We start from the raw sequence: 136,517 nt of genomic DNA on the forward strand, positions 1-136,517 counted from the left end.
ATAATACAGGGGTGTACTCACTTATACTGAGCCCTGTATATATAATGTACTGATAATACAGGGGTGTACTCACTTATACTGAGCGCTGTATATATAATGTACTGATAATACAGGGGTGTACTCACTTATACTGAGCACTGTATATATAATGTACTGATAATACAGGGGTGAACTCACTTATACTGAGCGCTGTATATATATTGTACTGATAATACAGGGGTGTACTCACTTATACTGAGCACTGTATATATAATGTACTGATAATACAGGGGTGTACTCACTTATGCTGAGCCCTGTATATATAATGTACTGATAATACAGGGGTGAACTCACTTATGCTGAGCCCTGTATATATAATGTACTGATAATACAGGGGTGTACTCACTTATGCTGAGCGCTGTATATATAATGTACTGATAATACAGGGGTGTACTCACTTATACTGAGCACTGTATATATAATGTACTGATAATACAGGGGTGTACTTACTTATACTGAGCCCTGTATATATAATGTACTGATAATACAGGGGTGTACTCACTTATACTGAGCCCTGTATATATAATGTACTGATAATACAAGGGTGTACTCACTTATACTGAGCCCTGTATATGTAATGTACTGATAATACAGGGGTGTACTCACTTATACTGAGCGCTGTATATATAATGTACTGATAATACAAGGGTGTACTCACTTATACTGAGCCCTGTATATATAATGTACTGATAATACAAGGGTGTACTCACTTATACTGAGCCCTGTATATATAATGTACTGGTAATACAGGGGTGTACTCACTTATACTGAACCCTGTATATATAATGTACTGATAATACAGGGGTGTACTCACTTATACTGAACCCTGTATATATAATGTACTGATAATACAGGGGTGTACTCACTTATACTGAGCCCTGTATATATAATGTGCTGATAATACAAGGGTGTACTCACTTATACTGAGCCCTGTATATATGATGTACTGATAATACAGGGGGGTGTACTCACTTATACTGAGCACTGTATATATAATGCACTGATAATACAGGGGTGTACTCACTTATACTGAGCGCTGTATATATAATGTACTGATAATACGGGGTGTACTCACTTATACTGAGCACTGTATATATAATGTACTGATAATACAGGGGTGTACTCACTTATGCTGAGCCCTGTATATATAATGTACTGATAATACAGGGGTGTACTCACTTATGCTGAGCGCTGTATATATAATGTACTTGATAATACAGGGGTGTACTCACTTATACTGAGCACTGTATATATAATGTACTGATAATACAGGGGTGTACTCACTTATGCTGAGCCCTGTATATATAATGTACTGATAATACAGGGGTGCACTCACTTATACTGAGCCCTGTATATATAATGTACTGATAATACAGGGGTGTACTCACTTATGCTGAGCGCTGTATATATAATGTACTGATAATACAGGGGTGTACTCACTTATACTGAGCACTGTATATATAATGTACTGATAATACAGGGGTGTAATCACTTATACTGAGCCCTGTATAAATAATGTACTGATAATACAGGGGTGTACTCACTTATACTGAGCGCTGTATATATAATGTACTGATAATACAGGGGTGTACTCACTTATGCTGAGCGCTGTATATATAATGTACTGATAATACAGGGGTGTACTCACTTATACTGAGCCCTGTATATATAATGTGCTGATAATGCAGGGGTGCACTCACTTATACTGAGCCCTGTATATATAATGTACTGATAATACAGGGGTGTACTCACTTATACTGAGCACTGTATATATAATGTACTGATAATACAGGGGTGTACTCACTTATGCTGAGCCCTGTATATATAATGTACTGATAATACAGGAGTGTACTCACTTATACTGAGCCCTGTATATATAATGTACTGATAATACAGGGGTGTACTCACTTATACTGAGCCCTGTATATATAATGTACTAATAATACAGGGGTGTACTCACTTATACTGAGCGCTGTATATATAATGTACTGATAATACAGGGGTGTACTCACTTATACTGAGCCCTGTATATATAATGTACTGATAATACAGGGGTGTACTCACTTATACTGAGCACTGTATATATAATGTACTGATAACACAGGGGTGTACTCACTTATACTGAGCCCTGTATATATAATGTACTGATAATACAGGGGTGTACTCACTTATACTGAGCCCTGTGTATTTAATGTACTGATAATACAGGGGTGTACTCACTTATACTGAGCCCTGTATATATAATGTACTGATAATACAGGGGTGTACTCACTTATACTGAGCGCTGTATATATAATGTACTAATAATAATATAGGGGTGTACTCACTTATACTGAGCGCTGTATATATAATGTACTAATAATAATATAGGGGTGTACTCACTTATACTGAGCGCTGTATATATAATGTACTGATAATACAGGGGTGTACTCACTTATACTGAGCCCTGTATATATAATGTACTGATAATACAGGGGTGTACTCACTTATACTGAGCCCTGTATATATAATGTACTGATAATACAGGGGTGTACTCACTTATACTGAGCCCTGTATATATAATGTACTGATAATACAGGGGTGTACTCACTTATACTGAGCCCTGTATATATAATGTACTGATAATACAGGGGTGTACTCACTTATACTGAGCGCTGTATATATAATATACTGATAATACAGGGGTGTACTCACTTATACTGAGCCCTGTATATATAATGTACTGATAATACAGGGGTGTACTCATTTATGCTGAGCCATATATATAATGTACTGATAATACAGGGGTGTACTCACTTATACTGAGCCCTGTATATATAATGTACTGATAATACAGGGGTGTACTCACTTATGCTGAGCGATGTATATATAATGTACTGATAATACAGGGGTGTACTCACTTATACTGAGCGCTGTATATATAATGTACTGATAATACAGGGGTGTACTCACTTATACTGAGCGCTGTATATATAATGTACTGATAATACAGGGGTGTACTCACTTATACTGAACACTGTATATATAATGTACTGATAATACAGGGGTGTACTCACTTATACTGAGCCCTGTATATATACTGTACTGATAATACAGGGGTGTACTCACTTATACTGAGCCCTGTATATATAATGTACTGATAATACAGGGGTGTACTCACTTATACTGAGCGCTGTATATATAATGTACTGATAATACAGGGGTGTACTCACTTATACTGAGCGCTGTATATATAATGTACTGATAATACAGGGGTGTACTCACTTATACTGAGCCCTGTTTATATAATGTACTGATAATACAGGGGGTGTACTCACTTATACTGAGCCCTGTATATATAATGTACTGATAATACAGGGGTGTACTCACTTATACTTAGCACAGTATATATAATGTACTGATAATACAGGGGTGTACTCACTTACACTGAGCACTGTATATATAATGTACTGATAATACAGGGGTGTACTCACTTATACTGAGCCCTGTATATATAATGTACTGATAATACAGGGGTGTACTCACTTATACTGAGCGCTGTATATATAATGTACTGATAATACAGGGGTGTACTCACTTATACTGAGCTCTGTATATATAATGTACTGATAATACAGGGGTGTACTCACTTATACTGAGCGCTGTATATATAATGTACTGATAATACAGGGGTGTACTCGATTATACTGAGCGCTGTATATATAATGCAGTGATAATACAGGGGTGTACTCACTTATACTGAGCACTGTATATATAATGTACTGATAATACAGGGGTGTACTCACTTATACTGAGCGCTGTATATATAATGCAGTGATAATACAGGGGTGTACTCACTTATACTGAGCACTGTATATATAATGTACTGATAATACAGGGGTGTACTCACTTATGCTGAGCGCTGTATATATAATGTACTGATAATACAGGGGTGAACTCACTTATACTGAGCGCTGTATATATAATGTACTGATAATACAGGGGTGTACTCACTTATACTGAGCGCTGTATATATAATGTACTGATAATACAGGGGTGTACTCACTTATACTGAGCACTGTATATATATTGTACTGATAATACAGGGGTGTACTCACTTATACTGAGCGCTGTATATATAATGTACTGATAATACAGGGGTGTACTCACTTATACTGAGCGCTGTATATATAATGTACTGATAATACAGGGGTGTACTCACTTATACTGAGCGCTGTATATATAATGTACTGATAATACAGCGGTGTACTCACTTATACTGAGCTCTGTATATATAATGTACTGATAATACAGGGGTGTACTCACTTATACTGAGCGCTGTATATATATTGTACTGATAATACAGGGGTGTACTCACTTATACTGAGCACTGTATATATAATGTACTAATAATACAGGGGTGTACTCACTTATACTGAGCCCTGTATATATAATGTACTGATAATACAGGGGTGTACTCACTTATACTGAGCCCTGTATATATAATGTACTGATAATACAGGGGTGTACTCACTTATACTGAGCCCTGTATATATAATGTACTGATAATACAGGGGTGTACTCACTTATACTGAGCCCTGTATATATAATGTACTGATAATACAGGGGTGTACTCACTTATACTGAGCCCTGTATATATAATGTACTGATAATACAGGGGTGTACTCACTTATACTGAGCCCTGTATATATAATGTACTGATAATACAGGGGTGTACTCACTTATACTGAGCCCTGTATATATAATGTACTGATAATACAGGGGTGTACTCACTTATATTGAGCTCTGTATCTATAATGCACTGATAATACAGGGGTGTACTCACTTATACTGAGCGCTGTATATATAATGTACTGATAATACGGGGGTGTACTTACTTATACTGAGCGCTGTATATATAATGTACTGATAATACAGGGGTGTACTCTTATACTGAGCGCTGTATATATAATATACTGATAATACGGGGGTGTACTCACTTATACTGAGCGCTGTATATACATTGTACTGATAATACAGGGGTGTACTCACTTATACTGAGCGCTGTATATATAATGTACTGATAATACAGGGGTGTACTCACTTATACTGAGCGCTGTATATATAATGTACTGATAATACAGCGGTGTACTCACTTATACTGAGCGCTGTATATATAATGTACTGTTAATACAGTGGTGTACTCACTTATACTGAGCCCTGTATATATAATGTACTGATAATACAGGGGTGTACTCACTTATACTGAGACCTGTGTATATAATGTACTGATAATACAGGGATGTACTCACTTATACTGAGCCCTGTATATATAATGTACTGATAATACAGGGGTGTACTCACTTATACTGAGCTCTGTATATATAATGTACTGATAATACAGGGGTGTACTCACTTATACTGAGCCATATATATAATGTACTGATAATACAGGGGGTGTTCTCACTTATACTGAGCCCTGTATATATAATGTACTGATAATACAGGGGTGCACTCACTTATACTGAGCCCTGTATATATAATGTAATGATAATACAGGGGTGTACTCACTTATACTGAGCACTGTATATATAATGTACTGATAATACAGGGGTGTACTCACTTATACTGAGCCCTGTATATATAATGTGCTGATAATACAGGGGTGTACTCACTTATACTGAGCGCTGTATATATAATGTACTGATAATACAGGGGTGTACTCACTTATACTGAGCCCTGTATATATAATGTACTGATAATACAGGGGTGTACTCACTTATACTGAGCCCTGTATATATAATGTACTGATAATACAGGGGTGTACTCACTTATGCTGAGCGATGTATATATAATGTACTGATAATACAGGGGTGTACTCACTTATACTGAGCGCTGTATATATAATGTACTGATAATACAGGGGTGTACTCACTTATACTGAGCGCTGTATATATAATGTACTGATAATACAGGGGTGTACTCACTTATACTGAACACTGTATATATAATGTACTGATAATACAGGGGTGTACTCACTTATACTGAGCCCTGTATATATACTGTACTGATAATACAGGGGTGTACTCACTTATACTGAGCCCTGTATATATAATGTACTGATAATACAGGGGTGTACTCACTTATACTGAGCGCTGTATATATAATGTACTGATAATACAGGGGTGTACTCACTTATACTGAGCGCTGTATATATAATGTACTGATAATACAGGGGTGTACTCACTTATACTGAGCCCTGTTTATATAATGTACTGATAATACAGGGGGTGTACTCACTTATACTGAGCCCTGTATATATAATGTACTGATAATACAGGGGTGTACTCACTTATACTTAGCACAGTATATATAATGTACTGATAATACAGGGGTGTACTCACTTACACTGAGCACTGTATATATAATGTACTGATAATACAGGGGTGTACTCACTTATACTGAGCCCTGTATATATAATGTACTGATAATACAGGGGTGTACTCACTTATACTGAGCGCTGTATATATAATGTACTGATAATACAGGGGTGTACTCACTTATACTGAGCGCTGTATATATAATGTACTGATAATACAGGGGTGTACTCGATTATACTGAGCGCTGTATATATAATGCAGTGATAATACAGGGGTGTACTCACTTATACTGAGCACTGTATATATAATGTACTGATAATACAGGGGTGTACTCACTTATACTGAGCGCTGTATATATAATGCAGTGATAATACAGGGGTGTACTCACTTATACTGAGCACTGTATATATAATGTACTGATAATACAGGGGTGTACTCACTTATGCTGAGCGCTGTATATATAATGTACTGATAATACAGGGGTGAACTCACTTATACTGAGCGCTGTATATATAATGTACTGATAATACAGGGGTGTACTCACTTATACTGAGCGCTGTATATATAATGTACTGATAATACAGGGGTGTACTCACTTATACTGAGCACTGTATATATATTGTACTGATAATACAGGGGTGTACTCACTTATACTGAGCGCTGTATATATAATGTACTGATAATACAGGGGTGTACTCACTTATACTGAGCGCTGTATATATAATGTACTGATAATACAGGGGTGTACTCACTTATACTGAGCGCTGTATATATAATGTACTGATAATACAGCGGTGTACTCACTTATACTGAGCTCTGTATATATAATGTACTGATAATACAGGGGTGTACTCACTTATACTGAGCGCTGTATATATATTGTACTGATAATACAGGGGTGTACTCACTTATACTGAGCACTGTATATATAATGTACTAATAATACAGGGGTGTACTCACTTATACTGAGCCCTGTATATATAATGTACTGATAATACAGGGGTGTACTCACTTATACTGAGCCCTGTATATATAATGTACTGATAATACAGGGGTGTACTCACTTATACTGAGCCCTGTATATATAATGTACTGATAATACAGGGGTGTACTCACTTATACTGAGCCCTGTATATATAATGTACTGATAATACAGGGGTGTACTCACTTATACTGAGCCCTGTATATATAATGTACTGATAATACAGGGGTGTACTCACTTATACTGAGCCCTGTATATATAATGTACTGATAATACAGGGGTGTACTCACTTATACTGAGCCCTGTATATATAATGTACTGATAATACAGGGGTGTACTCACTTATATTGAGCTCTGTATCTATAATGCACTGATAATACAGGGGTGTACTCACTTATACTGAGCGCTGTATATATAATGTACTGATAATACGGGGGTGTACTTACTTATACTGAGCGCTGTATATATAATGTACTGATAATACAGGGGTGTACTCTTATACTGAGCGCTGTATATATAATATACTGATAATACGGGGGTGTACTCACTTATACTGAGCGCTGTATATACATTGTACTGATAATACAGGGGTGTACTCACTTATACTGAGCGCTGTATATATAATGTACTGATAATACAGGGGTGTACTCACTTATACTGAGCGCTGTATATATAATGTACTGATAATACAGCGGTGTACTCACTTATACTGAGCGCTGTATATATAATGTACTGTTAATACAGGGGTGTACTCACTTATACTGAGCCCTGTATATATAATGTACTGATAATACAGGGGTGTACTCACTTATACTGAGACCTGTGTATATAATGTACTGATAATACAGGGATGTACTCACTTATACTGAGCCCTGTATATATAATGTACTGATAATACAGGGGTGTACTCACTTATACTGAGCCATATATATAATGTACTGATAATACAGGGGGTGTTCTCACTTATACTGAGCCCTGTATATATAATGTACTGATAATACAGGGGTGCACTCACTTATACTGAGCCCTGTATATATAATGTAATGATAATACAGGGGTGTACTCACTTATACTGAGCACTGTATATATAATGTACTGATAATACAGGGGTGTACTCACTTATACTGAGCCCTGTATATATAATGTGCTGATAATACAGGGGTGTACTCACTTATACTGAGCGCTGTATATATAATGTACTGATAATACAGGGGTGTACTCACTTATACTGAGCCCTGTATATATAATGTACTGATAATACAGGGGTGTACTCACTTATACTGAGCCCTGTATATATAATGTACTGATAATACAGGGGTGTACTCACTTATACTGAGCCCTGTATATATAATGTACTGATAATACAGGGGGTGTACTCACTTATACTGAGCGCTGTATATATAATGTACTGATAATACAGGGGTGTACTCACTTATACTGAGCCCTGTATATGTAATGTACTGATAATACAGGGGTGTACTCACTTATACTGAACCCTGTATATATAATGTACTGATAATACAGGGGTGTACTCACTTATACTGAGCCCTGTATATATAATGTGCTGATAATACAGGGGTGTACTCACTTATACTGAGCCCTGTATATATAATGTACTGATAATACAGGGGGGTGTACTCACTTATACTGAGCACTGTATATATAATGCACTGATAATACAGGGGTGTACTCACTTATACTGAGCCCTGTATATATAATATACTGATAATACAGGGGTGTACTCACTTATACTGAGCGCTGTATATATACTGTGCTGATAATACAGGGGTGTACTCACTTATACTGAGCGCTGTATATATAATGTACTGATAATACAGGGGTGTACTCACTTATACTGAGCCCTGTATATATAATGTACTGATAATACAGGGGTGTACTCACTTATACTGAGCGCTGTATATATAATGTACTGATAATACAGGGGTGTACTCACTTATACTGAGCACTGTATATATAATGTACTGATAATACAGGGGTGAACTCACTTATACTGAGCCCTGTATATATAATGTACTGATAATACAGGGGTGAACTCACTTATACTGAGCACTGTATATATATTGTACTGATAATACAGGGGTGTACTCACTTATACTGAGCACTGTATATATAATGTACTGATAATACAGGGGTGTACTCACTTATGCTGAGCCCTGTATATATAATGTACTGATAATACAGGGGTGAACTCACTTATGCTGAGCCCTGTATATATAATGTACTGATAATACAGGGGTGTACTCACTTATACTGAGCGCTGTATATATAATATACTGATAATACAGGGGTGTACTCACTTATACTGAGCCCTGTATATATAATGTACTGATAATACAGGGGTGTACTCATTTATGCTGAGCCATATATATAATGTACTGATAATACAGGGGTGTACTCACTTATACTGAGCCCTGTATATATAATGTACTGATAATACAGGGGTGTACTCACTTATGCTGAGCGATGTATATATAATGTACTGATAATACAGGGGTGTACTCACTTATACTGAGCGCTGTATATATAATGTACTGATAATACAGGGGTGTACTCACTGATACTGAGCGCTGTATATATAATGTACTGATAATACAGGGGTGTACTCACTTATACTGAACACTGTATATATAATGTACTGATAATACAGGGGTGTACTCACTTATACTGAGCCCTGTATATATACTGTACTGATAATACAGGGGTGTACTCACTTATACTGAGCCCTGTATATATAATGTACTGATAATACAGGGGTGTACTCACTTATACTGAGCGCTGTATATATAATGTACTGATAATACAGGGGTGTACTCACTTATACTGAGCGCTGTATATATAATGTACTGATAATACAGGGGTGTACTCACTTATACTGAGCCCTGTTTATATAATGTACTGATAATACAGGGGGTGTACTCACTTATACTGAGCCCTGTATATATAATGTACTGATAATACAGGGGTGTACTCACTTATACTTAGCACAGTATATATAATGTACTGATAATACAGGGGTGTACTCACTTACACTGAGCACTGTATATATAATGTACTGATAATACAGGGGTGTACTCACTTATACTGAGCCCTGTATATATAATGTACTGATAATACAGGGGTGTACTCACTTATACTGAGCGCTGTATATATAATGTACTGATAATACAGGGGTGTACTCACTTATACTGAGCGCTGTATATATAATGTACTGATAATACAGGGGTGTACTCGATTATACTGAGCGCTGTATATATAATGCAGTGATAATACAGGGGTGTACTCACTTATACTGAGCACTGTATATATAATGTACTGATAATACAGGGGTGTACTCACTTATACTGAGCGCTGTATATATAATGCAGTGATAATACAGGGGTGTACTCACTTATACTGAGCACTGTATATATAATGTACTGATAATACAGGGGTGTACTCACTTATGCTGAGCGCTGTATATATAATGTACTGATAATACAGGGGTGAACTCACTTATACTGAGCGCTGTATATATAATGTACTGATAATACAGGGGTGTACTCACTTATACTGAGCACTGTATATATATTGTACTGATAATACAGGGGTGTACTCACTTATACTGAGCGCTGTATATATAATGTACTGATAATACAGGGGTGTACTCACTTATACTGAGCGCTGTATATATAATGTACTGATAATACAGGGGTGTACTCACTTATACTGAGCGCTGTATATATAATGTACTGATAATACAGCGGTGTACTCACTTATACTGAGCTCTGTATATATAATGTACTGATAATACAGGGGTGTACTCACTTATACTGAGCGCTGTATATATATTGTACTGATAATACAGGGGTGTACTCACTTATACTGAGCACTGTATATATAATGTACTAATAATACAGGGGTGTACTCACTTATACTGAGCCCTGTATATATAATGTACTGATAATACAGGGGTGTACTCACTTATACTGAGCCCTGTATATATAATGTACTGATAATACAGGGGTGTACTCACTTATACTGAGCCCTGTATATATAATGTACTGATAATACAGGGGTGTACTCACTTATACTGAGCCCTGTATATATAATGTACTGATAATACAGGGGTGTACTCACTTATACTGAGCCCTGTATATATAATGTACTGATAATACAGGGGTGTACTCACTTATACTGAGCCCTGTATATATAATGTACTGATAATACAGGGGTGTACTCACTTATACTGAGCCCTGTATATATAATGTACTGATAATACAGGGGTGTACTCACTTATATTGAGCTCTGTATCTATAATGCACTGATAATACAGGGGTGTACTCACTTATACTGAGCGCTGTATATATAATGTACTGATAATACGGGGGTGTACTTACTTATACTGAGCGCTGTATATATAATGTACTGATAATACAGGGGTGTACTCTTATACTGAGCGCTGTATATATAATATACTGATAATACGGGGGTGTACTCACTTATACTGAGCGCTGTATATACATTGTACTGATAATACAGGGGTGTACTCACTTATACTGAGCGCTGTATATATAATGTACTGATAATACAGGGGTGTACTCACTTATACTGAGCGCTGTATATATAATGTACTGATAATACAGCGGTGTACTCACTTATACTGAGCGCTGTATATATAATGTACTGTTAATACAGGGGTGTACTCACTTATACTGAGCCCTGTATATATAATGTACTGATAATACAGGGGTGTACTCACTTATACTGAGACCTGTGTATATAATGTACTGATAATACAGGGATGTACTCACTTATACTGAGCCCTGTATATATAATGTACTGATAATACAGGGGTGTACTCACTTATACTGAGCCATATATATAATGTACTGATAATACAGGGGGTGTTCTCACTTATACTGAGCCCTGTATATATAATGTACTGATAATACAGGGGTGCACTCACTTATACTGAGCCCTGTATATATAATGTAATGATAATACAGGGGTGTACTCACTTATACTGAGCACTGTATATATAATGTACTGATAATACAGGGGTGTACTCACTTATACTGAGCCCTGTATATATAATGTGCTGATAATACAGGGGTGTACTCACTTATACTGAGCGCTGTATATATAATGTACTGATAATACAGGGGTGTACTCACTTATACTGAGCCCTGTATATATAATGTACTGATAATACAGGGGTGTACTCACTTATACTGAGCCCTGTATATATAATGTACTGATAATACAGGGGTGTACTCACTTATACTGAGCCCTGTATATATAATGTACTGATAATACAGGGGGTGTACTCACTTATACTGAGCGCTGTATATATAATGTACTGATAATACAGGGGTGTACTCACTTATACTGAGCCCTGTATATGTAATGTACTGATAATACAGGGGTGTACTCACTTATACTGAACCCTGTATATATAATGTACTGATAATACAGGGGTGTACTCACTTATACTGAGCCCTGTATATATAATGTGCTGATAATACAGGGGTGTACTCACTTATACTGAGCCCTGTATATATAATGTACTGATAATACAGGGGGGTGTACTCACTTATACTGAGCACTGTATATATAATGCACTGATAATACAGGGGTGTACTCACTTATACTGAGCCCTGTATATATAATATACTGATAATACAGGGGTGTACTCACTTATACTGAGCGCTGTATATATACTGTGCTGATAATACAGGGGTGTACTCACTTATACTGAGCGCTGTATATATAATGTACTGATAATACAGGGGTGTACTCACTTATACTGAGCCCTGTATATATAATGTACTGATAATACAGGGGTGTACTCACTTATACTGAGCGCTGTATATATAATGTACTGATAATACAGGGGTGTACTCACTTATACTGAGCACTGTATATATAATGTACTGATAATACAGGGGTGAACTCACTTATACTGAGCCCTGTATATATAATGTACTGATAATACAGGGGTGTACTCACTTATACTGAGCACTGTATATATATTGTACTGATAATACAGGGGTGTACTCACTTATACTGAGCACTGTATATATAATGTACTGATAATACAGGGGTGTACTCACTTATGCTGAGCCCTGTATATATAATGTACTGATAATACAGGGGTGAACTCACTTATGCTGAGCCCTGTATATATAATGTACTGATAATACAGGGGTGTACTCACTTATGCTGAGCGCTGTATATATAATGTACTGATAATACAGGGGTGTACTCACTTATACTGAGCACTGTATATATAATGTACTGATAATACAGGTGTGTACTTACTTATACTGAGCCCTGTATATATAATGTACTGATAATACAGGGGTGTACTCACTTATACTGAGCCCTGTATATATAATGTACTGATAATACAAGGGTGTACTCACTTATACTGAGCCCTGTATATGTAATGTACTGATAATACAGGGGTGTACTCACTTATACTGAGCGCTGTATATATAATGTACTGATAATACAAGGGTGTACTCACTTATACTGAGCCCTGTATATATAATGTACTGATAATACAGGGGTGTACTCACTTATACTGAGCCCTGTATATATAATGTACTGATAATACAGGGGTGTACTCACTTATACTGAGCCCTGTGTATTTAATGTACTGATAATACAGGGGTGTACTCACTTATACTGAGCACTGTATATATAATGTACTGATAACACAGGGGTGTACTCACTTATACTGAGCCCTGTATATATAATGTACTGATAATACAGGGGTGTACTCACTTATACTGAGCCCTGTATATATAATGTACTGATAATACAGGGGGTGTACTCACTTATACTGAGCGCTGTATATATAATGTACTGATAATACAGGGGTGTACTCACTTATACTGAGCCCTGTATATGTAATGTACTGATAATACAGGGGTGTACTCACTTATACTGAACCCTGTATATATAATGTACTGATAATACAGGGGTGTACTCACTTATACTGAGCCCTGTATATATAATGTGCTGATAATACAGGGGTGTACTCACTTATACTGAGCCCTGTATATATAATGTACTGATAATACAGGGGGGTGTACTCACTTATACTGAGCACTGTATATATAATGCACTGATAATACAGGGGTGTACTCACTTATACTGAGCCCTGTATATATAATATACTGATAATACAGGGGTGTACTCACTTATACTGAGCGCTGTATATATACTGTGCTGATAATACAGGGGTGTACTCACTTATACTGAGCGCTGTATATATAATGTACTGATAATACAGGGGTGTACTCACTTATACTGAGCCCTGTATATATAATGTACTGATAATACAGGGGTGTACTCACTTATACTGAGCGCTGTATATATAATGTACTGATAATACAGGGGTGTACTCACTTATACTGAGCGCTGTATATATAATGTACTGATAATACAGGGGTGAACTCACTTATACTGAGCCCTGTATATATAATGTACTGATAATACAGGGGTGTACTCACTTATACTGAGCACTGTATATATATTGTACTGATAATACAGGGGTGTACTCACTTATACTGAGCGCTGTATATATAATGTACTGATAATACAGGGGTGTACTCACTTATACTGAGCACTGTATATATATTGTACTGATAATACAGGGGTGTACTCACTTATACTGAGCACTGTATATATAATGTACTGATAATACAGGGGTGTACTCACTTATGCTGAGCCCTGTATATATAATGTACTGATAATACAGGGGTGAACTCACTTATGCTGAGCCCTGTATATATAATGTACTGATAATACAGGGGTGTACTCACTTATACTGAGCGCTGTATATATAATATACTGATAATACAGGGGTGTACTCACTTATACTGAGCCCTGTATATATAATGTACTGATAATACAGGGGTGTACTCATTTATGCTGAGCCATATATATAATGTACTGATAATACAGGGGTGTACTCACTTATACTGAGCCCTGTATATATAATGTACTGATAATATAGGGGTGTACTCACTTATGCTGAGCGATGTATATATAATGTACTGATAATACAGGGGTGTACTCACTTATACTGAGCGCTGTATATATAATGTACTGATAATACAGGGGTGTACTCACTTATACTGAGCGCTGTATATATAATGTACTGATAATACAGGGGTGTACTCACTTATACTGAACACTGTATATATAATGTACTGATAATACAGGGGTGTACTCACTTATACTGAGCCCTGTATATATACTGTACTGATAATACAGGGGTGTACTCACTTATACTGAGCCCTGTATATATAATGTACTGATAATACAGGGGTGTACTCACTTATACTGAGCGCTGTATATATAATGTACTGATAATACAGGGGTGTACTCACTTATACTGAGCGCTGTATATATAATGTACTGATAATACAGGGGTGTACTCACTTATACTGAGCCCTGTTTATATAATGTACTGATAATACAGGGGGTGTACTCACTTATACTGAGCCCTGTATATATAATGTACTGATAATACAGGGGTGTACTCACTTATACTTAGCACAGTATATATAATGTACTGATAATACAGGGGTGTACTCACTTACACTGAGCACTGTATATATAATGTACTGATAATACAGGGGTGTACTCACTTATACTGAGCCCTGTATATATAATGTACTGATAATACAGGGGTGTACTCACTTATACTGAGCGCTGTATATATAATGTACTGATAATACAGGGGTGTACTCACTTATACTGAGCGCTGTATATATAATGTACTGATAATACAGGGGTGTACTCGATTATACTGAGCGCTGTATATATAATGCAGTGATAATACAGGGGTGTACTCACTTATACTGAGCACTGTATATATAATGTACTGATAATACAGGGGTGTACTCACTTATACTGAGCGCTGTATATATAATGCAGTGATAACACAGGGGTGTACTCACTTATACTGAGCACTGTATATATAATGTACTGATAATACAGGGGTGTACTCACTTATGCTGAGCGCTGTATATATAATGTACTGATAATACAGGGGTGAACTCACTTATACTGAGCGCTGTATATATAATGTACTGATAATACAGGGGTGTACTCACTTATACTGAGCCCTGTATATATAATGTGCTGATAATACAGGGGTGTACTCACTTATACTGAGCCCTGTATATATAATGTACTGATAATACAGGGGGGTGTACTCACTTATACTGAGCACTGTATATATAATGCACTGATAATACAGGGGTGTACTCACTTATACTGAGCCCTGTATATATAATATACTGATAATACAGGGGTGTACTCACTTATACTGAGCGCTGTATATATACTGTGCTGATAATACAGGGGTGTACTCACTTATACTGAGCGCTGTATATATAATGTACTGATAATACAGGGGTGTACTCACTTATACTGAGCCCTGTATATATAATGTACTGATAATACAGGGGTGTACTCACTTATACTGAGCGCTGTATATATAATGTACTGATAATACAGGGGTGTACTCACTTATACTGAGCACTGTATATATAATGTACTGATAATACAGGGGTGAACTCACTTATACTGAGCCCTGTATATATAATGTACTGATAATACAGGGGTGTACTCACTTATACTGAGCACTGTATATATATTGTACTGATAATACAGGGGTGTACTCACTTATACTGAGCACTGTATATATAATGTACTGATAATACAGGGGTGTACTCACTTATGCTGAGCCCTGTATATATAATGTACTGATAATACAGGGGTGAACTCACTTATGCTGAGCCCTGTATATATAATGTACTGATAATACAGGGGTGTACTCACTTATGCTGAGCGCTGTATATATAATGTACTGATAATACAGGGGTGTACTCACTTATACTGAGCACTGTATATATAATGTACTGATAATACAGGGGTGTACTTACTTATACTGAGCCCTGTATATATAATGTACTGATAATACAGGGGTGTACTCACTTATACTGAGCCCTGTATATATAATGTACTGATAATACAAGGGTGTACTCACTTATACTGAGCCCTGTATATGTAATGTACTGATAATACAGGGGTGTACTCACTTATACTGAGCGCTGTATATATAATGTACTGATAATACAAGGGTGTACTCACTTATACTGAGCCCTGTATATATAATGTACTGATAATACAGGGGTGTACTCACTTATACTGAGCCCTGTATATATAATGTACTGATAATACAGGGGTGTACTCACTTATACTGAGCCCTGTGTATTTAATGTACTGATAATACAGGGGTGTACTCACTTATACTGAGCACTGTATATATAATGTACTGATAACACAGGGGTGTACTCACTTATACTGAGCCCTGTATATATAATGTACTGATAATACAGGGGTGTACTCACTTATACTGAGCCCTGTGTATTTAATGTACTGATAATACAGGGGTGTACTCACTTATACTGAGCCCTGTATATATAATGTACTGATAATACAGGGGTGTATTCACTTATACTGAGCGCTGTATATATAATGTACTGATAATACAGGGGTGTACTCACTTATACTGAGCCCTGTATATATAATGTACTGATAATACAGGGGTGTACTCACTTATACTGAGCGCTGTATATATAATGTACTGATAATACAGGGGTGTACTCACTTATACTGAGCCCTGTATATATAATGTACTGATAACACAGGGGTGTACTCACTTATACTGAGCCCTGTATATATAATGTACTGATAATACAGGGGTGTACTCACTTATACTGAGCACTGTATATATAATGTACTGATAATACAGGGGTGTACTCACTTATACTGAGCACTGTATATATAATGTACTGATAATACAGGGGTGTACTCACTTATACTGAGCGCTGTATATATAATGTACTGATAATACAGGGGTGTACTCACTTATACTGAGCCCTGTATATATAATGTACTGATAACACAGGGGTGTACTCACTTATACTGAGCCCTGTATATATAATGTACTGATAATACAGGGGTGTACTCACTTATACTGAGCACTGTATATATAATGTACTGATAATACAGGGGTGTACTCACTTATACTGAGCACTGTATATATAATGTACTGATAACACAGGGGTGTACTCACTTATACTGAGCCCTGTATATATAATGTACTGATAATACAGGGGTGTACTCACTTATACTGAGCGCTGTATATATAATGTACTAATAATAATATAGGGGTGTACTCACTTATACTGAGCGCTGTATATATAATGTACTAATAATAATATAGGGGTGTACTCACTTATACTGAGCGCTGTATATATAATGTACTGATAATACAGGGGTGTACTCACTTATACTGAGCCCTGTATATATAATGTACTGATAATACAGGGGTGTACTCACTTATACTGAGCGCTGTATATATAATGTACTGATAATACAGGGGTGTACTCACTTATACTGAGCACTGTATATATAATGTACTGATAATACAGGGGTGTACTCACTTATACTGAGCCCTGTATATATAATGTACTGATAATACAGGGGTGTACTCACTTATACTGAGCCCTGTATATATAATGTACTGATAATACAGGGGTGTACTCACTTATACTGAGCACTGTATATATAATGTACTGATAATACAGGGGTGTACTCACTTATACTGAGCGCTGTATATATAATGTACTGATAACACAGGGGTGTACTCACTTATACTGAGCCCTGTATATATAATGTACTGATAATACAGGGGTGTACTCACTTATACTGAGCGCTGTATATATAATGTACTGATAATACAGGGGTGTACTCACTTATACTGAGCACTGTATATATAATGTACTGATAATACAGGGGTGTACTCACTTATACTGAGCACTGTATATATAATGTACTGATAATACAGGGGTGTACTCACTTATACTGAGCCCTGTATATATAATGTACTGATAATACAGGGGTGTACTCACTTATACTGAGCGCTGTATATATAATGTACTGATAATACAGGGGTGTACTCACTTATACTGAGCACTGTATATATAATGTACTGATAATACAGGGGTGTACTCACTTATACTGAGCACTGTATATATAATGTACTGATAATACAGGGGTGTACTCACTTATACTGAGCCCTGTATATATAATGTACTGATAATACAGGGGTGTACTCACTTATACTGAGCGCTGTATATATAATGTACTGATAATACAGGGGTGTACTCACTTATACTGAGCGCTGTATATATAATGTACTGATAATACAGGGGTGTACTCACTTATGCTGAGCGCTGTATATATAATGTACTGATAACACAGGGGTGTACTCACTTATACTGAGCCCTGTATATATAATGTACTGATAATACAGGGGTGTACTCACTTATACTGAGCACTGTATATATAATGTACTGATAATACAGGGGTGTACTCACTTATACTGAGCCCTGTATATAATGTCCTGATAATACAGGGGTGTACTCACTTATACTGAGCCCTGTATATATAATGTACTGATAATACAGGGGTGTACTCACTTATACTGAGCCCTGTATATATAATGTACTGATAATACAGGAGTGTACTCACTTATACTGAGCTCTGTATATATAATGTACTGATAATACAGGGGTGTACTCTCTTATACTGAGCACTGTATATATAATGTACTGATAATACAGGGGTGTACTCACTTATACTGAGCACTGTATATATAATGTACTGATAATACAGGGGTGTACTCTCTTATACTGAGCCCTGTATATATAATGTACTGATAATACAGGGGTGTACTCACTTATACTGAGCCCTGTATATATAATGTAATGATAATACAGGGGTGTACTCTCTTATACTGAGCCCTGTATATATAATGTACTGATAATACAGGGGTGTACTCTCTTATACTGAGCCCTGTATATATAATGTACTGATAATACAGGGGTGTACTCTCTTATACTGAGCCCTGTATATATAATGTACTGATAATACAGGGGGTGTTCTCACTTATACTGAGCCCTGTATATATAATGTACTGATAATACAGGGGTGTACTCACTTATACTGAGCCCTGTATATATAATGTACTGATAATACAGGGGGTGTTCTCACTTATACTGAGCCCTGTATATATAATGTACTGATAATACAGGGGTGTACTCACTTATGCTGAGCCCTGTATATATAATGTACTGATAATACAGGGGTGTACTCACTTATACTGAGCCCTGTATATATAATGTACTGATAATACAGGGGTGTACTCACTTATACTGAGCCCTGTATATATAATGTACTGATAATACAGGGGTGTACTCACTTATACTGAGCCCTGTATATATAATGTACTGATAATACAGGGGTGTACTCACTTATACTGAGCACTGTATATATAATGTACTGATAATACAGGGGGTGTTCTCACTTATACTGAGCCCTGTATATATAATGTACTGATAATACAGGGGTGTACTCACTTATACTGAGCCCTGTATATATAATGTACTGATAATACAGGGGTGTACTCACTTATGCTGAGCCCTGTATATATAATGTACTGATAATACAGGGGTGTACTCACTTATACTGAGCCCTGTATATATAATGTACTGATAATACAGGGGTGTACTCACTTATACTGAGCACTGTATATATAATGTACTGATAATACAGGGGTGTACTCACTTATACTGTGCGCTGTATATATAATGTACTGATAATACAGGGGTGTACTCACTTATACTGAGCCCTGTATATATAATGTACTGATAATACAGGGGTGTACTCACTTATACTGAGCGCTGTATATATAATGTACTGATAATACAGGGGTGTACTTACTTATGCTGAGCACTGTATATATAATGTACTGATAATACAGGGGTGTACTCACTTATACTGAGCACTGTTTATATAATGTACTGATAATACAGGGGTGTACTCACTTATACTGAGCCCTGTATATATAATGTACTGATAATACAGGGGGTGTTCTCACTTATACTGAGCACTGTTTATATAATGTACTGATAATACAGGGGTGTAGTCACTTATGCTGAGCCCTGTATATATAATGTACTGATAATACAGGGGGTGTTCTCACTTATACTGAGCCCTGTATATATAATGTACTGATAATACAGGAGTGCACTCACTTATACTGAGCACTGTTTATATAATGTACTGATAATACAGGGGTGTAGTCACTTATGCTGAGCCCTGTATATATAATGTACTGATAATACAGGGGTGTACTCACTTATACTGAGCCCTGTATATATAATGTACTGATAATACAGGGGTGTACTCACTTATACTGAGCACTGTTTATATAATGTACTGATAATACAGGGGTGTAGTCACTTATGCTGAGCCCTGTATATATAATGTACTGATAATACAGGGGGTGTTCTCACTTATACTGAGCACTGTTTATATAATGTACTGATAATACAGGGGTGTAGTCACTTATGCTGAGCCCTGTATATATATTGTACTGATAATACAGGGGTGTACTCACTTATGCTGAGCTCTGTATATATAATGTACTGATAACACAGGGTGTACTCACTTATACTGAGCCCTGTATATAGAATGTACTGATAATAAAGGGGTGTACTCACTTATACTGAACCCTGTATATATAATGTACTGATAATACAGGGGTGTACTCACTTATACTGAGCGCTGTATATATAATGTACTGATAATAGAGGGGTGTACTCACTTATACTGAGCCCTGTATATATAATGTACTGATAATACAGGGGTGTACTCACTTATACTGAGCCCTGTATATATAATGTACTGATAATACAGGGGTGTACTCACTTATACTGAGCACTGTTTATATAATGTACTGATAATACAGGGGTGTACTCACTTATACTGAGCCCTGTATATATAATGTACTGATAATACAGGGGTGTACTCACTTATACTGAGCCCTGTATATATAATGTACTGATAATACAGGGGTGCACTCACTTATACTGAGCCCTGTATATATAATGTACTGATAATACAGGGGTGTACTCACTTATACTGAGCACTGTATATATAATGTACTGATAATACAGGGGTGTACTCACTTATACTGAGCGCTGTATATATAATGTACTGATAATACAGGGGTGTACTCACTTATACTGAGCCCTGTATATATAATGTACTGATAATACAGGGGTGCACTCACTTATACTGAGCCCTGTATATATAATGTACTGATAATACAGGGGTGTACTCACTTATACTGAGCACTGTATATATAATGTACTGATAAAACAGGGGTGTACTCACTTATACTGAGCGCTGTATATATAATGTACTGATAATACAGGGGTGCACTCACTTATACTGAGCCCTGTATATATAATGTACTGATAATACAGGGGTGTAGTCACTTATACTGAGCGCTGTATATATAATGTACTAATAATACAGGGGTGTACTCACTTATACTGAGCGCTGTATATATAATGTATTGATAATACAGGGGTGTACTCACTTATACTGAGCCCTGTATATATAATGTACTGATAATACAGGGGTGTACTCACTTATACTGAGCCCTGTATATATAATGTACTGATAATACAGGGGTGTACTCACTTATACTGAGCCCTGTATATATAATGTACTGATAATACAGGGGTGTACTCACTTATACTGAGCCCTGTATATATAATGTACTGATAATACAGGGGTGTACTCACTTATACTGAGCCCTGTATATATAATGTACTGATAATACAGGGGGTGTTCTCACTTATACTGAGCACTGTATATATAATGTACTGATAATACAGGAGTGTACTCACTTATGCTGAGCCCTGTATATATAATGTACTGATAATACAGGGGTGTACTCACTTATACTGAGCCCTGTATATATAATGTACTGATAATACAGGGGTGTACTCACTTATACTGAGCCCTGTATATATAATGTACTGATAATAGAGGGGTGTACTCACTTATACTGAGCCCTGTATATATAATGTACTGATAATACAGGGGTGTACTCACTTATACTGAGCCCTGTATATATAATGTACTGATAATACAGGGGTGTAGTCACTTATACTGAGCGCTGTATATATAATGTACTGATAATACAGGGGTGTACTCACTTATACTGAGCCCTGTATATATAATGTACTGATAATACAGGGGTGTACTCACTTATACTGAGCCCTGTATATATAATGTACTGATAATACAGGGGTGTACTCACTTATACTGAGCGCTGTATATATAATGTACTGATAATACAGGGGTGTACTCACTTATACTGAGCCCTGTATATATAATGTACTGATAATACAGGGGTGTACTCACTTATACTGAGCCCTGTATATATAATGTACTGATAATACAGGGGTGTACTCACTTATACTGAGCGCTGTATATATAATGTACTGATAATACAGGGGGTGTACTCACTTATACTGAGCCCTGTATATATAATGTACTGATAATACAGGGGGTGTACTCACTTATACTGAGCCCTGTATATATAATGTACTGATAATACAGGGGTGTACTCACTTATACTGAGCGCTGTATATATAATGTACTGATAATACAGGGGTGTACTCACTTATACTGAGCCCTGTATATATAATGTACTGATAATACAGGGGTGTACTCACTTATACTGAGCGCTGTATATATAATGTACTGATAATACAGGGGTGTACTCACTTATACTGAGCGCTGTATATATAATGTACTGATAATACAGGGGTGTACTCACTTATACTGAGCGCTGTATACTGTATATAATGTACTGATAATACAGGGGTGTAGTCACTTATACTGAGCCCTGTATATGTAATGTACTGATAATACAGGGGTGTACTCACTTATACTGAGCCCTGTGTATTTAATGTACTGATAATACAGGGGTGCACTCACTTATACTGAGCCCTGTATATATAATGTACTGATAACACAGGGGTGTACTCACTTATACTGAGCGCTGTAAATATAATGTACTGATAATAGAGGGGTGTACTCACTTATACTGAGCCCTGTATATATAATGTACTGATAATACAGGGGTGTACTCACTTATACTGAGCCCTGTATATATAATGTACTGATAATACAGGGGTGTACTCACTTATACTGAGCCCTGTATATATAGTGTACTGATAATACAGGGGTGTACTCACTTATACTGAGCCCTGTATATATAATGTACTGATAATACAGGGGTGTACTCACTTACACTGAGCACTGTATATATAATGTACTGATAATACAGGGGTGTACTCACTTATACTGAGCCCTGTATATATAATGTACTGATAATACAGGGGTGTACTCACTTATACTGAGCCCTGTATATATAATGTACTGATAATACAGGGGTGTACTCACTTATACTGAGCGCTGTATATATAATGTACTGATAATACAGGGGTGTAATCACTTATGCTGAGCGCTGTATATATAATGTACTGATAATACAGGGGTGTACTCACTTATACTGAGCGCTGTATATATAATGTACTGATAATACAGGGGTGTACTCACTTATACTGAGCGCTGTATATATAATGTACTGATAATACAGGGGTGTACTCACTTATGCTGAGCACTGTATATATAATGTACTGATAATACAGGGGTGTACTCACTTATACTGAGCGCTGTATATATAATGTACTGATAATACAGAGGTGTACTCACTTATGCTGAGCACTGTATATATAATGTACTGATAATACAGGGGTGTACTCACTTATACTGAGCACTGTATATATAATGTACTGATAATACAGGGGTGTACTCACTTATACTGAGCGCTGTATATATAATGTACTGATAATACAGGGGTGTACTCACTTATACTGAGCGCTGTATATATAATGTACTGATAATACAGAGGTGTACTCACTTATGCTGAGCACTGTATATATAATGTACTGATAATACAGGGGTGTACTCACTTATACTGAGCGCTGTATATATAATGTACTGATAATACAGGGGTGTACTCACTTATACAGAGCGCTGTATATATAATGTACTGATAATACAGGGGTGGACTCACTTATACTGAGCGCTGTATATATAATGTACTGATAATACAGGGGTGTACTCACTTATACTGAGCGCTGTATATATAATGTACTGATAATACAGGGGTGTACTCACTTATACTGAGCCCTGTATATATAATGTACTGATAATACAGGGGTGTACTCACTTATACTGAGCCCTGTATATATAATGTACTGATAATACAGGGGGTGTTCTCACTTATACTGAGCCCTGTATATATAATGTACTGATAATACAGGGGTGTAGTCACTTATACTGAGCCCTGTATATATAATGTACTGATAATACAGGGGTGTAGTCACTTATACTGAGCGCTGTATATATAATGTACTGATAATACAGGGGTGTACTCACTGATACTGAGCGCTGTATATATAATGTACTGATAATACAGGGGTGTACTTACTTATGCTGAGCACTGTATATATAATGTACTGATAATACAGGGGTGTACTCACTTATACTGAGCACTGTATATATAATGTACTGATAATACAGGGGTGTACTCACTTATACTGAGCGCTGTATATATAATGTACTGATAATACAGGGGTGTACTTACTTATGCTAAGCACTGTATATATAATGTACTGATAATACAGGGGTGTACTCACTTCTACTGAGCACTGTTTATATAATGTACTGATAATACAGGGGTGTAGTCACTTATGCTGAGCCCTGTATATATAATGTACTGATAATACAGGGGTGTACTCACTTATACTGAGCACTGTTTATATAATGTACTGATAATACAGGGGTGTACTTACTTATGCTGAGCACTGTATATATAATGTACTGATAATACAGGGGTGTACTCACTTATACTGAGCACTGTTTATATAATGTACTGATAATACAGGGGTGTACTCACTTATACTGAGCACTGTATATATAATGTACTGATAATACAGGGGTGTACTCACTTATACTGAGCGCTGTATATATAATGTACTGATAATACAGGGGTGTACTCACTTATACTGAGCGCTGTATATATAATGTACTGATAATACAGGGGTGTACTTACTTATGCTGAGCACTGTATATATAATGTACTGATAATACAGGGGTGTACTCACTTATGCTGAGCACTATATATATAATGTACTGATAATACAGGGGTGTACTCACTTATACTGAGCGCTGTATATATAATGTACTGATAATACAGGGGTGTACTTACTTATGCTGAGCACTGTATATATAATGTACTGATAATACAGGGGTGTACTCACTTATACTGAGCACTGTTTATATAATGTACTGATAATACAGGGGTGTAGTCACTTATGCTGAGCGCTGTATATATAATGTACTGATAATACAGGGGTGTACTCACTTATACTGAGCACTGTATATATAATGTACTGATAATACAGGGGTGTAGTCACTTATACTGAGCGCTGTATATATAATGTACTGATAATACAGGGGTGTACTCACTTATACTGAGCGCTGTATATATAATGTACTGATAATACAGGGGTGTACTTACTTATGCTGAGCACTGTATATATAATGTACTGATAATACAGGGGTGTACTCACTTATACTGAGCACTGTATATATAATGTACTGATAATACAGGGGTGTACTCACTTATACTGAGCGCTGTATATATAATGTACTGATAATACAGGGGTGTACTTACTTATGCTGAGCACTGTATATATAATGTACTGATAATACAGTGGTGTACTCACTTATACTGAGCACTGTTTATATAATGTACTGATAATACAGGGGTGTACTCACTTATACTGAGCACTGTATATATAATGTACTGATAATACAGGGGTGTACTCACTTATACTGAGCACTGTTTATATAATGTACTGATAATACAGGGGTGTACTCACTTATACTGAGCACTGTATATATAATGTACTGATAATACAGGGGTGTACTCACTTATACTGAGCCCTGTATATATAATGTACTGATAATACAGGGGGTGTTCTCACTTATACTGAGCACTGTTTATATAATGTACTGATAATACAGGGGTGTACTCACTTATACTGAGCCCTGTATATATAATGTACTGATAATACAGGGGGTGTACTCACTTATACTGAGCACTGTATATATAATGTACTGATAATACAGGGGTGTACTCACTTATACTGAGCCCTGTATATATAATGTACTGATAATACAGGGGGTGTTCTCACTTATACTGAGCCCTGTATATATAATGTACTGATAATACAGGGGGTGTACTCACTTATACTGAGCACTGTATATATAATGTACTGATAATACAGGGGTGTACTCACTTATACTGAGCCCTGTATATATAATGTACTGATAATACAGGGGGTGTTCTCACTTATACTGAGCTCTGTATATATAATGTACTGATAACACAGGGTGTACTCACTTATACTGAGCCCTGTATATAGAATGTACTGATAATAAAGGGGTGTACTCACTTATACTGAACCCTGTATATATAATGTACTGATAATACAGGGGTGTACTCACTTATACTGAGCGCTGTATATATAATGTACTGATAATAGAGGGGTGTACTCACTTATACTGAGCCCTGTATATGTAATGTACTGATAATACAGGGGTGTACTCACTTATACTGAGCACTGTTTATATAATGTACTGATAATACAGGGGTGTAGTCACTTATGCTGAGCCCTGTATATATAATGTACTGATAATACAGGGGTGTACTCACTTATACTGAGCCCTGTATATATAATGTACTGATAATACAGGGGTGCACTCACTTATACTGAGCCCTGTATATATAATGTACTGATAATACAGGGGTGTACTCACTTATACTGAGCACTGTTTATATAATGTACTGATAATACAGGGGTGTAGTCACTTATACTGAGCGCTGTATATATAATGTACTGATAATACAGGGGTGTACTCACTTATACTGAGCGCTGTATATATAATATATTGATAATACAGGGGTGTACTCACTTATACTGAGCCCTGTATATATAATGTACTGATAATACAGGGGTGTACTCACTTATACTGAGCCCTGTATATATAATCTACTGATAATACAGGGGTGTACTCACTTATACTGAGCCCTGTATATATAATGTACTGATAATACAGGGGTGTACTCACTTATACTGAGCCCTGTATATATAATGTACTGATAATACAGGGGGTGTTCTCACTTATACTGAGCACTGTATATATAATGTACTGATAATACAGGAGTGTACTCACTTATGCTGAGCCCTGTATATATAATGTACTGATAATACAGGGGTGTACTCACTTATACTGAGCCCTGTATATATAATGTACTGATAATACAGGGGTGTACTCACTTATACTGAGCCCTGTATATATAATGTACTGATAATACAGGGGTGTAGTCACTTATACTGAGCGCTGTATATATAATGTACTGATAATACAGGGGTGTACTCACTTATACTGAGCCCTGTATATATAATGTACTGATAATACAGGGGTGTACTCACTTATACTGAGCCCTGTATATATAATGTACTGATAATACAGGGGTGTACTCACTTATACTGAGCGCTGTATATATAATGTACTGATAATACAGGGGGTGTACTCACTTATACTGAGCCCTGTATATATAATGTACTGATAATACAGGGGGTGTACTCACTTATACTGAGCCCTGTATATATAATGTACTGATAATACAGGGGTGTACTCACTTATACTGAGCCCTGTATATATAATGTACTGATAATACAGGGGTGTACTCACTTATACTGAGCGCTGTATATATAATGTACTGATAATACAGGGGTGTACTCACTTATACTGAGCCCTGTATATATAATGTACTGATAATACAGGGGTGTACTCACTTATACTGAGCGCTGTATATATAATGTACTGATAATACAGGGGTGTACTCACTTATACTGAGCGCTGTATATATAATGTACTGATAATACAGGGGTGTAGTCACTTATACTGAGCCCTGTATATATAATGTACTGATAATACAGGGGTGTACTCACTTATACTGAGCCCTGTATATATAATGTACTGATAATACAGGGGTGTACTCATTTATACTGAGCCCTGTGTATTTAATGTACTGATAATACAGGGGTGCACTCACTTATACTGAGCCCTGTATATATAATGTACTGATAACACAGGGGTGTACTCACTTATACTGAGCGCTGTATATATAATGTACTGATAATACAGGGGTGTACTCACTTATGCTGAGAACTGTATATATAATGTACTGATAATACAGGGGTGTACTCACTTATACTGAGCCCTGTATATATAATATACTGATAATACAGGGGTGTACTCACTTATACTGAGCGCTGTATATATAATGTACTGATAATACAGGGGTGTACTCACTTATACTGAGCCCTGTATATATAATGTACTGATAATACAGGGGTGTACTCACTTATACTGAGCACTGTATATATAATGTACTGATAATACAGGGGTGTACTCACTTATGCTGAGCACTGTATATATAATGTACTGATAATACAGAGGTGTACTCACTTATACTGAGCACTGTATATATAATGTACTGATAATACAGGGGTGTACTCACTTATACTGAGCGCTGTATATATAATGTACTGATAATACAGGGGTGTACTCACTTATACTGAGCCCTGTATATATAATGTACTGATAATACAGGGGTGTACTCACTTATACTGAGCACTGTATATATAATGTACTGATAATACAGGGGTGTACTCACTTATACTGAGCGCTGTATATATAATGTACTGATAATACAGGGGTGTACTCACTTATGCTGAGCACTGTATATATAATGTACTGATAATACAGGGGTGTACTCACTTATACTGAGCGCTGTATATATAATGTACTGATAATACAGGGGTGTACTCACTTATACTGAGCCCTGTATATATAATGTACTGATAATACAGGGGTGTACTCACTTATACTGAGCACTGTATATATAATGTACTGATAATACAGGGGTGTACTCACTTATACTGAGCGCTGTATATATAATGTACTGATAATACAGGGGTGTACTCACTTATGCTGAGCACTGTATATATAATGTACTGATAATACAGGGGTGTACTCACTTATTCTGAGCACTGTTTTATAATGTACTGATAATACAGGGGTGTACTCACTTATACTGAGCGCTGTATATATAATGTGCTGATAATACAGGGGTGTACTCACTTATACTGAGCGCTGTATATATAATGTACTGATAATACAGTGGTGCACTCACTTATACTGAGCCCTGTATATATAATGTACTGATAATACAGGGGTGTACTCACTTATACTGAGCGCTGTATATATAATGTACTGATAATACAGGGGTGTACTCACTTATACTGAGCGCTGTATATATAATGTACTGATAATACAGGGGTGTAATCACTTATGCTGAGCACTGTATATATAATGTACTGATAATACAGGGGTGTACTCACTTATGCTGAGCGCTGTATATATAATGTACTGATAATACAGGGGTGTAATCACTTATGCTGAGCACTGTATATATAATGTACTGATAATACAGGGGTGTACTCACTTATACTGAGCGCTGTATATATAATGTACTGATAATACAGTGGTGCACTCACTTATACTGAGCCCTGTATATATAATGTACTGATAATACAGGGGTGTACTCACTTATACTGAGCGCTGTATATATAATGTACTGATAATACAGGGGTGTACTCACTTATACTGAGCCCTGTATATATAATGTACTGATAATACAGGGGTGTACTCACTTATACTGAGCGCTGTATATATATTGTACTGATAATACAGGGGTGTACTCACTTATACTGAGCGCTGTATATATAATGTACTGATAATACAGGGGTGTACTCACTTATACTGAGCGCTGTATATATAATGTACTGATAATACAGGGGTGTACTCACTTATACTAAGCCCTGTATATATAATGTACTGATAATACAGGGGTGTACTCACTTATACTGAGCGCTGTATATATAATGTACTAATAATACAGGGGTGTACTCACTTATACTGAGCCCTGTATATATAATGTACTGATAATACAGGGGTGTACTCACTTATACTGAGCGCTGTATATATAATGTACTGATAATACAGGGGTGTACTCACTTATACTGAGCGCTGTATATATAATGTACTGATAATACAGGGGTGTACTCACTTATACTGAGCCCTGTATATATAATGTACTGATAATACAGGGGTGAACTCACTTATGCTGAGCGCTGTATATATATTGTACTGATAATACAGGGGTGTACTCACTTATACTGAGCCCTGTATATATAGTGTACTGATAATACAGGGGTGTACTCACTTATACTGAGCCCTGTATATATAATGTACTGATAATACAGGGGTGTACTCACTTATACTGAGCACTGTATATATAATGTACTGATAATACAGGGAGTGTACTCACTTATACTGAGCCCTGTATATATAATGTACTGATAATACAGGGGTGTACTCACTTATACTGAGCCCTGTATATATAGTGTACTGATAATACAGGGGTGTACTCACTTATACTGAGCCCTGTATATATAATGTACTGATAATACAGGGGTGTACTCACTTATACTGAGCACTGTATATATAATGTACTGATAATACAGGGGTGTACTCACTTATACTGAGCGCTGTATATATAATGTACTGATAATACAGGGGTGTACTCACTTATGCTGAGCCCTGTATATATAATGTACTGATAATACAGGGGTGTAATCACTTATGCTGAGCACTGTATATATAATGTACTGATAATACAGGGGTGTACTCACTTATACTGAGCGCTGTATATATAATGTACTGATAATACAGGGGTGTACTCACTTATACTGAGCGCTGTATATATAATGTACTGATAATACAGGGGTGTACTCACTTATGCTGAGCACTGTATATATAATGTACTGATAATACAGGGGTGTACTCACTTATACAGAGCGCTGTATATATAATGTACTGATAATACAGGGGTGAACTCACTTATGCTGAGCCCTGTATATATAATGTACTGATAATACAGGGGTGTACTCACTTATACTGAGCGCTGTATATATAATGTACTGATAATACAGGGGTGTACTCACTTATACTGAGCGCTGTATATATAATGTACTGATAATACAGGGGTGTACTCACTTATGCTGAGCACTGTATATATAATGTACTGATAATACAGGGGTGTACTCACTTATACTGAGCGCTGTATATATAATGTACTGATAATACAGGGGTGTACTCACTTATACTGAGCGCTGTATATATAATGTACTGATAATACAGGGGTGTACTCACTTATACTGAGCGCTGTATATATAATGTACTGATAATACAGGGGTGTACTCACTTATGCTGAGCACTGTATATATAATGTACTGATAATACAGGGGTGTACTCACTTATACTGAGCCCTGTATATATAATGTACTGATAATACAGGGGTGTACTCACTTATACTGAGCGCTGTATATATAATGTACTGATAATACAGGGGTGTACTCACTTATGCTGAGCACTGTATATATAATGTACTGATAATACAGGGGTGTACTCTCTTATGCTGAGCGCTGTATATATAATGTACTGATAATACAGGGGTGTACTCACTTATTCTGAGCGCTGTATATATAATGTACTGATAATACAGGGGTGTACTCACTTATGCTGAGCACTGTATATATAATGTACTGATAATACAGGGGTGTACTCACTTATACTAAGCCCTGTATATATAATGTACTGATAATACAGGGGGTGTTCTCACTTATGCTGAGCCCTGTATATATAATGTACTGATAATACAGGGGTGTACTCACTTATACTAAGCCCTGTATATATAATGTACTGATAATACAGGGGTGTACTCACTTATGCTGAGCCCTGTATATATAATGTACTGATAATACAGGGGTGTACTCACTTATGCTGAGCACTGTATATATAATGTACTGATAATACAGGGGTGTACTCACTTATACTGAGCGCTGTATATATAATGTACTGATAATACAGGGGTGTAATCACTTATACTGAGCGCTGTATATATAATGTACTGATAATACAGGGGTGTAATCACTTATGCTGAGCACTGTATATATAATGTACTGATAATACAGGGCTGTACTCACTTATACTGAGCGCTGTATATATAATGTACTGATAATACAGGGGGTGTACTCACTTATACTGAGCCCTGTATATATAATGTACTGATAATACAGGGGTGTAATCACTTATGCTGAGCACTGTATATATAATGTACTGATAATACAGGGGTGTACTCACTTATACTGAGCCCTGTATATATAATGTACTGATAATACAGGGGTGAACTCACTTATGCTGAGCCCTGTATATATAATGTACTGATAATACAGGGGTGTACTCACTTATACTGAGCGCTGTATATATAATGTACTGATAATACAGGGGTGTAATCACTTATGCTGAGCACTGTATATATAATGTACTGATAATACAGGGGTGTAATCACTTATACTGAGCCCTGTATATATAATGTACTGATAATACAGGGGTGTAATCACTTATACTGAGCCCTGTATATATAATGTACTGATAATACAGGGGTGTAATCACTTATGCTGAGCCCTGTATATATAATGTACTGATAATACAGGGGTGTACTCACTTATACTGAGCGCTGTATATATAATGTACTGATAATACAGGGGTGTACTCACTTATACAGAGCGCTGTATATATAATGTACTGATAATACAGGGGTGAACTCACTTATGCTGAGCCCTGTATATATAATGTACTGATAATACAGGGGTGTACTCACTTATACTGAGCCCTGTATATATAATGTACTGATAATACAGGGGTGAACTCACTTATGCTGAGCCCTGTATATATAATGTACTGATAATACAGGGGTGTACTCACTTATACTGAGCGCTGTATATATAATGTACTGATAATACAGGGGTGTAATCACTTATGCTGAGCACTGTATATATAATGTACTGATAATACAGGGGTGTACTCACTTATGCTGAGCGCTGTCTATACAGTGACTTGTGAAAGTATTTGCCCCCCTTGAACTTTTCTACCCTTTGTCACATTTCTGGCTTCAAACATAAAGATATAAAATTCTAATTTTTTGGGAAGAATCCACAACAAGTGGGACACAATCGTGAAGTGGAACCAAATTTATTGGATATTTTCAACTTTTTAAAAAAATTAAAAACTGAAGAGTGGGGCGTGCAATATTATTCGCCCCCTTGAGTTAATACTTTGTAGCGCCACCTTTTGCTGCGATTACAGCTGCACGTCTCTTAGGGTATGTCTCTATCAGTTTTGCACATTGAGAGGCTGAAATTCTTGCCCATTCTTGGAGGGCGTTTCTGAACAGCAGTTTTCAGCTCTTCCCACAGAGTCTCGATTGGATTCAGGTCTGGAGCTTACTTGTCCAGACATTGAACTCTGAATGCCTAAGCTGTCCGAGTATTTAAACTTCCCCAGACCACACGCTGAGGCGAAGAGATATGGTGAATGGCCTCCCACCCTTCGCAATGGCCATTCATAAAAACCACTCCCTTTTACTTTATATTTAACCCCTCTCAGCTTTTTACCAGTGACTTTGTCATATACATTATATATAATGTATATATACTGTATACGTGTATAATACGTGTCCAATTTACAGTGGATTGACATGAAATTCTCACCAGATATCGGTAACAACACATCCATATATAATTATGTGTAATAATGAGAAAAGACACAGGGAAAAAGTATTGCACGAGCTTACTGGAATTTATTTAATACTTCGTACAAGCCTTTGTTGGTGATGAAGCTTCACGACACCTCCTGTATGGAGAAACTAGTCGCAGGCATTGCTCAGGCGTGATTTTGCACCATTCTTCCACACAAACACTCTTCACATCCTGAAGCTTCTGTGGCTTTTTCTATGAAGTCTGAGCTTTAGTTCCTTCCATACATTTTCTATTGGATCCAGGTCCGGTGATCGGCTCGGCCATTCTAGCAGCTTTATTTTCTTTCTCTGAAACCAGTTGATAGTTTCCTTGGCCGTGTGTTTGGGATCGTTGTCTTATTGAAATGTCCGCCCTCGTTTCATCTTCATCACCCTGGTAGATGGCAGCAGGTTTTAATCAAGAATGTCTCTGTACATTGGTCCATTCATCCTTCCTTCAATGATATGAAGTTTTCCAGTGCTGTATGCTGAGAAACAGCCCCTCACCTTGATGATCCCACCTGCACTCTTCACTGTTGGTATGGTGGTTTTTGGGTGATATGTAGTTGCCTTTTGGCCTCCAAACATGGTGTGTATTATGGCATCCAATGAGTTCAGTTTTGGTCTCATCTGACCAGATTCACCCAGTATTTATCAGGCTTGTCTAAATGATGTTGAGCAAACTGTAAAGGCGACTGAACATGCTTTCTGCTCAGCAATGGAGTCTTGCATGGTGGGTGTGCATACAGGCCATGGAGGTTACGTGGTGGAAGTTTGTATATATATATATATATATATATATATATATATATATGTCTTATTGATTTCTTTGAGGCTCTTGTAGCTGCTGATTGCAGGTCTCTCTGTAGCTCTCTATGGGTGGTCCTTGGCTCTTAGAAAACTTTTCTGATCATTCTTTTCCCTCCTCGGTCTGGAATCTTGTGGGGAGCAGCTCTGGTGATTTCTTCCCTGTGTGGATTGGACTGGTTGTTACCGACATCTGGGGAGAATTTCATGTCAATGGCACCTTTACCAATAGATACTTAGAGACTTGGTGACACGTTCAATACTTATATCACCCACTGTATATATATACTGGGTGAGGAAATATCAGGGTGGTATTTTATGTGTACGGTACATTGAGGAGGGGGATATCAGGGTGCTGTATGTAAATTGGGTGGGGGGATGTCAGGGACATTAAGCCCAGACTCCCCCCGATTGTCTGGGAAGTTGTGGCCTCTGTGTCCTGGGAAGATCTGGATATTCTGCCCTGTGTGAGGAGGGGGATACACAATGGCGGACACAGGAGACAGCTCGGGAGCAGACAGGCAGAGACAGCTGCAGTCAGACAGGCAGAGACAGCTGGGACTCCAGCCTCCACTCCAGGGGCTGCAGCTATTCCTGGCTTATCAGTGGAAGGAATTCAGCAGCTGGAGGGTGGAGAGTGGGCCCTCAGCGCAGCCCTGAGAGACCCCCAGCACGACCTGGGAGAGTGAGCGGGAGACTGATTAATACTGGGGTACACAAAGCCCGGCCAGGGGGTGAGGACAGAAAGTGGGTGAGAGGCATCGAGAAGGAGCGCGCGGGGCAGAGGACGCTGAAGTGGCGGAGGGCAGACCCCACAAGACACAACTTTCCCAACTTCTTCCCAGTGGGTGACACTGTGGGGATGGCAGCGGACGATGCTGCCGGAGGAGCCCGCAGGGCAACTAAGAGCAAACTGTTTGAGTTCCTGGTGCACGGCGTGGTGAGTGCGGGGCAACTGAACTGGGGATGGGGCAACTAACCCGACACGTGATCCCACAGCCCTCCGCCGGTCTACGGGTCACCGGCCACAGCATGATCCCTCCACTATAGGTGTGTGTATATATGTGTGTCACTACTTATATGCTGTGCTTGTGTGTATATACATACATCTATATACATATATTTATATACACACACACATATATATATACACATGTACACACTCGTATACAGTGGGGAAAATAAGTATTTGATTTTGCAGTTTTCCCACCTACAGAGAATGGAGAGATCTGTGATTGTTCTCGTCGGTCACTTCACCTGTGAGAGACAGAATCTAAGAATAATCCAGAAAATCACATTGTAGGATTTAAATCATTTGCATTTTATTGCATGAAATAAGTATTTGATCACCGACCAACCAACCAACCAGCAAGATCTCGCCTCAGGGGGGTAACGATTCTGAGACAGGTCAAAAATCAGTCCAGATCTACACGGGAGGACCTGGTCAATGCCTTGAAGAGAGCTGGGACCACTGTCTCAAACATTACCATTAGTAACCCACTATGCCGTCATGGATTAAAATCCTGCAGGACACGCAAGGATCCCCTGCTCACGCCAGCACATGTCCAGGCCCATTTGAAGTTCGGCAATGACCATCAGGGTAGGCATGGGAGAAGGTCATCTGGTCAGATGAGACCAAAATAGAACTTTTTTTGGTATCAACTCCACTCGCCATATTTGGAGGAAGAAGAAGAATGAGTACAACCTAAAGAAAACCGTCCCAACCATGAAGCATGGTGGGGGAAACATCATACTTTGGGGGTGCTTTTCTGCAAAGAGGACAGGACCACTGCACTGTATTGAAGGGAGGATGGGTGGATGGAGTTATTTATTGTGAGATTTTGGCCAACAACCTCCTTCCCTCAGTAAGAGCATAGAAGTTGGGTTGTGGCTGGATCTTCCAGCATGACAATGACCCAAAACACACTGCCAGGGCTACTAAGGAGTGGCTCCATAAGAAGCATTTCAAGGTCCTGGAGTGGCCTAGCAAGTCTCCAGATCTGAGCCCAATAGAACAGTTTTGGAGGGAGCTGAAACTCACAGTTGCCCAGCGACAGCCCCGAAACCTGAAAGATCTGGAGAAGATCTGTATGGAGGAGGGGGCCAAAATCCCTGCTGCAGTGTGTGCAAACCTGGTGAAGATCTGTATGGAGGAGGGGGCCAAAATCCCTGCTGCAGTGTGTGCAAACCTGGTGAAGATCTGTATGGAGGAGGGGGCCAAAATCCCTGCTGCAGTGTGTGCAAACCTGGTGAAGATCTGTATGGAGGAGGGGGCCAAAATCCCTGCTGCAGTGTGTGCAAACCTAGTCAAGAACTACAGGAAACATCTGACCTCTGTAATTGTAACAAAGGTTTCTGGACAAATATTAAGTTCTGTTTTTCTATTGTATCAAATACTTATTTCATGCAATAAAATGCAAATTAATTATGTAGAAATCCTACAATGTCATTTTCTGGATATTTTCTAAGATTCTGTCTCACAGGTGAAGTGACCTGCGATAAAAATTACCGACCGCTCCATTCTTTATAGGTGGGAAAACTGCAAAATCAAATACTTATTTTCCCCACTGTGTATACACACACATATACTCATATACATATATACACACAGTACACATACACATATATACATACACATACATATATACACACAGTACACATATACATATACATATATACACTGGTGAGGAATCCAGTTGTGGGATCCACATTTTAAAAAAGATATTCAGAAGTTAGTCAGTTCAAAGGCGGCAATTAGATTATTACACGGGATGGAGGTCTCTACTATATTACACGGGATGGAGGTCTCTCCTACATTACACGGGATGGAGGCCTCTCCTACATTACACGGGATGGAGGCCTCTCCTATATTACACAGGATGGAGGCCTCTCCTATATTACACGGGATGGAGGCCTCTCCTACATTACACAGGATGGAGGCCTCTCCTACATTACACAGGATGGAGGCCTCTCCTATATTATACGGGATGGAGGCCTCTCCTATATTACACAGGATGGAGGCCTCTCCTACATTACACAGGATGGAGGCCTCTCCTACATTACACGGGATGGAGGCCTCTCCTATATTACACGGGATGGAGGCCTCTCCTACATTACACAGGATGGAGGCCTCTCCTATATTACACGGGATGGAGGCCTCTCCTATATTACACAGGATGGAGGCCTCTCCTATATTACACAGGATGGAGGCCTCTCCTATATTACACAGGATGGAGGCCTCTCCTACATTACACGGGATGGAGGCCTCTCCTATATTACACAGGATGGAGGCCTCTCCTACATTACACAGGATGGAGGCCTCTCCTATATTACACGGGATGGAGGCCTCTCCTATATTACACAGGATGGAGGCCTCTCCTATATTACACAGGATGGAGGCCTCTCCTATATTACACAGGATGGAGGCCTCTCCTACATTACACGGGATGGAGGCCTCTCCTATATTACACAGGATGGAGGCCTCTCCTACATTACACAGGATGGAGGCCTCTCCTACATTACACAGGATGGAGGCCTCTCCTACATTACACAGGATGTAGGCCTCTCCTACATTACACGGGATGGAGGCCTCTCCTATATTACACAGGAAGGAGGCCTCTCCTATATTACACAGGATGGAGGCCTCTCCTATATTATACGGGATGGAGGCCTCTCCTACATTACACGGGATGGAGGCCTCTCCTACATTACACGGGATGGAGGCCTCTCCTACATTACACGGGATGGAGGCCTCTCCTATATTACACGGGATGGAGGCCTCTCCTATATTACACGGGATGGAGGCCTCTCCTATATTACACAGGATGGAGGCCTCTCCTATATTACACGGGATGGAGGCCTCTCCTACATTACACGGGATGGAGGCCTCTCCTACATTACACGGGATGGAGGCCTCTCATACATTACACGGGATGGAGGCCTCTCCTATATTACACAGGATGGAGGCCTCTCCTATATTACACGGGATGGAGGCCTCTCCTATATTACACGGGATGGAGGCCTCTCCTATATTACACAGGATGGAGGCCTCTCCTATATTACACGGGATGGAGGCCTCTCCTACATTACACGGGATGGAGGCCTCTCCTACATTACACAGGATGGAGGCCTCTCCTATATTACACGGGATGGAGGCCTCTCCTACATTACACGGGATGAAGGCCTCTCCTATATTACACAGGATGGAGGCCTCTCCTATATTACACGGGATGGAGGCCTCTCCTATATTATACGGGATGGAGGCCTCTCCTATATTACACAGGACGGAGGCCTCTCCTATATTACACAGGACGGAGGCCTCTCCTATATTACACGGGATGGAGGCCTCTCCTATATTATACGGGATGGAGGCCTCTCCTATATTACACAGGATGGAGGCCTCTCCTACATTACACGGGATGGAGGCCTCTCCTATATTACACGGGATGGAGGCCTCTCCTATATTACACGGGATGGAGTCCTCTCCTATATTACACAGGAAGGAGGCCTCAGAGGGGATCTCATTACATGTATAATATATGTGGGGTCAGTACAGAGGACGGCACAGGACTTATTCCTTCTATAGACCACACTAAGGACCAGGAGGCTCATTACAGGGGAAGAAAGGAGATTCCTGCAGCTAAACAGGAAAGGATTCTCTACAGTCAGAGCAGAGACTGCGGAATACCGACCACAAGAGGTAGAGATGGCCGACACTATAACAGCTTTATACAGGGGCCGACACTATAACAGCTGTATACAGGGGCCGACACTATAACAGCTTTATACAGGGGCCGACACTATAACGGCTTTATACAGGAGCCGACACTATAACAGCTTTATACAGGAGCCGACACTATAACAGCTTTATACAGGGGCCGACACTATAACAGCTTTATACAGGGGCCGACACTATAACAGCTTTATACAGGGCCGACACTATAACAGCTTTATACAGGGGCCGACACTATAACAGCTTTATACAGGGGCCGACACTATAACGGCTTTATACAGGGGCCGAGACTATAACGGCTTTATACAGGGGCCGACACTATAACAGCTTTATACAGGGGCCGACACTATAACAGCTTTATACAGGGGCCGACACTATAACGGCTTTATACAGGGGCCGACACTATAACAGCTGTATACAGGGGCCGAGACTATAACGGCTTTATACAGGGGCCGACACTATAACGGCTTTATACAGAGGTCGACACTATAACAGCTTTATACAGGGGCCGACACTATAACAGCTTTATACAGGGGCCGACACTATAACAGCTTTATACAGGGGCCGACACTATAACAGCTGTATACAGGGGCCGAGACTATAACAGCTTTATACAGGAGCCGACACTATAACAGCTTTATACAGGGGCCGACACTATAACAGCTTTATACAGGAGCCGACACTATAACAGCTTTATACAGGGGCCGAGACTATAACAGCTTTATACAGGGGCCGACACTATAACAGCTTTATACAGGAGCCGACACTATAACAGCTTTATACAGGGGCCGACACTATAACAGCTTTATACAGGGGCCGACACTATAACAGCTTTATACAGGGGCCGACACTATAACAGCTTTATACAGGGGCCGACACTATAACAGCTTTATACAGGGGCCGAGACTATAACAGCTTTATACAGGAGCCGACACTATAACAGCTTTATACAGGAGCCGACACTATAACAGCTTTATACAGGGGCCGACACTATAACAGCTGTATACAGGGGCCGAGACTATAACAGCTTTATACAGGGGCCGACACTATAACAGCTTTATACAGGGGCCGAGACTATAACAGCTTTATACAGGGCCAACACTATAACAGCTTTATACAGGGGCCGAGACTATAACAGCTTTATACAGGGGCCGACACTATAACAGCTTTATACAGGGGCCGACACTATAACAGCTTTATACAGGGGCCGAGACTATAACAGCTTTATACAGGGGCCGACACTATAACGGCTTTATACAGGGGCCGACACTATAACAGCTTTATACAGGAGGCGACACTATAACAGCTTTATACAGGGGCCGAGACTATAACAGCTTTATACAGGGGCCGACACTATAACAGCTTTATACAGGGGCCGACACTATAACAGCTTTATACAGGGGCCGACACTATAACAGCTTTATACAGGAGGCGACACTATAACAGCTTTATACAGGGACCGACACTATAACAGCTTTATACAGGGGCCGACACTATAACAGCTTTATACAGGGGCCGACACTATAACAGCTTTATACAGGGGCCGACACTATAACAGCTTTATACAGGGGCCGAGACTATAACAGCTTTATACAGGGGCCGACACTATAACAGCTTTATACAGGGGCCGAGACTATAACAGCTTTATACAGGGGCCGACACTATAACGGCTTTATACAGGGGCCGAGACTATAACAGCTTTATACAGGGGCCGACACTATAACAGCTTTATACAGGGGCCGACACTATAACGGCTTTATACAGGGGCCGACACTATAACAGCTTTATACAGGGGCCGAGACTATAACAGCTTTATACAGGGGCCGACACTATAACGGCTTTATACAGGGGCCGACACTATAACAGCTGTATACAGGGGCCGACACTATAACAGCTTTATACAGGGGCCGACACTATAACAGCTTTATACAGGAGCGACACTATAACAGCTTTATACAGGGGCCGAGACTATAACAGCTTTATACAGGGGCCGACACTATAACGGCTTTATACAGGGGCCGACACTATAAAGGCTTTATACAGGGGCCGAGACTATAACAGCTTTATACAGGAGCCGACACTATAACGGCTTTATACAGGGGCCGACACTATAACAGCTTTATACAGGAGGCGACACTATAACAGCTTTATACAGGGGCCGACACTATAACAGCTTTATACAGGGCCGACACTATAACGGCTTTATACAGGGGCCGACACTATAACAGCTTTATACAGGGGCCGACACTATAACAGCTTTATACAGGGGCCGACACTATAACAGCTTTATACAGGGGCCGACACTATAACGGCTTTATACAGGGGCCGAGACTATAACAGCTTTATACAGGGGCCGACACTATAACAGCTTTATACAGGGGCCGAGACTATAACAGCTTTATACAGGGGCCGACACTATAACAGCTTTATACAGGGGCCGAGACTATAACAGCTTTATACAGGGGCCGACACTATAACAGCTTTATACAGGAGCCGACACTATAACAGCTTTATACAGGGGCCGAGACTATAACAGCTTTATACAGGGGCCGACACTATAACAGCTTTATACAGGGCCGACACTATAACAGCTTTATACAGGGGCCGAGACTATAACAGCTTTATACAGGGGCCGAGACTATAACAGCTTTATACAGGGGCCGACACTATAACAGCTTTATACAGGGGCCGAGACTATAACAGCTTTATACAGGGGCCGAGACTATAACAGCTTTATACAGGGGCCGACACTCTAACAGCTGTATACAGGGGCCGAGACTATAACAGCTTTATACAGGGGCCGAGACTATAACGGCTTTATACAGGAGCCGACACTATAACGGCTTTATACAGGGGCCGACACTATAACAGCTTTATACAGGGGCCGACACTATAACAGCTTTATACAGGGGCCGACACTATAATAGCTGTATACAGGGGCCGAGACTATAACAGCTTTATACAGGGGCCGACACTATAACGGCTTTATACAGGGGCCGACACTATAACGGCTTTATACAGGGGTCGACACTATAACAGCTGTATACAGGGGCCGACACTATAACAGCTTTATACAGGAGCCGACACTATAACGGCTTTATACAGGAGCCGACACTATAACAGCTTTATACAGAGGCCGACACTATAACAGCTTTATAAAGGGGCCGACACTATAACAGCTTTATACAGGGGCCGACACTATAACAGCTTTATATAGGGGCGACACTATAACAGCTTTATACAGGGGCCGACACTATAACAGCTTTATACAGGAGCCGACACTATAACGGCTTTACACAGGGGCCGACACTATAACAGCTTTATACAGAGGCCGACACTATAACAGCTTTATAAAGGGGCCGACACTATAACAGCTTTATACAGGGGCCGACACTATAACAGCTTTATACAGGGGCGACACTATAACAGCTTTATACAGAGGCCGACACTATAACAGCTTTATACAGGGGCGACACTATAACAGCTTTATACAGGGCCGACACTATAACGGCTTTATAAAGGGGCCGACACTATAACAGCTTTATACAGAGGCCGACACTATAACAGCTTTACACAGGGGCCGACACTATAACGGCTTTACAAAGGGGCCGACACTATAACAGCTTTATACAGAGGCCGACACTATAACAGCTTTATACAGGGGCGACACTATAACAGCTTTATACAGGGCCGACACTATAACAGCTTTATACAGAGGCCGACACTATAACAGCTTTATACAGGGGCGACACTATAACAGCTTTATACAGGGGCCGACACTATAACGGCTTTATACAGGGGCCGACACTATAACTGCTTTATACAGGGGCCGACACTATAACGACTTTATACAGGAGCCGACACTATAACAGCTTTATACAGGGGCCGACACTATAACGGCTTTATACAGGGACCGACACTATAACGGCTTTATACAGGGGCCGACACTATAACGGCTTTATACAGGAGCCGACACTATAACAGCTTTATACAGGGGCGACACTATAACAGCTTTATACAGGGGCCGACACTATAACGGCTTTATACAGGGGCCGACACTATAACGGCTTTATACAGGAGCCGACACTATAACAGCTTTATACAGGGGCCGACACTATAACGGCTTTATACAGGGGCCGACACTATAACGGCTTTATACAGGAGCCGACACTATAACAGCTTTATACAGGGGCGACACTATAACAGCTTTATACAGGGGCCGACACTATAACAGCTTTATACAGGGGCCGACACTATAACAGCTTTATACAGGGACCGACACTATAACGGCTTTATACAGGGGCCGACACTATAACGGCTTTATACAGGAGCCGACACTATAACAGCTTTATACAGGGGCGACACTATAACAGCTTTATACAGGGGCCGACACTATAACAGCTTTATACAGGGGCCGACACTATAACAGCTTTATACAGGGGCCGACACTATAACAGCTTTATACAGGGGCCGACACTATAACAGCTTTATACAGGGGCCGACACTATAACAGCTTTATACAGGGGCGACACTATAACGGCTTTATACAGAGGCCGACACTATAACAGCTGTATACAGGGGCCGACACTATAACAGCTTTATACAGGGGCCGACACTATAACAGCTTTATACAGAGGCCGACACTATAACAGCTTTATACAGGGGCCGACACTATAACAGCTGTATACAGGGGCGACACTATAACGGCTTTATACAGAGGCCGACACTATAACAGCTGTATACAGGGGCCGACACTATAACAGCTTTATACAGGAGCCGACACTATAACAGCTGTATACAGGGGCCGACACTATAACAGCTTTATACAGGAGCCGACACTATAACGGCTTTATACAGGGGCCGACACTATAACAGCTTTATACAGGGGCCGACACTATAACAGCTTTATACAGGGGCCGACACTATAACAGCTTTATACAGGGGCCGACACTATAACGGCTTTATACAGGGGCCGACACTATAACGGCTTTATACAGGGGTCGACACTATAACAGCTGTATACAGGGGCCGACACTATAACGGCTTTATACAGGGGTCGACACTATAACAGCTGTATACAGGGGCCGACACTATAACAGCTTTATACAGGAGCCGACACTATAACAGCTTTATACAGGGGCCGAAACTATAACAGCTTTATACAGGGGCCGACACTATAACGGCTTTATACAGGGGCCGACACTATAACAGCTTTATACAGGGACCGACACTATGACAGCTTTATACAGGGGCCGACACTATAACAGCTTTATAAAGGGGCCGACACTATAACGGCTTTATACAGGGGCCGACACTATAACGGCTTTATACAGGGGCCGACACTATAACAGCTTTATACAGGGGCCGACACTATAACAGCTTTATAAAGGGGCCGACACTATAACAGCTTTATACAGGGGCCGACACTATAACGGCTTTATACAGGGGCCGACACTATAACAGCTTTATACAGGGGCCGACACTATAACAGCTTTATACAGGGGCCGACACTATAACAGCTTTATACAGGGACCGACACTATGACAGCTTTACACAGGGGCCGACACTATAACGGCTTTATAAAGGGGCCGACACTATAACGGCTTTATACAGGGGCCGACACTACAACAGCTTTATACAGGGGCCGACACTATAACGGCTTTGTACAGGGGCCGACACTATAACAGCTTTATACAGGAGCCGACACTATAACAGCTTTATACAGGGACCGACACTATGACAGCTTTATACAGGGGCCGACACTATAACAGCTTTATAAAGGGGCCGACACTATAACGGCTTTATACAGGGGCCGACACTATAACAGCTTTACACAGGGGCCGACACTATAACGGCTTTGTACAGGGGCCGACACTATAACAGCTTTATACAGGGACCGACACTATGACAGCTTTATACAGGGGCCGACACTATAACAGCTTTATAAAGGGGCCGACACTATAACGGCTTTATACAGGGGCCGACACTATAACAGCTTTATACAGGGGCCGACACTATAACGGCTTTATACAGGGGCCGACACTATAACAGCTTTATACAGGGGCCGACACTATAACGGCTTTATACAGGGGCCGACACTATAACAGCTTTATACAGGGACCGACACTATGACAGCTTTACACAGGGGCCGACACTATAACGGCTTTATAAAGGGGCCGACACTATAACGGCTTTATACAGGAGCCGACACTATAACAGCTTTATACAAGGGCCGACACTATAACAGCTTTATACAGGGGCCGACACTATAACAGCTTTATACAAGGGCCGACACTATAACAGCTTTATACAGGGGCCGACACTATAACGGCTTTACACAGGGGCCGACACTATAACGGCTTTATAAAGGGGCCGACACTATAACGGCTTTATAAAGGGGCCGACACTATAACGGCTTTATACAGGGGCCGACACTACAACGGCTTTATACAGGAGCCGACACTATAACAGCTTTATACAGGGACCGACACTATGACAGCTTTATACAGGGGCCGACACTATAACAGCTTTATACAGGGGCCGACACTATAACAGCTTTATACAAGGGCCGACACTATAATAGCTTTATACAGGGGCCGACAATATAACAGCTTTATACAGGAGCCGACACTATAACAGCTTTATACAGGGGCCGACACTATAACAGCTTTATACAGGGGCCGACACTATAACGGCTTTATACAGGGGCCGACACTATAACAGCTTTATACAGGAGCCGACACTATAACAACTTTATACAGGGGCCGACACTATAACAGCTTTATACAGGGGCCGACACTATAACAACTTTATACAGGGGCCGACACTATAACGGCTTTATACAGGGGCCGACACTATAACAGCTTCATACAGAGGCCGACACTATAACAGCTTTATACAGGGGCCGACACTATAACAGCTTCATACAGGGACCGACACTATAACGGCTTCATACAGAGGCCGACACTATAACAGCTTTATACAGGGGCCGACACTATAACGGCTTCATACAGAGGCCGACACTATAACAGCTTTATACAGGGGCCGACACTATAACGGCTTCATACAGAGGCCGACACTATAACAGCTTTATACAGGAGCCGACACTATAACAGCTTTATACAGGGGCCGACACTATAACAGCTTTATACAGGGGCCGACACTATAACAGCTTTATACAGGGGCCGACACTATAACAGCTTCATACAGAGGCCGACACTATAACAGCTTTATACAGGGGCCGACACTATAACGGCTTTACACAGGGGCCGACACTATAACAGCTTTATAAAGGGGCCGACACTATAACAGCTTTATACAGGGCCGACACTATAACAGCTTTATACAGGGGTGACACTATAACAGCTTTATACAGGGCCGACACTATAACAGCTTTATACAGGGGCCGACACTATAACGGCTTTATACAGGGGCCGACACTATAACAGCTTTATACAGGGGCCGACACTATAACAGCTTTATACAGGGGCCGACACTATAACAGCTTTATACAGGAGCCGACACTATAACAGCTTTATACAGGGGCCGACACTATAACAGCTTCATACAGAGGCCGACACTATAACAGCTTTATACAGGGGCCGACACTATAACGGCTTTACACAGGGGCCGACACTATAACGGCTTTATAAAGGGGCCGACACTATAACAGCTTTATACAGGGGCCGACACTATAACAGCTTTATACAGTGGCCAACACTATAACAGCTTTATACAGGAGCCGACACTATAACAGCTTTATACAGGGGCCGACACTATAACAGCTTTATACAGGGCCGACACTATAACAGCTTTATACAGGGCCGACACTATAACAGCTTTATACAGGGGCCGACACTATAACAGCTTTATACAGGAGCCGACACTATAACAGCTTTATACAGGGCCGACACTATAACGGCTTTATACAGGGGCCGACACTATAACAGCTTTATAAAGGGGCCGACACTATAACAGCTTTATACAGGGCCGACACTATAACAGCTTTACACAGGGGCCGACACTATAACAGCTTTATAAAGGGGCCGACACTATAACAGCTTTATACAGGGCCGACACTATAACAGCTTTATACAGGGGCCGACACTATAACAGCTTTATACAGTGGCCAACACTATAACAGCTTTATACAGGGGCCGACACTATAACAGCTTTATACAGGGGCCGACACTATAACAGCTTTATACAGGGCCGACACTATAACAGCTTTATACAAGGGCCGACACTATAATAGCTTTATACAGGGGCCGACAATATAACAGCTTTATACAGGAGCCGACACTATAACAGCTTTATACAGGGGCCGACACTATAACAGCTTCATACAGGGACCGACACTATAACAGCTTTATACAGGAGCCGATACTATAACAGCTTTATACAGGGGCGACACTATAACAGCTTTATACAGGAGCCGATACTATAACAGCTTTATACAGGGGCGACACTATAACAGCTTTATACAAGGGCCGACACTATAACAGCTTTATACAGGGGCGACACTATAACAGCTTTATACAGGAGCCGATACTATAACAGCTTTATACAAGGGCCGACACTATAACAGCTTTATACAAGGGCCGACACTATAACAGCTTTATACAGGGGCGACACTATAACAGCTTTATACAGGGGCCGACACTATAACGGCTTTATACAGAGGCCGACACTATAACAGCTTTATACAGGGGCCGACACTATAACAGCTTTATACAGGAGCCGACACTATAACAGCTTTATACAGGAGCCGATACTATAACAGCTTTATACAGGGGCCGACACTATAACAGCTTTATACAGAGGTCGACACTATAACAGCTTTATACAGGGGCCGACACTATAACAGCTTTATACAGGAGCCGACACTATAACAGCTTTATACAGGGGCCGACACTATAACAGCTTTATACAGGAGCCGACACTATAACAGCTTTATACAGGAGCCGACACTATAACAGCTTTATACAGGAGCCGACACTATAACAGCTTTATACAGGGGCCGACACTATAACGGCTTTATACAGGGGCCGACACTATAACAGCTTTATACAGGAGCCGACACTATAACAGCTTTATACAAGGGCCGACACTATAACAGCTTTATACAGGAGCCGACACTATAACAGCTTTATGCAAGGGCCGACACTATAACAGCTTTATACAGGGGCCGACACTATAACAGCTTTATACAGGAGCCGACACTATAACAGCTTTATACAAGGGCCGACACTATAACAGCTTTATACAGGGGCCGACACTATAACAGCTTTATACAGGAGCCGACACTATAACAGCTTTATACAAGGGCCGACACTATAACAGCTTTATACAGGGGCCGACACTATAACAGCTTTATACAGGGGCCGACACTATAACAGCTTTATACAGGAGCCGACACTATAACAGCTTTATACAAGGGCCGACACTATAACAGCTTTATACAGGGGCCGACACTATAACAGCTTTATAAAGGAGCCGATACTATAACGGCTTTATACAGGGGCCGACACTATAACAGCTTTATACAGGAGCCGATACTATAAAGGCTTTATACAGGAGCCGACACTATAACAGCTTTATACAGGGGCCGACACTATAACAGCTTTATACAGGAGCCGACACTATAACAGCTTTATACAGAGGCCGACACTATAACAGCTTTATACAGGGGCCGACACTATAACAGCTTTATACAGAGGCCGACACTATAACAGCTTTATACAGGAGCCGACACTATAACAGCTTTATACAGGGGCCGACACTATAACAGCTTTATACAGGAGCCGACACTATAACGGCTTTATACAGGGGCCGACACTATAACAGCTTTATACAGGAGCCGACACTATAACGGCTTTATACAGGGGCCGACACTATAACAGCTTTATACAGGAGCCGACACTATAACAGCTTTATACAAGGGCCGACACTATAACAGCTTTATACAGGAGCCGACACTATAACGGCTTTATACAGGGGCCGACACTATAACAGCTTTATACAGGAGGCGACACTATAACAGCTTTATACAGGGGCCGACACTATAACAGCTTTATACAGGAGCCGACACTATAACAGCTTTATACAAGGGCCGACACTATAACAGCTTTATACAGGGGCCGACACTATAACAGCTTTATACAGGAGGCGACACTATAACAGCTTTATACAGGGGCCGACACTATAACAGCTTTATACAGGGGCCGACACTATAACAGCTTTATACAGGAGGCGACACTATAACAGCTTTATACAGGGGCCGACACTATAACAGCTTTATACAGGAGCCGACACTATAACAGCTTTATACAGGGGCCGACACTATAACAGCTTTATACAGGAGCCGACACTATAACAGCTTTATACAGGAGCCGACACTATAACAGCTTTATACAGGGGCCGACACTATAACAGCTTTATACAGGAGCCGACACTATAACGGCTTTATACAGGGGCCGACACTATAACAGCTTTATACAGGAGCCGACACTATAACAGCTTTATACAAGGGCCGACACTATAACAGCTTTATACAGGAGCCGACACTATAACGGCTTTATACAGGGGCCGACACTATAACAGCTTTATACAGGAGGCGACACTATAACAGCTTTATACAGGGGCCGACACTATAACAGCTTTATACAGGAGCCGACACTATAACAGCTTTATACAAGGGCCGACACTATAACAGCTTTATACAGGGGCCGACACTATAACAGCTTTATACAGGAGGCGACACTATAACAGCTTTATACAGGGGCCGACACTATAACAGCTTTATACAGGGGCCGACACTATAACAGCTTTATACAGGAGGCGACACTATAACAGCTTTATACAGGGGCCGACACTATAACAGCTTTATACAGGAGCCGACACTATAACAGCTTTATACAGGGGCCGACACTATAACAGCTTTATACAGGAGCCGACACTATAACAGCTTTATACAGGAGCCGACACTATAACAGCTTTATACAGGGGCCGACACTATAACAGCTTTATACAGGAGCCGACACTATAACAGCTTTATACAGAGGCCGACACTATAACAGCTTTATACAGGGGCCGACACTATAACAGCTTTATACAGGAGCCGACACTATAACAGCTTTATACAGGGGCCGACACTATAACAGCTGTATACAAGGGCCGACACTATAACAGCTTTATACAGGAGCCGACACTATAACAGCTTTATACAGGGGCCGACACTATAACAGCTTTATACAGGGGCCGACTCTATAACAGCTTTATACAGGGGCCGACACTATAACAGCTTTATACAGGGGCCGACTCTATAACAGCTTTATACAGGAGCCGACACTATAACAGCTTTATACAGGGGCCGACACTATAACAGCTTTATACAGGAGCCGACACTATAACAGCTTTATACAGGAGCCGACACTATAACAGCTTTATACAGGGCCGACACTATAACAGCTTTATACAGGGGCCGACACTATAACAGCTTTATACAGGGGCCGACACTATAACAGCTTTATACAGGGGCCGACACTATAACAGCTTTATACAGGGGCCGACTCTATAACAGCTTTATACAGGAGCCGACACTATAACAGCTTTATACAGGGGCCGACACTATAACAGCTTTATACAGGAGCCGACACTATAACAGCTTTATACAGGAGCCGACACTATAACAGCTTTATACAGGGCCGACACTATAACAGCTTTATACAGGGGCCGACACTATAACAGCTTTATACAGGGGCCGACACTATAACAGCTTTATACAGGGGCCGACACTATAACAGCTTTATACAGGGGCCGACACTATAACAGCTTTATACAGGGGCCGACACTATAACAGCTTTATACAGGAGCCGACACTATAACAGCTTTATACAGGAGCCGACACTATAACAGCTTTATACAGGGGCCGACACTATTACGGCTTTATACAGGAGCCGACACTATAACAGCTTTATACAGGAGCCGACACTATAACAGCTTTATACAAGGGCCGACACTATAACAGCTTTATACAAGGGCCGACACTATAACAGCTTTATACAAGGGCCGACACTATAACAGCTGTATACAGGAGCCGACACTATAACAGCTGTATACAGGAGCCGACACTATAACAGCTTTATACAAGGGCCGACACTATAACAGCTTTATACAGGGGCCGACACTATAACAGCTTTATACAGGGGCCGACTCTATAACAGCTTTATACAGGAGCCGACACTATAACAGCTTTATACAGGGCCGACACTATAACAGCTTTATACAGGGGCCGACACTATAACAGCTTTATACAGGGGCCGACTCTATAACAGCTTTATACAGGAGCCGACACTATAACAGCTTTATACAGGGCCGACACTATAACAGCTTTATACAGGGGCCGACACTATAACAGCTTTATACAGGGGCCGACACTATAACAGCTTTATACAGTGGCCGACACTATAACAGCTTTATACAGGGTCCGACACTATAACAGCTTTATACAGGGGCCGACACTATAACGGCTTTATACAGGGGCCGACACTATAACAGCTTTATACAGGAGCCGACACTATAACAGCTTTATACAGGGACCGACACTATAACAGCTTTATACAGGGGCCGACACTATAACAGCTTTATACAGGAGCCGACACTATAACAGCTTTATACAGGAGCCGACACTATAACAGCTTTATACAGGAGCCGACACTATAACAGCTTTATACAGGGGCCGACACTATAACAGCTTTATACAGGGGCCGACACTATAACAGCTTTATACAGGGCCGACACTATAACAGCTTTATACAGGGGCCGACACTATAACAGCTTTATACAGGGGCCGACACTATAACAGCTTTATACAGGGGCCGACACTATAACAGCTTTATACAGGGGCCGACACTATAACAGCTTTATACAGGAGCCGACACTATAACAGCTTTATACAGGGGTCGACACTATAACAGCTGTATACAAGGGTCGACACTATAACAGCTGTATACAAGGGTCGACACTATAACAGCTGTATACAAGGGCCGACACTATAACAGCTGTATACAAGGGTCGACACTATAACAGCTTTATACAGGAGCCGACACTATAACAGCTTTATACAGGGGTCGACACTATAACAGCTGTATACAAGGGTCGACACTATAACAGCTGTATACAAGGGTCGACACTATAACAGCTGTATACAAGGGCCGACACTATAACAGCTGTATACAAGGGTCGACACTATAACAGCTGTATACAAGGGCTGGATGATTTCCTCGATACACATAGCATTGTGGGTTATAGTTGTACATTTGATTCGGGGGTCTAGGATTTTTCGCTTTTTCTCGGGGTCAAGAAGGAATTTTTCCCCGTGATGCCCATTGGCTGAATGTGTCCGGGGTTTTTTCCTTCTTCTGGATCAACAGATTCAGGTAGAGGGATTGTAGTAATACAAAAATAAAACTAATTAAAAAATGATAAACTGGTTTATTTGCAATAGTGCAGTAATGATAATAATAATAATAATAATAATAATAATAATTCATTTGTGAGGCCGAGTCCCAGTAACAGAGTAACATAGTTTTTAAGGTTGAAGGAAGACTCTGTCCATCTAGTTCACCCCATAGACTAACATGGTGATCCAGTAGGTCAGTGTAGTGTTGGTACAAATGGGGGAGAAAGGTTGAACTTGATGGACCAAGGTCTTTATTTAACCTACGTTACTATGTTACACACACACATATACTGTACTGTTCAGAATACCAGCGTCCAATATGACGGACCAGATTATTCACTGTTCTTGGTATAAATTCTATCACCACATGTCAGACAATTTACCACTTGGTGCAGTAGATTGTAAGAAACCCCCAGACTCCGCATTCATCATCTGCAGGTTTCTGACTCTGTATCTGAATAATTAATTGTACGGGAATGTGTTCAATATAATAGCAGTGTGGAGGTCAATCATTCTGTGAAGACACAGGTGTGAATCAGGGGGCCCTTATTTAAGGGTGAAGCCAGCACATGTTGTACCTGCATTTCTCCTTGAAAGCCTGAGAAATATGGGGCGTTCGAGACATTGTTCAGAAGAGCAGCGTACTTTGATTAAATAGATGATTGTAGAGGGTAAAACTTATAAAGCAGTGCAGACAATGATCGGCTGTTCAGATAAAATGATCTCCAATGCTTTACAATGAGAAGCAAAACCAGAGAGACGTGGAAGAAAAAGCCGAAGACTACCATCTGAATGGATGGAAGAATAGCCAGAATGGCAACGGCTCAGCCACTGATCAGCTCCAGGAGGATCACAGACTGCGTTTGGGAAAAACGCAGGAAATCCGCACAAAGAATGGACGCGTTGCTTCTTTTTCCGCACATGAAATTCTGTCAGGAAAATTCCTGATCATGTGCACAGATCGTCCAAAATCCCATAGAAAATGCTGGGATAAGGTTTGCAATGCTTTTTTGGGGCCATTTCCTGCGTTTTATACAATGCATTGAAAACAACGCCTTGCAAATGCACAGGCAAAAACGCACAAAAACCGCATGTAAATGCAAAAAAAGAATCGAAAACATGCACTATGTCCGCGGCGTTTGTGATGTCAAGACGTGCAGAACCTTGCAGAAATTTCCGCAAGCAATTCCTGATTGTGCACATCACAAATACTTGTTACTTTGTGTTGGTTCCACATAAAATCCCAATAAAATACATTGAAGTTGTGGGTGCAATGTGAAAAAATGACATTTCACGGAGTATGAAGACGTTTTATAGGCACTGTATATATTCACAAAGACAGACAGTATGTCAATCACTGGATGCGTCATCCACAGCACATGACCGTGCCCCTGCACACATCTATGGGGGATTATCCGGCATAGCCGCATGGCTGCTCTATGAATTGTGAATCAAGGCCTTGGCTTAAGAGCTGACAATCTCCCCCTCCATTTGCTCAACAATCTCATAATTATTGGAACCAGAGCCACATCTCATTTACCGGCCCCCGTCTGAGGTCACCGGGGGAGGTAGGTGGTAGCGGCCGGGTGCTGGTGAAGAGTGGAGCCGAATGTGTATATATTATACGTTCACTGTGAAAGCGCCAATGACCTGCATAGAACCAACAGTAGACGTTGCCTGTCCATCAATCATCAGTCAATTGTGTGATTGTCCCGACAACTGGTGGCAGCGGTGGGATATATTCCTGATCTCCCTGATTACTGGTGACAGCGGTGGAATATATTCCCTGATCTCCCTGATTACTGGTGACAGCGGTGGGATATATTCCTGATCTCCCTGATTACTGGTGACAGCGGTGGAATATATTCCCTGATCTCCCTGATTACTGGTGGCAACGGTGGGATATATTCCTGATCTCCCTGATTACTGGTGACAGCGGTGGAATATATTCCCTGATCTCCCTGATTACTGGTGACAGCGGTGGGATATATTCCTGATCTCCCTGATTACTGGTGACAGCGGTGGAATATATTCCCTGATCTCCCTGATTACTGGTGACAGCGGTGGGATATATTCCTGATCTCCCTGATTACTGGTGACAGCGGTGGAATATATTCCCTGATCTCCCTGATTACTGGTGACAGCGGTGGGATATATTACTGATCTCCCTGATTACTGGTGACAGCGGTGGGATATATTCCTGATCTCCCTGATTACTGGTGACAGCGGTGGGATATATTCCTGATCTCCCTGATTACTGGTGGCAGCGGTGGGATATATTCCTGATCTCCCTGATTACTGGTGACAGCGGTGGAATATATTCCCTGATCTCCCTGATTACTAGTGACAGCGGTGGGATATATTCCTGATCTCCCTGATTACTGGTGACAGCGGTGGAATATATTCCCTGATCTCCCTGATTACTGGTGACAGCGGTGGGATATATTCCTGATCTCCCTGATTACTGGTGGCAGCGGTGGGATATATTCCTGATCTCCCTGATTACTGGTGACAGCGGTGGAATATATTCCCTGATCTCCCTGATTACTGGTGACAGCGGTGGGATATATTCCTGATCTCCCTGATTACTGGTGACAGCGGTGGAATATATTCCCTGATCTCCCTGATTACTGGTGACAGCGGTGGGATATATTCCTGATCTCCCTGATTACTGGTGACAGCGGTGGAATATATTCCCTGATCTCCCTGATTACTGGTGGCAGCGGTGGGATATATTCCTGATCTCCCTGTTTACTGGTGGCAGCGGTGGGATATATCCCTGATCTCCCTGATTACTGGTGACAGCGGTGGGATATATTCCTGATCGCCCTGATTACTGGTGGCAGCGGTGGGATATATTCCTGATCTCCCTGATTACTGGTGGCAGCGGTGGGATATATATTCCTGATCTCCCTGATTACTGGTGACAGCGGTGGGATATATACCTGATCTCCCTGATTATTGGTGACAGCGGTGGAATATATTCCTGATCTCCCTGATTACTGGTGGCAGCGGTAGGATATATACCTGATCTCCCTGATTATTGGTGGCAGCGGTGGGATATATATTCCTGATCTCCCTGATTACTGGTGGCAGCGGTGGGATATATCCCTGATCTCCCTGATTACGGGTGACAGCGGAGGGATATATTCCTGATCTCCCTGATTACTGGTGACAGCGGTGGAATATATTCCCTGATCTCCCTGATTACTGGTGGCAGCGGTGGGATATATTCCTGATCTCCCTGTTTACTGGTGGCAGCGGTGGGATATATCCCTGATCTCCCTGATTACTGGTGACAGCGGTGGGATATATTCCTGATCGCCCTGATTACTGGTGGCAGCGGTGGGATATATTCCTGATCTCCCTGATTACTGGTGGCAGCGGTGGGATATATATTCCTGATCTCCCTGATTACTGGTGACAGCGGTGGGATATATTCCTGATCTCCCTGATTACTGGTGACAGCGGTGGAATATATTCCCTGATCTCCCTGATTACTGGTGACAGCGGTGGGATATATTCCTGATCTCCCTGATTACTGGTGACAGCGGTGGAATATATTCCCTGATCTCCCTGATTACTGGTGGCAGCGGTGGGATATATTCCTGATCTCCCTGATTACTGGTGACAGCGGTGGAATATATTCCCTGATCTCCCTGATTACTGGTGACAGCGGTGGGATATATTCCTGATCTCCCTGATTACTGGTGACAGCGGTGGAATATATTCCCTGATCTCCCTGATTACTGGTGACAGCGGTGGGATATATTCCTGATCTCCCTGATTACTGGTGACAGCGGTGGAATATATTCCCTGATCTCCCTGATTACTGGTGACAGTGGTGGGATATATTTCTGATCTCCCTGATTACTGGTGACAGCGGTGGGATATATTCCTGATCTCCCTGATTACTGGTGACAGCGGTGGGATATATTCCTGATCTCCCTGATTACTGGTGGCAGCGGTGGGATATATTCCTGATCTCCCTGATTACTGGTGACAGCGGTGGAATATATTCCCTGATCTCCCTGATTACTAGTGACAGCGGTGGGATATATTCCTGATCTCCCTGATTACTGGTGACAGCGGTGGAATATATTCCCTGATCTCCCTGATTACTGGTGACAGCGGTGGGATATATTCCTGATCTCCCTGATTACTGGTGGCAGCGGTGGGATATATTCCTGATCTCCCTGATTACTGGTGACAGCGGTGGAATATATTCCCTGATCTCCCTGATTACTGGTGACAGCGGTGGGATATATTCCTGATCTCCCTGATTACTGGTGACAGCGGTGGAATATATTCCCTGATCTCCCTGATTACTGGTGACAGCGGTGGGATATATTCCTGATCTCCCTGATTACTGGTGACAGCGGTGGAATATATTCCCTGATCTCCCTGATTACTGGTGGCAGCGGTGGGATATATTCCTGATCTCCCTGTTTACTGGTGGCAGCGGTGGGATATATCCCTGATCTCCCTGATTACTGGTGACAGCGGTGGGATATATTCCTGATCGCCCTGATTACTGGTGGCAGCGGTGGGATATATTCCTGATCTCCCTGATTACTGGTGGCAGCGGTGGGATATATATTCCTGATCTCCCTGATTACTGGTGACAGCGGTGGGATATATACCTGATCTCCCTGATTATTGGTGACAGCGGTGGAATATATTCCTGATCTCCCTGATTACTGGTGGCAGCGGTAGGATATATACCTGATCTCCCTGATTATTGGTGGCAGCGGTGGGATATATATTCCTGATCTCCCTGATTACTGGTGGCAGCGGTGGGATATATCCCTGATCTCCCTGATTACTGGTGACAGCGGTGGGATATATTCCTGATCTCCCTGATTACTGGTGACAGCGGTGGAATATATTCCCTGATCTCCCTGATTACTGGTGGCAGCGGTGGGATATATTCCTGATCTCCCTGTTTACTGGTGGCAGCGGTGGGATATATCCCTGATCTCCCTGATTACTGGTGACAGCGGTGGGATATATTCCTGATCGCCCTGATTACTGGTGGCAGCGGTGGGATATATTCCTGATCTCCCTGATTACTGGTGGCAGCGGTGGGATATATATTCCTGATCTCACTGATTACTGGTGACAGCGGTGGGATATATTCCTGATCTCCCTGATTACTGGTGGCAGCGGTGGGATATATATTCCTGATCTCCCTGATTACTGGTGACAGCGGTGGGATATATATTCCTGATCTCCCTGATTACTGGTGGCAGCGGTGGGATATATTCCTGATCTCCCTGTTTACTGGTGGCAGCGGTGGGATATATCCCTGATCTCCCTGATTACTGGTGACAGCGGTGGGATATATTCCTGATCGCCCTGATTACTGGTGGCAGCGGTGGGATATATTCCTGATCTCCCTGATTACTGGTGGCAGCGGTGGGATATATATTCCTGATCTCCCTGATTACTGGTGACAGCCGTGGGATATATTCCTGATCTCCCTGATTATTGGTGGCAGCGGTGGGATATATATTCCTGATCTCCCTGATTACTGGTGACAGCGATGGGATATATTCCTGATCTCCCTGATTACTGGTGGCAGCGGTGGGATATATTCCTGATCTCCCTGATTACTGGTGGCAGCGGTGGGATATATTCCTGATCTCCCTGATTACTGGTGGCAGCGGTGGGATATATTCCTGATCTCCCTGTTTACTGGTGGCAGCGGTGGGATATATTCCTGATCTCCCTGTTTACTGGTGGCAGCGGTGGTATATATTCCTGATCTCCCTGATTACTGGTGACAGCGGTGGGATATATTGCTGATCGCCCTGACAACCGGTGGCAGCGGTGGGATATATTCCTGATCGTCCTGACAACCGGTGGCAGCGGTGGGATATATTCCTGATCGCCCTGACAACCGGTGGCAGCGGTGGGATATATTCCTGATCGCCCTGATTACTGGTGACAGCGGTGGGATATATTCCTGATCTCCCTGATTACTGGTGGCAGCGGTGGGATATATTCCTGATCGCCCCGTTTACTGGTGGCAGCGGTGGGATATATTCCTGATCTCCCTGTTTACTGGTGGCAGCGGTGGGATATATACCTGATCTTCCTGATTACTGGTGGCAGCGGTGGGATATATTCCTGATCTCCCTGATTACTGGTGGCAGCGGTGGGATATATTCCTGATCTCCCTGATTACTGGTGGCAGCGGTGGGATATATTCCTGATCGCCCTGATTACTGGTGACAGCGGGAGGATATATTCCTGATCTCCCTGATTACTGGTGGCAGCGGTGGAATATATTCCCTGATCTCCCTGATTACTGGTGGCAGCGGTGGGATATATTCCTGATCTCCCTGATTGCTGGTGGCAGCGGTGGGATATATTCCTGATCTCCCTGATTACTGGTGGCAGCGGTGGGATATATTCCTGATCGCCCCGTTTACTGGTGGCAGCGGTGGGATATATTCCTGATCTCCCTCATGACTGGTGGCAGCGGTGGGATATATACCTGATCTCCCTGATTACTGGTAGCAGCGGTGGGATATATCCCTGATCTCCCTGATTACTGGTGGCAGCGGTGGGATATATTCCTGATCTCCCTGTTTACTGGTGGCAGCGGTGGGATATATTCCTGATCGCCCTGACAACCGGTGGCAGCGGTGGGATATATTCCTGATCGCCCTGACAACCGGTGGCAGCGGTGGGATATATTCCTGATCGCCCTGATTACTGGTGACAGCGGTGGGATATATTCCTGATCTCCCTGATTACTGGTGGCAGCGGTGGGATATATATTCCTGATCTCCCTGATTACTGGTGACAGCGGTGGGATATATTCCTGATCTCCCTAATTACTGGTAGCAGCGGTGGGATATATTCCTGATCTCCCTGATTACTGGTGGCAGCGGTGGGATATATTCCTGATCTCCCTGATTACTGGTGGCAGCGGTGGGATATATTCCTGATCTCCCTGATTACTGGTGACAGCGGTGGGATATATTGCTGATCGCCCTGACAACCGGTGGCAGCGGTGGGATATATTCCTGATCGCCCTGACAACCGGTGGCAGCGGTGGGATATATTCCTGATCGCCCTGACAACCGGTGGCAGCGGTGGGATATATTCCTGATCGCCCTGATTACTGGTGACAGCGGTGGGATATATTCCTGATCTCCCTGATTACTGGTGGCAGCGGTGGGATATATTCCTGATCTCCCTGATTACTGGTGGCAGCGGTGGGATATATTCCTGATCGCCCCGTTTACTGGTGGCAGCGGTGGGATATATTCCCTGATCTCCCTGTTTACTGGTGGCAGCGGTGGGATATATACCTGATCTTCCTGATTACTGGTGGCAGCGGTGGGATATATTCCTGATCTCCCTGATTACTGGTGGCAGCGGTGGGATATATATTCCTGATCTCCCTGATTACTGGTGGCAGCGGTGGGATATATATTCCTTATCTCCCTGATTACTGGTGACAGCGGTGGGATATATCCCTGATCTCCCTGATTACTGGTGACAGCGGTGGGATATATTCCTGATCGCCCTGATTACTGGTGACAGCGGTGGGATATATATTCCTGATCTCCCTGATTACTGGTGGCAGCGGTGGGATATATTCCTGATCGCCCCGTTTACTGGTGGCAGCGGTGGGATATATTCCCTGATCTCCCTGTTTACTGGTGGCAGCGGTGGGATATATACCTGATCTTCCTGATTACTGGTGGCAGCGGTGGGATATATTCCTGATCTCCCTGATTACTGGTGGCAGCGGTGGGATATATATTCCTGATCTCCCTGATTACTGGTGGCAGCGGTGGGATATATATTCCTTATCTCCCTGATTACTGGTGACAGCGGTGGGATATATTCCTGATCTCCCTGATTACTGGTGGCAGCGGTGGGATATATTCCTGATCTCCCTGATTACTGGTGGCAGCGGTGGGATATATTCCTGATCTCCCTGATTACTGGTGGCAGCGGTGGGATATATATTCCTGATCTCCCTGATTACTGGTGACAGCGGTGGGATATATATTCCTGATCTCCCTGATTACTGGTGGCAGCAGTGGGATATATTCCTGATCTCCCTGTTTACTGGTGGCAGCGGTGGGATATATCCCTGATCTCCCTGATTACTGGTGACAGCGGTGGGATATATTCCTGATCGCCCTGATTACTGGTGGCAGCGGTGGGATATATTCCTGATCTCCCTGATTACTGGTGGCAGCGGTGGGATATATATTCCTGATCTCCCTGATTACTGGTGACAGCGGTGGGATATATTCCTGATCTCCCTGATTACTGGTGGCAGCGGTGGGATATATATTCCTGATCTCCCTGATTACTGGTGACAGCGATGGGATATATTCCTGATCTCCCTGATTACTGGTGGCAGCGGTGGGATATATTCCTGATCTCCCTGATTACTGGTGGCAGCGGTGGGATATATTCCTGATCTCCCTGATTACTGGTGGCAGCGGTGGGATATATTCCTGATCTCCCTGATTACTGGTGGCAGCGGTGGGATATATCCTGATCTCCCTGTTTACTGGTGGCAGCGGTGGGATATATTCCTGATCTCCCTGATTACTGGTGGCAGCGGTAGGATATATTCCTGATCTCCCTGATTACTGGTGGCAGCGGTGGGATATATTCCTGATCTCCCTGATTACTGGTGACAGCGGTGGGATATATTGCTGATCGCCCTGACAACCGGTGGCAGCGGTGGGATATATTCCTGATCGTCCTGACAACCGGTGGCAGCGGTGGGATATATTCCTGATCGCCCTGACAATCGGTGGCAGCGGTGGGATATATTCCTGATCGCCCTGATTACTGGTGACAGCGGTGGGATATATTCCTGATCTCCCTGATTACTGGTGGCAGCGGTGGGATATATTCCTGATCGCCCCGTTTACTGGTGGCAGCGGTGGGATATATTCCTGATCTCCCTGATTACTGGTGGCAGCGGTGGGATATATACCTGATCTTCCTGATTACTGGTGGCAGCGGTGGGATATATTCCTGATCTCCCTGTTTACTGGTGGCAGCGGTGGGATATATACCTGATCTTCCTGATTACTGGTGGCAGCGGTGGGATATATTCCTGATCTCCCTGATTACTGTTGGCAGCGGTGGGATATATTCCTGATCTCCCTGATTACTGGTGGCAGCGGTGGGATATATTCCTGATCGCCCTGATTACTGGTGACAGCGGGAGGATATATTCCTGATCTCCCTGATTACTGGTGGCAACGGTGGAATATATTCCCTGATCTCCCTGATTACTGGTGGCAGCAGTGGGATATATTCCTGATCTCCCTGATTGCTGGTGGCAGCGGTGGGATATATTCCTGATCTCCCTGATTACTGGTGGCAGCGGTGGGATATATTCCTGATCGCCCCGTTTACTGGTGGCAGCGGTGGGATATATTCCTGATCTCCCTGATGACTGGTGGCAGCGGTGGGATATATACCTGATCTCCCTGATTACTGGTAGCAGCGGTGGGATATATTCCTGATCTCCCTGATTACTGGTGGCAGCGGTGGGATATATTCCTGATCGCCCCGTTTACTGGTGGCAGCGGTGGGATATATTCCTGATCGCCCCGTTTTCTGGTGGCAGCGGTGGGATATATTCCTGATCTCCCTGATTACTGGTGGCAGCGGTGGGATATATTCCTGATCTCCCTGACAACTGGTGGCAGCGGTGGGATATATTCCTGATCTCCCTGATTACTGGTGGCAGCAGTGGGGTATATTCCTGATCTCCCTGATTACTGGTGGCAGCGGTGGGATATATTCCTGATCTCCCTGACAACCGGTGGCAGCGGTGGGATATATTCCTGATCTCCCCGACAACCGGTGGCAGCGGTAGGATATATATTCCTGATCTCCCTGATTACTGGTGGCAGCGGTGGGATATATATTCCTGATCTCCCTGATTACTGGTGACAGCGGTGGGATATATTCCTGATCTCCCTGATTACTGGTGGCAGCGGTGGGATATATATTCCTGATCTCCCTGATTACTGGTGACAGCGGTGGCATATATTCCTGATCTCCCTGATTACTGGTGGCAGTGGTGGGATATATATTCCTGATCTCCCTGATTACTGGTGGCAGCGGTGGGATATATTCCTGATCTCCCTGATTACTGGTGGCAGCGGTGGGATATATTCCTGATCTCCCTGATTACTGGTGGCAGCGGTGGGATATATTCCTGATCTCCCTGATTACTGGTGGCAGCGGTGGGATATATTCCTGATCTCCCTGTTTACTGGTGGCAGCGGTGGGATATATTCCTGATCGCCCTGACAACCGGTGGCAGCGGTGGGATATATTCCTGATCGCCCTGACAACCGGTGGCAGCGGTGCGATATATTCCTGATCGCCCTGATTACTGGTGACAGCGGTGGGATATATTCCTGATCTCCCTGATTACTGGTGGCAGCGGTGGGATATATATTCCTGATCTCCCTGATTACTGGTGACAGCGGTGGGATATATTCCTGATCTCCCTGATTACTGGTAGCAGCGGTGGGATATATTCCTGATCTCCCTGATTACTGGTGGCAGCGGTCGGATATATTCCTGATCTCCCTGATTACTGGTGGCAGCGGTGGGATATATTGCTGATCGCCCTGACAACCGGTGGCAGCGGTGGGATATATTCCTGATCGCCCTGACAACCGGTGGCAGCGGTGGGATATATTCCTGATCGCCCTGACAACCGGTGGCAGCGGTGGGATATATTCCTGATCGCCCTGATTACTGGTGACAGCGGTGGGATATATTCCTGATCTCCCTGATTACTGGTGGCAGCGGTGGGATATATTCCTGATCTCCCTGATTACTGGTGGCAGCGGTGGGATATATTCCTGATCGCCCCGTTTACTGGTGGCAGCGGTGGGATATATTCCTGATCTCCCTGTTTACTGGTGGCAGCGGTGGGATATATACCTGATCTTCCTGATTACTGGTGGCAGCGGTGGGATATATTCCTGATCTCCCTGATTACTGGTGGCAGCGGTGGGATATATTCCTGATCTCCCTGATTACTGGTGGCAGCGGTGGGATATATTCCTGATCGCCCTGATTACTGGTGACAGCGGGAGGATATATTCCTGATCTCCCTGATTACTGGTGGCAACGGTGGGATATATTCCTGATCTCCCTGATTGCTGGTGGCAGCGGTGGGATATATTCCTGATCTCCCTGATTGCTGGTGGCAGCGGTGGGATATATTCCTGATCTCCCTGATTACTGGTGGCAGCGGTGGGATATATTCCTGATCGCCCCGTTTACTGGTGGCAGCGGTGGGATATATTCCTGATCTCCCTGATGACTGGTGGCAGCGGTGGGATATATACCTGATCTCCCTGATTACTGGTACCAGCGGTGGGATATATTCCTGATCTCCCTGATTACTGGTGGCATCGGTGGGATATATTCCTGATCGCCCCGTTTACTGGTGGCAGCGGTGGGATATATTCCTGATCGCCCCGTTTTCTGGTGGCAGCGGTGGGATATATTCCTGATCTCTCTGATTACTGGTGGCAGCGGTGGGATATATTCCTGATCGCCCTGATTACTGGTGACAGCGGGAGGATATATTCCTGATCTCCCTGATTACTGGTGGCAACGGTGGGATATATTCCTGATCTCCCTGATTACTGGTGGCAGCGGTGGGATATATTCCTGATCTCCCTGATGGCTGGTGGCAGCGGTGGGATATATTCCTGATCTCCCTGATTACTGGTGGCAGCGGTGGGATATATTCCTGATCGCCCCGTTTACTGGTGGCAGCGGTGGGATATATTCCTGATCTCCCTGATGACTGGTGGCAGCGGTGGGATATATACCTGATCTCCCTGATTACTGGTAGCAGCGGTGGGATATATTCCTGATCTCCCTGATTACTGGTGGCATCGGTGGGATATATTCCTGATCGCCCCGTTTACTGGTGGCAGCGGTGGGATATATTCCTGATCGCCCCGTTTTCTGGTGGCAGCGGTGGGATATATTCCTGATCTCCCTGATTACTGGTGGCAGCGGTGGGATATATTCCTGATCTCCCTGACAACTGGTGGCAGCGGTGGGATATATTCCTGATCTCCCTGATTACTGGTGGCAGCAGTGGGGTATATTCCTGATCTCCCTGATTACTGGTGGCAGCGGTGGGATATATTCCTGATCTCCCTGACAACTGGTGGCAGCAGTGGGGTATATTCCTGATCTCCCTGATTACTGGTAGCAGCGGTGGGATATATTCCTGATCTCCCTGACAACTGGTGGCAGCGGTGGGATATATTCCTGATCTCCCTGATTACTGGTGGCGGCGGTGGGATATATTCCTGATCTCCCTGATTACTGGTGGCAGCGGTGGGATATATTCCTGATCTCCCTGATTACTGGTGGCAGCGGTGGGATATATACCTAATCTCCCTGATTACTGGTAGCGGTGGGATATATTCCTGATCTCCCTGATTACTGGTGGCAGCGGTGGGATATATTCCTGATCGCCCCGTTTTCTGGTGGCATTGGATATAGTGCATTTGTGATTTGGTGTGAGCAATCATTCCTGTCACTAAAGACTGGCACGGTCCTTGCGAGGATTCTCTGCAGAGTTTTGAGGGTGGACTCAGTGTTTAGTTATACCTGGGACATTACTGCATGTGCAGCAGTTACACCCTCCCCCCTCTCTTGTATTTCTGTCTCGTCTTTTATATGGTTATCATAGCTGCCGTTGGGGAGGTATGGTACAACCAGCAGAAAAAGGAGATTCTCTCTGCTGTCTGTATGCTAAGACGGATTGATGCCACTGGCAAACACAGAGAGTCAATAATTACTGAGCTATTGCAATTGGATGCAAAGCAAGTCCCTCACGCAAGCTTTGATGAAGGGAGGTGAGCCAAAATCTGGACGGCGCTCCTACAGGGTTCCCACCTATGAATCAGTAAATGGGGTAGCATGGTCCCCAACCTGCAGAAGGCCCTACCGCAACTTAGCCCAGAAGATCTTAAGGGACAACTGAAGCTCATTCAGCAATAGCGAGAACAAGCAGAGCGTCAGGCTGAACAACAGTACCAGTTTGAGCTGGCCCGGTTCCAATGGCCGTCGTTTCCCCTTGCACCACCCAGTCCAGAGAGCCTGCTAGTCAGTCAAGTCCCGTGCAGAGGACTTTCCCTTATTGGAAAAGAATGGGGACCTTGATAGCTTCCGTGCAGCCTTTGAGTTACTCTGCAGACAGCACCAGATCTCGCCTGCACAATGGGCCAGGTACTTAAATCCAAGACCTAAGAAGTGCAGCTTTCGAGGTGTTTGTAGTTCTGCCTAGAGAACTGGGTGGGGACTATGAGGCCATCAAAAAGGCCTTGAAGAAAGAGTTTAACCTCACTCCTGAGGTATATTGGCCAAAGTTCCAAAAGATCCGAGGATCCCCTACCAGGAGTGAGAATCAGTGCTAAGGGCGATGGGGGACAGACACAAGGACCATGAGGAAGGTCGCAACACACTGTGACATGGCCGGTGGTAGCGGCCCCATGATTAGCACTGATCCTGAGGTATTGGGGGAGAAAGTGTTATCCACAGCTTGTCATGATGGAGGGGAAGTGTTGTTATCCCCAGGCAAGATGGCTTACTTTGTCGCTGTCACTCACAGTAGGATAGTCTAGGAAGCAGGTATCACTTTGCCTTCTGGACCTTCATCATCCAGGGTGATAATATGACTAGTTACTGATGCAGAGTGGATCGTAGAGAGGTCCAGTGAGGTTGGGGCCTTAATGTCGCTTCTGGTTGCCTCTAGCCAGGAGTTCCAGGTTGCACTGAATGCAGATGCCAGTCTAGAGTTGTTGAAGGACCTCGCAGAGAAGCCCACCTGTGAGTCAAACAAAGAGAGGGTATTCTGTGACCAGGGGAGGTTATACTGGGCGACTGTTCCCTGTAACCCCCAACAGAAGTGAGGGAAAGACAGCTGGTTGTGCCCTATCTGTTTAGGGAAGAGTTGCAGAGGATTGCCCATGAGTTTCTGCTGGCTGGACACTTGGGGGTCAGCAAAATCTAGACCCGGATATTACCAACAATGGCCACTCTTGTATCATTTGTCAAAAGGTGGGGAAGACAGAGGCCTGTCCCCAAAGCTCCCTTGATCCCTTAGCTGGTGATAGAGGGGCCTTTTCAGAGGATTGCTGTGGACATCATTGGCCCTCTGGCTATCCCCAGCAGCTCTGAAAAAATTCTTCATACTTGCTTTGGTAGGCTATGCTACCCAGTACCCGGAGGCAGTGGCTCTGTAGTCGATTAGGGCCGATAAGGTGGAATATGCCCTTTTGGCCATATTTTCTCAAGTTATATTTCCCAAGCAGATGCCTACAGATCAGGAGACTCCGTTCATGTCTCATCTGATGCAGTACATCTGTAAGAAAATGCAAGTGCAGCACCTGGTATCAAGATCATATAACCCGCAGACTAATGGTTTATGTGATGGAGAGCTGGTCACCCCCGAAGTGTCCATCATCGAGTATGTCATATGGTTTTGTGACAAAATGCAGCCAATGACACGGCTGGTGCATGATAAGATAGTGCAGGCCTAGACCAACCAGAAGCTGTGGTTCGACTGGAACCCATGGAAGCAAGTGTACGAAGTGGTTCAGAAGGTGTGGGTCCTAGTCCCAATGACCCATAACAAGCTTCAGGCTGTCTGGGAGGGTCCATAACTCATGCATCCGTGTCTCAATGATGTAAATGATTTGGTCACCATTGACCATTCCAGGAAGAAGCAGAAAGTCTTCCATGTCAACATGTTGAAAGCTCATCTTGAAAGTGAAGCCTGCGACCTTCTTGTGTGCAAGTTCCCCAACAAATGCGAGAATGAAGTCCTGGTGGATTTACTAGCAGCAACCTGGTACGGATGGTCTATTGAGGACGTGAGATTCAACTCGCAGCTATCTGTAAACCAGAGGTTCCAACTGCAGCAAGTATTCCGGCCCTACCAGGCCACCTTCACTTGTGTACCAGGGAAGATGCAGCTAGACCCATGGAATCACCCACCAATCCAGCAGTCTACATACCGTGTCTCTCTAGAGGTGAAAAAGGACATCAAAAGGGAAATAGAAGAAATGCTGTGCTTGAGGGTGATCCAAAAGTGCGTGGACTCTCGCTTGTACCCCTGATCCCAAAGAAGGTCCAGACGTCCAGTTCAGTGCGGACTGCAGGAGGCTAAATGCCATCACAGCCCGCTATGCATACCCAAAGCAACAAATCAATTAACTGCTGGATTGAATAGCTAGTTCCCATTATTTAAACATCATGGACTTGAGTCAGGTACTGGCAGATTCCCATGTCCAAGGAGGCACATGAATGGTCCTCCTTCATCACCCTATGTGGACTGTGTGAATCTCTCGTCATGCCCTTTGGCATGAAGAATGCTCCTGCCACATTCCAGCGATTGGTCTACCAGCTGCTCAAGGGACTAGATAGGTTTACAGATGTTTTCGTGGATGACATTGCCGTATTCAGTCCCACTTGGAACGAGCACCTGTGTTACACGCACGTCACTAGGGTCAGATAGGGTGAGACGGGTTTCATGAATTCTTTGGAATCCTGGGGGAACCGTTACTCAGGGCGACCATAGGCTGCAGCTTCTCTCAGGCACACGATAGATTCCATTGCTGACCAGACACATCTGACAAGAGTCTTTTTCAACAGTTTAACCTGCCTTCTGTCAGATACAGATAACACACAACCTTTCTCTTCAGCTTCAGCCAGATTACAATAACAAGTTCCCCACAATCCCCCTGGGGCTCTGCTAAAACACTCCCTGTCTCCCGTGTGTTAACTCCTCTAGTTGCTGGATGCTTCTGAAGCACAACACTTCCTGTCTCCTGTGCTTGTGTTATTTGCAATAGTTGCTGGATGCTTTTGAAGCAACAACACTACTTCTGCATGCCACACTCTTCGCTCCTTTTTGAATGTCGTCCTCGACATTCATCTTAATTGGTTAATCTGACCAATTCTGAGACAGTGGTGAAAGTTGAGTAATTTTATATGCAAATTGGCATTGTCATATTGGCATAACATTCATAAACTTTTATAACAACCTATTCTACGACCTTTTTCTTGTAGTACTCCTGTAAAAAAATAAACAATTAACACAATTAGCGTCTCTACAGCTGGATCTTTTCTTACGTCTTCAACCAGCTCTCTCTCACTAGGCTTTAACAGTTCTTTGTTTCTACAAAGTCTTTTAAGAAAAATCAAAGCATGAAAAAATGTCTTTCCACCAGGCAACATCTTCCATACTGCCTCTCGGTGGTGAATACCACTCCAGTGGGCTTACCTGGTCCGTAGGCAGAGATACCTGTTTCCAGTCAACAGTCCTTGGAACTTGACTCGGTTCACCAAGTGTCTCGTATGTCAGCATCATGGGCCTCTTCACTTCTTGAGTCAACATCCTTCTGGTGGGTTGTTCCTCAGATACCACGGGTTCTTCGGTCACAGGAGTTTCTTCTGCCTCACTCATTTCCCGTGCTTCCTCAGATGCTCCTGGAACTGCCTCTATAAGTTCTTGTACTTCTCCGGAATCGCCTCTTTCCACATGGTCTGGTAATTCTGCTTCTCCTGAGTGTCGATCTGTCTCTCCAGTGACTGGTGTTCGATCATTAGATCTGAATTGGACTTCATCTGTACTCCTTGGTACAAACTCTGCAGCCTCAGGACTTAGTTCACTCTCCTGAGGATGGTACATCACTCTCCTTGCCATTCCGAGAAATACAACGGTGTGCTTTTCTTCATCAGAACTTTCAAGGTCACTATCCACCACCGGAGCTTCAATCTGTGGTGGTCCGTTAGTCGATCTTGGTCGATGTCAGTCTGCTTCTGGGAAGTCTTGTTGTGGTGGGAGATAATCACAGGGTAGTAATAAATTCCGATGGACTATTCTGGTTGTCTTGTCCCCTCTTTCCAATCGGATTTCATACACTGGACTGTCTTTGGGTTTCCTCTTTACGACCACATACACCTTGTCTTCCCAGTACGAACAAAGTTTTCCTGGACAACCTTTCTCAAATACGTTCTTGACTAGTACTCAGCTTCCCGGTGCCAATTCTGCTCCATAACATTTTAGATCGTAGTACTCCTTAATCTTGCACTGTCCTTGAGTAACCACTTTGGGCGCTATGTTGTATGCCTCTGCCATCCATTCCTTCCATTTCCGAACGTACTCCGGATACGTTCTGTAAGTCTCTGACACCGGAGAAAAGAACATGATGTCGATTGGCAGTCTTGGCGATCGTCTATACAATAGAAAGAAGGGTGAGCAACCCGTTGCATCGCTCTTTGTACAGTTATAGACATGTACCACTTTTGACAGAGAACTTTTCCAGTCTTTATTCTCTTCAGCTGTTAAAGTGAGCAAAAACCAAAAATAATGTACGGCTAAAACGTTCCACTTGTCCATTACCCTCTGGGTGAAAGGGCGTTGTGTGGGATTACTGAATTGTACAGTACTTTCCTAGCTTGGCAAAGAGCTGGTTCTCAAATTCTCTTCCTTGGTCATGGTGTAACCTCGTAGGGAACCCAAACCCCAAAGCAAAATCATTGAAGTTCTTCTCTGCTGCTGTTTGACCCGCTTTATTGGTGGTGGCATATGCTTAAGCAAATCGAGTAAAATGGTTCATCACCACCAAGATGTATTCATAACCACCCTTGCACGTCTCGAGATGTAGAAAGTCTATTGAGACCATCTCAAACAGATACGTAGTTTGGATGTTGCCCATAGGTGCCACGGTTGATGTGTCGGGATGTTTATCTTTCAGACACCCACACTCCCTGGTCATGTACCTCTCAATATCTCTCTGCATGTACGGCCAGAAGAAATGTTCACGGATCAAGTTGGTTGTCCTTTCCACTCCCAGGTGTCATGGAGTTCTTTGAAGACCAACCTACTTAACACTCTGGGTAGTACCAACTGCCAGTTATGTCCTCCTTTACGATACAGGATACCGTCTTTACTGAGGTAGAGCTTCGTCTATTCTTTAAAACAGATACTGCTGGTGACTCATTATCTCTCTCCCGTTTACTTGGAAACCGATTTTGGTCCACACAAAGTAGTATTCTACCAATTATCTGATCTTCCCGTTGTGCTCTATGGATTTTTCCTTTGGTAGTTGTTGAATAGACAGAGGGTGATCTTGTTCTCTTGCTTTTATAGTGGTTTCCACCGTCAACGGACACCACAATGGTGTGTCTTCCTTTTGATAAGCTTGCACTGCTTGGGTAGTGCTCTCAATTGCTTCCAGACTGACTTCCTCCGAGCATTCTTGCATGAACTCCTCAGGCTCTAGTGGCATTCTTGACAATCCGTCCACATCCGCATTGCATTTTCCCGGCCTATACTTGATGCTGAAATTTGAAGTCAGCTAGTTCAGCGACCCATCTCTGACCCGTTGCATTCAGTTTGGCTGTAGTGAGGACATAGGTCAAAGGGTTGTTGTCAGTGTAAACTCTCTGCTGTAGTAGAGATAATCTCTAAATCATTCACAGATGGCCCATTTCAATGCCAGGAACTCCAATTTTCCATAATGTAGATGGTAATTCTTCTCGGCGTCTGTAAACGTTCTAGAACCGTAACCGATGACTCTCAATTTTCCATCTTGATGCTGATACAGGGCAGCTCCCAGTCCAACTTGAGAAGCGTCACAATGAAGAACAAATGGTAAGTTGAAATCAGGATATCCCAAGATGGGTGGTTTTACCAGGTAGTCTACTAGTTTTTCCAATACCCCCTGGTGGTCTGCTGTCCAGAGAATGGGCTGTTGGGATGAAACGGCGTTGTTTGTTTTAAGCCTGGTCCTACCCGCGTTCTTCATTTTCTCCGTGGGTGTTGTTGACTCTGTCGTCCCCCCCAAGAGGAGGTATAGTGGGGCGGCAATCCTGGAGAAGTTCCGAACGTAAGTACAATAGTAGGAGAGGAATCCTAAGATCTGCCTCAACTCCCTGACAGTTGAGGGCTGCTTGTCTTTTAAGGCCAGTACCGGAGCGATTTCTGCTGGGTCCATGGCATATCCTTCTCCGGACACAATTTTCCCTAGAAATCGGACTTGCCTTTTGAACAGTTCACACTTCTTTGGGGTCAACTTAACTCCGTGTTGTTGATACCATTGTAATATGGTCCTCACGTGTTCAACATGCTCCCGGAAGGTTTTGCTGTGTACCGCATTGTCATCCAAGTACGGCTGACAGATATCATCCCTCAATCCTTCTAAACATGTCTCCATGCTCCTCTGGAATTCTGCTGGAGCTGAACTGAGCCCAAACGGTAAACGAATCCACTCATATAACCCCCACGGTGTGATGAATGCTGTCAAAGGTCTACTGGACTCTTCAACAAACCCTTGGTGGTATGCTTTACCCTGATCGAGGACAGAGAACCAGGTACTTCCTGATAGGCTATCAAACATATCTTGAATCTTTGGTATCGGGTGCCGATCAGGTACTGACTTTCAGTTTAGTTCCCGGTAATCACAGCAGAGTCTGAGTACCATCCTTCTTCCTAACACAAACAATAGGTGAGGAATAAGGTGACGTCGACTTTTGGACCCAACCTCTGTTGATTAGATCTTGTAAATACTCTTTCACTTCACAGTTTAATTGTTTCGGCACAGACATGTAACTTCTGGTTACTGGGGTCGTATCTTTCAAATTGATTTTCAATTGCAATGACAGGATACAGTCTATATCAGAGTCATCTTTGAAGAATGCATGACACTCTTCTCTCAGCATCTGTTTTGCTATCGCTATATCTTCAGCACACAAGTGTTCCAGGGGTGCTAGGTGATCCCAGGACGCCGCGGTGGGTTGTGCAATTTCCTCCCTGGGCAACTCCTGTTCCTTGATGGGGAGACTGAATTCACGGTAGACCCCTGGGCGGGTCTCACACTGGCTGGATATACCGTTTTAACGGTTTGAATGTGACCAAACACAGTCTTTGGATCCAGTCTAATTTCGTGTTTCATAGTATTCATCACCAGTACTGTCACTCGAGTAAACCCACCAGTAGGAATCGTAAGCACAGTCTCACCTTGAACTAGGCCTTCCGGAAGTTCTGAGGAGTCTTTTGGCACGAATAGTCTTTTCTGAACTTTTCTTCCCGGTTCTACCCGGACTCCACATCTCACCTCCACCATTTGGTTTGCAGGGATGATGGTTGGTCACCAGCCTACCTTGACTTCTTTTAGGTCCATTGTATTCTGTGCTTTCTTTTCTCTATGAATCATATTTTCCGCCATAGCGTTGAGTATGGCAAGTGATGTGGCAATTGCATCCACCACCAGCATCCCTGACTTGTGTTTCGTGATGACCTCACTGATTACATTATAACCCAGGATAGGATCCTCTGCCACGTTCTGATCACTGGTCATAAGAAAAGGTACCAAAAGCTCAATGTTGTTGCTGTTCTTCGTGGCCCTGAGTTGGAAAGTCACTTCCATCCAGCCTATGAAAGGGATTTCGGTCTGGTTGACAGCTTTGCCGTGGAGTTCCACTGGTCCTAAGAGTTCTTTCAGTGACTGAAGGCAGGTATGTGGCAGGTAGCGCCTTCTCCATTCTTCATTTAAAAGGTTTGCTTGGGCTCCTGTGTCCCACAGTGCTTTTACTAGGAGTCCATCTAGCTGGCACTCCATAAAGCACCTTTCATCGATTAGGCTGATGAGGCTATCTTTACTGACCGAGGAATCCTCCTCCCAGGAGTACATTGTTTGCCCTTCGCATTGGGCATTAAGTAACTGATGCCCCTGTCTCTCTTGCAGCTGTTGTAGACGGGAACACACTTGGGGATAGTGCTGACGCAGCCATTTTACCTCATGCGCCGTTCTGGGGTTTGGTGAGATTTGGATTTGCTTCTGGGGCCTCCTCTGTGTTGCGGTTACCAGTCACCCCACACTGGCAACCTCCTGTCTTTTAACCCAAACGACCGTGACCATTGGCATTCCTTGGCATAATGTCCTTCGTCACCACATCTGTGGACACACACCGTATTCTGATTTGATGAACGGCACACTTCACAAGCCGGGTATCTTCTGTTTTGGATCCCACTCCTGAGTCTGAGGGATACAAGTTCTGGCCTGGAATTAATCAACTTTTTCACCTCAATCAACTCGGTTCGCAGTTCTCCTATTACTTCCTCCCAGTCAGTGCTGGCGTTTCTCTCTTTTGTTGGTGATTTAAGGTTCCCTCTCGGAGGCGGCACTGGAGGGTCTCCGTTATGATCTTTGGACTGGTCACCGGGGGTCTCCAACTTCAGCTGACCCATTTTGGTGATTTTAAGAACAGAGCCTTTCTTTAACTTCTGTTCGCTCTCTGACTCCAAACTAGCTGCCTCATTCATTTTTTCAATTAGGACTTCGTCCAGAATGCCAGGATCTTCTAGGTACTGTTTCAGCTGCAACTTGATGTATTTGCTGATTAACCCCATTCCCAATGATCTCAAGAACTTCTTCTGGACTAGTCCAGCATCAAACTTCTCCTCCGCTTCTACATCTCTGGATGCAAACAACAGTCTATCCTTCAGTTCAATTGCTCTGAGCAAGAACCTTTGGGATGATTCATTATTTTTCAGTGAGATGTTAATGAGTCGGTGGAACAATTCTGAAGTACTCTCTTCTTTATAGTGCCCTTTTAAAATCATCTTCAGCTGTTGCAAGGTCAATTGACTCTTCATTTCTAGCATACTATGGAGGTTCAGACCTGGGCTGATCGCTTTCACCACCCCCTCAACGATCTCATCTGGCTGGTAGCCTTTCTGTAAGCCTGCATCGATATGGTGCAGCAAGTTCATATAAGACAGTTTCTCTTTCTGTTCACACTTTCCAATCTGTCCCAGGATATTGAATTCTTTCCTTATGGTGATTTGTGGTGTTAGAGAGAACTGTCTCCCTGATTTATCTAACCCGAGCAGGGTAAAGGTTCTGTCTGAGTCTATCACCCGTTCAGAGGTTTTGGTCGATTCCTGCAGGGCTGTTGTTAGAGATTTTAATTGTTCTTTCAATTCCTGTAGTTCTATCTGCGGATGGAGATTCACGCTTTTGTTAATTGGTGCCGGTCCTCCATCCTCCAACTTAAACCTGGTTAGAAACTGTGTTAGCTCCTGGAGGAACATCCCCATGACGTCTTCAGCTTCTTTCTCCCCCCAGCTCATCCATTTTTGCATTAATGGCTGCCAACAGTTGCCTGCGGTTGTGTGCTGTAGAAATCTGTTCTTATGACATCTTTATATGTTCTGCTACTGTTCTAAATTCTTCATAGGTTAACTGAAGAAGCAGCTCACTAATTCTGTCCATTCGTATTTCCATATCCATTGCTGCTAGTGAGTGTTTTTTAGGGCTGGTCTCCTTTAACTGGTGTAGCAGAGTTGAAATGAGGTGCTGTGCTGTACTGTGTGCAGTGTGTTTTTCCAGACAATTTTCCTCTTCTCCCTCTGCTAATCTTAATCCCTCCCAGGATTCCCCGTACGGGCCACCAATGTTACACACATGTCACTAGGTTCAGATAGGCGAGACTGGTTTCATGAATTCTTTGGAATCCTGGGGGAAGCGTTACTCAGGGCGACCATAGGCTGCAGCTTCTCTCAGGCACACAATAGATTCCATTGCTGACCAGACACATCTGACGAGTCTTTTTCAACAGTTTAAGAGTGGAATTTAATCTGAATCACGGCCAGTGCAATTCAGGGATATTACAGCAACAATCTTCATTACAGTACAGTCTGAGTTTCTTGAGCAACCGGCTCCAGTAACAATACAGTAGTTTCTTCACAAGACACAGTATTACAGTCTCTTCAGTAGCATAATTCAGCACAGATTAGATCTCTTAGCAGCACACTTCTATGCATACACAACCACAGGCATTTCCTTCACAAGGACACAATAGTACACAGCATTCTTTATCCTGCATGGAGATGGAGGGGGGGAGGGTTTGATGAGGGAGATGATCCCTGTGACACAATTCCTTCCAGTCCTTAACTTCCTGCCTGATAATGCTCTGCACTATTAGTTCAAGGAGTTTATCTGACCTGTGTTTAGTTTCTCTCCTGATCTGAATCTTGTTCAGTTGCCTTCTGTGAGATACAGATCACACACCACCTTTCTCTTTGGCTCCAGCCAGACAGTAAACAACTTCCCCACAATCCCCATGGGGCTCTGCTAAAACACTCCCTGTCTCCTGTGACTGTGTTAACCCCTCTAGTTGCTGGATGCTTCTGAAGCACAACACTTCCTGTCTCTTGTGCTTGTGTTATTTGTAACTAGATGGTGGCCCGATTCTAACGCATCGGGTATTCTAGAATATGTATGCAGCCGACCGGGCGCGACTAATCAGCGAAGCAGTATTTAAATGGGTTGTGCACTACTTTAAATGAACCCCCCAATGTATCCCCCCGGGGCCCCTAATGAATTTTGGAGGACCGGGGAGCGAGGCCGCCGGTCGGGGTACTTCTGTTGTGAGCAGCTGGGAGATGACCGGCTAGCACAGGGTGAGCGTGTGAGGGAGATGACCGGCTAGCACAGGGTGAGCGGGTGAGGGTGAGCGTGTGGAGGTGTGAGGGTGTGCGTGTGAGGGTGTGCGTGTGAGGGTGAGCGTGTGAGGGTAAGCGTGTGAGGGTGAGCGTGTGTGAGCAGGTGAGTGTGAGGGGGTGAGGGTGAGCGTGTGGTTGTGAGCACGTGAGGGTGAGCGGGTGAGCGCGTGAGGGTGACGGTGTGAACGTGTGAGGGTGAGCGTGTGAGAGTGTGAGCGTCTGTGGGTGTGAGGGTGAGTGAGAGGGTGAGTGTGAGAGGGTGAGTGTGAGAGGGTGTGCGTGTGAGGGTGTGCGTGTGAGGGTGTGGGTCAGCGTGTGAGAGTGTGCGTGTGTGAGGGTGAGCGTGTGAACGGGTTAGGGTGAGCATGTGCGGGTGAGCGTGGGAGCATCTGAGGATGAGCGTGTGTGAGGGTGAGTGAGAGGGTGAGTGTGAGAGGGTGAGTGTGAGAGGGTGAGTGTGAGAGGGTGTGCGTGTGAGGGTGAGCGTGTGAACAGGGTGAGCATGTGCGGGGGAGCGTCTGAGGATGAGCGTGTGAGGGTGAGCTTCTGAGGGTGAGCATGAGCGTGTGCATCGCCCCTGACCTCCGTGTGGCAGATGAGCCGCTAACGGCCGCCGTCTTGTTCTGAAAATCCTGCATTGCTGATTGGCCGCAGCTGGACCAATCAGTGACGCGGGATTTCCTGGACAGAAGGACAGACAGACAGACGGGATAAGACAATTATATATATTAGATAGTTGCTGGATGCTTTTGAAGTAACAGTACTACTTCTGCATGTCACACCTGTCACAGGTGCTCAAGCGGTTCCAGGGTGCTGGATTGACCCTTAAGCCTGGCAAGTGCCAAATAGCCATGACAGAGGTGTAGTACTTCGGTCACTGAGTGGGTTGCGGTAACCTGAAGCCAGAGCCCGGGAAGGTAGATGTTATCACCTTCTGGCCTTCCACAAAGACCTAAAGCAGGTGATGTCTTTCTGTGGTACAGCAGGGTACTATAGGAAGTTTGTCTCCAACAGTAATATCCTTGCCAAGCTTCTGACAGACCTAAAAAAAAGAAGCTGCCGCACACCGTGGACTGGACAGCTGATTGTGAGCGGTCCTTGACAGCGCTGAAAGCCACCCAGTTCTACGAGCCCCGGACTGCACCCAGCCACTTGTACTGAGCATGGCCTGGATGCTGTGCTCAACTAGGTAAATTAGGAGGAGGAGGAGGAGGAAGAAGAGCACCCAGGGATGTTCCTCAGCCAGGAAAGTGCACCCCTGACGAGGAATTAGTGAAATGGTTCTAGTGGGTGAGCTTCTTATTACTAACTGTACCTTGCTTTTACTTGTACTTTTTTGGACTTTTCCTGTGGGATAAACATTCATTAGATTCCCAATCTACATTATTATATGGTTATAAATTACGGATGATCACAGCTTAACCACCAGCATATTTGTGACATATTCTCACCTATTTACTTGATATATACATTATTTATGATTGGGGTTACTGCAATGGCTCACCCACCAATTTGTCTTTGTCTCCATGTTGGGATTTTTCATACGTAATTTTTAACATTATATATTCAATTAAGTTTAAATATTATAAATTAATTATTATTATGATTTCAGTCCTCACACACATTTTGTATTGTTTTTTTTTCTATGCCTTTTGGCCTTTTGGGACATCTTTCCCTGTTTTGGATTACACATTTTTGGTTATAAAAGGGCAATACTTACCTCAGAAAACCCCTTCTCATTTCATGCTATCAGCAATGGCACCACATGGAAGAGAAATGTCACAAGACCTGAGAAAGAAAATAATATCTTATACAAGAAAGCTGAAGGCTACAAGAAGATAAGCGAAGCTTTACTTATCAGTCAGATACTGGAGAAAAAGCCATACAAAGATGTACCACGGAAGGAGCGGCAGCATCTCACAGAGGTCCAGGTCACCACAGAAGATACCACCTAAACAGGAGCATCTTCTGATGAGAAGCCATGAAGAAGATTGATATGTAAGTTCTCTGCAGTTATGGAAAGAAGTAGAAAGCTGAACCGGTGTGAGTGTTCACCATGGCACAATACGACATACACTGCAGAGGAATGGTGTGCATGGGGGTCATTCATGCATAAAAAAAGCCACTTAAAGTTTGCCAGGGCCCATACTGAAAAGTATGAAGATTACTGGACACTATGGAGCGATGAGACCAAGCGATGAGTTTGTAGAACTGATGGCTTCAAAACTATATGCACAGTGCCTAGAGTGAGGTCTGGCGGTGGCAGTGTCCTAATATGGGGCATATGAGCTTCTGGTGTTGGGGGGCACATGAGTGCTGCTGGTGTCAGGGGGCTACATGTCAATGATGGGATCCTGAATTGACAGATATACTGTTCTATAGTGAAATCGAATATGCTGCCATCACTCCGGGACCTTGATAGATGACCACTTTTGCAACGTGACAATGATACAAAACACACGACTGTTGGATTTCTGAAGAATAACAGGGTGACCGGGAATTAGTGTCTCGTAATCTGAGCCCACCCGCACACCCATGGGGGGTTCTGAAGAGTCAAGTTGTCCTCACTTTCCATCCAGCATCAAGGCTCTAGAAGAGCTCATTCTGAAGAATGGAAACGACAGGTGGCGTAAGAACTGGTTCATTCTTGGCCTAGAAGACTTGGTGACATCCTTTAAAAATCATGGAGGTCACTCATTTTTGCATCATCTAATTTGAATAAAACTGAAGATTTTGTAATGTATATATATTAACTTCCATGTTATGTGTTTTCTGAACTGATTCTTGTGTTCGGTGAGATGTGGGTTAAGCTCTTGTGCTGAGCTCCGTATAATGTGCTTTCTTGTTGTGTTACGCAGTAATAAGTGCGAATCATCAAGCTCTTTTTTCTCTCCTTAGCGCCCTGGGATGCCCTCTGGGGCTCGAATGCCACATCAGGGCGCTCCCATGGGCCCTCCAGGACCCCCATTTGGTGGAAGTCCATCTGTACGTCCTGGAATTCCACCTGCAGTAATGGAACCCACCAGAAAACGCTCAGCTCCACCACAAGTTCAGCAACAAACGACACCAACGCAGGGGAGGAGCAGAAGGTGAGCTGTGACAACTCCAGACAATGAAAAGGTATCAACACTGTAACAAAATAATAACTATTCACTCGTCTATTCCCAATATTTAGCACAAAGAGGCGGAAGATGGCGGACAAGATCCTCCCTCAGAGGGTGAGTTACACTTATCACAAATTAAGACTGCAAAAATAAGACTCTCCCCAACAGGTCACACCCTCCTGTGAGTACAGTTCCTCTATATCAGGTCACACCCTCCTGTGAGTACAGTTCCTCTATATCAGGTCACACCCTCCTGTGAGTACAGTTCCTCTATATCAGGTCACACCCTCCTGTGAGTACAGTTCCTCTTTATCAGGTCACACCCTCCTGTGAGTACAGTTCCTCTCTATCAGGTCACACCCTCCTGTGAGTACAGTTCCTCTATATCAGGTCACACCCTCCTGTGAGTACAGTTCCTCTTTATCAGGTCACACCCTCCTATGAGTACAGTTCCTCTTTATCAGGTCACACCCTCCTGTGAGTACAGTTTCTCTCTATCAGGTCACACCTTCCTGTGAGTACAGTTCTTTTTTATCAGGTCACACCCTCCTGCGAGTACAGTTCCTCTCTTTCAGGTCACACCCTCCTGTGAGTACAGTTACGCTTTATCAGGTCACACCCTCCTGTGTGTACAATTCCTCTCTATCAGGTCACACCCTCCTGTGAGTACAGTTACGCTTTATCAGGTCACACCCTCCTGTGAGTACAGCTTCTCTTTATCAGGTCACACCCTCCTGTGAGTACAATTCCTCTTTATCAGGCCACACCCTCCTGTGAGTACAGTTCCTCTTTATCAGGTCACACCCTCCTGTGTGTACAGTTCCTCTTTATCAGGTCACACCCTCCTGTGAGTACAGTTCCTCTTTATCAGGTCACACCCTCCTGTGAGTACAGTTCCTCTTTATCAGGTCACACCCTCCTGTGAGTACAGTTCCTCTATATCAGGTCACACCCTCCTGTGAGTACAGTTCCTCTTTATCAGGTCACACCCTCCTGTGAGTACAATTCCTCTCTATCAGGTCACACCCTCCTGTGAGTACAGTTCTTCTTTATCAGGTCACACCCTCCTGTGAATACAATTCCTCTTTATCAGGTCACACCCTCCTGTGAATACAGTTCCTCTTTATCAGGTCACACTCTCCTATGAGTACAGTTCTTTTTTATCAGGTCACACCCTCCTGTGAGTACAGTTCCTCTCTTTCAGGTCACACCCTCCTGTGAGTACAGTTCCTTTATATCAGGTCACACCCTTCTGTGAGTACAGTTCCTCTTTATAAGGTCACACCCTCCTGTGAGTACAATTCCTCTTTATCAGGTCACACCCTCCGGTGAGTACAATTCCTCTCTATCAGGTCACACCTTCCTGTGAGTACAATTCCTCTTTATCAGGTCACACCCTCCTGTGAGTACAGTTCTTTTTTATCAGGTCACACCCTCCTGTGAGTACAGTTCCTCTCTTTCAGGTCACACCCTCCTGTGAGTACAGTTACGCTTTATCAGGTCACACCCTCCTGTGAGTACAGTTCCGCTTTATCAGGTCACACCCTCCTGTGAGTACAGTTCCCCTCTATCAGGTCACACCCTCCTGTGAATACAGTTCCTCTCTTTCAGGTCACACCCTCCTGTGAGTAGAGTTCCTCTTTATCAGGTCACACTATCCTGTGAATACAGTTCCTCTTTATTAGGTCACACCCTGCTGTGAGTACAGTTCCTCTCTTTCAGGTCACACCCTCCTGTGAGTACAGTTCCTCTCTTTCAGGTCACACCCTCCTGTGAGTACAGATCCTCTCTTTCAGGTCACACCCTCCTGTGACTACAGTTCTTTTTTATCAGGTCACACCCTCCTGTGAGTGCAGTTCCTCTCTTTCAGGTCACACCCTCCTGTGAATACAGTTCCTCTCTTTCAGGTCACACCCTCCTGTGAGTACAGATCCTCTCTTTCAGGTCACACCCTCCTGTGAGTACAGTTCTTTTTTTATCAGGTCACACCATCCTGTGAGTACAGTTTCTCTCTATCAGGTCACACCCTCCTGTGAATACAGTTCCTCTTTATCAGGTCACACCCTCCTGTGAATACAGTTCCTCTCTATGAGGTCACACTCTCCTGTGAGTACAGTTCCTCTCTTTCAGGTCACACCCTCCAGTGAGTGCAGTTCCTCTTTATCAGGTCACACCTGCCTGTGTGTACAGTTCCTCTCTGTCAGGTCACACCGTCTTGTGAGTACAGTTCTTTTTTATCAGGTCACACCCTCTTGTGAGTACAGTTCTTTTTTATCAGGTCACACCCTCCTGTGAGTACAGTTCTTTTTTATCAGGTCACACCCTCATGTGAGTACAGTTCCTCTCTATCAGGTCACACCCTCCTGTGAGTACAGTTCTTTTTTATGAGGTCACACCCTCATGTGAGTACAGTTCCTCTCTATCAGGTCACACCCTCTTGTGAAAACAGTTCCTCTTTATCAGGTCACACCCTCCTGTGAATACAGTTCCTCTTTATCAGGTCACACCCTCCTGTGAGTACAGTTCCTCTTTATCAGGTCACACCCTCCTGTGAGTAGAATTCCTCTTTATCAGGTCACACCCTCCTGTGAGTACAGATCCTCTTTATCAGGTCACACCCTCCTGTGAGTACTGCTCCTCTTTATCAGGTCACACCCTCCTGTGAGTAGAGTTCCTCTTTATTAGGTCACACCCTCCTGTGAGTACTGTTCCTCTCTTTCAGGTCACACCCTCCTGTGAGTACAGTTCCTCTCTATCAGCTCACACCCTCCTGTGAGTACAGTTCCTCTTTATCAGGTCACACCCTCCTGTGAATACAGTTCCTCTTTATAAGGTCACACCCTCCTGTGAATACAGTTCCTCTTTATCAGGTCACACCCTCCTGTGAGTACAGTTCCTCTTTATCAGGTCACACCCTCCTGTGAGTACAGTTCCTCTTTATCAGGTCACACCCTCCTGTGAGTAGAGTTCCTCTTTATCAGGTCACACCATCCTGTGAATACAGTTCCTCTTTATCAGGTCACACCCTCCTGTGAGTACAGTTCCTCTCTTTCAGGTCACTCTCTCCTGTGAATACTGTTCCTCTTTATTAGGTCACACCCTCCTGTGAGTACAGTTCCTCTCTTTCAGGTCACACCCTCCTGTGAGTACAGATCCTCTCTTTCAGGTCACACCCTCCTGTGACTACAGTTCTTTTTTATCAGGTCACACCCTCCTGTGAGTGCAGTTCCTCTCTTTCAGGTCACACCCTCCTGTGAATACAGTTCCTCTCTTTCAGGTCACACCCTCCTGTGAGTACAGATCCTCTCTTTCAGGTCACACCCTCCTGTGAGTACAGTTCTTTTTTTATCAGGTCACACCATCCTGTGAGTACAGTTTCTCTCTATCAGGTCACACCCTCCTGTGAATACAGTTCCTCTTTATCAGGTCACACCCTCCTGTGAATACAGTTCCTCTTTATAAGGTCACACCCTCCTGTGAGTACAGTTCCTCTTTATCAGGTCACACCCTCCTGTGAATACAGTTCCTCTTTATAAGGTCACACCCTCCTGTGAATACAGTTCCTCTTTATAAGGTCACACCCTCCTGTGAATACAGTTCCTCTCTATCAGGTCACACCCTCCTGTGAGTACAGTTCCTCTCTATCAGGTCACACCCTCCTGTGAGTACAGTTCCTCTTTATCAGGTCACACCCTCCTGTGAATACAGTTCCTCTTTATAAGGTCACACCCTCCTGTGAATACAGTTCCTCTTTATAAGGTCACACCCTCCTGTGAATACAGTTCCTCTCTATCAGGTCACACCCTCCTGTGAGTACAGTTCCTCTCTATCAGGTCACACCCTCTTGTGAAAACAGTTCCTCTTTATCAGGTCACACCCTCCTGTGAATACAGTTCCTCTTTATCAGGTCACACCCTCCTGTGAGTACAGATCCTCTTTATCAGGTCACACCCTCCTGTGAGTACTGCTCCTCTTTATCAGGTCACACCCTCCTGTGAGTAGAGTTCCTCTTTATCAGGTCACACCATCCTGTGAATACAGTTCCTCTTTATCAGGTCACACCCTCCTGTGAGTACAGTTCCTCTCTTTCAGGTCACTCTCTCCTGTGAATACTGTTCCTCTTTATTAGGTCACACCCTCCTGTGAGTACAGTTCCTCTCTTTCAGGTCACACCCTCCTGTGAGTACAGATCCTCTCTTTCAGGTCACACCCTCCTGTGACTACAGTTCTTTTTTATCAGGTCACACCCTCCTGTGAGTGCAGTTCCTCTCTTTCAGGTCACACCCTCCTGTGAATACAGTTCCTCTCTTTCAGGTCACACCCTCCTGTGAGTACAGATCCTCTCTTTCAGGTCACACCCTCCTGTGAGTACAGTTCTTTTTTTATCAGGTCACACCATCCTGTGAGTACAGTTTCTCTCTATCAGGTCACACCCTCCTGTGAATACAGTTCCTCTTTATCAGGTCACACCCTCCTGTGAATACAGTTCCTCTCTATGAGGTCACACTCTCCTGTGAGTACAGTTCCTCTCTTTCAGGTCACACCCTCCAGTGAGTGCAGTTCCTCTTTATCAGGTCACACCTGCCTGTGTGTACAGTTCCTCTCTGTCAGGTCACACCGTCTTGTGAGTACAGTTCTTTTTTATCAGGTCACACCCTTTTGTGAGTACAGTTCTTTTTTATCAGGTCACACCCTCCTGTGAGTACAGTTCTTTTTTATCAGGTCACACCCTCATGTGAGTACAGTTCCTCTCTATCAGGTCACACCCTCCTGTGAGTACAGTTCCTCTTTATCAGGTCACACCCTCCTGTGAATACAGTTCCTCTTTATCAGGTCACACCCTCCTGTGAATACAGTTCCTCTTTATAAGGTCACACCGTCCTGTGAATACAGTTCCTCTTTATCAGGTTACACCCTCCTGTGAGTGCAGTCTTCTTTCGAGCCTTAATTGCAGTTGCAGACTGATTGGTCTGGACGTTAGTGAACATTTACCGGATAAGTAGATGGACCTTCTCCATGATAAGAGAGATCTCCCTGTGGCTTCTGTTACCAAGTTGTTGTGAGGAAATTCAGCCCAGACAAGGAGGTGATGGGCATTAGAAAATATCCAAAGACATTGTTTCATGAACTAATTAACCCTCTCAGTCTGACCATTGCTCTGTCAATGGAAACTTCTTACACCATCCTTGCACTTTTTCCTCCACATGGCAGAGAATTCACCAGAATTTGGAAAGAAATGTAACTGTTCAGTCTGAAACGATACAGTCTGGAAGACCATGGGAATGAAAGATCTCCCGAAAAAAAGACTTGGGCTAACTGTAAGGCAGCCGACAATGACATTTAGTGTACCATCTTGGAAAAACTATCCACTGCCACCCTAATAAGCAGTGAATCCCTGGGCAGCAGAAAGGTCCATAGCAAAGTCCATGGATATTTCGGACCAAGGACCCTAAAGTATAGGCAATGGTTACAGGGGTCTGAGAGGTGCTTGAAGACTTAAATTGGGCACATTAGGTAGACAACGCAGCAAGCTCCTTCATTTATTGTCTTTATTTGGTCCATCAATGAAAAGAAGAAAAAGGCATGCAGTTCAACGGACAAGGATGAGCGTAAATGAAGAAAGGGGGTATTCGAGACCCCACCTTCTGACACAGTGTAAATGAAGGATCAATCCTGTGGAGGAACATGTGGCATAAATATACCAATAGCTTCAGGTTTCATAACGTCGGTAGGCATAACCTAACAGATGGCAAAAAATGTGGAAAGTGTTAGCTCTGCAGCTGTTCAGTGCCGGATGATATTAGAGGATGGATTCAATCCTGGAGAAGGACCCGCAAAGTGCCTTCCAGAGACTCATTCTACAGGCAGGTTGAAGACCCTCCAGTTTTTATGGGTGGTATAGCTTGTTACCAGAATATTATCTCCTTCCAGGGGGACGCACCATTCTTCCAAAACTAATGTAACAGCTGGAAATGTTCAGTTTCCAATTGTGTAAATCCTCTACACGAGAAGATCCCATGGATGAGAACCAGCAGAGATGGTTCCTGGCGTCATGGGATGGCTTTAAAGATACGGAGCCTCCTCTGACGTAGGAGTCATCGGTTTACTCGTTACCATCCAGATGATGAAAAACCAGAGGAAATGAAAGGACTGAAGACTTAGCAGAGTCCGGTCAGCTTAGTGAATGTGGACCCTATGAGTGACGGCCATTAGAGAAGACCTTGTTTGGGTGTTATTCTGGATGAATTGCCCATAATAATTAACAAAACTGTGAAATCCTGGAAGGGCTTTAAGGCCCATGAATTGCGGTAGTTTTGAATTGCTGAGACCTATTCAAGATATATCACCATCCCACAGAATATATAATGCAGTAGACATAAAAAGTCTGCACACCCCTGTTAAAATTCCAGATTTTTGTCACATAAAAAGAATCATTTCAGAACTTTTTCCACTTGTAGTATTGCCATATCTGGATAAATTCATGAGAAACAAACTGAAATTATTTTGAAGGGAAAATAAAAAGAACAAAACTAAACTAATGTTGCATAAGTGTCAACACCCTCTTATAATTTGGGGATGTTAGGGTTGTCATATTACATAGTAACCAGTGCACGTCTGCCGCTATTTACACTAATTCTGATTAACCCCATAGAAAGTTTTGCTTTTCTGGGAGGAATTTCCGGACATTTCTGGTCTGTAAAAAGCTGGTAACATAGGAAAGGGATCTCATTGTTGAAAGTTATCAGTAAGGAGAAGGTACAAAAACATTTCCCAGGCATAAGATCTACTATGGACCCTGCAATGATATCACAAGAAGGGTCTGAAATTTGGCACAACAGTGACCTTACCCAGAAATGGACATCCCTCAGAAATTTGTGAAAAGACGAGAAGAAAATTGGTCCTGGAGGCTGTCAAGAGGCAGACAGCAACATTAAAGGAGCTGCAATAATTTATTGTAAGTATTGGTTGTGTATTGCATGTGACAACATTCCTTTGTATTCTTCATATATCCGGCCTGTGGGATTGGGGGCAAGATGGAAGCTTTTTCTTACAAAGAAAAATATGAAAACCCGGTCATGATTTGCCAAAACCTCCATCAAGTCTGCAAAAGCATGTCAGGAATGTGAAGTGTCTGATGAGACTGAAATGGAACTTTTTGGCCATAATTCCAAATGATGCAAAGCCGATACTGTGCATCACCAGAAGATCACCATGCCAACAGTGAGGCATGGTGGGAGCAGCATTGTGCTTTGGGTCTGCTTATCAGCAGCTACAACTGGTGCTTTATTCAAGGATGAGCAAATTATGAACATTTAAAATATCAGTCAATTTTGCATTAAAACCTTCAGGCCTATGCTAAGAAGCTAGAGATGAAGAGGAATTACACCTTTCATCAAGACAATGTCCCTAAGCAACCTCCAAATCACCAAAAGAACGGCTTCACCACAAAGTTATGGAATGGCCCAACCCGAGCCCAGACTTGAACCCAAGGGCAAAATGGTGATGACTTGAAGAGGGCGCTGTACACAGAAGATGCACCCTCAGTCTCAGAGATATAGAGCCACTTTATGGAATAGCGGGCAAAGATAGCCAGTTGTAGATGGGCTGTGCTGATTGACTCGGATCCAAAAAGACTGAATGCTGCCAAAAATTCACAGGGGACTACAGCACTGTATTAGTGTGCAGATTTATGCAACCGCATTATTTTACCTCTTGATCTTTATTTTTCCTCCTAAAATGATTTTAGTATGTTTCGCAATGCGTTTTTTTCAAATTATGAGCGATAATGAGGGTGTAAAAATGTCTGAAATGATTTTTCTTGGTAGGATTTTTTTACATGGCAAAAACCTGGCCTTTTAACGGGAGTAAACTTTGTATCTCCATTGTATATCCTTAAAATGGTAACTCCTGTTGGTCAAAGAGGCATTTTTCTAATTTGGTGAACTGTATAAGCATAAAGGCGGTGAGAGGCCATATCCTGAGATACAACCTGAATGTCATCCAGATACTCAAGTACTCACAAAGAGTGAGCGTTGCATAGGCCAAAGAGCGTGACCCGTTACCCGTAGTGGGCATCGTGGGTGTTGAATGCTGTTTTCCACACATTAACTTCTTTATCAGACAGTTGCCCTGCATGATGAGATGGCTCCGGCCTGGCCCCATTTAACTTGATTAGGGAAAGGCTACTGGAAGAGTTGTTTAGAAGTCAAACCCTCGTTCCAAAAAAGTCATCCTGATATAGTACTCAATGTCTGTCTCTACTGGTTGTAGAAAATTCTGTGTCTCTTATATTCTCTTGTTTGTGATTGTAAAATATGTGAAATGGCAATGTCATATTGTGCTTATTTCTGGGGGCTTGGGGTAGGGATAATTTTGTATTGTTGATTATAGGAAGATTATAAAACCTAATAATTACTTGATTAGAAAAAGACAATGAGCTCCCTGGATTAGACCAAAGAATTGAGAAATTCAGAGCAGGGGATACAAATCTTTTATCATAATCTTGTTTAAACCTCAATGGTCAAAACATGGTGTCAGGGAGATATTCAGAAAATATGAACCATTTCTCCCAAACCCCTCTTCACCCTTCCCTTATCTACCATTTGTGACAAGAGAAGAGCTGACAGTCCAGCATCTGTCTCTCTGCAAATTATCACCTACAGCAGAAGTGACTTGTAAAGCTGTAACCTAATTAAAATGCGAGGGTCGACACGGCCTTTCAATCAATTTACATGTAGCTGTTAAAGCTTGCTTCCCAGGATGAAAAAGGGAATTTAATAGAGGGTCGCACGATGCCCAGCACCAATACGAAATATGGAATAGCTCAAGTTACATAATTCTGATAATAAGGGGACCCATATTTTTAGTGGCAGGGTCAGCCAAGGAACAAGATGCTTGTTTTTTCGTAGCCATAAGCCCCTCCAGGGAGCTGTAGCGCAAGAGCAACAAAATAACGGATCGCAGATACGCCATGTGTTGTCTCTAAATGAAGGTGAAATCATAATAGAAAATATGGTATCACTTTGGCTTCTGGGATCAACCAGTCATGAGTTATCCCAAAAACGAGATCTCTTAATAAAAATGTGCAGACTGGAGACCAGCCCCATGATGTCAGCACCGGGGGTGGGTGGACAGATCTTCCTTTAGGCATAAAAGAGTCCACGGAGGATAGATGAGCATTCTTTGCCAGGGGGGTATAGATACTACACTGTGTGCCGAATTATTAGGCAAATGAGTATTTTGATCACATGATACTTTTTATACATGTTGTCCTACTCTAAGCTGCATAGGCTTGAGAGCCAACTACCAATTAAGTAAATCTGGTGATGTGCATCTCTGTAATGAGGAGGAGTGTTGACTAATGACATCAACACCCTATATAAGGTGGGCTTAATTATTAGGCAACTTCCTTTACTTTGGCAAAATGGGTCAGAAGAGAGATTTGAGGGCTCTGAAAAGTCCAAAATTGTGAGATGTCTTGCAGAGGGATGCAGCGGTCTTGAAATTTCCAAACTTTTGAAGCGTGATCACCGAGCAATCAAGCGTTTCATGGCAAATAGCCAACAGGGTCGCAAGAAGCGTGTTGGCCAAAAAAGGCGCAAAATAACTGCCCATGAATTGAGGAAAATCAAGCGTGAAGCTGCCAAGATGCCATTCGCCACCAGTTTTGCCATATTGCAGAGCTGGAACGTTACTGGAGTATCAAACAGCACAAGGTGTGCGATACTCAGGGACATGGCCAAAGTAAGGAAGGCTGAAAAACCACCACCTCTGAACAAGAAACATAAGATAAAACGTCAAGAATGGGCCAAGAAATATCTTAAGACTGATTTTTCAAAGGTTTTCTGGACTGATGAAATGAGAGTGACTCTTGATGGGCCAGATGGATGGGCCAGAGGCTGGATCAGTAAAGGGCAGAGAGCTCCACTCCGACTCAGACGCCAGCAAGGTGGAGGTGGGGTACTGGTATGGGCTGGTATCATCAAAGATGAACTTGTGGGACCTTTTCGGGTTCAGGATGGAGTGAAGCTCAACTCCCAGACCTACTGCCAGTTTCTGGAAGACAACTTCTTCAAGCAGTGGTACAGGAAGAAGTCGGTATCGTTCAAGAAAAACATGATTTTCATGCAGGACAATGCGCCATCACATGCATCCAACTACTCCAAAGCATGGCTGGCCAGTAAAGGTCTAAAAGAAGAAAAAATAATGACATGGCCCCCTTGTTCACCTGATCTGAACCCCATAGAGAACCTGTGGTCCATCATAAAATGTGGGATCTACAGGGAGGGAAAACAGTACACCTCTGGGAACAGTGTCTGGGAGGCTGTGGTGGCTGCTGCACGCAATGCTGATCGAAAACAGATCAAGCCACTGACAGAATCTATGGATGGAGGCTGCTGAGCGTCATCATAATGAAAGGTGGCTATATTCATCACTAATTATTTTGGTTTTTGCATGTCAGAAATGTTTATTTCTAGATTTTGTGCACTGATATTGGTTTACCTGGTGAAAATAAACAAGTGAGATGGGATTATATTTGGTTTTTATTAAGTTGCCTAATAATTCTGCACAGTAATAGTTACCTGCACAAACAGATATCCTCCTAAGATAGCCAAAACTAAAAAAACCCACTCCAACTTCCAAAAATATTAAGCTTGGATATTTATGAGTCTTTTCGGTTGATTGAGAACATAGTTGTTCATCAATAATAAAAATAATCCTCTAAAATACAACTTGCCTAATAATTCGGCACACAGTGTATAAGCAACAGATCGCCTTCGATAACGCTCAAATCAAATCGGGGAGCCCCTCCTCCAGCTATACTGATTCGTCCCTGCGAACTCTATAGTAAGTTTCTTCTGTAATCCTGTTTATTTTATGTAACTGTATATTCTGTACTGTAAATGTCCATTTGTAAAATCTTTGTATATTTTTCCTAAACACTGCCTCCCTTTTGGATTAAATATAAAATTTAATAGTTCTGTTTCTTTTGTCCTGTAATCGTTCCCTCCCCCGAAGCCATATACGCTACCAGAACGCAGGTGTCCGACCAGACCTGTAATATATTTCAAACTGGACGGTGGTGGCAGCGAATAATATTAATAATGGGGCTATCGTGAAGCTGACAGTGACCGTACGGGGTGTATACACATGTTCCATGCGTCGGAATCCGAAGGTGTGACGCCATACGCTCACTGGTCGCTTGCTTATACCTACGTGTGCTTGTGTATCCCTGACAGAGTGACTGCAAAGGTGAGATATTGCATGATCTCCCTGGTGTCGTCTCTGTGGAATACCTGACAAATTGGTGGCAGCGGTGGGATATTACAGAACACCAGTGGCTGGATTGAGCAATCATTCCTGTCACTGAAAACTTGCACGTTCTTGCGAGAATTCTGTGCAGAGTTTTAAGAAATCAGACTCATTGTTTTAATATTTTTTATATGGGACATTACTGTACGTAAAGCAGTTGCATCCCCTTTCCTTCTCTTGTATTTCTGTCCTATATTTTATTTGGCAACGATAGCAACACGTGGAGAGTCCTGGTATCAACAGCAGTCAAAGGACACTACCACTGCCCTCTGTGAGCTGAGACAGATTGACCCCATGGGCAAAACCAAGGACCAGATGATTGCTGAACTGTTGCAAGGTGCCACAGAGCCAGTCCAACAGCAGAGCCCTGATGATGTGGCAGCCAGCCAAGGCCCGGAGGGCGCTGCTGCAGGGGTCCCACCTGTGATTGCCAGTCAGATCTGCAGCCAGGGTAGTGTGGACCCCCACCTGCAGATGGCCTTGGAGCAACTCGCCGCAGACGATTGTGACGGACGACGGCACCTGATCCTGAAGTTCCAGGAGTGAGCAGAGCAGCAGGCCAAAGCTAACCTTGTGGCTGCTGAGCGCCAGGCCCAAGCTGACCGGGAGGAGCAAGCAGAGCAACGAGAAGCTGCCGAGTGGGAGTGATAGTACCAACTGGATCTAGCCTGAATTCAGAATAAGCCGTCCTTCGCACAGACCCGTGAATCCAACAGTGCCAACTGTTTTAAACCCCGTCCTGGGCATTTCCCTGTGATGGAAAAGGATGGGGACTTGGACACATTTCTACGAGGGTTTGAAAAAGCCTGCAGACAGTATCAGCTGCCTGCCGACCAATGGGCCCTGTACTTAACAGCGGGGCTCAGAGGAAAAGCTCTGGAGGTGTTTGCTTCTCTCCCTCGAGAAGAAGATGGAGACTATGAGGCCGTCCAGCTGACTCCGGAGGTTTACTGGAAAAAGTTCAGAGCCCTCCAACGTTGACCACATGATAGCTACGGTGATATGGTGGATGGGCTCAGAACTAACTTTGAGCAGTGGATCCGAGGACTGTCAGTCACCACCTTCGAGGACCTGAAGGATCTGATGGTGAAGGACCAGTTTCTTTGACTTTGCCCAGTGGAAGTGCAACAGTTTGTGCTTGACTGGGAGCCAAAGGAGGCCGTCAAAGCAACCCAGATCGCAGATGCCTATGAGGCCAACCACGCAACAGAGGTGCAGAAGTCAGCCGCTTCCAGCTGGAGAGGGAGTAAGCCTACAAACACTCCCAGTGTTCCAGCCAGCCGGCCCTCAAGGGGTTCTACCCCATCTTCCATCACCTGGCCTGCATTTGACTCCCGTAGGTGTTATATTTGTGACCAAACGGGTCACGTCAGCCTTGACTGCCCGGAGAGGCAGAAGATGGACCCCACACCTGAGGCCCCAGGGCCTACTGAAGCCATTTTTTTGTGGGTGGGGAGGTTGGCCAGGCCTGTGAAAACTTACAACCAGTTACTGTGGGCAACACCGTTACTGTTGGCCTTAAGGACACTGGCACAGAACATACCCTCATCCGCCCTGAGTTCGTGTTACCAGAGGAACTGATTCCTGGGAAGACCCTGACTGTCACCGGGTTTGGGGGTGTTCGCCGTCCCATACCAATGGCCCGAGTTTTCCTGAACTTATCCTGTCCATTCCTGATCCAGTACCTGATCTGTCTACCAGCCTGCACGTCTCCCTGTTATTCAGTTCCTCGCCAGTCTTGCTACCCTGCCCTTTGGGGGTCAGCTGCTGCGGCTCCAGGGTCTGTCCTGGAGTAGCACCTGGCATCAAGTCTAACCACACCATTAGGGGCTCTAGTAAAGAACCAGGTGGTTGCTTAGTTACGCCCCTCCAGGCTCTCTCCGGATATGGCATAGTGGTTCCACAATCACGAGCGTAACAATATCATCAGGCTTCCTCCACTGAAATTGACAGGTCCTTCAATTTCTTGATCCGTTAGTCCCTTTTTTCCTTGTTTCTTCCAGGCCATTTGCACCCATCAGAGTCTAGTCTATTGACTTTCTTCTCAAAGCTTCTTATGACGATATTGCAGTCAAGGCTTCTTCACCTTTTTTTTTGAGCCACCATACTAGTGCTTGCACGGACGTCTGTGATCTCAGTTACAAAGCATACGAGCCACCTCCACTGCCATGTTTGGCGCGTCAGAACTGATAGACCTTGTGATGAGCCGACTTTTTGATTCCGATATTTTGACTGGACGTCCACCTCTTGGCTTTTGAATGGATGGATTTCCTTCATTTGTATTCTTCCAGCTGTCATGGCGCTCTCATGATGCAGTTTGGCAATTTTCTTGGCTGAGAGACCACTATCGATGAGCTGGATGATGCTGTTTCTCTTTTTCTTGGAAAATCTTCATGGCTGCCCCTCGATTCAAACTAGTGACCTTTCGTTTGGGAATCAACCTGATAACACACTGAGCTATTAGGGAATGTAAGAACAGGTTGTAATTTGTAGTAAACAGGAAGAGAAGGATTTTTCCACCACCAGGAGCAAAACAGTAACAATGCAGTGACATGACAAGAATCTTCATAACTAATCATATGCTAAATAGCAGAAAGTCAAATTTATGTATAAGATAACCAAGATCATTGTCTATAAAATGATGGTAGTCTCACGTTCGAAGCAGTAGTGGATGGTGAGATATGGAGCCTGAAAGGCAAAAGTTCCAAACATTGTTACCCTTTTGCTCTTCAGTGTATGTACAGCCTCTCCTCATCAGGTAACACTCTCCTGGTAAGAGCAGCATATCCTCATCAGGTCACACTCTCTTGGTTAGACCAGCATATCCTCATGATGTCACACCTACCTGGTGAGAGCAGCCACCCTCATCAGGTCGCACTCTCTTAGTTAGACCAGCATATCCTCATGATGTCACACCTACCTAGTGAGAGCAGCCACCCTCATCAGGTCACACTCTCTTGGTTAGACCAGCATATCCTCATGATGTCACACCTACCTGGTGAGAGCAGCCACCCTCATCATGTCACACCCTCCTGTGATTGCAGCCTCTCTTCATCAGGTCACACCCTCCTGTAATTGCAGCCTCTCTTCATCAGCTCACATCCTCATGAGATAGCAGCTTTTCCCCATCAGTTCACCCTCTCCTGTGAGCGTAGCCTTTCCTCAACAGTTCATACCTTGCAGTGAGTCCAGTCTCTGCTCAGATCACACCCTCCTGTGAGTTGAGCTTCTCCTCATATGGTCACCCTCTCCTGTCAGTACAACCCCTTTTCAACAGTTCACACCCTCCTGTCAATTTAGCCTCTTCTCATCAGATCACAACTTCTAGTAAGTGCAGCTGCTTCTCATCATGACATCCCCTCTTGGGTGTACACCCTCTCATCATCAGGTCCCACCCTCCTGTGAATGCAGTCTTTCCTCATTAGGTCACACCCTCTTGCCAGTGCAGCCTCTCAACAATCACTCCATCCTATGAGTACAGCTTCTCCCCACTAGGTCACACCCTTCTGTGAATGCAGTCTCTTGTCATAAGTTCAGAACTTCTTGTGAGTGCATTCTCTCATAGTCATACCCTTCTGTGAGATTGGCCTCTCATTGGGTCATACTCTCCTGTGAGTACATAGATTCTCTTCATCAGGTCACACCTTCCTGTGAGTACAGCCTCTCTTCATCAGGTCACATCATTGTGTGAGTGCATCCTCTTATTAGGTCAACCTCTCTTGTTAGCTGTCAGGAATCACCCACAGAGGGACGACACCGGGGAGATCACACGATATCTCACCGTGCCATCACGCTGTCAGTATTTCGTCCAGAATCACGAGCACATGATCCAGACTACTCGCTACACGGATATCGGCAAGAGACCGGTGAGAGTATGGCGTCACAACTCTGGGTTCCAACGCATGGAATCCGTGTTTACGCCCCATACCGTCACTGTCAGCCTCGCGACAGCCCGATTATTATTATTCTCTGCCACCACCGGCCGAGTTTGAAATATAATACAGGCTTGGCCAGACGCCTGTGTTTTGGTAGCGTATATGGCTTCGGGGAAGGGAACGATTACAGGACAAAAGAAACAGAACTATTAAATTTCATATTTAATCCAAAACGGAGGCAGTGTTCAAGAAAAGATATATACAAGGATGTTACAAAGCAAACATTAAAATACATACGCAGTTACATAAAATAAACAGGATAAAAGAAGACAACTTACACTATACAGTTCGCAGGGACGAATCAGCATAGGTGGAGGAGGGGCTCCCCAGATGATTTGAGCGTTATCGAACGCGACCCGTTGATTATAATCCTTATACCCCCTGGCAATGACTGCTCTTCTAATGTTCATGGGTTCTCTTATACCTAAGGGGAGATTTACCCACATGCCCCTTGTGGTGACATCATGTGGGCTGGTCTCCAGCCTGTACATTTTTACTAAAAACGCTAACTTCTGCGATAACTCATCGCTCGTTGATCTCAGAAGCGTGCAAACGACGCCATTTTTTTCCCTTATGATTTTATCTTCACTTAGAGACCACACATCGCATAGCTGCAGTCTGCTTTTCTGGTGTTTTTGCGCTACAGCTCTATGTAGCGTTTTTCAGTGGCAGAAAAAATATCCCTATCATTCCCTCGCTGATTTGACCTCTAAAAATATGGGTCCCGTTATTGCCAGACATATGGAACTCACAATATTTCATATTTCATATCGGAGTCGACGTGGCTATGGCTGGTGGCCGGGAATTGTTTGTGAGTGCCTTTGAACTTAACAAACCATTTCCTCTTTCCTCCAAACTCTGGCCTGGGAGAAGGTGTCAATCTTATCTCAGGTCTGTGTTAAGAGGAAATACATTTGCATTTAGTTAGCTTGTACCAGTTCTTGGCTGGCATTTGTTTGTGTAAAGCCTCCCTCATGACTGTGTTAATTGGGGCTTTTGTGCTGAGCTGAGGGGGAAGAATGGTCAATATCTGGGTCAGGGAAATATGGAAGAACATTTTCAATATTCATCAATACTTCCCTGACATCTCCCCCTCTTTGAGGTGGTGTAATGGGTGATTTACCGATCACCCCTTTAAGCCCACCCTTCCTGCTGATATGACAAGCTGGGGATCCTGCTTTCCCATCACCCAGACAGGTTCAGGAGACATTTTCCCCACACCTCTGACAGGCTATAGCTGCCTTCTTCCCATACTCCTGACAGACAGGGGGAAACACCTTCCTCCTACTTCGCCTGGTTGCGGGGCCTACCCTTCCACCCCTCATGGCTACCTGGGGGGCCGGGCTTGCGATGGGGCAGCTATGATCAGCCAGGTCACAGTCCGTCGTGGCACTGGTCGGTAGCACTCGACCACTTTCCTTATGATCCCGTGCTTCTCTCCATCCTTTCTCATCACCTCTGGAGCCGTGCTAGTCATGGGACAGCTACCATTGACCATGCCACTATCTGGCGTGACACTGGTCACCTGCACAGGACAACCTGCTTCCTGGTGCCCGTGCCTGCTCCCCTTGCCCCTAGCACTTATGCTGGCTCGCTTTAGGCGATCCTTAGCATCATCACCCCGCTGGGTGATGTGGCTGAGTTCCCCTTTATTACAACACACATTTTTATTATACATCACATTGACATTTTTGACAGCGGCATTACATGACATACCAGATCTGGGAGGGTTGTCAGGGATGTATCGGGCAACCATCCGTCCCAGATCAGTTCCCAATAGCACATTAGTGGGGAGATTCTCCAACACCCCCACTTCGCTTAACCCCCTCCCCGCACCCTAGTCCAGGAAAACTCAGACCATCGGTATGGAACGGCAAACACCCCCAAACCCAGTGACAGTCAGGGTCTTCCCAGGAATGAGTTCCTATGGCAACACAAACTCAGGGCGGATCAGGGTGCGTTCTGCGCAAGTGTCCTTAAGGTCGACAGTGACAGTGTTGCCCATGGTAACAGGTTGTAAGTTCTCTGGGGCCTGGCCAACCGCCCCACCCACAAAAAAATGGCTGCAGTAGGCCCTGGGGCCTCAGGTGTGGGGTCCATCTTCTGCCTCTCCGGGCAGACAAGGCCGATGTGACCCGTTTGGTAACAAGTATAGCACTTACGGGAGTCAAATGCAGTCCAGGTGCTGGAAGATGGGGCAGAATCCGCCGAGGGCCAGCTGGCTGGGACACTGGAGGTAGTTGGAGACTGACCCCCTTTCCAGCTGGTGGTGGCTGACTTCCGCACCTCTGTTGCGTGGTTGGCCTTATAGGCATCTGTGATCTTGGCTGCTCTGGCAGCTTCCTTTGGCTCCGGGTCAAGCACAAACTGTCACACTTCCACTGGGCAAAGATGAAGAAACTGGTCCTTCACCATCAGATCCTTCAGGTCCTCAAAGGTGGTAACGGACAGTCCTCTGATCCATTGCTCAAAGTTGGTTCTGAGCCCATCCACCACATCACTGTAGCTATCATGGGATCCACGTTGGAGGGCTCTGAACTTTTTCCAGTAAACCTCCGGAGTCAGCTGGTACTTTTTTATCAGGGCCTGCTTGACGGTCTCATAGTCTCCATCTTGCTCTCGAGGGAGGGAAGCAAACACCTCCAGAGCTTTTCCCCAGAGCCCTGGGGTTAAGTATCTTGCCCACTGGTCCGTGGGCAGCTGATACTGCCTGCAGTTCTTTTCAAAGCCTCGCAGAAATGTGTCCAAGTCCCCATCTTTCTCCATTACAGGAAAATGCTCAGGAAGGGGTTTAAAGCTTTTGGTGCTGTTGGACTCATGGGTGTGTGTGGTGGAGGTCTGCAGCTGGATTCGGGCTAGCTCCAGCTGGTACTGTCGCTGATGCTCAGCAGCCTGTCAGTCAGCTTGGGCCTGGTGCCCAGCAGCCTTTCGTTGCTCTGCTCGCTCCTGTCGGTAAGCTTTGGCCTGTTGCTCTGCTCACTCCTGGAACTTCAGGATCAGCTGCAGTTGTCCGTCGCGATCGTCTGCGGTGAGCTGCTCCAGGGCCTTCTGCAGGTGGGGGTCCACACTATCCTGGCTGCGGGTATGGCAATCACAAGTGGGACCCCTACAACAGCGCCATGCGGACCTTGGCTGGCGGCCCCATCATCAGGGCTCTGCTGTCAGACTGACTCTGCAGCACCTTGTAACAGTTCAGCAATCATTTGGACCTTGGTTTTGCCCATGGGGTCAATCTGTCCCAGCTCACAGAGGGCAGTGATAGTGGCCTTCACCTGCTGGTGATACCAGGGCTCTCCACGTGTAGCCATTATTGCCAAATACAAGATAGGATAGAAAAACAAGAGAAGGGAGGGGATGCAACGGCTACACATATAGTAATGCCCCATATAAAAAATATTAAAACACTGAGTCTGATTTCTTAAAACTGTGCACAGAATTCTCGCAAGAACCGTGCAATTTTCAGTGAGAGAAATGATTGCTCAATCCAGCCACTGATGTTCTGTAATATGCCACCGCTTGCCACCAATTTGTCAGGGATCACCCACAGAGGGACGACACCAGGGAGATCACGCGATATCTCACCGTGACGTCATGCTGTCAGTATTTCGTCCAGAATCGCGAGCACACGATCCAGACTACTCGCTACGTGGATATCGGCAAGTGACCAGTGAGAGTATGACGTCACACCTCTGGGTTCCAACGCATGGAATCCGTGTTTACACCCTGTACTGTTACTGTCAGGTTCGCGATAGCCCGATTATTATTATTCTCTGCCACCACCGGCCGAGTTTGAAATATAATACAGGCCTGGCCGGACTCCTGCGTTTTGGTAGCGTATATGGCTTCATGGAAGGGAAGGATTACAGAACAAAAGAAACAGAACTATTAAATTTTATATTTAATCCAAAAGGGAGGCAGTGTTTAGAAAAAATATATACAAGGATGTTACAAAGGAGACATTAAAATACATAAGCTTTTACATAAAATAAACAGGATAAAAGAAGATAACTTACACTATACAGTTCACAGCCACGAATCAGCATAGGTGGAGGAGGGGCTCCCCAGTTGATTTGAGCGTTATCTAACGCGACCTGTTGCTTATAATCCCTATACCCACTGGCAACGAGTGCTCCTCTAATGTTCATGGGTTCTCTTATACCTAAGGGGAGAACTGGCCACACGCACTTTGTGGTGACATCATGTGGGCTGGTCTCCAGCCTGTACATTTTTATTAAAAACTCTAACTTCTTCGATAACTCATCGCTCGTTGATCTCAGAAGCATGCAAACGATGCCATTTTTTCCCTTATGATTTAATCTTCAGTTAGAGACCACACATCGCATAGTTGCAATCTGCTATTCTGGTGTTTTTGCGCTACAGCTCTAGGTAGCGTTTTTCAGCGGGAGAAAAAATATCCCTATCTTTCCCTCGCTGATTTGACCTCTAAAAATATGGGTCCCGTTATTGCCAGACGTATGGAACTCACAATATTTCGTATTTCATATCGGAGTCGACGTGGCTATGGCTGGTGGCCGGGAATTGTTTGTGAGTGCCTTTGAACTTAACAAACCATTTCCTCTTTCATCCAAACTCTGGCCTGGGAGAAGGTGTCACTCTATCTCAGGTCTGTGTTAAGAGGAAATACATTTGCATTTTAGTTAGCTTGTAACACTTCATGGCTGGCATTTGTTTGTGTAAGGCCTCCCTCATGACTGTATTAATTGGGGCTTTTGTGCTGAGCAGAGGGGGAAGAATGGTCAATATCTGGGTCAGGGAAATATGGAAGAACATTTTCAATATTCCTCAATACTTCCCTGACATGCGCATAAACTTTTTCCACAACCCTTCTGTGAGTGCAGGTTCTCATCATAACATCACACCCACCTATGAGTACAGCCTCTCCTCATCAGGTGACAACCTTCTGTGAGTTCAGTCGCTTCCCATCAAATTACATGTCCCTGTGCACCCTCTCATCATCAGATCACAAACTGATGTGAATGCAGCCTCTCCTCATCAAGTCACAACCTCCTGTAAGTTTGGCCTTTGCTCATCACATCACACCCTCTAGTGCACACTCTATTCATCGGTCAGACTCTCTTGTGAGTGCTGCCTCCCTCTTCAGTGCACACTCTCTTGTGAATATAGTTTCTCTTCATCAGGTCACACTCTCTTGTGAGTGCATCCTCTCATTAGGTCAACCTCTCCAGTGTTCACAACCTCATTTCACAACCCTCTTGTGAGTACAGGCTTTCCTTATGAGGTCACACTCTACGGTAAGTGCAGCCTCCTCTCATTAGGTACACTCTCATTTTAGTGCAGCCTCTCCTCTTCAGGTCACACTTTCCTGTGAGTGCAACCTCTCTTCATCAGGTTACACCCTGGATTTCTTGGCGTCCCCCGGACGCGAAGCTTGCTAAAACTAATTTAATAAAAAGCTATTACAAAGCAAGTGGATCTCTAATATGGGACACACAGGTAAGTATTGATTCACATTTCTATCACCTGTATGCCTATATTAGAGGTCTGATAGGTCCCAGGGGGGACAGATTCCCTTTAAGAGATTGCAGCCTCTTTTCATCGGGTCACACCCTACTGGTGAGAGGAGCCTTTCCTCATTGGATCACCCTATCCTCTGAGTACATACACTTTCATCAGGTCACACCTTCCTGTCAGTTTAGCCTCTCCTCCATAGGTCAAACTCTCCTACTGAGAGTAGCCTCTCCTAAGATCGCACACACTGGGGAGAGCAACCTCTCATGCTAAGGTTACACCCTTCTGTGAGTGCAGCCTCTTCTCATCATGTCAGTACCTTAAGTCAGTGCAGCTTCATCAGGTCCCTTCATCAGGTCACGTGCTCTTGGTGAGAGTAGCCTCTCCTCATCAGGTCACACCCTCCTGTGAGAGCAGCCTCTCCTCATCAGGTCACACCCTCCTGTGAGAGCAGCCTCTCCTCATCAGGTCACACCCTCCTGTGAGAGCAGCCTCTCCTCATCAGGTCACACCCTCCTGGTGAGAGTAGCCTCTCCTCATCAGGTCACACCCTCCTGGTGAGAGCAGCCTCTCCTCATCAGGTCACATGTTCTTGGTGAGAGCAGCCTCTCCTCATCAGGTCACATGCCCCTGTGAGAGCAGCCTCTCCACATCAGGTCACACCCTCCTGGTGAGAGCAGCCTCTCCTCATCAGGTCACGTGCTCCTGGTGAGAGCAGCCTCTCCTCATCAGGTCACGTGCTCTTGGTGAGAGCAGCCTCTCCTCATCAGGTCACATGCTCTTGGTGAGAGCAGCCTCTCCTCATCAGGTCACACCCTCCTGGTGAGAGCAGCCTCTCCTCATCAGGTCACGCCCTCCTGGTGAGAGCAGCCTCTCCTCATCAGGTCACATGCTCTTGGTGAGAACAGCCTCTCGTCATCAGGTCACACCCTCCGGGTGAGAGCAGCCTCTCCTCATCAGGTCACATGCTCTTGGTGAGAACAGCCTCTCCTCATCAGGTCACACCCTCCTGGTGAGAGCAGCCTCTCCTCATCAGGTCACATGCTCTTGGTGAGAACAGCCTCTCCTCATCAGGTCACACCCTCCTGGTGAGAGCAGCCTCTCCTCATCAGGTCACACACTCTTGGTGAGAGCAGCCTCTCCTCATCAGGTCACACCCTCCTGGTGAGAGCAGCCTCTCCTCATCAGGTCACACCCTCCTGGTGAGAGCAGCCTCTCCTCATCAGGTCACATGCTCTTGGTGAGAGCAGCCTCTCCTCATCAGGTCACATGCTCCTGTGAGAGCAGCCTCTCCTCATCAGGTCACACCCTCCTGGTGAGAGCAGCCTCTCCTCATCAGGTCACATGCTCTTGGTGAGAGCAGCCTCTCCTCATCAGGTCACATGCTCCTGTGAGAGCAGCCTCTCCTCATCAGGTCACGCCCTCCTGGTGAGAGCAGCCTCTCCTCATCAGGTCATGCCCTCCTGGCGAGAGCAGCCTCTCCTCATCAGGTCACATGCTCTTGGTGAGAGCAGCCTCTCCTCATCAGGTCACAAGCTCCTGGTGAGAGCAGCCTCTCCTCATCAGGTCACACCCTCCTGGTGAGAGCAGCCTCTCCTCATCAGGTCACAAGCTCCTGGTGAGAGCAGCCTCTCCTCATCAGGTCACGTGCTCTTGGTGAGAGCAGCCTCTCCTCATCAGGTCACAAGCTCCTGGTGAGAGCAGCCTCTCCTCATCAGGTCACATGCTCTTGGTGAAAGCAGCCTCTCCTCATCAGGTCACGTGCTCCTGGTGAGAGCAGCCTCTCCTCATCAGGTCACAAGCTCCTGGTGAGAGCAGCCTCTCCTCATCAGGTCACATGCTCTTGGTGAAAGCAGCCTCTCCTCATCAGGTCACACGCTCTTGGTGAGAGCAGCCTCTCCTCATCAGGTCACACCCTCCTGGTGAGAGCAGCCTCTCCTCATCAGGTCACATGCTCCTGGTGAGAGCAGCCTCTCCTCATCAGGTCACATGCTCCTGGTGAGAGCAGCCTCTCCTCATCGGGTCACATGCTCCTGGTGAGAGCAGCCTCTCCTCATCAGGTCACATGCTCCTGGTGAGAGCAGCCTCTCCTCATCAGGTCACACGCTCTTGGTGAGAGCAGCCTCTCCTCATCAGGTCACACCCTCCTGGTGAGAGCAGCCTCTCCTCATCAGGTCACATGCTCCTGGTGAGAGCAGCCTCTCCTCATCAGGTCACATGCTCCTGGTGAGAGCAGCCTCTCCTCATCAGGTCACACCCTCCTGTGAGAGCTGCCTCTCCTCATCAGGTCACACTCTCCTGGTGAGAGCAGCCTCTCCTCATCAGGTCACATGCTCTTGGTGAGAGCAGCCTCTCCTCATCAGGTCACATGCTCTTGGTGAGAGCAGCCTCTCCTCATCAGGTCACGTGCTCCTGGTGAGAGCAGCCTCTCCTCATCAGGTCACGTGCTCTTGGTGAGAGCAGCCTCTCCTCATCAGGTCACATGCTGTTGGTGAGAGCAGCCTCTCCTCATCAGGTCACATGCTCTTGGTGAGAGCAGCCTCTCCTCATCAGGTCACATGCTCTTGGTGAGAGCAGCCTCTCCTCATCAGGTCACATGCTGTTGGTGAGAGCAGCCTCTCCTCATCAGGTAACATGCTCTTGGTGAGAGCAGCCTCTCCTCATCAGGTCACATGCTCTTGGTGAGAGCAGCCTCTCCTCATCAGGTCACGCCCTCCTGGTGAGAGCAGCCTCTCCTCATCAGGTCACGCCCTCCTGGTGAGAGCAGCCTCTCCTCATCAGGTCACACCCTCCTGTGAGAGCTGCCTCTCCTCATCAGGTCACGTGCTCTTGGTGAGAGCAGCCTCTCCTCATCAGGTCATGTGCTCTTGGTGAGAGCAGCCTCTCCTCATCAGGTCACGTGCTCTTGGTGAGAGCAGCCTCTCCTCATCAGGTCACATGCTGTTGGTGAGAGCAGCCTCTCCTCATCAGGTCACATGCTCTTGGTGAGAGCAGCCTCTCCTCATCAGGTCACATGCTCTTGGTGAAAGCAGCCTCTCCTCATCAGGTCACGCCCTCCTGGTGAGAGCAGCCTCTCCTCATCAGGTCACGCCCTCCTGGTGAGAGCAGCCTCTCCTCATCAGGTCACACCCTCCTGGTGAGAGCAGCCTCTCCTCATCAGGTCACGTGCTCTTGGTGAGAGCAGCCTGTCCTCATCAGGTCACACGCTCTTGGTGAGAGCAGCCTCTCCTCATCAGGTCACACCCTCCTGTGAGAGCAGCCTCTCCTCATCAGGTCACACCCTCCTGTGAGAGCAGCCTCTCCTCATCAGGTCACGCCCTGCTGGTGAGAGCATCCTCTCCTCATCAGGTCACGCCCTCCTGGTGAGAGCAGCCTCTCCTCATCAGCTCACGCCCTCCTGATGAGAGCAGCCTCTCCTCATCAGGTCACGCCCTCCTGGTGAGAGCAGCCTCTCCTCATCAGGTCATGCCCTCCTGGCGAGAGCAGCCTCTCCTCATCAGGTCACGCCCTCCTGGTGAGAGCAGCCTCTCCTCATCAGGTCACGCCCTCCTGGTGAGAGCAGCCTCTCCTCATCAGGTCACACCCTCCTGGTGAGAGCAGCCTCTCCTCATCAGGTCACTTGTTCTTGGTGAGAGCAGGCTCTCCTCATCAGGTCACACCCTCCTGGTGAGAGCAGCCTCTCCTCATCAGGTCACATGCTCTTGGTGAGAGCAGCCTCTCCTCATCAGATCACACCCTCCTGGTGAGAGCAGCCTCTCCTCATCAGGTCACGTGCTCTTGTTGAGAGCAGCCTCTCCTCATCAGGTCACATGTTCTTGGTGAGAGCAGCCTCTCCTCATCAGGTCACATGTTCTTGGTGAGAGCAGCCTCTCCTCATCAGGTCACATGATCCTGGTGAGAGCAGCCTCTCCTCATCAGGTCACATGCTCTTGTTGAGAGCAGCCTCTCCTCATCAGGTCACATGCTCCTGGTGAGAGCAGCCTCTCCTCATCAGGTCACGTGCTCCTGGTGAGAGCAGCCTCTCTTCATCAGGTCACGTGCTCCTGGTGAGAGCAGCCTCTCCTCATCAGGTCACATGCTCCTGGTGAGAGCAGCCTCTCCTCATCAGGTCACACCCTCCTGGTGAGAGCAGCCTCTCCTCATCAGGTCACGCCCTCCTGGTGAGAGCAGCCTCTCCTCATCAGGTCACATGCTCTTGTTGAGAGCAGCCTCTCCTCATCAGGTCACATGCTCCTGGTGAGAGCAGCCTCTCCTCATCAGGTCACGTGCTCCTGGTGAGAGCAGCCTCTCTTCATCAGGTCACATGCTCCTGGTGAGAGCAGCCTCTCCTCATCAGGTCACATGCTCCTGGTGAGAGCAGCCTCTCCTCATCAGGTCACGCCCTCCTGGTGAGAGCAGCCTCTCCTCATCAGGTCACGCCCTCCTGGTGAGAGCAGCCTCTCCTCATCAGGTCACGCCCTCCTGGTGAGAGCAGCCTCTCCTCATCAGGTCACGCCCTCCTGGTGAGAGCAGCCTCTCCTCATCAGGTCACGCCCTCCTGGTGAGAGCAGCCTCTCATCAGGTCACGCCCTCCTGGTGAGAGCAGCCTCTCCTCATCAGGTCACGCCCTCCTGGTGAGAGCAGCCTCTCCTCATCAGGTCACACCCTCCTGGTGAGAGCAGCCTCTCCTCATCAGGTCACACCCTCCTGGTGAGAGCAGCCTCTCCTCATCAGGTCACACCCTCCTGTGAGAGCAGCCTCTCCCCATCAGGTCACACCCTCCTGTGAGAGCAGCCTCTCCTCATCAGGTCACACCCTCCTGGTGAGAGCAGCCTCTCCTCATCATGTCACACCCTCCTGTGAGAGCAGCCTCTCCCCATCAAGTCACACCCTCCTGTGAGAGCAGCCTCTCCTCATTAGGTCACACCCTCCTGGTGAGAGCAGCCTCTCCTCATCAGGTCACACCCTCCTGGTGAGAGCAGCCTCTCCTCATCATGTCACACCCTCCTGTGAGAGCAGCCTCTCCCCATCAAGTCACACCCTCCTGTGAGAGCAGCCTCTCCTCATTAGGTCACACCCTCCTGTGAATGCAGTACATCATGGACCATAAGCTCTAGAATCATTTGCTTTTATCTAGACTTTTTTAGTAATGATTTTTCCTTTACTTTGAAGTACCCATGGGCTCCTCTTTGCTTTGTCTCTTTTGGGAGATGGGTGAGCGAATGTGGCTCCATTTCCCGGGTAATCATTCATTCATTCGTCTTTTTCAGATCCGAGAACTGGTTCCTGAGTCTCAGGCTTACATGGATCTATTAGCATTTGAAAGAAAATTGGACCAAACCATAATGAGAAAACGTGTTGATATCCAAGAAGCCCTAAAGAGACCGATGAAGGTAAAAGGAAGCCGCAGAATTATGAGGTGGCAATCCATGACTGGAGTGTAGGGATGACTGCACCAGCCATAGCACAAACGTGAAACTCTGGCCCGCGGGCCAAATCTGCCCTGCAGAGTGATTGTATTTGGCCCGCGACACCATATGGAGGACTATGTGGGGCCATTATTTTGTATGTAGGACTACGTGGGGCCATTATACTGCACAGAGGTCTGTATGGGGATCCCAGTTGGGACATCATACCGTCTTAGGGTCACCATACTTTGCCAGGGGAGTTGAGGTGGGGTACATTAGAATCATCATACCATGCATGTGGAGGGTACTTTGGAGTAATTTACTGTGGGGGTATCATACTGTGTTTGGGGAGAAAATTACTTTGTAAGGGCTGCAAAGTTGTGAGATATTCTCCTTTGTAACCCCACCGAATATTACTTTTTTGTGGGGGGGAGCATTTAAAACTTCCGCTATGGGACAATGATTTCTGTGTAGGCCCCTGCCCGAGTGGATATACCCAATGCTCCGATCATGTGGTCTGTCTCTTATGTTTTATTAATTAAAATATACTTTGTGGGACAACCCCTTTAAAGTTGTTACCATATTTGATGATAAGGAAATACCTTATCAATTGTACACATTTTTTTTAATAAATATCAAGGTTGGCCCCTGACTTTGTCCAAGTTAATTTTGACACTTTGTGTATTTGAATTTGACATCCCTGAGCTATAGGGACTGATGGACTTTACAGTAGATGGCTGGAGAGTAGAAGGTGACTGCACCAGCCATAGAGACCAGGGGACTACATGACAATAGATGACTGGAGAGTTGTGGGTGATGGCACCAGCTATAGGGACTGAGGAGCTAAACTATAGTAGATGGCTGGAGAGAAGAAGGTGACGGCACCAGCTATAGGGACTGATGGACTTTACAGTAGATGGCTGGAGAGTAGAAGGTGACTGCACCAGCCATAGAGACCAGGGGACTACATGACAATAGATGACTGGAGAGTAGAGGGTGATGGCACCAGCTATAGGGACTGAGGAGCTAAACTATAGTAGATGGCTGGGGAGAAGAAGGTGATGGCATCAGCTATAGGGACTGAGGAACGACACAACATTAGATGACTGGAGAGTTGTGGGTGATGGCACCAGCTATAGGGACTGAGGAGCTAAACTATAGTAGATGGCTGGGGAGAAGAAGGTGACGGCACCAGCTATAGGGACTGAGGAACGACACAACATTAGATGACTGGAGAGTTGTGGGTGATGGCACCAGCTATAGGGACTGAGGAGCTAAACTATAGTAGATGGCTGGAGAGAAGAAGGTGACGGCACAAGCTATAGGGACTGATGGACTAAATGATAGTAGATGGTGGGAGAGTAGAGGGTGACGGCACCAGCTATAGGGACTGATGGACTTTACAGTAGATGGCTGGAGAGAAGAAGGTGACGGCACCAGCCATAGAGACCAGGGGACTACATGACAATAGATGACTGGAGAGTTGTGGGTGATGGCACCAGCTATAGGGACTGAGGAGCTAAACTATAGTAGATGGCTGGAGAGAAGAAGGTGACGGCACCAGCTATAGGGACTGAGGAACGACACAACATTAGATGACTGGAGAGTTCTGGGTGATGGCACCAGCTATAGGGACTGAGGAGCTAAACTATAGTAGATGGCTGGAGAGAAGAAGGTGACGGCACCAGCTATAGGGACTGATGGACTAAATGATAGTAGATGGTGGGAGAGTAGAGGGTGACGGCACCAGCTATAGGGACTGATGGACTTTACAGTAGATGGCTGGAGAGTAGAAGGTGACTGCACCAGCCATAGAGACCAGGGGACTACATGACAATAGATGACTGGAGAGTAGAGGGTGATGGCACCAGCTATAGGGACTGAGGAGCTAAACTATAGTAGATGGCTGGAGAGAAGAAGGTGATGGCATCAGCTATAGGGACTGAGAAACTATACTATAGTAGATGGCTGGAGAGAAGAAGGTTACGGCACCAGCTATAGGGACTGAGGAACTACACAACATTAGATGACTGGAGAGTTGTGGGTGATGGCACCAGCTATAGGGACTGAGGAGCTAAACTATAGTAGATGGCTGGAGAGAAGAAGGTGACGGCACAAGCTATAGGGACTGATGGACTAAATGATAGTAGATGGTGGGAGAGTAGAGGGTGACGGCACCAGCTATAGGGACTGATGGACTTTACAGTAGATGGCTGGAGAGTAGAAGGTGACTGCACCAGCCATAGAGACCAGGGGACTACATGACAATAGATGACTGGAGAGTAGAGGGTGATGGCACCAGCTATAGGGACTGAGGAGCTAAACTATAGTAGATGGCTGGGGAGAAGAAGGTGATGGCATCAGCTATAGGGACTGAGGAACGACACAACATTAGATGACTGGAGAGTTGTGGGTGATGGCACCAGCTATAGGGACTGAGGAGCTAAACTATAGTAGATGGCTGGGGAGAGGAAGGTGACGGCACCAGCTATAGGGACTGAGGAACGACACAACATTAGATGACTGGAGAGTTGTGGGTGATGGCACCAGCTATAGGGACTGAGGAGCTAAACTATAGTAGATGGCTGGAGAGAAGAAGGTGACGGCACAAGCTATAGGGACTGATGGACTAAATGATAGTAGATGGTGGGAGAGTAGAGGGTGACGGCACCAGCTATAGGGACTGATGGACTTTACAGTAGATGGCTGGAGAGAAGAAGGTGACGGCACCAGCCATAGAGACCAGGGGACTACATGACAATAGATGACTGGAGAGTTGTGGGTGATGGCACCAGCTATAGGGACTGAGGAGCTAAACTATAGTAGATGGCTGGAGAGAAGAAGGTGACGGCACCAGCTATAGGGACTGAGGAACGACACAACATTAGATGACTGGAGAGTTCTGGGTGATGGCACCAGCTATAGGGACTGAGGAGCTAAACTATAGTAGATGGCTGGAGAGAAGAAGGTGACGGCACCAGCTATAGGGACTGATGGACTAAATGATAGTAGATGGTGGGAGAGTAGAGGGTGACGGCACCAGCTATAGGGACTGATGGACTTTACAGTAGATGGCTGGAGAGTAGAAGGTGACTGCACCAGCCATAGAGACCAGGGGACTACATGACAATAGATGACTGGAGAGTTATGGGTGATGGCACCAGCTATAGGGACTGGGGAGCTAAACTATAGTAGATGGCTGGAGAGAAGAAGGTGACGGCACCAGCTATAGGGACTGATGGACTAAATGATAGTAGATGGTGGGAGAGTAGAGGGTGACGGCACCAGCTATAGGGACTGAAGTACTACATGATAGTAGATGGTGGGAGAGTAGATGGCGATGGCACTAACTATAATGACTAAAGGGACTACATGACTTGTAGATGACTGGAGAGTAGAGGGTGAAGGCTCCAGCAATAGGGACTGAGGAACGACACAACATTAGATGGCTGGAGAGAAGAGGGTGACGACACCAGTTATATGGACTGAGGAACTGCATGACAGTAGATGGCTAGAGAATAGAGGGTGACTGCACCAGCTATAGGGACTGATGGACTACATGATAGTAGATGGTGGGAGAGTAGAGGGTGATGGCACCAGATATAGGGACTGATGGACTACATGATAGTAGATGGTGGGAGAGTGGAGGGTGACGGCACCAGCTATAGGGACTGATGGACTACATGATAGTAGGTGGTGGGAGAGTAGAGGGTGACGGCACCAGATATAGGGACTGATGGACTACATGATAGTAGATGGTGGGAGAGTAGAGGGTGACGGCACCAGCTATAGGGACTGATGGACTACATGATAGTAGATGGTGGGAGAGTAGAGGGTGATGGCACCAGCTATAGGGACTGATGGACTACATGATAGTAGATGGCTGGAGAGTAGAGGGTGACAGCACCAGCTTTAGGGACTGATGGACTATACAGTAGATGGCTGGAGAGTAGAAGGTGACTGCACCAGCCATAGAGACCAGGGGACTACATGACAATAGATGACTGGAGAGTAGAGGGTGATGGCACCAGCTATAGGGACTGAGGAGCTAAACTATAGTAGATGGCTGGGGAGAAGAAGGTGATGGCATCAGCTATAGGGACTGAGGAACGACACAACATTAGATGACTGGAGAGTTGTGGGTGATGGCACCAGCTATAGGGACTGAGGAGCTAAACTATAGTAGATGGCTGGGGAGAAGAAGGTGACGGCACCAGCTATAGGGACTGAGGAACGACACAACATTAGATGACTGGAGAGTTGTGGGTGATGGCACCAGCTATAGGGACTGAGGAGCTAAACTATAGTAGATGGCTGGAGAGAAGAAGGTGACGGCACAAGCTATAGGGACTGATGGACTAAATGATAGTAGATGGTGGGAGAGTAGAGGGTGACGGCACCAGCTATAGGGACTGATGGACTTTACAGTAGATGGCTGGAGAGAAGAAGGTGACGGCACCAGCCATAGAGACCAGGGGACTACATGACAATAGATGACTGGAGAGTTGTGGGTGATGGCACCAGCTATAGGGACTGAGGAGCTAAACTATAGTAGATGGCTGGAGAGAAGAAGGTGACGGCACCAGCTATAGGAACTGAGGAACGACACAACATTAGATGACTGGAGAGTTGTGGGTGATGGCACCAGCTATAGGGACTGAGGAGCTAAACTATAGTAGATGGCTGGAGAGAAGAAGGTGACGGCACCAGCTATAGGAACTGAGGAACGACACAACATTAGATGACTGGAGAGTTCTGGGTGATGGCACCAGCTATAGGGACTGAGGAGCTAAACTATAGTAGATGGCTGGAGAGAAGAAGGTGACGGCACCAGCTATAGGGACTGATGGACTAAATGATAGTAGATGGTGGGAGAGTAGAGGGTGACGGCACCAGCTATAGGGACTGATGGACTTTACAGTAGATGGCTGGAGAGTAGAAGGTGACTGCACCAGCCATAGAGACCAGGGGACTACATGACAATAGATGACTGGAGAGTAGAGGGTGATGGCACCAGCTATAGGGACTGAGGAGCTAAACTATAGTAGATGGCTGGAGAGAAGAAGGTGATGGCATCAGCTATAGGGACTGAGAAACTATACTATAGTAGATGGCTGGAGAGAAGAAGGTTACGGCACCAGCTATAGGGACTGAGGAACTACACAACATTAGATGACTGGAGAGTTGTGGGTGATGGCACCAGCTATAGGGACTGAGGAGCTAAACTATAGTAGATGGCTGGAGAGAAGAAGGTGACGGCACAAGCTATAGGGACTGATGGACTAAATGATAGTAGATGGTGGGAGAGTAGAGGGTGACGGCACCAGCTATAGGGACTGATGGACTTTACAGTAGATGGCTGGAGAGTAGAAGGTGACTGCACCAGCCATAGAGACCAGGGGACTACATGACAATAGATGACTGGAGAGTAGAGGGTGATGGCACCAGCTATAGGGACTGAGGAGCTAAACTATAGTAGATGGCTGGGGAGAAGAAGGTGATGGCATCAGCTATAGGGACTGAGGAACGACACAACATTAGATGACTGGAGAGTTGTGGGTGATGGCACCAGCTATAGGGACTGAGGAGCTAAACTATAGTAGATGGCTGGGGAGAAGAAGGTGACGGCACCAGCTATAGGGACTGAGGAACGACACAACATTAGATGACTGGAGAGTTGTGGGTGATGGCACCAGCTATAGGGACTGAGGAGCTAAACTATAGTAGATGGCTGGAGAGAAGAAGGTGACGGCACAAGCTATAGGGACTGATGGACTAAATGATAGTAGATGGTGGGAGAGTAGAGGGTGACGGCACCAGCTATAGGGACTGATGGACTTTACAGTAGATGGCTGGAGAGAAGAAGGTGACGGCACCAGCCATAGAGACCAGGGGACTACATGACAATAGATGACTGGAGAGTTGTGGGTGATGGCACCAGCTATAGGGACTGAGGAGCTAAACTATAGTAGATGGCTGGAGAGAAGAAGGTGACGGCACCAGCTATAGGGACTGAGGAACGACACAACATTAGATGACTGGAGAGTTCTGGGTGATGGCACCAGCTATAGGGACTGAGGAGCTAAACTATAGTAGATGGCTGGAGAGAAGAAGGTGACGGCACCAGCTATAGGGACTGATGGACTAAATGATAGTAGATGGTGGGAGAGTAGAGGGTGACGGCACCAGCTATAGGGACTGATGGACTTTACAGTAGATGGCTGGAGAGTAGAAGGTGACTGCACCAGCCATAGAGACCAGGGGACTACATGACAATAGATGACTGGAGAGTTATGGGTGATGGCACCAGCTATAGGGACTGGGGAGCTAAACTATAGTAGATGGCTGGAGAGAAGAAGGTGACGGCACCAGCTATAGGGACTGATGGACTAAATGATAGTAGATGGTGGGAGAGTAGAGGGTGACGGCACCAGCTATAGGGACTGAAGTACTACATGATAGTAGATGGTGGGAGAGTAGATGGCGATGGCACTAACTATAATGACTAAAGGGACTACATGACTTGTAGATGACTGGAGAGTAGAGGGTGAAGGCTCCAGCAATAGGGACTGAGGAACGACACAACATTAGATGGCTGGAGAGAAGAGGGTGACGACACCAGTTATATGGACTGAGGAACTGCATGACAGTAGATGGCTAGAGAATAGAGGGTGACTGCACCAGCTATAGGGACTGATGGACTACATGATAGTAGATGGTGGGAGAGTAGAGGGTGACGGCACCAGATATAGGGACTGATGGACTACATGATAGTAGATGGTGGGAGAGTGGAGGGTGACGGCACCAGCTATAGGGACTGATGGACTACATGATAGTAGGTGGTGGGAGAGTAGAGGGTGACGGCACCAGATATAGGGACTGATGGACTACATGATAGTAGATGGTGGGAGAGTAGAGGGTGACGGCACCAGCTATAGGGACTGATGGACTACATGATAGTAGATGGTGGGAGAGTAGAGGGTGATGGCACCAGCTATAGGGACTGATGGACTACATGATAGTAGATGGCTGGAGAGTAGAGGGTGACAGCACCAGCTTTAGGGACTGATGGACTACATGATAGTAGATGGTGGGAGAGTAGAGGGTGACAGCACCAGCTATAGGCACTGAAGGACTACATGATAGTAGATGGTATGAGGATAGAGGGTGACGGCACCAGCTATAGGGACTGAAGGACTACACGAGAGTAGAAGGTGACAGCACCAGCTATAGCCACTGAAGGGCTACATGATAGTAGATGGTGGGAGAGTAGAGTGTGACGGCACCAACTATAGGGACTAAGGGACTACATGATAGTAGATGGTGGGGGAGTAGAGGGTGACTGCACCAGCTTATAGGGACGAGGGGACTACACGATAGTAGATGGCAGGAGAGTAGAAGGTGATGGCACCAGCTATAGGGACTGAGGGACTCCATGACAGTAGATGATTGGAGAGTGGAGGGTGAAGGCACCAGCAATAGGGACTGAGGAACAATACAATATTAGATGACTGGAGAGAAGAGGATGATGGCACCAGTTATATAGACTGAGGAACTGCATGACAGTAGATGGCTGGAGAGTAGAGGGTGACGGCACCAGCTATAGGGAGTAAGGCACTGCATGACAGTAGATGACTGGAGAGTAGAGGGTGAAGGCACTAGCAATAGGGACTGAGGAACAATACAATATTAGATGACTTGAGAGAAGAGGATGATGGCACCAGTTATAGGGACTGAGGGATTACGCAACAGTAGATCGTTGGAGAGTGTAGAGGGTGACATCACCAGCTAAAGGGACCGGTGACTACACGAGTTTAGATGGCTTGAGAGTAAATGATGATGGCACCAGCTATAGAGGCTGGGTGAATGCATGACGGTAGGTAGCTGGAGAGTTGAGGGTGATGGATCCAGCTATAGAGACTGACAGACTGCACAACAGTAAATGCCTGGAAAGTAGAGTATGAAGACACCAGCTATAGGGACTGGGGGTCTACAGAACAGTATATGACTTGAGAGTAGAGTGTGATGGCACCAGCTATAGGGACTGGGTGACTACATCGCAGTAGATTACTGAAGTTTGGAGGATGATTGCACTAGCAATAGGTTTTGGGGGACTACACGACATTAGGTAGCTGGAGAGATGAGGGCGATGGGTACAGCTATAGAGACCGAGGGACTAAATGGCCGTAAATGACTGGAGAGTAGAGTGTGACTACAACAACTATAGGGACTGGGGGGGGCTACATGCCGGGTGATGACAGGAAAGTAGAGTGTGATGGCACCAAATATAGGGACTGGGGGACTACATCATAGTTGGTGACTGGAGAGCAGAGGTGATAGCACCAGTAATGAGGTCTAAGGGATTATACAAGATAGGATGGCTGGAGAGCGGAGAGCGATGGCACCAGCTATAGTGACCGGGGGACTGCACGACAGTAGATGACTGGAAAGAACTTTGTGATGGCATCAGCTATTGGGACTGAGGGGCTACACAAATTACTTGATAGTAGAGAGTGAGGGCAACAGCTATAGGGACTGAGAAAGTACAGTATATATGACGGTATATAGCTGAAGAGAAGATGGTGACCGCACCAGCTATAGTGACAGGGGGACTGCACGACATTAGATGACTGGATATTGTAAGGTGAAGGCACCAGCTATAGGGACTGAGGGACTACATGACAATATATAGCAGCAGAGAAGAGAGTGACGGCAGCTGCTATAGTGACTGTGGGATAACACAACAGTAGATGGTTGGTGACCTCAACAGCTGTAAGGACTGAGGGACTACATGTCAGTAAATGGCTGAAGATTAGAGGGTGTCATAGAAAATATGAACAATCTCTGAAGTTACTCGCCCCCCTCCCTCATTTCCTCTGTTCATTTGCAGTAAAGAAACAGGAGCTAGCAATCTAAAGCAGCCTTTATGTAAAATGGAGAAGTGTCAACCCTAATTAATTAACATGCAAGAGCTTCTTATAGGACAAAGACCATGAGGATGTATATTGTGCGTAGACAATTGACAAGTAATTGAGACAGGAGAAGTCTTTTCAGATAGTTGGACAATCATAGAGACATGTGTTGACGCATAGACACAGAAGTGGAAGAAACCTTTTGTCCGCAGGAAATACATTGTCAGTTCAAGGGAAATATTTTTGTTACGGGGTGTGTCAGAAGTGACAGACTGTCACCCTGCAGTTGGTTGCAGGAGATCTCTACGTTTGGCATTACAGACATCTTCTTAGATGCTGCCTCTAGGACCCAGGGGCTACCTCCCTCTGGCTAATTAACACCTTGGCCTTGGTGTATAAATACCTGCTGTGTTTCATAGGGAGGTGCTGGCGATATTCTTTACTCCTTGTGAAGGCTTTAGCAAGAGCAGTGCTTTGTCCTCTCTGGAGCTTAAGGACGTGTGAGCATTTGTCTGGAGTCATCTAAAGCTAAGCGATTTCCCTTTGTTTGTCCTTCCTTGTTTTCTATAGTGTTTAGTGGAGATCAACTAGTGCTCATCTCCTCCCTTCCCTAGCCTGAGCCAAACGCCAGGGAAAGACATGGCAAAGTACGCGTCCTGGGATTGGTTAAGAGCCAATACAGGGACGTTAGGATACCCCCGGAGCTAAACTACCGAAGTCCAGACTGTGTCCTGAGAGACAAGCCATGAAGGATTTCATTGCGGAAAGGCTGGAGAGGGACATATCAGACCCTCATCTTCGTCCATGGCGGCAGGGTTCTTCTTTGTGAAGAAAAAAGATGGCGGTCTACGTCCCTGTTTAGATTTCCGGGAGTTAAATCAAATTACCATCTGTGATCCATACCCTCTTCCTCTGATTCCAGATTTGTTCAGCCAGGTTGTGGGAGCTAAGGTGTTCTCCAAGTTGGATTTAAGGGGAGCCTACAATCTGGTTAGAATCAGAGAAGAGGACGAATGGAAGACAGTGTTCAATACCCCGGAAGGACATTTCGAGAGTCTGGTTAGGCCTTTTGGTTTGACCAATGCACCTGCGGTATCATTTATGAAATGCTGGAATATTTTCCATCATTTGGTGGGGAGGTTTGTGGTGGTCTATCTGGACGATATTTTGGTTTATTCACCTTATTTTAAGACCCATCTGGGGCATGTTAAGCAGGTACTCCAGATATTAAGGGATAACAAACTTTATGCCAAACTGGAAAAATGTGTTTTCGCTGTTCAGGAGGTGCAGTTTTTGGGGTACTTGTTGTCATCTTCGGGTTTTCGGATGGATCCGGAGAAGATCCGTGCAGTCCTTGATTGGGACCGTCCCGAGAATCTGAAGGCTCTACAATGTTTTCTGGGCTTTACTAATTTTTACCGGAAATTCATCCATAATTACTCTGTTATTGTGAAACCCCTCACTGACATGACTAATTAAGGGGCTCTGATTTTTCCAAATGGTCGGATGCTTCCCTCCAGGCTTTTTCTTCCTTACAGAATCATTTTGACACTGCAACTATACTCAGTCAACCCGATGTTTCCCAACCCTTTATTGTGGAGGTTGATGCGTCGGATGTCGGGGTTGGGGCTGTGTTGTCTCAGAGTCCGTTCCCTGGTAAATGGCGGCCATGCGCCTTCTTTTCTAAAAAAATTGTCTTCGGCTGAGAGAAATTATGACGTGGGTAATAGGGAACGTTTGGCGATCAAATTGGCATTCGAAGAATTGTTAGCGTTTTTTTTACTCTGTTTGCCCATATGGTGTGAATTGGCTCTCTTTGTAAGTGCATTTTTTATGGAAATATCATCCTTCAAATAAATGGAAATTTTAATTACACCACATCGCTGGAGTCTCTTCACTCGCTGGATTTTGGTCTGAAGTCTAGGCAAGCCAGATGGTCCCTGTTTTTTACTAGGTTCAATTTTGTTGTCACTTTTCATCCAGGGGTCAAAAATGTCAAGGCTGATGCTTTGTCCCGGAGCTTCTCTGGTGGTGGTGACCATGAGAACCCTGCCCCGATATTACAGAAAAGGGATAGTCATTTCGACACTGTTTCCTAAACTGGAGGGTGAGGTGTTGGAGGCGCAGGGGGGCGCCCCTGCCTCCTGCCCTTCAGGAAAGTTATTTGTACCATCTGATCTGCGCCGCAAAGTAATTAAAGAACATCATAACTCTGTGCTTGCTGGTCATCCAGGTGGTAGGGCAACTGCGGACCTCCTCTCTCATCGTTTTTGGTGGCCGGGGTTGCATCCAGATGTGATTGAACATGTAGCTACTTGTAGTATTTGCGCAAGTTCTAAGGTTTCGCATACCCGTCCATCTGGTACTCTTCTTCCGCTACCTATCCCTAGTAGGCCATGGACACACTTGTCCATGGATTTTATTACTGACCTACCGGTTTCTTCAGGCAAAACGGTGGTTTTGGTGGTAGTAGATAGGTTCAGTAAAATGGTTCATTTCGTTGCATTGCCTGCACTTCCAAATGCCAAGACTCTTGCTCAGGTGTTCATAAATGAGATTGTGAAGCTTCACGGGGGTCCCTCCGATGTGGTGTCAGATCAGTTTGTTTCCAAGTTCTGGAAGGCATTCTGTTCTCGACTAGGGGGTGCAGCTGTCCTTTTCCTCTACCTTCCACTCTCAGTCGAATGGACAGACCGAACGTGCCATTCAGAATTTGGAGACCTACCTCAGATATTTAGACTTCGAAAATCAGGAGTATTGGGCATCCTACAAACCGCTGGCAGAATTTGCCATCTATAATCATCGTCAAGAATCCACTGGCCAGTCATCGTTCTTTGGTGCATACGGTTATCATTCACAATTTGGTACCTTTAGTGGGAGAGGAGCTTCTGGAGTTCCTGAGGAGGAACGGTTTGCTTCGTCGCTCTCCTCGGTATGGCAGGGTGTTCTGTGTAATTTAAAGATCATGGGAGACAAGTATAAACGTATGGCTGACAGAAAACGCTTGCCAGGTCCGGACCTGAATGTGAATGACTTTGTGTGGTTGTCTACCAGGAATATAAGATTAAAAGTTCCTTCTTGGAAGCTGGGACCTAGGTTTATTGGTCCCTATAAAAAAACCGCCGTCATTAACCCAGCAGCGTTTCGTCTTGAACTTCCTCAGGTCCACAACTTGTTCCATAGGTCCTTACTCAAAAAGTATGTGGAACCTCTTGAGCCCTCACCTCTATCACCGTCCCCAGGCATGGTTGATGAATAATCTGGAGTTCCAGATTTCGTGGATTGTACATTGTCGTCTCCAACATTGTTCTCTACAATACTTGGTGCACTGGAAAGGCTATGGTCCAGAGGAGAGGAGGTGGGTTTCAATTTCAGAGGGGAATGCTCCCAGATTGGTTTGCTCATTCCATACCTCTTATCCTGAGAAACCCGGTCCTGAGTGTCCTGAGGCCACTCGTAGAGGGGGAGGGGGGGTACTGTCACAGGTGTGTCAGAAGTGACAGACAGTCGCCCTGCAGTTGGTTGCAGGAGATCTCTACGTTTGGCATTACAGACATCTTCTTAGAGGCTGTCTCTAGGACCCAGCGGCTACCTCCCTCTGGCTAATTAACTCCCTGACCTAGGTGTATAAATATCTGGTGTGTTCTAGAGGGAAGTGCTCCTAATATTCATTTCTACTTGTGAAGGCTTTAGCAAGAGCAGTGCTTTGTCCTCTCTGGAGCTTGAGGACGTGTGCGCATTTGTCTGGAGTCGTCTAATGCTAAGATATTTCCCCCTGTTTGTCCTTCCTTGTTGTCTGTAGTGTTTAGTGGAGATCGACTAGCGCTCATCTCCTCCCTTCCCTAGCCTGAACCAAACGCCAGGGAAAGACAGGGCGAGGTACACGTGCTGGGATTGGTTAAGAGCCAATACAGGGAGGTTAGGGGAGACAGGGTGATGCTAGATCAACCTAGGAGGTCTCGACTTCCCCCCTTTCCCTAGAGTCTGGGCTCCCTTTTTCTCTTCCCTTTGTGTTGCACTAAGTCTTTTCCACACCTTGCGTGACAATTTTACATTTACACTGGACACCTTTTTGTCTCTATAAAGGAAGTGGTACACCTGCAACAGAAATACGTATCCAAAAGAAAATATGGAATATTGGAATTTATATAAATCCGATATTAATGAGACATACATTTTTAGCATTGGGACTAGCCAGGATAAAGGATACATATTTTCTGATAGCTGTAGCCCCTGCCAGTGAGCCATGGATCCACAATGTCCAGACAACTGACAACAGCTATGCCATGCTTGGTCTCTAAGTAAAGATAAAATCCTGATAAAAAATATGGGATCAATCTCCAACTTCTGCGATCATCCGGAGAGGAGTTATCACATAAGTTGGGGATTTCATAAAATCATGAAGGACTAAGACCAGTCCACAACCTGACCCATGTGAGGTCATCACGATGGAGTGTGTGGGTGGGACTCAGGGGCTGATAAAAGATCATGCCGAATTATGATCTTGGTTCGTGCAGAGATACACATCGTGTATGCCGGGACCCCGTTCACTGAACGGCCAATCAAAGTGCTCTCCTCCAGCTAAACTGAATCGTCTCTGCGATCAGTATAGTAAATTATTCTGTTAATCCCTTTTATTTTCTGTAACTGTATATCCTGTATTGTTTCATCCCCTTTGTAAAAATCTTTTGTATATTTTTTCATAAACACTGCCTCCCTTTGGATTAAATGAAAAATGTAATAGTTCTGTTCCTTTTGTTCTGTAAACTGCGCCCCAAAGCCATACACTACCTGAAACAGTGTCCAATCGGCCAGACAATGATTGATGGTGGTAATCTTTCTGGGGTTCTCGTGGAGTTAGCAGTGATTGTACGGCGGTAAATACACATATTCCATGCGTTGGAATCCGGAGGTGTATATACCATACGCTCACTGTTAGTTTCCTGATAACTGGCCTGTTAGTGCTTGCGGCCATCTCCGTTGATCATTGGCCAATAGTGTAATTGTCCGGACACTAGGGGGCACCAGAGAGCTGTTCGCTCCAAAGACCACAGCAGGTGGTTCTGTATGGCTTCTGGCCTGTGATATTGTGGATAATTGTGATATTTGGGATATAAATCCTTGACAGAAGGTGACCGCACCAGCTGTACATACCGGGGGACTACTTGATAGTGGATGACTGAAGAGTAGAGTGTGATGATATCAGCCATAGGGACTGGGGGACTACATGACAGTATATAGCTGGAAAGAAGAGAATGATGCACCAGCTATAGGGACTGGGTGATTACATGACTGTAGATGCCTGAAAAGAAGAGGGTGATGGCACCAGCTATAGGGACCAGGGGCTACACGACAGTAGATGGCTGGAGAGTAGAGGGTGAGAGCACCAGCTATGGGGACAGGGGACTACATGACAGTAGATGGCTGAAGAGAAGAGGGTGATGGCACCAGCTATAGAGACCGAGGACAATAAGACAGTAGATGGCTGAAGAGAAGAGGATGATGGCACCAGCTATAGAGACCGAGGACAATAAGACAGTAGATGGCTGAAGAGAAGAGGATGATGGCACCAGCTATAGAGACCGAGGACAATAAGACAGTAGATGCTGAAGAGAAGAGGATGATGGCACCAGCTAATGGGACCAGGGGACTATATGACAGTAGATGGCTGAAGAGAAGAGGGTGACAGCACCAGCTATAGGTACCGGGGACTATACAACAGTAGATGGTTGGACAGAGGGGGTGAGAATACAAGCTATAGGGACCAGGAGACTACATGACAGTAGATGGCTGGAGAGAAGAGGGTGACTGTGACGAAACAGCATCTAATCTTAATCAGCCACATGTCGAGATTTGTTAAGCCAAGACAAATGCAGTATTGTATTTGTGTTGACTTTAGAACTTGTGTGTGTTTGTTTGGAGGGTCAAGAAGGACAGGACAGTATTTGTAAAACCCTGATTGTTGTCTTCTCTTGGTTCTGAAACAATGATATTTGTTACTATGCTAATTCATATTATACTAAAGCCAGCTAGATGTTTAGTTACAAGATCCCCTGCTATACCAACTATGTAAATTGATTAAAGGCTCAAACAATGAGACCTAAGCCCTGTGGAATAATATCCTCCCTAACCCTTGCCCCGCGGATGTGTACTTGAAAGAACAAATACGAACTATTTAAGGAACACATGCCTCTGTATCAGGCATGTTTAAAACAGAGAATTGAAAGAAACTTTATGTAGTGCCGGCGTCCCTGCCCTCTGCTAGGCAGGGACGCTGTTCCCCTCACCGCTCTGCTCCGTGCCCGGCGTCCCTCTCCCGCTCTGCTGGCAGCGCGCGCTCCTTCCCGGCCACTGTGCTTAGGGCGCGCGCGCGCGCTCTCCCTTCCTCTTAAAGGGGCCGCGCGCGCCGTCCTAAGGAGTCCCCGGCCAATGGCCGGAGGACTTTACCATGTATAAGGCACCTCCTCCAAAATGGAGGTGCCCGAGCAATGTTGTTGCACTGTTTACTACTCTGCTTCAGCCCTCAGGTCCCGTTGCCAGTTACCTGCTAGTTACCTGCCAGATTCCTGCCTGATTATCTGCTACCTGCCTGCTAGTCTGAGGTCCGACGGTCTGCCTTACTACTCCTGTCAGTCTGTCTAAGGACCAGTCTGCCCGCTCACCTGGGAGCGCACATCAGCCACCTGCCTGCTTGCCCGAGGTCCGACGGTCTGCCTTCCAACTCCTGTCAGTCTGTCTATGGACCAGCTTGCCCGCTCACCTGGGAGCACACACCTGCTACCTGCCTGCTAGTCTACCTGGAGGCTCCGCCGTCACATGCTGTGACCACCTGCCTGTCCATTGACTCCCGCTCGTTCACCTGGGAGCGCTCATCTGTTGCCTGTCTGCTAGCCTACCTGGAGGCTCTGCCGTCACGTGCTGTGACCACCCGCCTGTCCAGAGACTTCTGCCCGCTCACATGGGAGCGCTCATCTGCCGCCTGTCTGTTGGTCTTCCTGGAGGCTCCGCCGTCACATGCTGTGACCACCCGTTCATCCAGAGACTCTCGCCTGCTCACCTGGGAGCCCACGTCTATCATCAGCCGCCACAGGTCGTACCAACCCTTTACCTAGAGACTGCCCCGGTCACTTGCCGTGACCATCTGCCCGTTCTTCCAGAGACTGCCCCGGTCACTTGCCATGACCATCTGCCCGTTCATTCAGAGACTGCCCCGGTCACTTGCTGTGATCATCAGCCCGTTCATCCAGAGACTGCCCCGGTCACTTGCCGTGACCTCCAGCCCGTTCACTCAGAGACTGTCCCGGTCACCTGCTGTGACCTCCTGCCCGTCTTCCCTGGTCGCCACCCGCTCCCTTACAAGGACTGCCCCCTTGTATAGTAGCTCAGAGGTTCCGCCTCCCAGACCCGTTACACTTTACAAGGATAATCAAAGATCAGACTCTTTTCAGACCATCAGCTTGGGAGCATGGCTTTATCCAACGAGACACAGATTTGGATTCTACATGATTCCAGCATAAGAGTATATGGCCCTGACTGGAAAGATATGGTTCTGCTCCATTGACCATCAGAGAGACCATGGATACTTTTAGGGAGATCTGGTTGGGATGATGAAGTCACCTGGCCCCATGAATATGTTGTTTGGGGTGGCCTGGAGGGACCTACCGGTCACCTGGAACCCATGGAGGCATTTGGAGAAGCCGGATTTGGACCTACTGGTCGTCTGGCCCCACAGAAACACTCAGAGAGGCCAGTGTGGGATCCTCGGGTTTCCTAGCCTTGTACCTCGATGGGCTGTCAGCTTCCTGAGCTTGCCACTACCTTCTCTCTGTGGGGGCCCACCAAAAGCGGGAGGCCACTGGTTGAGGTAGTCGGCCCTGGAAGTGTCAAAGTCACAGCTGTTCTATCCCAGGCGGGCGGAGAAGGAAGGGTGAGACTGTGTAATGTTGTACCATCTTGGGTATTTGCTGGGACTGTTCTATATGTTTATTGCCCTTTTTATGGTTTAATAAAATATTGCCACACTGTTTTACCGTTGCCCTGTGTTGTCTGAGTAGTATTATGCCCACGGATGACCCCAGGTCTTCACAGTGACTGCACTAGCTATAGAGACCGGGTGCTACACAAAAGTAGGTGGCTAAAAAGAAGAGGGTGATAACACCAGTAATGCAGACCGTGGGACTATCTGACAGTAAATAACATGGTGTGAATACTAAAGAAGGCATACACACAGTTAATATTGTTGAAGCCATTTATGCCATATTCATTTGCACTCAGTTTCTCGCACCTCCTGACTTGTAACCAGAGTCCACATTTCAGTTAGTTCTTATCACTACTGTGGTGCAAGATGTGAAATGGTAAAGTAATACCAGAAAGTAGGATTTCAGTTTTTAGCTCAAGGCTTCGTTCACTTGGTTAGTATTTGGTACCTTTATTTGGGTCAGACGTTTTGTCATCTTGTGCACACAACAATGTTTTTTTCTCTTTTTTTTTACCTCATAAACACTAAGTTTCTGGAATTGGGGCCCATTTCTCCTTGCAGAACTAGCATAACTGAGTCAGGTCTTTAGCCTCTGTGACTGGGCATCCAGGTGGTAAGGCAACCGCGGACCTCCTCTCTCGTCATTTTTGGTGGCCGGGATTGCAACAGGATGTGATTGAACACATAGCTGCTTGTAGGACCTGTCTCCTTCCTGAACAGTATGATGGCCGCGTGCTCCATGGTGATTAGTACATCCACCTCTAGATACAGGACACGTCTCCTTCCTGAACGGTATGATGGCCGCCTGCTCCATGGTGATTAGTACAATCACCTCTAGATACAGGACACTTCTCCTTCCTGAACGGTATGATGGCCGCGTGCTCCATGGTGATTAGTACATTCACCTCTAGATACAGGACACGTCTCCTTCCTGAACGGTATGATGACCGCGTGCTCCATGGTGATTAGTACAATCACCTCTAGATACAGGACACGTCTCCTTCCTGAACGGTATGATGGCCGGGTGCTCCATGGTGATTAGTACATCCACCTCTAGATACAGGACACGTCTCCTTCCTGAACAGTATGATGGCCGCGTGCTCCATGGTGATTAGTACAATCACCTCTAGATACAGGACACGTCTCCTTCCTGAACGGTATGATGGCCGCGTGCTCCATGGTGATTAGTACATCCACCTCTAGATACAGGACCCGTCTCCTTCCTGAACGGTATGATGGACGCGTGCTCCATGGTGATTAGTACATTCACCTCTAGATACAGGACCCGTCTCCTTCCTGAACAGTATGATGGCCGCGTGCTCCATGGTGATTAGTACAATCACCTCTAGATACAGGACACGTCTCCTTCCTGAACAGTATGATGACCGCGTGCTCCATGGTGATTAGTACAATCACCTCTAGATACAGGACACGTCTCCTTCCTGAACGGTATGATGGCCGCGTGCTCCATGGTGATTAGTACAATCACCTCTAGATACAGGACACGTCTCCTTCCTGAACAGTATGATGGCCGCGTGCTCCATGGTGATTAGTACAATCACCTCTAGATACAGGTCACGTCTCCTTCCTGAACAGTATGATGGCCGCGTGCTCCAAGGTGATTAGTACATGCACCTCTAGATACAGGACACGTCTCCTTCCTGAACGGTATGATGGCCGCGTGCTCCAAGGTGATTAGTACATGCACCTCTAGATACAGGACACGTCTCCTTCCTGAACAGTATGATGGCCGCCTGCTCCATGGTGATTAGTACAATCACCTCTAGATACAGGTCACGTCTCCTTCCTGAACAGTATGATGGCCGCGTGCTCCAAGGTGATTAGTACATCCACCTCTAGATACAGGTCACGTCTCCTTCCTGAACAGTATGATGGCCGCGTGCTCCAAGGTGATTAGTACATGCACCTCTAGATACAGGACACGTCTCCTTCCTGAACAGTATGATGGCCGCGTGCTCCATGGTGATTAGTACATCCACCTCTAGATACAGGACACGTCTCCTTCCTGAACGGTATGATGGCCGCGTGCTCCATGGTGATTAGTACAATCACCTCTAGATACAGGTCACGTCTCCTTCCTGAACAGTATGATGGCCGCGTGCTCCAAGGTGATTAGTACATGCACCTCTAGATACAGGACACGTCTCCTTCCTGAACGGTATGATGGCCGCGTGCTCCAAGGTGATTAGTACATGCACCTCTAGATACAGGACCCGTCTCCTTCCTGAACAGTATGATGGCCGGGTGCTCCATGGTGATTAGTACAATCACCTCTAGATACAGGACACGTCTCCTTCCTGAATAGTATGATGGCCGCGTGCTCCATGGTGATTAGTACATTCACCTCTAGATACAGGACACGTCTCCTTCCTGATCGGTATGATGGCCGGGTGCTCCATGGTGATTAGTACAATCACCTCTAGATACAGGACACGTCTCCTTCCTGAATAGTATGATGGCCGCGTGCTCCATGGTGATTAGTACATCCACCTCTAGATACAGGACACGTCTCCTTCCTGAACAGTATGATGGCCGCGTGCTCCATGGTGATTCGTACAATCACCTCTAGATACAGGACACGTCTCCTTCCTGAACAGTATGATGGCCGCGTGCTCCATGGTGATTAGTACAATCACCTCTAGATACAGGACACGTCTCCTCCCTGAACAGTATGATGGCCGCGTGCTCCAAGGTGATTAGTACATGCACCTCTAGATACAGGACACGTCTCCTTCCTGAACAGTATGATGGCCGGGTGCTCCATGGTGATTAGTACAATCACCTCTAGATACAGGACACGTCTCCTTCCTGAACGGTATGATGGCCGCGTGCTCCATGGTGATTAGTACAATCACCTCTAGATACAGGACCCGTCTCCTTCCTGAACAGTATGATGGCCGCGTGCTCCATGGTGATTAGTACAATCACCTCTAGATACAGGACACGTCTCCTTCCTGAACGGTATGATGGCCGCGTGCTCCATGGTGATTACTACATCCACCTCTAGATACCGGACACGTCTCCTTCCTGAACGGTATGATGTCCGCGTGCTCCATGGTGATTAGTACATTCACCTCTAGATACAGGACACGTCTCCTTCCTGAACAGTATGATGGCCGCGTGCTCCATGGTGATTAGTACATTCACCTCTAGATACAGGACACGTCTCCTTCCTGAACAGTATGATGGCCGCGTGCTCCAAGGTGATTAGTACATGCACCTCTAGATACAGGACACGTCTCCTTCCTGAACAGTATGATGGCCGGGTGCTCCATGGTGATTAGTACAATCACCTCTAGATACAGGACACGTCTCCTTCCTGAACGGTATGATGGCCGCGTGCTCCATGGTGATTAGTACAATCACCTCTAGATACAGGACCCGTCTCCTTCCTGAACAGTATGATGGCCGCGTGCTCCATGGTGATTAGTACAATCACCTCTAGATACAGGACACGTCTCCTTCCTGAACGGTATGATGGCCGCGTGCTCCATGGTGATTAGTACAATCACCTCTAGATACAGGACACGTCTCCTTCCTGAACAGTATGATGGCCGCGTGCTCCATGGTGATTAGTACATCCACCTCTAGATACAGGACACGTCTCCTTCCTGAACGGTATGATGGCCGCGTGCTCCATGATGATTAGTACAATCACCTCTAGATACAGGACACATCTCCTTCCTGAACAGTATGATGGCCGCGTGCTCCATGGTGATTAGTACAATCACCTCTAGATACAGGACACGTCTCCTTCCTGAACGGTATGATGGCCACGTGCTCCATGATGATTAGTACATCCACCTCTAGATACAGGACACGTCTCCTTCCTGAACGGTATGATGGCCACGTGCTCCATGATGATTAGTACATCCACCTCTAGATACAGGACACGTCTCCTTCCTGAACGGTATGATGGCCGCGTGCTCCATGGTGATTAGTACAATCACCTCTAGATACAGGACACGTCTCCTTCCTGAACAGTATGATGGCCGCGTGCTCCATGGTGATTAGTACATCCACCTCTAGATACAGGACACGTCTCCTTCCTGAACGGTATGATGGCCACCTGCTCCATGATGATTAGTACATCCACCTCTAGATACAGGACACGTCTCCTTCCTGAACGGTATGATGGCCGCGTGCTCCATGGTGATTAGTACATTCACCTCTAGATACAGGACACGTCTCCTTCCTGAACAGTATGATGGCCGCGTGCTCCATGGTGATTAGTACAATCACCTCTAGATACAGGACACGTCTCCTTCCTGAACAGTATGATGGCCACGTGCTCCATGATGATTAGTACATCCACCTCTAGATACAGGACCCGTCTCCTTCCTGAACGGTATGATGGCCGCGTGCTCCAAGGTGATTAGTACATGCACCTCTAGATACAGGACACGTCTCCTTCCTGAACAGTATGATGGCCGCGTGCTCCATGGTGATTAGTACAATCACCTCTAGATACAGGACACGTCTCCTTCCTGAACAGTATGATGGCCGCGTGCTCCATGGTGATTAGTACAGCCACCTCTAGATACAGGACACGTCTCCTTCCTGAACAGTATGATGACCGCGTGCTCCATGGTGATTAGTACAATCACCTCTAGATACAGGACACGTCTCCTTCCTGAACAGTATGATGGCCGCGTGCTCCATGGTGATTAGTACAGCCACCTCTAGATACAGGACCCGTCTCCTTCCTGAACAGTATGATGGCCGCGTGCTCCATGGTGATTAGTACAATCACCTCTAGATACAGGACACGTCTCCTTCCTGAACGGTATGATGACCGCGTGCTCCATGGTGATTAGTACAATCTCCTCTAGATACAGGACCCGTCTCCTTCCTGAACGGTATGATGGCCGCGTGCTCCATGGTGATTAGTACAATCTCCTCTAGATACAGGACCCGTCTCCTTCCTGAACGGTATGATGACCGCGTGCTCCATGGTGATTAGTACAATCTCCTCTAGATACAGGACCCGTCTCCTTCCTGAACGGTATGATGACCGCGTGCTCCATGGTGATTAGTACAATCTCCTCTAGATACAGGACCCGTCTCCTTCCTGAACAGTATGATGGCCGCGTGCTCCATGGTGATTAGTGCATCCACCTCTAGATACAGGACACGTCTCCTTCCTGTACAGTATGATGACCGCGTGCTCCATGGTGATTAGTACAATCTCCTCTAGATACAGGACCCGTCTCCTTCCTGAACAGTATGATGGCCGCGTGCTCCATGGTGATTAGTACAATCACCTCTAGATACAGGACACGTCTCCTTCCTGAACGGTATGATGACCGCGTGCTCCATGGTGATTAGTACATCCACCTCTAGATACAGGACACGTCTCCTTCCTGAACAGTATGATGGCCGCGTGCTCCATGGTGATTAGTACATCCACCTCTAGATACAGGACACGTCTCCTTCCTGAACGGTATGATGGCCGCGTGCTCCATGGTGATTAGTACAATCACCTCTAGATACAGGACACGTCTCCTTCCTGAACGGTATGATGGCCGCGTGCTCCATGGTGATTAGTACAATCACCTCTAGATACAGGACACGTCTCCTTCCTGAACGGTATGATGGCCGCGTGCTCCATGGTGATTAGTACAATCACCTCTAGATACAGGACACGTCTCCTTCCTGAACGGTATGATGGCCGCGTGCTCCATGGTGATTAGTACAATCACCTCTAGATACAGGACACGTCTCCTTCCTGAACGGTATGATGGCCGCGTGCTCCATGGTGATTAGTACATCCACCTCTAGATACAGGACACGTCTCCTTCCTGAACAGTATGATGGCCGCGTGCTCCATGATGATTAGTACATCCACCTCTAGATACAGGACACGTCTCCTTCCTGAACGGTATGATGGCCGCGTGCTCCATGGTGATTAGTACATCCACCTCTAGATACAGGACACGTCTCCTTCCTGAACGGTATGATGGCCGCGTGCTCCATGGTGATTAGTACATCCACCTCTAGATACAGGACACGTCTCCTTCCTGAACAGTATGATGGCCGCGTACTCCATGGTGATTAGTACAATCACCTCTAGATACAGGACACGTCTCCTTCCTGAACGGTATGATGACCGCGTGCTCCATGGTGATTAGTACATCCACCTCTAGATACAGGACACGTCTCCTTCCTGAACGGTATGATGACCGCGTGCTCCATGGTGATTAGTACATTCACCTCTAGATACAGGACCCGTCTCCTTCCTGAACAGTATGATGGCCGCGTGCTCCATGGTGATTAGTACAATCACCTCTAGATACAGGACACGTCTCCTTCCTGAACGGTATGATGGACGCGTGCTCCATGGTGATTAGTACATTCACCTCTAGATACAGAACGTCTCCTTCCTGAACGGTATGATGGCCGCGTGCTTCATGGTGATTAGTACATCCACCTCTAGATACAGGACACGTCTCCTTCCTGAACGGTATGATGGCCGCGTGCTCCATGGTGATTAGTAAAATCACCTCTAGATACAGGACACGTCTCCTTCCTGAACGGTATGATGGCCGCGTGCTCCATGGTGATTAGTACATCCACCTCTAGATACAGGACACGTCTCCTTCCTGAACGGTATGATGGCCGCCTGCTCCATGGTGATTAGTACAATCACCTCTAGATACAGGACACGTCTCCTTCCTGAACGGTATGATGGCCGCGTGCTCCAAGGTGATTAGTACATCCACCTCTAGATACAGGACACGTCTCCTTCCTGAACGGTATGATGGCCGCGTGCTCCATGGTGATTAGTACATCCACCTCTAGATACAGGACACGTCTCCTTCCTGAACAGTATGATGGCCGCGTGCTCCATGGTGATTAGTACATCCACCTCTAGATACAGGACACGTCTCCTTCCTGAACAGTATGATGGCCGCGTGCTCCATGGTGATTAGTACATTCACCTCTAGATACAGGACCCGTCTCGTTCCTGAACGGTATGATGGCCGGGTGCTCCATGGTGATTAGTACATTCACCTCTAGATACAGGACACGTCTCCTTCCTGAACGGTATGATGGCCGCGTGCTCCATGGTGATTAGTACATTCACCTCTAGATACAGGACACGTCTCCTTCCTGAACGGTATGATGGCCGCGTGCTCCATGGTGATTAGTACAATCACCTCTAGATACAGGACACGTCTCCTTCCTGAACAGTATGATGGCCGCGTGCTCCATGGTGATTAGTACATTCACCTCTAGATACAGGACCCGTCTCGTTCCTGAACGGTATGATGGCCGGGTGCTCCATGGTGATTAGTACATTCACCTCTAGATACAGGACACGTCTCCTTCCTGAACGGTATGATGGCCGCGTGCTCCATGGTGATTAGTACATTCACCTCTAGATACAGGACACGTCTCCTTCCTGAACGGTATGATGGCCGCTTGCTCCATGGTGATTAGTACATCCACCTCTAGATACAGGACACGTCTCCTTCCTGAACGGTATGATGGCCGCGTGCTCCATGATGATTAGTACAATCACCTCTAGATACAGGACACGTCTCCTCCCTGAACGGTATGATGGCCGCGTGCTCCATGGTGATTAGTACAATCACCTCTAGATACAGGACACGTCTCCTTCCTGAACGGTATGATGGCCGCGTGCTCCATGGTGATTAGTACATCCACCTCTAGATACAGGACACGTCTCCTTCCTGAACAGTATGATGGCCGGGTGCTCCATGGTGATTAGTACAATCACCTCTAGATACAGGACACGTCTCCTTCCTGAACGGTATGATGGCCACGTGCTCCATGGTGATTAGTACAATCACCTCTAGATACAGGACACGTCTCCTTCCTGAACAGTATGATGACCGCGTGCTCCATGGTGATTAGTACATCCACCTCTAGATACAGGACACGTCTCCTTCCTGAACAGTATGATGGCCGCGTGCTCCATGGTGATTAGTACATTCACCTCTAGATACAGGACCCGTCTCCTTCCTGAACGGTATGATGACCGCGTGCTCCATGGTGATTAGTACAATCACCTCTAGATACAGGACACGTCTCCTTCCTGAACAGTATGATGGCCGCGTGCTCCATGGTGATTAGTACATTCACCTCTAGATACAGGACCCGTCTCCTTCCTGAACGGTATGATGACCGCGTGCTCCATGGTGATTAGTACAATCACCTCTAGATACAGGACACGTCTCCTTCCTGAACAGTATGATGGCCGGGTGCTCCATGGTGATTAGTACAATCACCTCTAGATACAGGACACGTCTCCATCCTGAACGGTATGATGGCCACGTGCTCCATGGTGATTAGTACAATCACCTCTAGATACAGGACACGTCTCCTTCCTGAACAGTATGATGACCGCGTGCTCCATGGTGATTAGTACATCCACCTCTAGATACAGGACACGTCTCCTTCCTGAACAGTATGATGGCCGCGTGCTCCATGGTGATTAGTACATTCACCTCTAGATACAGGACCCGTCTCCTTCCTGAACGGTATGATGACCGCGTGCTCCATGGTGATTAGTACAATCACCTCTAGATACAGGACACGTCTCCTTCCTGAACAGTATGATGGCCGCGTGCTCCATGGTGATTAGTACAATCACCTCTAGATACAGGACACGTCTCCTTCCTGAACAGTATGATGGCCGCGTGCTCCATGGTGATTAGTACATCCACCTCTAGATACAGGACACGTCTCCTTCCTGAACGGTATGATGGCCGCGTGCTCCATGGTGATTAGTACATCCACCTCTAGATACAGGACACGTCTCCTTCCTGAACGGTATGATGGCCGCGTGCTCCATGGTGATTAGTACATCCACCTCTAGATACAGGACACGTCTCCTTCCTGAACGGTATGATGGCCGCCTGCTCCATGGTGATTAGTACAATCACCTCTAGATACAGGACACGTCTCCTTCCTGAACGGTATGATGGCCGCGTGCTCCAAGGTGATTAGTACATCCACCTCTAGATACAGGACACGTCTCCTTCCTGAACGGTATGATGGCCGCGTGCTCCATGGTGATTAGTACATCCACCTCTAGATACAGGACACGTCTCCTTCCTGAACAGTATGATGGCCGCGTGCTCCATGGTGATTAGTACATCCACCTCTAGATACAGGACACGTCTCCTTCCTGAACAGTATGATGGCCGCGTGCTCCATGGTGATTAGTACATTCACCTCTAGATACAGAACGTCTCCTTCCTGAACGGTATGATGGCCGCGTGCTTCATGGTGATTAGTACATCCACCTCTAGATACAGGACACGTCTCCTTCCTGAACGGTATGATGGCCGCGTGCTCCATGGTGATTAGTAAAATCACCTCTAGATACAGGACACGTCTCCTTCCTGAACGGTATGATGGCCGCGTGCTCCATGGTGATTAGTACATCCACCTCTAGATACAGGACACGTCTCCTTCCTGAACGGTATGATGGCCGCGTGCTCCATGGTGATTAGTACAATCACCTCTAGATACAGGACACGTCTCCTTCCTGAACGGTATGATGGCCGCGTGCTCCATGGTGATTAGTACAATCACCTCTAGATACAGGACACGTCTCCTTCCTGAACGGTATGATGGCCGCGTGCTCCAAGGTGATTAGTACATCCACCTCTAGATACAGGACACGTCTCCTTCCTGAACGGTATGATGGCCGCGTGCTCCATGGTGATTAGTACATCCACCTCTAGATACAGGACACGTCTCCTTCCTGAACAGTATGATGGCCGCGTGCTCCATGGTGATTAGTACATCCACCTCTAGATACAGGACACGTCTCCTTCCTGAACAGTATGATGGCCGCGTGCTCCATGGTGATTAGTACATTCACCTCTAGATACAGGACCCGTCTCGTTCCTGAACGGTATGATGGCCGGGTGCTCCATGGTGATTAGTACATTCACCTCTAGATACAGGACACGTCTCCTTCCTGAACGGTATGATGGCCGCGTGCTCCATGGTGATTAGTACATTCACCTCTAGATACAGGACACGTCTCCTTCCTGAACGGTATGATGGCCGCGTGCTCCATGGTGATTAGTACAATCACCTCTAGATACAGGACACGTCTCCTTCCTGAACAGTATGATGGCCGCGTGCTCCATGGTGATTAGTACATTCACCTCTAGATACAGGACCCGTCTCCTTCCTGAACGGTATGATGGCCGGGTGCTCCATGGTGATTAGTACATTCACCTCTAGATACAGGACACGTCTCCTTCCTGAACGGTATGATGGCCGCGTGCTCCATGGTGATTAGTACATTCACCTCTAGATACAGGACACGTCTCCTTCCTGAACGGTATGATGGCCGCTTGCTCCATGGTGATTAGTACATCCACCTCTAGATACAGGACACGTCTCCTTCCTGAACGGTATGATGGCCGCGTGCTCCATGGTGATTAGTACAATCACCTCTAGATACAGGACACGTCTCCTTCCCTGAACGGTATGATGGCCGCGTGCTCCATGGTGATTAGTACAATCACCTCTAGATACAGGACACGTCTCCTTCCTGAACGGTATGATGGCCGCGTGCTCCATGGTGATTAGTACATCACCTCTAGATACAGGACACGTCTCCTTCCTGAACAGTATGATGGCCGCGTGCTCCATGGTGATTAGTACATTCACCTCTAGATACAGGACACGTCTCCTTCCTGAACGGTATGATGGCCAGCGTGCTCCATGGTGATTAGTACAATCACCTCTAGATACAGGACACGTCTCCTTCCTGAACAGTATGATGACCGCGTGCTCCATGGTGATTAGTACATCCACCTCTAGATACAGGACACGTCTCCTTCCTGAACAGTATGATGGCCGCGTGCTCCATGGTGATTAGTACATTCACCTCTAGATACAGGACCCGTCTCCTTCCTGAACGGTATGATGACCGCGTGCTCCATGGTGATTAGTACAATCACCTCTAGATACAGGACACGTCTCCTTCCTGAACAGTATGATGGCCGCGTGCTCCATGGTGATTAGTACATCACCTCTAGATACAGGACCCGTCTCCTTCCTGAACAGGTATGATGGCCGCGTGCTCCATGGTGATTAGTACATTCACCTCTAGATACAGGACACGTCTCCTTCCTGAACAGTATGATGGCCGCGTGCTCCATGGTGATTAGTACAATCACCTCTAGATACAGGACACGTCTCCTTCCTGAACAGTATGATGGCCGCGTGCTCCATGGTGATTAGTACAATCACCTCTAGATACAGGACACGTCTCCTTCCTGAACGGTATGATGGCCGCGTGCTCCATGGTGATTAGTACAATCACCTCTAGATACAGGACACGTCTCCTTCCTGAACAGTATGATGGCCGCGTGCTCCATGGTGATTAGTACATCACCTCTAGATACAGGACACGTCTCCTTCCTGAACAGTATGATGGCCGCGTGCTCCATGGTGATTAGTACATTCACCTCTAGATACAGGACACGTCTCCTTCCTGAACGGTATGATGGCCGCGTGCTCCATGGTGATTAGTACAATCACCTCTAGATACAGGACACGTCTCCTTCCTGAACAGTATGATGGCCGCGTGCTCCATGGTGATTAGTACAATCACCTCTAGATACAGGACACGTCTCCTTCCTGAACGTATGATGGCCGCGTGCTCCATGGTGATTAGTACATCCACCTCTAGATACAGCACACGTCTCCTTCCTGAACAGTATGATGGCCGCGTGCTCCATGGTGATTAGTACATCCACCTCTAGATACAGGACACGTCTCCTTCCTGAACAGTATGATGGCCGCGTGCTCCATGGTGATTAGTACATCCACCTCTAGATACAGGACACGTCTCCTTCCTGAACAGTATGATGGCCGCGTGCTCCATGGTGATTAGTACAATCACCTCTAGATACAGGACACGTCTCCTTCCTGAACGGTATGATGGCCGCGTGCTCCATGGTGATTAGTACATCACCTCTAGATACAGGACACGTCTCCTTCCTGAACGGTATGATGGCCGCGTGCTCCATGGTGATTAGTACATCCACCTCTAGATACAGGACACGTCTCCTTCCTGAACGGTATGATGGCCGCGTGCTCCATGGTGATTAGTACATCCACCTCTAGATACAGGACACGTCTCCTTCCTGAACGGTATGATGGCCGCGTGCTCCATGGTGATTAGTACATCCACCTCTAGATACAGGACACGTCTCCTTCCTGAACGGTATGATGGCCGCGTGCTCCATGGTGATTAGTACAATCACCTCTAGATACAGGACACGTCTCCTTCCTGAACGGTATGATGGCCGCGTGCTCCATGGTGATTAGTACAATCACCTCTAGATACAGGACACGTCTCCTTCCTGAACGGTATGATGGCCGCGTGCTCCATGGTGATTAGTACAATCACCTCTAGATACAGGACACGTCTCCTTCCTGAACGGTATGATGACCGCGTGCTCCATGGTGATTAGTACATCCACCTCTAGATACAGGACACGTCTCCTTCCTGAACAGTATGATGGCCGCGTGCTCCATGATGATTAGTACATCCACCTCTAGATAC

At 45.2% G+C, this 136,517-nt stretch overlaps 1 protein-coding gene across 1 annotated transcript; it reads left to right on the forward strand.

Moving 5' to 3' along the window:
• Nucleotides 1-36,520: 36,520 nt before the first annotated feature.
• On the forward strand, nucleotides 36,521-107,690 carry LOC141264797 (SWI/SNF-related matrix-associated actin-dependent regulator of chromatin subfamily D member 3-like). Its single transcript, XM_073677110.1, has 4 exons — nucleotides 36,521-36,986; nucleotides 80,708-80,898; nucleotides 80,985-81,027; nucleotides 106,901-107,690. The coding sequence occupies exons 1-4, from the start codon at nucleotides 36,909-36,911 to the stop codon at nucleotides 107,072-107,074; spliced, it is 486 nt and encodes a 161-aa protein (XP_073533211.1). The 5' UTR covers nucleotides 36,521-36,908; the 3' UTR covers nucleotides 107,075-107,690.
• Nucleotides 107,691-136,517: the final 28,827 nt, after the last annotated feature.

The sequence above is a fragment of the Phyllobates terribilis genome, unplaced genomic scaffold, assembly GCF_046119375.1.
Source record: "Phyllobates terribilis strain yellow unplaced genomic scaffold, ASM4611937v1 Scaffold_4__5_contigs__length_816908805, whole genome shotgun sequence".
NCBI classification, from domain to species: domain Eukaryota; kingdom Metazoa; phylum Chordata; class Amphibia; order Anura; family Dendrobatidae; genus Phyllobates; species Phyllobates terribilis.

Excerpts from the sequence above, each read along its gene's own strand:
- LOC141264797 (XM_073677110.1), top strand. The coding sequence starts at position 36,909 with ATGGCAGCGGACGATGCTGCCGGAGGAGCCCGCAGGGCAACTAAGAGC. Across the intron at positions 80,899-80,984 it reads ACGCAGGGGAGGAGCAGAAG|CACAAAGAGGCGGAAGATGG; the intron begins GTGAGCTGTGAC and ends CCCAATATTTAG. Across the intron at positions 81,028-106,900 it reads ACAAGATCCTCCCTCAGAGG|ATCCGAGAACTGGTTCCTGA; the intron begins GTGAGTTACACT and ends CGTCTTTTTCAG.